Source organism: Tachypleus tridentatus, chromosome 8 (assembly GCF_004210375.1).
Source record: "Tachypleus tridentatus isolate NWPU-2018 chromosome 8, ASM421037v1, whole genome shotgun sequence".
In the NCBI taxonomy this organism is placed as follows: Eukaryota; Metazoa; Arthropoda; class Merostomata; order Xiphosura; family Limulidae; genus Tachypleus; species Tachypleus tridentatus.
The window spans coordinates 123,946,202-124,056,681 of record NC_134832.1 but is presented as its reverse complement, the minus strand read 5'-3'; the positions used below and the strand labels follow the sequence as shown (position 1 = coordinate 124,056,681).

At 34.1% G+C, this 110,480-nt stretch overlaps 2 protein-coding genes across 14 annotated transcripts; one reads left to right on the top strand and one right to left on the bottom strand.

Annotated features, from left to right (window-relative positions):
• Nucleotides 1-8,749: 8,749 nt before the first annotated feature.
• On the top strand, nucleotides 8,750-60,668 carry LOC143223399 (intracellular coagulation inhibitor 1-like). 12 transcript variants are annotated; one of them, XR_013012900.1, is made up of 4 exons: nucleotides 8,781-8,926; nucleotides 13,050-13,125; nucleotides 45,363-45,437; nucleotides 60,091-60,668. XR_013012900.1 is itself a non-coding variant. In XM_076451340.1 (3 exons), exon 3 carries the CDS (start codon nucleotides 18,371-18,373, stop codon nucleotides 19,646-19,648), a length of 1,278 nt encoding a protein of 425 aa, XP_076307455.1. In that variant the 5' UTR covers nucleotides 8,790-8,926; nucleotides 13,050-13,125; nucleotides 18,357-18,370; the 3' UTR covers nucleotides 19,649-19,926. The 12 variants fall into 12 exon arrangements, 3 of the variants coding, with proteins under 3 accessions (XP_076307454.1, XP_076307455.1, XP_076307456.1); XR_013012899.1 differs by lacking the exon at nucleotides 60,091-60,668 and adding an exon at nucleotides 55,905-56,337; XR_013012897.1 differs by lacking the exon at nucleotides 60,091-60,668 and adding an exon at nucleotides 49,800-50,133.
• LOC143223398 (uncharacterized) lies at nucleotides 36,755-101,563 on the bottom strand. 2 transcript variants are annotated; one of them, XM_076451337.1, is made up of 2 exons: nucleotides 100,281-101,563; nucleotides 36,755-45,999 (listed from the first exon to the last, which is right to left on the bottom strand). In XM_076451337.1, exons 1-2 carry the CDS (start codon nucleotides 101,413-101,415, stop codon nucleotides 45,605-45,607), a joined length of 1,530 nt encoding a protein of 509 aa, XP_076307452.1. In that variant the 5' UTR covers nucleotides 101,416-101,563; the 3' UTR covers nucleotides 36,755-45,604. The 2 variants fall into 2 exon arrangements, with proteins under 2 accessions (XP_076307452.1, XP_076307453.1); XM_076451338.1 differs by lacking the exon at nucleotides 36,755-45,999 and adding an exon at nucleotides 97,723-98,126.
• Between the last annotated feature and the right edge of the window lie 8,917 nt (nucleotides 101,564-110,480).

The following is a 110,480-nucleotide window of genomic DNA, read 5'->3' as shown; positions in this document are numbered from 1 at the left end:
GTGATATTTATTTCTATTTTCTAGCTCCATGTGTAACATAATTGTATCGAAAATTCAAAATAGTTACATAATGACACTTAATCATTTCTACGATATGAAATTTTTATTTTGTTGTTTTCATAAACTCAGATGTTGTAGTATAAAATATAAGCTAATGCTTAAATTAGATCAAAATCATGATTATTTATCCTTATTATTATGAAAGAAAACTCAAACCTTTGGAATCATTTTCTCCCAGTGGAACAGCAGATCATCACCAAACTTAAATTACATCAAAATCATGATTATTTATACTTATAATCACTAAAGAAAAATGAAACCTTTAGAATTATTTTCTCCCAGTGGAACAGCAGAACATCACCAAACTTAAATTACATCAAAATCATGATTATTTATACTTATAATCACTAAAGAAAAATGAAACCTTTAAAATCATTTTCTCCCAGTGGAACAGCAGAACATCACCAAACTTAAATTACATCAAAATCATGATTATTTATACTTATAATCACTAAATAAAAATGAAACCTTTGGAATCATTGTCTTCCAGTGGAACAGTAGAACATCACCAAACTCTGGAATTGATTCTCAACAATGGACGCAGCAGATAGCCCAGTGAGGCTTTGCTTTAAAAAGGAGAAATAAAAGAGCACCGTTAATCAAAATTTTACTTTTAAAAAATCGATATTAGGGTTAATTATACTTTTATGTATGCATTATATCTGGCACTTTGCAACTAAAAGTCTGAAGAAAAAATTTGCAATAATGAGAATATTTTTACTAGTAAGATTCATGAAATGTTGATTTGCAATAATGAGAATATTTTTACTAGCAAGATTTATGAAATGTTGATTTGCAATAATGAGAATATTTTTACTAGTAAGATTCATGAAATGTTGATTTGCAATGATGAGAATATTTTTACTAGCAAGATTCATGAAATGTTGATTTGCAATGATGAGAATATTTTTACTAGCAAGATTCATGAAATGTTGATTTGCAATAATGAGAATATTTTTACTAGCAAGATGCATGAAATGTTGATTTGCAATAATGAGAATATTTTTACTAGTAAGATTCATGAAATGTTGATTTGCAATAATGAGAATATTTTTACTAGTAAGATTCATGAAGTGTTGACATTTGTTTTTTGGTATGTAAATAAATAATGATAATATTACACAATTAAGTTTTTAACTTTTGTTTTCGTAAAAGATAATAAAAATCTTATTTTCTGCAGTAAAGTATGTTTATTTTAATATGCAGCATTTATGTTAACGCTATTGCAAAGAAATTAAGAATTACTTCAAACCCATCCTTTACTCTTTATTACATATTCTGATTTCTTAATATGTGGGAATTTGAGTTTAAATGCTTTTGTATACGTGAAATGTGATGTCATTTTCAAAAGGAATTATTGAATAAAAATTTATTAAAACCATTCTTTGAACGTGTGTGTGTTTGTACCGCGATACATTGAATAACTGTTAATTAGTTTAGTTGTGACTTTTTACCCTAAGGTTTATGGTATTTTTCAAACAGAAACTGTTTTGTTTTCGTAATTTTGTTCATAGAATTAAAAATGTATTTTATATTTGGTTTCGAAACTATTTAATAGTTTCAAATCAGTCGATATGATTGTTTTGTTTTTTTTTAACTTCGTACAAAAGCTACTTAAGGGCTATCTACGCTAGCCGTCCCTAATTTAGCAGTGTAAGACTAGAGGGAAGGCAGATAGTCATCACCACGAACACAACCCACCTGCCAAAATCTTGGACCATATCTCAGCATTCCCCTTTGATTGCACCAACGAATAGTTGGGTTGATTGATCGTTAATACACTATGGATTTGTCTTGATACAACTGAAGCAAAACTAATCAGCCTTCAACGTTACAAATGTGTTACCCTCACGGTTGAAAGGGCGAAAATGCATGATTTTGTCGAAGTTTACGTTCTAATCTGTATGACATGCGATCCCCTGCCACACTTTGAACCAGATCGCTTTTCACTGGGCTCGTGCACATGTTGGGAAGGTAAGACGTCCAAGCTAGAAGGAATCTCGGAATAAATTTGCAACCAGCCTCTCTTCTACCATCAGTTACAAAGTCACATGGGATAAGATTCGGAAGATCAGTGGGCAGTATAATTCTGTCCTTCTTTCGATTGTTGTTCTGTGATAACTAGGAAGTTGCTGATGCCTAGAGTATCATCAATACTTTCGACAAACGTTTTTCCCGGGTATAAAGTACTTCTGCTTCATTGTCAACCTTCTTGGCACACAAGACTTGGGCAGAGAGATCGCCTCTTTCCTTCAGGCTGATCGTCTCTATGACTATAATTGCCCCTTTACACTGGTGGAACTCAAGCTGTCTCTTCATTGGTCTGGCAGTACATTGGTCGGACCTGATGATATACACTATGACATGCTGCACCATATCTCTTCTGCTTTTCTTGTTATTCTTCTGGTTGTTTTTAACCTGATCTGGCAGGATAATGTTTTTTCCTTGTGGGTAGTGCCAGGCTCTTGTTCTACCTTTCTCTAAGTCTGGAATGATCCCAAGATTCCATCAAACTGCCGTCCAATTGCTTTGACGAACTGTTTCTGTAAGACCTTAGAGAGAATGGTTTAATGCTCATCTTGTTTGGTTCATTGAATAAAATAACCTCCTTTCGCCCCCCTCCCAATGTGGGTTCCAACGACAGCACTACACCATGGACCACCTCATACGACTTGAAACATCGATCAGGGAAGCCTTTTTCAAGCAACATCTTGTGTCAGTATTCTTTGACGTAGGGAAGGCTTATGATACTACGTGGAAGTAAGGTATTTTACGAGACCTCCACTTATTTGGGTTGCGTGGCCATTTGTCCATTTTTATTACATTTTTAATGGGCAGGCAATTTCGAATTCGAGTAGCTTCGACGCTTTCACGTTCTTTCCTACAGGAATTTTTATGTCTTTCAGGGCTGTGTCTTAAGTGTCACAGTTTTCAGTACAGAGGTTAATGCCATCACTGGATAATTCCCTTTTACTGTTGAAAACTGTTGTCGACGACTTCCACATCTCATATCAGTTGTCAAACGTGAGGTTTATTAAGCGGCAAGATACATGACTGCCCTCAATTATTTACTGAAGTAGACCACAGCAAACAGTTTTAACAAGAGCACTGAACATCCTCCGTGTTCTTTCTTCCACCTCTTGGAAAGCAGATATGTGTTCTATGCTAAAGATATATCATTCCCTTATTCGATTGAAACTGGACCATAGGTCTCTAGTCTACGGCTCTGCCAGGACTTTGGCCTTGAAGATGCTGGACCCTATTCATGATCAGAGGCTTCAGCTCTGCACAGGGACTTTCTGCACTTTCCCAGTCCAGAGCTTGTACACAGAGATTCATGAACCTCCTCTATACCTCTGCCGATTGCAACTGTCTTTACTGTATGCTTCAAAACTTCGATCCATATCACAGCATCCCGCCTGGGATTGTGTTGTATTTCCTCAGTGGGGCATGCTTGTTTCAGAAAAGACGATCTGCCATTGTTCTTTTGGCCTTCGTATCCAGGCCCAGTTGAATGAATCGGGTCTGTCCTTGGATGACATTGCTGTATCCACTGGTCAGTCCATTCTACCATGGCTTATGCCTTGTTTGCATTAGGCCATATTGTCCTTTCTAAGTAAATGCTTAACTGGGTAAAGAAATTCTTCAAAAGAAATGTATATATACATATATAAAAAGATATAAATGAGAATAGAACAGGCTTTCATATTGTTACATATATTAAGTAAAATCTTCAGACTAACAGTTTAAAAGAATAGGGAGATAGTTCTCATGGCCTGTTTAGATCAGTAGCCTATTATGTCTAGGAGAGAGATCTTCCCAGACCTCATTACCCTCTTAGATATCATTGTGTACCCAATATCAGTCTACTTCCTGTGTCCGTGAATCTTTTGCCTGGAAATTTTATTTCCAAATTTTACCAAAGTACTTAAAAGAGCAAAAAAGCATAGCTGAGTACAACTTTGAGAAATCAGAAAAAACCCTACAAAAATGGAATCCTTTGGCCACAGAACCAAATTTTAACCTTACTTTCTAGGTATGCGGTATTCTAAAGTATACTGTTTAACCTTACAGATAAATACAGTGCCCATAGATAATGATAGGTATGATGAAAAGTGTATCTGAAAAATTTATTTGGCTGGTTTGGAGAAAACAGACGGATCGTAATGTTAATACCAATTTTTATTTAATGCCATAAAACAAATAAACATTTTGATGAAAGTACTATATGAGCCAGGCTTTCATAAATGTCCATTTTTGAAGTGGAAAATTTTGGAAAAAAAACAACCCAACCTCCTCCTACAAGTATGATTTGTTCAGTTCTTGAAAATATGATTATTGAAAAACCTTGTGGCAAACTTTCAGCACTCGAGCTACATTCTGTCGTATCTTTATATCTTGATGAAGATGACACGTTTTTCACGTGTGTTCTCATTTACCAGATTATATTGTACTAGAATAAAAAGGCAAAAAGCAAACAAATTGTAAGAGGGTTTTCCATTCTGCTGTATTTTTTGTGATATTTTAGCTGCCGACTTTGTTTACGATCCATTATAAAAATACAAATAGAAACACATCACCAAAATGCATGCCACCTCTGTATATTAGTAAAGACAGGTGTAAAAACTACTGTAATCTCCTTTACATTTCTAGAGTATATACAGGTGCAGCAAGTTAATAAGACTAGTTATTGTGTATTAGACTAGTAACACAGGTCATAAACGTTTATAACATGGCATTATACTAAGAAGTGCAAAGTATATATATAAAAAAATTGAATTGAAATGGTGATCTCATTTACCCATTCTGTCAAATCCTTTACATGAATCTCACCATGTTCCCTGTTATCCGTTTTTATAAACAGACCCATAATTATCGCTCAAAGGTTTGTCTTTAATTTATCAGTCATTTAAACCTAAACCTACCATCAACTCACACCATTTGACTGTTAATTATACAGTTAAAGAGATATACATCTATTATGTAATCTCACTGTGAAGAACTCTTCTTGTAGGAATATGAGTTGATTTGTGACCTTTAACATTTCAAATCCGCTCTACGCTAATCGTCTGCATATAGTGGAAACTAAATATGGCGGGAAAAGCATTACGCATTTGATATATTTTCTTCTGAAGCAAACCAGAACTACAGGAAAACACGTAAAAAGAGTTCACGCAATTTTATGTTCAGTCATTTCTAATGAACAGTTCCTCTTATCCTTTCAGCTATTTATAACAGTATTAGTCTTAGATGTTGTGTATAATGACATAACAAAATAACATAATTTAAGTATCTACACTAGATAAGTGCATATAGAACATCATGTGCTTGAAAAACTCTAATTTTATGACAAGTTTCAAATGTATATACCCAAAGTATTTCTTGAAACCCCGTGTTTGGGTTTGGTTTGAATTTCGCGCAATGCTACACGAGAGCTATCAGCGCTAGCCGTCCCTAATTTAGCAGTGTAAGACTAGAGGGTAGGTAGCTAGTCATCACCATCAACCGCCAACTCTTGGGTTACTCTTTCACCAAGGAATGGTAATTTTATCTTGAACATAAACAACTGTGAAGGAGAATACATAATAACGGTAACATATTGTTTTGGATATCTTTATAGGCGAAAAAGTAATAGGATAATTAATTAATAACAAATTTTCCATAAATATATATTTAGTAATCAATTACAATAAAGGCTTGAGTCAAACTTATAATTTTTGTGTTTATGTTGTTGCTTTGGAATTATTTTTTCTGCTGACGACATGCTACTTTTAACACCACACTATTGTTTATTTCATTGGTTTACAGGAAAACTTGACACACACTCAACATATTTTATATGCTTCGAAAACTCTGTCCATCGTCCATAATTCAGAAATTATTATACATATGTGAAAGTGAGTACTCGGAGAAATTTGCCCCAGAACACTGACGACATTAAACTGGACAGTTAAGAAACCCTAAAATAGTAACAGTTTTAGATTTCAGAAAGAGGTTTAGGTTTTCTGTCTATTCTAGTCTGTATCACATTATACGTATGAAAATAATAAAGCCGTCCTTTTCAGAATGCAGAAACTATTGGTTGTTAGAAAAGAAAGTAGATAAAGTTCACCCTACTGGCATTTCTGAAGACAGCGATGAAACCAGTGAAAATAGAAAAAAAAATCTATAAATATCTGTACTTAACAACGTCTGTGAGACTGGCTAACTAAATAAGGTCATTACTCGCTCAAGGTGAATTTCCCAAATGTGAACATTTGTAAGCAGTCTAAAAGTGCACATGCCTGAGAAGTTTCACTAAACAGCTTATCTTTTTAAAATAAAAGAGAAAAATATATAATGTTTTTCCAAGTACCAAATCCTCTCAACAACGTCTGCTGAATTTTTATCATTTGGCTAAACAGGTTTGTTTTTTCTTACTTGTAATTATTTCTCTCTTATGTTTAACAGATCTGGATTCTCAAATAATTTTCTTGCTTTGTTTAGCATCATATTCTCGAAGTTCGAATTTTACATTGTTTAAAGTTTGTTTTGGAATTTCGCACAAAGCTACTAGAGGGCTATCTGTGCTAGCCGTCCCTAATTTTGCAGTGTAAGACTAGAGGGAAGGCAGCTAGTCGTCACCACCCACCGCCAACGAATAGCGGGATTGACCGTAACATTATACACCCCCACGGCTGAGAGGGCGAGCATATTTAGCCCGACGCGGGCGCGAACCCGCGACCCATCGGATTACGAGTCGCACGCCTTACGCGCTTGGCCATGCCAGGCCCTTGTTTAAAGTGACTAAGTTATTTGAACTAGCTTAAATTAGTTCAGACTGCTAACATCGCCTTTGATTTAAATAGCTGTATGGTCACTTTTTTCTAATATACGCATTCGAAATTAGGGATGACTAGTGCAGAAAGTCTTTGTTAAACTTTGTGAAAATATGCTAAACATAGAAGTATAAAAATGTAATGGTATATTTCAAAACGTTTCATATAATGATTCACATAACAAACTTCTATTAACGTTTCTCCCATCTCGTTAGTGACTGTCATTCTGAAAGCACGTGGTGTTTTGGTTTGAATTTTGCACATAGCTGCACGATAGCTACCTGTTCCTAATTTAAAAGTAAAATACTAAAAGGAAAGCAGTTTGTCATCATCACCCACCACCAACTCTTGGGCTACTCTTTTATCAACGAATAATAGGATTGATCAAAACATTATAACCCCCAAAGACGCTGAAAAGGCGAACATGTTTGTGGGGACGGGGATTCAAACCCACGCCCCTCAGATGGGAAACGTGGGCGTCCTCCTAATCACCTACTCAAGCAGGATAGATGATGTGACAGTAAAATCAAAGAAATCTTTGCTAATTTTTCTGTGACTTTTTTTTTTAGTGACTACCAACTCGTTGTCACTTGAATTATAATAAACAATCCATTTTGAGCTCCTTTTGAGAAACAAATGTTGTTATACAAGAGAACCCAATACATTGTTGTAAAGAGTAGAAGACGTTGTTCATGGCAATTAATATGTGTTTTAAGTAAACGTTTCGGATCAAAAATATTTCAGGATTTTTGTCCATGACCTTGAATGAAAGCTAAAACAGTGCATACACACTGATGATACGTTCTTCCAGCTGTGTTCACCAACATCATTACAACTTCTTTAGAAAAGACTCAGCTTCAGGAACTACACTGTGTTTGCCGCGGCCAAGTGATATACAGCTATGTGTTACCAATACAGTTACATAAAATTAATAGAAAATTTGCTCTTTAAAATTTGAAAACAGAATTTAAAGACAGATTAGCCATCTGTGCTTATTGGTATATAATAATTTAACCAGTGGGATTGGATTACCACTTCAGGATTTGGCCCACGTTACAAATATACATCTAACAATAGATGCGGTATGCCATATACACGTAAATAACAAATTTCGACATTGTATCCATAAAAACTGTTGGTATGTTAAACTGTCAGTTCAGTTGCAGGGTAGCCATATGTGTGTTGTGCCAGAGATCTGAGGTTCGATCGTGAGCCTAATGTAAGTTAATGTCTTTCTGCATTTCCGATAAAAGCCGGAAGTGGCTTAATGGTTAGCGTGTCCGGATTGTGAATTAGGATCCAGAGTATGCGTCCCGCTGCCACAGAAACGCGTTTCGCAATTTGGTACCGCCATGAATGCGTTTTACAAGTAACGTCGAAATTCCACTATTCGTCCAGACATAAGTAAGTCAAAAATCGGAGGTATGTGTCTTTCCTCTAATCTATGAGTTCAAAGTTAAGGATGGCTATAAACAGATAGTCACTATGCAGCTGTATGGAAAATTCTAAACAACATATTCTACTAACGATACTGGTAAAGCGCTTTAAAAAAAACTCAGGCACGTGGACGTAAAAAGTGCAGACGGTTTTGATGTACAGTGAAATAGTATATGTACTGTGTGTGAGACATATGTGTGTATTACATATGTATTATGTGTGAGACTATAATCTATGTAAACGAAGAAGCATGCTCAAGGACAAATACCTCTTTGCATGTTTAAGAAAATTACATAATTTTGTTTTGTTTATTGCCTCAGAATAATAAAAAGAAAATACACATCGAAGCAAATTACGACGCTCAATAATTGGTACTATTACCTTGTTTAACTAAACAAACTATAGGTGTTCTACAGGTTTCACCCTTTGTTGAGCAAGAGTGTTTGAGGTAGATATGAAAAACAAAATACTCATGGTTGTTTTCACAGAAAGTGGACAAACCACTTTTATTTACGTCTTCATAAATCTTTCAGCTTTGCTTTGGGTCTCATACGTGTACATTTTCAGTAGATGCGTGACTGAGCTTGACAGAGGTGGGATTAAAAACACAGGTAAGTATTGTATGAGAATCAGCTCACAGGTTACGAATAAGGTTTAGGAAGACGTGATATATAAATATTTTGAAATTAGACGTACTTTGTAAGATAATTTTCTATATACTGATGTAAACCCGAAAAGTACTTGATTTAATTAATAATTTATAGTCGTTGTTAGCTAGTGACAACACTATCCAAACAGTTATGTAGATTCAGGTTTAAACTATCATAGCAATAATTCAAATTCTACAAAATAAGAAGTAAAATCCGATGTTTCAGCGGTGACCAAAAATTCTTAAACATGTCCTGATACTCTTTGATAGATTGTTTAGTCAGAGTATTGATGATGAAACTCTGTAGAATGGACGAAAACTGCCTGTTGTGAAGTCACAAGGAAGATGTTTCGAAAGTATTCTGCCTTTCGTCTTCATGTCCTGATGTTGATTTAATAGAATTCACGAAAATAATAAATTGGTAAACAATACTTCTTAAGCACAACGAAGTGGGTAATTTTGGAGAACATAGTTATTGTACATAGTAGACGCAGCTGATATAGATATTAGTGGGTAATTTTGGAGAACATACTTATTGTACATAGTAGACGCAGCTGATATAGATATTAGTGGGTAATTTTGGAGAACATACTTATTGTACATAGTAGACGCAGCTGATATAGATATTAGTGGGTAATTTTGGAGAACATACTTGTTGTACATAGTAGCTACAGCTGACATAGTTATTAAAAAATATTTAAAACACAAGACAGGTAACAACGTTTCGACTTGCTTAGAACATTATAAGGTTACTCCTGACCTTTAAAGAGTGACCGTAATCAATCTTGTGAACAATAACGGCCATTATTGACCTGATGATATCCTTAGCAGGTCGAAATGTTTTAACTTTGTTTTATGTTTTAAATAAAATATTATGAAACCTATATCTCTATTATATATTTACTTCAAGTGGGTTACTCGACATGATGAATACGTGTTCCATCAAATATAAGCCACTTCGTGCTACTTATAGATCGTTGTTTGTCAATTTGCTAATTAACAAATGTGCTTCAATATTTAGATTTATGGTAATTTCAGGAATTACCAAAAAGAAACTTTAGTTCATTCAAACAAGATAATTAGTTTCTAAGTTCAACTTGTCTCACATCTTCAGCTACGTTATTCTTATTTGAGCTAAATTTCTGTAATTTTGTTATTTTAGTTAACTAATGAGATGAGTAAATGTTAAAACCATTGATTTTAATGTTTAGTTTTTGAGGGGAATTTCCATAGTTAGAATATTGTGAAAGTTGGTTTTATTTTTAAGTTAAGCATTCAGAAAGCCAACCTGTGCTTCTTTATATAGATTCTATTCATTAGATTTGTGTTAGTGGCTACACAATGGGATATGTATATTTAGTTCACCACAGATATCGAAACCTGATATTTAAAGTCATAAGATCGGATAGCAAAAATAACTACCGCTTGAAAATTTTTGTTATCAATCTAAAGTTCTTTATTTTCTCGTAGAAAATCATAGTCAATATTATGGTTTAGTTTTTTTTTTAATTTCGCGCAAAGCTTCACGAGGTCTAACTGCGCTGGCCGTCCCTAATTTAGCAGTGTAAGACTAGAAGGAAGGTAACTAGTCATCACCACCCACCGCTAACTCTTGGGCTACTCTTTTACCAACAAATAGTGGGATTGACCGTCACATTATAATGTTCCCATGGTTTAAAGGGCGAGCATGTTTTGTGTGACGGTGATTCGAGCTCATGACCCTCAGATTACGAGCCGAGTGCCTTAACCCCCTGGCCATACGGGGCCCAATTTTGTCTGACCCACTCAGATATTAAAACCCTGACTTCGAAAAGTTATCTTAAATTTTAGAAAGTAATACATTGTATAATTTCTTTAAAATTGGCAAAGTCCATAAATCTGAAAATCTAGCACTCGGGAAACTTTTCTTAAAATCTGAAATTTGTGAAATATTCCTTTATTCTAAAGTTCTAAAAAATTCAAACTTTTAAACACACAGTACTAAACCCTAATACTTTTCTTAATTATAAACGTTTAAAACTTTGAAAAATGTTCTCATTCTAAATATGTAAATTTGAGGAATTTTGTAAGTCTGTCAAATCTCGGAAGGATTCATAATTATAAGTATCTTGTGATACACATTATACATGTAAACACAGGTATACACGTTAAACTGAACTCCTCCATCTGACATGATCGCATTTCCAGTTGTGGGAATGTGTTATGATGTGGTTATCAGTCCTTCATTTCATTAGTTAAAAGAGCAGCCTAAAAGTTGGCGGTTTGATTAGCTATCTCACCTTTAGTCTGTAACTTCTAAATTAGTGATGGCTAGAGCACATATAGCCCTACGTGTGAAATTCTGCAAACAAATTTGAGCTTCCTATTCACACGTACGTAATGGTATTGAAAAGCAGTGAGCATGCAAGCTACTCCAAGTGATCAGTTTTTCGTTTTTCATGGAATGTGCCAACCGATTTAACATGATGGCAACAGGAATTATTATCCAAGCTGCCAAACACGTTGCAGCACAAAAAATCTTAAGATGTGAACCTTATAATGTGCAATATTTATTGGTACCAGGTGGGTTAAGGTGTTTGACTTGTAATCCGAGTGTCGCGGGTTCCAATCCCCATCACACCAAACATGCTCGCCCTTTCAGCTGTGGGGGCGTTCTAATGTTATGGTCAATCCCACTATCCGTTGGTAAAAGAGTAGTCTAAGGGTTGGCGGTGAGTGGTGATGACTAGCTGCCTTCCCCCTAGTCTTACACTGCAAAATTAGGGACAGCTAGCGCAAATAGTCCTCGTGTAGCTTTGCGCAAAATTCAAAAACAAACAAACTCGGACTGTACGAACACAATATTTGTTTTTCGATATATGTTATTATTGTACAATCTTAAAATACTTGTGCTTTGAACCGAGGAAGAAGTTTAAAAAATCGAAAAGGGAAATGCATGTTCGAACTTTTCTACTCACTACACATTTATCATGAATACTGGTGAACCATTTTAAATATTTCAGCCTCCTCTCTACTTGAAACGTAATGTATTTTTCTTTGTCATTAAAATGTAGCGTAGGTGATTTGGACAACATTAGCTTGTGGCACTGCAAAAATACGATACGTCGATATTGTTGCTAGTTCTCTTAGCTGAGGCTATTGTGAATTCATATTCACTTCTGTGTCAACATCTGTTCACAAATTCAAGTAACGAAAATAATAAAAAAAAACAGTTGTAACGATAATGGCAACTGTGTTGGGTTAAATTTGAATATTTTTTGTTAAAGTAAAATTCGCTTCTCGTCCAGAAATACAATCCAAAGAAAAAAAATCCAAACTATTATTGTGTCATCGAGTGTTGAGAAAATGAATAATGGAAAAGTTTGAGCAATACCCTTTAGCTTACTGAAAGAAACAAAAAAACGACTGAACTCAAGTGTTCTCCAGGTAATATTGTGGACATATTAAATAACTAAGAGTATTTGTTTTCTCATAATTACTGTAAATATGATTACCAAGTTACAAAACAACAACAACAGTAGTTTAGTCATTCTAAGGGCTATTAAAATCCCAAATAACAGTAGCCCGATACTTCTTAGGGCTGTTCAAATCCTAACGAGCAAATAACAGTAGTTTGGTAATTCTAAAGGTTATTCAAATCCCATCTAACAATTAACAGTAGTTTGATAACTGTAAGGATTTTTCAAATCCTAACTAACAAATAACAGTAGTTTGGTAATGCAAAGGGCTATTAAATTAATAAATAACAGTAGTTTGGTAACGCTAAGGGCTGTTTAAATAACAAATAAGAGTAGTTTGGTAACTCCAAAGATTTTTTACATCCCAAACAACGGTAGTTTCGTATCTCTAAGGATTGTTCCCCATCTCTATCAGTGAATTTCAAAGAAATGTCAGTTTGATCCCATGCAGTTTTATCTCATGCTGTTTAATTAACTGAGGTGCATACAAGAGTACAAAAGTAGGTTTATAGACAAACAAATAACTACTTTTATGGAAAATTGTTCGTAATAAGAACAACTAAAGTTCGTTTTTCTAGTTTTAAGAAGTTTAAAAATTGGTTTTCATTATGCAATATTGTTTGATAGATCCTCTAAGTCTGGTCCTTTGTTGAAAGTTTCAGTAGCGTGCCACGAAGAAAACTGCCCTGTGTAAAAGTCATAGGTAAGTATTGTCACGTGTTTCTTTCAGTTGGCTTCAGAGATAGTTCAGATGTGATGGTCTGTAAGTGATATAACGATTAACAGTTACTCAAGGCAAGTTTCCACGAAGAGGCCTTATTTTTATGTTTTACTTCCCAAAAAGTCCACTTCAATCAGTGCAACCTAAATTAAAATTTTTCTTAACCACTATAAATGCAAGTAATTACCAGGTACGTAAGTTTCCGTGTTGGCAACATTTCACGCGTAATTATATTTATAAACAGTTCTTCTGTTAGTGACACTTGTGATTTTTATTATTTTACTTCATTTTGCCATAAATGGTATACGGTGTTGATGACGTCATACAGTTGTTTGACATTAAACATTATTGCACTTAGCAACGAAGACTAAAGATAATTATCAAACAGCAAAAACGTGGATCCTAGAGTTCTACAAATAGGCGGTTACTTCAGTTTCACGATTTGTAACCAACAGACATCAGGGTAGAATATCTCATTTAATATCAGTTCTTTATAAATATAAATATTTCAACATTTCTATATCTTACTTTCTGCAGGCCCGGCATGGCCAAGTGGTTAAGGCACTCGACTTGTAATCTGAGGATCGCGCGTTTGAATCCCCGTCACACCAAACATGCTAGCCCTTTCAGACCTGGGGGTGTTATAATGTGACGGCCACTCCTACTATTCACTGGTGGAAGAGTAGCCTGAGAGTTAGCGGTGGGTGGTGATAACTAGCTGTCTTCCCTCTAGTCTTACACTGCTAAATTAGGGACAGATAGCCCTCGTGTATTTTTGCGCGAAATTCAAACCAAACCAAACCAGTTCCTGCACAGTATAAATGTGTGTTTACAGACTTAGTTGTAATTAAGTCTCAGTTTGTTTGTTTTTATAGAGATTTTATTGCGGTTACATTTATTATAATATTAACTTCAGTTCCGTTATATTTATTTTAAAACATTGTCTTACGACATTCTGGTAGTATCGTAAAATATACGAAGTTTAATTTTTATAATTTGATACACTATAAAATTTTACTGGCTTCTAAAATGTTTGCAATATTTATCGTGAATAACGCAGTAACAAAGCACGAACTATTTTACCAAGTACAAAAGGAATTCGTGATTTAAAATATGTAACAATTCCCAATACGAACTGCTTTGTCGAGGTAGTACAAATCCCGATGTAAGGAGTGAAATGGGTAGAGTTTATTGTTAAAGGTACTTAGATATTCATTTTTATCAAAGGTTTTCAATGCTACAAACAAACAGTGAATAAGAAATACTTTACAACCTGTTCTTCTATGGACTTTTTATACACTGTTAAAGTGGAGCCATTGAAACACTTTAAGAGATTGTACAAGCATGGGCTTTGCATTGATATTATAATACATTTAATCATTCTGAATATGCTTGCATTTGAAAAAAAAAATTCAGAAACTTTAAAATATAAATGTTCTTCAGGTTCCTCTGCTTACATATATATACCAATATACCTTTTTTCAGAAGCGTTCAACACATGTGAGAAGAATGCTAGAATTGTTAAAAAAATCACCTACAAAGTGGTAAAGTGAGAACAATTAGTCATTACATTTAAAAAATAAAAACTAGTCTTTATCTCCTCATAATATTGAGTTCATTAAATTTTGAGTTTAGATATTTCTTGTTTGTTTGTAAATATATAAGAAATTTCCACATGATATTGTAATTCTGCCTTTTTTTAACATAACTACTGTGGTATACACTTCAATACAACACCATTTTACGTGTCCCTAAAATTTTTATGCCCCAGTGAAGTCTATTTTTAATACCGGCTCTATAGCCATGGTTCTTAGTCTAAAACTAAAAGGTTAAATGGAAAATATTCTGTAAAGTCGTGGGCCTTACTTTTATATTATCGTCTTTAAGTCAATAGTTCCAACTTGAATTCAAGGCCAACTTTGTCATTAAATTTAATATCCATGTGTACTGTACTTAAGATTTTTTCATAATAATTATTTTTCCAACGGGAAACATCATGAAACCTTTTATTGTAATGTAACAGCTATGTCATCGTTTTAATAGACCCTGTAAATTTTCACTCACAATATGAATGAAATAAGGTTTGAATAATTTCTTGTTATTGTAGTGGAACGCAGTGTCATTCTTATTGTATCCATAATTTTGAAGCAGGAGCTACAATGTCTGAAATCATGATAACTGTTCAAAATGTGCTCTTCTAGCGTCAAAATGCGTCGCACCTACAGCAACGGTGCACATCTCGTCTACCATGTTACACCCTTCCTGACCAGTTGCATCCTTAAGTGGTTTACCATTGTAGCATGATACTTTAGGTACCATCACAATCAGAATTGGCAGTTACATTCAACGAAAGAGATGACAATTCACAAGAAAAGTAACATGAAATAATTCTGTCTTGTTAGTGTTCTGACAAGACGTGTTTCACTTTGATTACCAGTGTGTGGACGGGCACCTTCTCGTGTGAAAACCTTACTGTTTATCAGAGTGCTTTACTTCAACATGGGAACCACATTGGTTGTGAGTATTGCATGATGCCATATAGAACAGACCGTATAGGTCTGCATCTCGTGTGTTGAATATTATTCAAAAAACATAATTCTAATAAAAAGGTCATTTGTGATATCACACTGTCTTCTTAACATCACGGAGACGTAAAGAACTTTAATTTGACAAGTGTATTAGTTTTAACTCAGGTAAAGGATTATACGTGTTGACGCTTCCAGAAAGAGCGAAAAGCGAGTTATCAGTTAATAAGCTATTGATAGTCCATTTGTCATCGAATTACGGTCTTGTCAATTAGTGCAATGAAAAATCAACACCTTTGGTTATATGTGTTTTCTTAAGTATTTGAATATGAAGCAGCTGGTAAGGGTACAGCTGCAAAATTGACGAGGAGTTTTATGAATTGTCACAACTCCTGACACAAGGCGACATAACATGTACCCATGTGCACTTCTTCTGCTAAAGCATGACAGACCTTAGTCTTAGTGTACAAAGTTAGTTGTAACTGTCTCCTCAAATTGTGTTTATTAACATACACAAGGCAACACTGGAACAAGGCTGACTTTTTTGAAAAGTTTTACTTCATTTGTTTTTTAATGCTGTGTTTAAATAGACATAGAAAGATTGTATCTATAACCAAGTTGTAAATTCGATGATATTCCATCTGTAATACTTATTGTTTGTCTGTTATTGGTTGGTAATGCCTGTATCACCCTGTAGTTACACGTTTTGAAGGAACACCAAATTTCTATAAGAAAGCCAACTTCAATAGATAATAATAACATCATTTACATTATAATTATGTCTAATTTTAATTATTACTTATTGTTAATAATAATTATAAAAGTGGACACCCTGTTCGAAACTATATCGCTTCAGTGAAATTGGATGACACCATTATTTTGATTTCTGAGTTGTCATGCAAAAAAAAAAGCAGAAGACAGAAGAATAAGAAACATTTTTCAGATATTTACAGACATCTATAGAACTTGTAACTCAGTAATTATATAGATATTGTTATAAAAAACCCATTGTATAGTACTATAAAGTGTTCCTGGCCTATTAAGGAGAGCCCGGCATGGCCAGGTGGGTTAATGCGTTCGACTCGTAATCCGAGGGTCGCGGGTTCGAATCCCGATCGCACCAAACATGTTCGCCTTTTCAGCCGTGGGGGGGTTATAAAGTGGCGGTCAATCCCACTATTCGTTGGTAAAAGAGTAGTCCAAGAGTTGGCGATGGGTAGTGATGACTAGCTGCCTTCCCTCTAGTCTTACACTGCTAAATTATTGACGGCTAGCGTAAATAGCCTTCGAGTAGCTTTGCGCGAAATTTCAAAAGTCAAAACAAACTATTAAGGAGATATTTAAAATTCATTTCGATGAACAATCCAAGCCAATCCTCCATAAGCAGTACTGCCTCATGCCGGGTACCACACAAAGAAAACAAAGTTGTGGAAATTGTAACTTTAAAACACATATTAAACATGGAGAATATTAAGAAAATGTTGAAACATTTTGAATCAGAGGAAATATTATTCAGTTTAAAAAGTTTCATTTTTGACGTTAAACATTAAACGAAAAAAATAAGCTGCAAATATATAAGCTGGTGATTTGGATTATTCTACCTTTCCAAAATGACTGCATAATGTCCGAATATGTTTCACAGTGAGGAGGCTACGTCCTTAGAGATGAATCAAGATGGCTGCACCCAGTGGAGAATACAATATTAGGTCAGCTCGGAGATAACGGCACAATGTCATGTGACATTATTTCTTATGTCGCTGCGGTTCAAAAGGCTATGTCGACGTGAAACGGACTTAGTTTGTTAGTCAGCAATCATGTACGTTTTGGCTTTTGAAAAAAATTAAGGCATCTTTTACAGTAAAACATGGAAAAATGTGAATAATATATGAGAACAATCAATATTTAGATCTGTAGAAATCGATCTTAAACATCCTACTCGAAGTGCAATCGCATTTTATTGTACATTTACGTTTTTATTTCTATTTAATTTTATGGTGGTGCACTTGTATGCATTAAACTGAAGGGAGCGTAACATTTTATCCAAATAATACATTCTTACAAAAGTTATGTTTTAGCACATTTTAAAGACTAAAACCGCCAGGTACACTGCTTAAAAATTCATTATTATACAATATACTTCAAGTTACACATATTTCCTTAAGTATTTTAAGACATATCTCGCATTTCAAAGAGACCAGCTGCATGTTATTGTAACGCATTTTAACAGATCTTCTTTATTTTGTCTGTTTCGTGAGCACTACAAGATGATCCGATAAAAGTGGAATGACCATATATCATTTATTCACACGCACACAAGTTTATTTGGGTGATATATAATGTAAGCAGTCTACAATTGTTTGATTTCTCCGGAATATGTCCATATGAAAAAGTATATTGCAACTGTAAGAATTGAAACATACGGCCTAAATTCAAATTAGATTGTCATAGTGAATTAGCAAAAGTTTGTCTATCAGAATTATAAAAACTGAAAACATACGCATATATTTTTATCTAGAAATTTAAGTAAAGACTTCCATCTAGAAAATAACATGAGCATTTGCTTCAGATTTAGTTATGATGCTACTGAAGATAGCGACATGTATTTGTCTCGACTAAATACAGAAGTTCATCATTTATTTATACAATATATTTTTAGTGTAAATATACTAATTTTTATGTCTATTTCAGGTATTCTGTTAAAGATGTTACTGCAAGGGTTACTCGTGCTCCTGGTTACATGTCCTTTCAGTCAGTTGTTTGAGATTCATGTCCCACACCACAAGATTAAAAATCCAATTTTCTTAAATGTGCCTCGAGACACAGAGGTTAAACTTGATAGCCTATCAGTGGCCAACAAGGTCGCCAATGCTAGTAACCACTTCGGTTTGGCCCTCTATAATGCATTATCTCGGTATGGCAATCTGTTTATCTCCCCATTCAGTTTATTAACCGTACTAAGCATGACCTATCTGGGTGCTCAAGGTAACACTGCACAACAAATGAGTTTTGCGCTTGGTTATCGCCACGTGGGATTAGACAGAGCGGGAGTTCTGAATGGGCTGGAACAAGCCACGAGCCTGTTGAACAGTCAAGGAAACGGTTATGATCTTGAGGTAGCTAATGCAGTTCTAGTTCAACGAGATTTCCACATACTGGACAGCTATCGACAAGCACTCACGAGCAACTTGGATGCCAGCCTTCAAGAGGTGGACTTTCAAACCGAAGGACAGAAAGTCGTTGATGAAGTTAATAGTTGGGCATCCCGTCACACCAAAAACAAAATTCAAAACCTGTTGACCAAACCGCTTCCAAGCAACAGTCGCCTAGCATTGCTGAACGCTGTCTATTTCAAAGGGACATGGCAAACAATGTTTGACAAGAAACTGACCAAAACAGGAACTTTCTACAACAATGGTCGAACCCCGACTGAAGTAAATATGATGGAAATAAAATCAAAATTTAAATTTTTCAACGACCCCCGTCTTGATGTATATGCAATAGAGATGCCCTATATAGGTAATCACGTGTCCATGTTGATTCTTCTACCCCATAAAAGGAATGGATTACCTGCCCTCGAAACGGCGCTTTCAGTCCCTTATTTAGAAAATGTATACGCCACCCTTCAGAAGAAGGACGTTTTTGTCAAGATGCCACAATTCGAGCTGGAGGAGAAATACGAAGATGACATGAAGAGAGCACTGCAGGCTATGGGAATGTCGGACGTATTTCACAGTGGAAGAGCTAATCTTGCCGGAATAACTGGGCATCCAGATCTTTACTTGAACAAAGTTGTTCATAAGACATATGTGAAGGTCAATGAGGAAGGAAGTGAGGCCGCTGCAGTGAGCGTGGCGGTGGGTGTAGTGAGAATCGGAGGCAGCATTGCCCCACAGTTTGTTGTAGATCACCCCTTCATAGTTGTAATCCGAAATTCTCGCACTGGGTTAATTCTCTTCTTAGGTCGCGTTGCTGAGCTATGATAAAAAACGTGAACTACTATTCAAACAAAGTTGTTTGGGTTAGGGTTATATTCGTATAATTTTATTAAGCTACGTGTCTTTATTTTTAATTTTTAGTTTTAAGTAATGAACCTTTCTTTAATAGAGTATGTAGTGTATTATCTATATACTTCAAAGTTGTTCTGAATTTTTAGAGCATTATATATATATATATATAGATAGATACAAGACTTTCCTTTGTAATACCAGTAGCTTTATCAAACATTTGTAATAAATAAAGTTACCATTTGGTTGCAAAATTGTGCCAAGAGTATCTTATTTTTTAAAAAAATCAAGTAAAATAACTTATTAATATAATTTACAAGCATTTAAATGAAATAAATATATCTCGGCCTAGAAACTCTAATATTTGATATTCTACATATATGACTGACAGTTTATAGTTTGACCCAATACTGAACTAATGTACTGTTTCTTATATTCCATTACCACAAATTGAAATTTAAAAAATATACTTTAGGCTAAACAGTTTCTTGGGTTAACCTTAAGTGATATAAGGCCTCTAATAGCGCAGCTGTATGCTTGAGGACTTCCAATGCTAAAATTTTTTTTTCGACAACCATGGTGGAGAGAGCACAGGTAGTCCAATGTGTAGGTTTGTGTTTAACTACAAACAAGTGATATACATATATGCACTTTAAAGATGGCGGTTCTATTTTGAATACAGCTTGTATTAGGCCTATTCACACAGATGAACACGGACGCAGGATTAGGCTTTTCTATTTGAAACATTTTTATATATTTTGAAAATTAATTTTTATAAATTTCTTTGAAAAATAAGTACAATGTTACACTTTCTGGAACAGGAATATTTAGCATTCTCACCTCCCTCTTGGCAAGAGAGTTTTGTTTTTGAATTTCGCGCAAAGCTACTCGAGGGCTATTTGCGCTAGCCGTCCCTCATTTAGCAGTGTAAGACTAGAGAGAAGGCAGCTAGTCATCACCACCCACCTCCAACTCTTGGGCTACTCTTTTACCAACGAATAGTAGGATTGACCGTCACATTATAACGCCCTCACGGCTGGGAGGGCGAGCATGTTTGGTGCGACCGGGATTCGAACCCGCGACCCTCGGATTACCACAATTCTGCCACAATTATAGTCTTATTTATATATATATTTCAAATGTTACTTTCATAGTAGCTGTAACATTAAGGTAGCGACATGCTCATTCTTAATTAATTAAACTTCATTGGTTTGGTTTGAATTTCGCGCAAAGCTATACGAGGGCTGTCTGTACTAACCGTCCCTAATTTAGTACTGTAAGACTAGAGCGAAGGCAGCTAGTCATCATCACCCACCGTCAATTCTTGGGCTACCTTTGTACCAACGAATAGTGCGATTGATTGGAACATTATAACGCCCCCACGGCTGAAAGGACGAACATGTTTGGTGTGACGTCATTAGTGAAGAGAAAGAGGATTGATTTATTCCATGGTGAAACGTTAAAACAGTTAATAATTAAAAGGATATGGGAAGAGTTATTATGTGAAGGGTAATCGCGCTATTTTTTGGTAAAAAAGTATTTCAAAAATTGGCCATGAGTGATGCTTATTAATCACCTTCTCTGGTCTATTACTTTAAAATTAGCGATGGTTAACGCAAATGGATCTTGAGTGGCGTTACGTGAAATTCAAAAACAAACAAACTGAACATAGAAACGTTTAAGTAGAAAAAAATGAGCAGCAGGAAACTTAAAAAATCGTAACGCGTGTGTTTTACAACTGAAAGTTACTTTATCATAACGCGTGTATTTTACAACTGAAAGTTACTTTATCATAACTCCTGTGTTTTACAACTAATAGTTACTTTGTCATAACGCCTGTATTTTACAACTGAAAGTTACTTTATCAGCCATACGCAGTTGGTTGGCATAATTTATAATACAATTTATAATTTATGAATTTCAGTGATCGCGACATAAATGAATCATTGAAATTAAAGTTAATAATATACATTCTTAAATATATAAATAATGGGTCCAACGTATTTTACTATCACAAACTACGTTAGACTCATCGAAACCTCTGTTACTGATTAAACACCTCCATTATTCCAAGTTACTTCTATAGCTTCCCCAAGAAGGTGGGTGGTATGTTCCCGGAAATAAACTCTGTTACAATCCTCGCCCTTGGAACCACGTTTGGTTCTAGTAGCTTGTGAATGAGAGGGCGAATAAAGTTTGAAATATAGCGCCCCTGGGATGCAGAAGAGAGGCAGTGAAACAAAATATTATGCAATATTATGATTTTATATTGTAAATATAAATTGTAATTGTAAATGTTCTCCAAGACTCCCACCTTGTATGAGTCATCTTCTGGGTCCGTCGTAGTCCCCCTTGGTTGAAGGGATATCCAGTATAGATAAGACTACCCCAAATCTGCCTGACAAGTTTGATCCTAACTTGTGGTGATGACTAACTGCCTTTCCTCTAGTCTTATACTATTGAATTAAGGACGGCATGCTAGGGAAGGTAGATAGTTATCATCACCCATCACCAACTCTTGGGCTACTCTCTTACCAACGAATAGTGGGATTGACCGTAACTTTATAAGGCCCTCACTGCTGAAAGGGCGAGCATGTGTGGTGCGACCGGGATTCGAACCCGCGACCCTCGGATTATGAGTCGAACGCCTTAACACGCTTGGCCATGCCGGGCCCCAAAATAATTCTCATTATTACTCATCTATGCCATTACAAAAGTTTACGAAGTTCCTCCAAGATTTATAGTGATAACAGATAACTACTTAAAAGTAGAAACTTCTCAGAATCTTACTTAATAATATAATAAAGATTTATTGTCATTTATATTCAAAAAATGATTTCGAGAAAACGCATAATACTCATTGAAATAACAAATATAATAATACATACAACATCGACTCAATTAATATACTCTGTGCAATAGAATGTTCAGTACTCCTATTCCTTTTAATAATATTTAGACTGACAAACTCTTAGTGCGCTCGACTCGTAATTCGAGAGTCGTTGGTTCGAATCTCCCCATCACACCAAACATACTGGCCCTTTCTGCCGTGAGGGCATTATAATGTGCCTATTCGTTGATAATGGTTTAGCCCAAAAATTGGCGGTGGGTGGTGGTGACTAACTGCCTTCCCTCTTGTCTTACACAGCTGAATTAGGGGCGGCTAGCGCAGAGAGCCCTTGTGTAGCTTTGCGCGTAATTCTAAAATATAAAAAACGAACTAACGATCTATAATTACTTAATTATACTTTTTAAAATTATAAAACAAATACCCAGATAATGGTTTATAGTAGATACGATGATAAAAAACACAATTAGGTACCAGTAAAATCTTATTTTAATCGCACTTTAAAAAATATTTAAGTTTGAAAAATAAAATGTTATTACAGACGATAATTCTTTTTACAAGTGCTATTTACATCGTTCGTATAATAATGTATGTCTCCTGAGATTAATTTAATGACAAAACTAGGATTATGTGAATTAGAACAATGATTATGCATTTTCAGTTGACAATAACCTCTTAGTCTATTCAATATTAAAATTTAGCCACATTGACTAGAAACTACAGAAAAAAATATCTTTTCAAAGCGTAGTAATTCGCGATTTCGGTGTGAATGGAGGAGATTACGGATACGCTGTTCCGGAATAATTCGATCTTAAATTAATGTACAGTTATGTTTTTTGCTTACAATTGTACAGTAGGTTTGCTACGTTTCCACAAGGGAAAATTTACAATTGATTGCAGAGAAATATGTAATATTTGGTTATACGTTAAACGACAAATAAATAAATAAATGTTAAAATGGATCTAAAGATACTTTTTTTTTTCAAAATTTCATAAAAGTTTGTTTCTGTTTTTGAATTTTCGCGCAAAACTACACGAGGGCTATTTACGCTAGCCGTCCCTAATTTAGCAGTGTAAGACTCGTGGGAAGGCAGGTAGTCATCACTACCCACCGCCAACTCTTGGACTACTCTTTTACCAACCACTAGTAGGATTGACCGTCACATTATGACGCCCCCACACGGATAAAAGAATGCACATGATTACGAGTCAAACGCCTTAACCCATCTGGCCCTACATAAACGTAATCCACTTTTTAAAAAATTACATCTTTAAGAGGTTGTTTGTTATAGTAGAAAAAATCACATTGATCTATCTCCTGTGTCCACATCAGGGAACCCACTTCCTTATTTTAGCATTGAAAGTCCGTAAATTTACCGCTGTTCTTCAGGGAGACATCTTTTAAGAGAATAACCTTTTTGTTAATACAGTGCCAGTTATGAGTGCTTTATCCAATTTACCACGTTTAAATTATTCTTCATGTTAAAGGTGTGTGTGTTAAAGGTTAAAATATCTTTCGAACATCATTTTATTTTGACACTAAAAGGTTGTTATAAAAATTGAAATCAACTTTTCGCAGTTTAACCACTTTTAATAGCACATTAGAATGGTTAATTATAAGCGATATGTTTACTATTGATATTAAATTAGATGTATTAGTAGTTTAGAAATAGATAAAACATTCAGAATGCATGAAACTTAGTTGAACAGTTGCAACTGGCTGTAGTAGAAACACAAATGTACAGAAGAAGATTTCGAAAGGCGGAAGACTTTTGAAATATCATCTTCTACACTTGTATTTTTACAATAGGCAGTTGGCGTCCATTCAATTAAGTTTCATCGTGAATAATTTGCGCGAACAATTTTTCAAATGGTCTTAAAGATGGTCTTTAACACAGAATACTTTGGCATTAAATATGATGTGTTTGACCTTTAAAACCAGGGTAGCGGGACCACTTTGGCATTTAACCATAAGAAAGCTGCACAGCTGTGTTTTAAGGTAGAATTAAAACAGGTTTTTAAAAGTAAAAATTTCACCTATGATAGCTTAGTAGGCTTAGACAAGCTTAGAAAGCGCCCTCTGTTGGGCCATATAGGTCTTAGTTGCTCACACATAACGTAATTTCAAGTTGCAGTCGAACTGAGTGACACCACAGGGAATTAGAATAGGTCTGATACGCTCAAAGAACATTCTCTCAGAAAGACATCGTGATTCCAGTTATAACTAATGATCAAATATATGTTAAATGATTCTTTCTTCCTCAGTCTTTCTACATACATCTAAGTAAACAGTCCTATTATGGTTTTAATAAAATAACCTGGGAACGCCCTTTGGTATAATTATACATATTTTGATGTATTTAACGTCATACGGCCTGTGATACACTCACACATCCTTTGTTGTATTTAACATCAAACGGCCTGTGATGCAATCCCACATCGTTTGATGTATTTAACGACGGAGATCGGACGAAACCTCTATTTTCATAATGGAAGTAATTATTCTTATGGCTTGGTTTGTTTTGAATTTCACGCAAAGCTACTCGAGGGCTATCTGCGCTATCCTTCCCTAATTTTGTAGTGTATGACTAGAGGGAAGGCAGCTAATCATCACCACCCACCGCCAACTCTTGAGCTACTCTTTTTTCAACAAATAGTGGGATTGACCGTCACATTGTAACACCCCATGGTTAAAAGGGCGAGCATGTTTGGTGTGACGGTGATTCGAACCCGCGATCCTCGGATTACGAGTCGAGTTCCTGTATACTTGTGATATTTACTTTTTCTAAATAATCTATATTCTTTTGATGAAGCATTTGTTGTTGTTTTTTTGGCTTGAAAAAGTCGCATGTCCACAGTAGACCACAGTAGCATTAGCGTGCTTTGCATACTGATTGCGCTTCGCACGATATGTGTTGGCTTTTAATCCGTTATTCTATTATCGATCGATTACTAAGTATGCTGGTAAGCGAAATACAAGAGAAAACTTAATAATAAGCAATTGTTAAATTTTATTTGTGAGTTAAACCCATTAACGAACCTAACCTGTAAAATGCAGTCGAAGAAACAAGTCACTTTCGCTTCCATTAAGTGGACTGGGTTTGATTTATTTTTGCCAAAGAATCGGAAAGACCCACCAACAATCTAAATATTTACAACACCTGTGTTAGAAATGAAATCGTTTTAGGTAAATCAAGTAGAATCTAGAATAAATTTCAAGATGGCGAGAAATGCTCGAAGTGTGATCAAAAATTTGTTGGAGATGATAAAACAGTCAAATGAAGAACAAGCAGAAAGAGCGAGAAATTTAATAAAAAAATCGAAACAAGATGAAGTAAGAAACAGAAAATTATAAAAAATGATCAGGATATAAAGAGACAGAATTTTAAAAGAGAAGTTAAATGAAGAGATGGAAGACTTAAAGAATGAAATAAATTTCATTGAAGAATAATTGGAGAAACTAAAGATGTACAGAGGGCTTACAACAAGGAGAAGAATGGAGTAGAACAAAATATATCAACAACGTCTAACGAAGTGCAAAGGTGCGTTTATAACATGTAGAAAAATTATGATAACAAGCCTGAAGAATTACACAAAAAAATCAATGAGCTAGGAAAGAACATAGATGAAAGAATATAACGTGTGGAAATGTTATGTAATTAGAGCACTTCCTCTCTTTCTGCACTGGACCATTTCTGACTGTAAGACATTCCTGGACCACTCCAGCTATATCATTACCTCATCAGGTTACAGTATTTTACAGGCCAGATCAACAACATTGCACAATCGAGAAACCGATAGACTATGGTGAAAACGTATCATAGGAGGCACATCAGTCTCAGTTCTTCAAAGTGTAACAAGCTATTCGTTTTTAACAACGTTAAATGCTCTTCCAACTGAGAGTTGGAACATCTATCAATCTTGGTGACTGTTTTATCAAACACAATTAATCAATAATATTGTGTTTGTGTTTTCTTATTGCAAAGCCACATCGGGCTATTTGCTAAGCCCACCGAGGAGAATCGAACCCCTGGCTTTAACGTTGTAAATCCGTAGACATACCGCTATACTAGCGGAGGGCAATTAATAATATAGTGAATGTAATGTTTATATATGAACTAAAGTATGATCCGTCAGAAATGACAGGACAATAAATAATGCGAAATGAAACTTGACCAATAAAAAGGCAAAAAAGTGTAGTCAAAGCAGTCAAACGTCGGTAAATTCCTTTGTGTTCCAATCAAAATTAAGATCATTCATAAAATGAATTCGTGACATACTCATAGAATGATTGTTGGTAAAAATCGATTAAATTACCAACTTCTAATGTATATAAAAGCCAGTACGTTTTGTTAACACTACATTCCAACAATAGCTTTTATGTTATGTTGCTTAGTAAGAAAAGTATAACTTAATGTCTTTATTAGTCTGCACAGTTAAAGTATAAAACGAAATCTACAGGCAACAGAACTGGAAAAAAATGTTGATTTGACAACTTAGAGTATCCGTTCATTAAAGAGGTTTGTCTTTTATTAAAAACATTAGTAATATAACAAAAAATAACTCAATGTAGAAACAATTTAACTTTAAAACTGAATATACATTTTTAATTTCATGGTAAATTTTACGCTTTGCTCTAGGCTCGGTGATCCTAAAGTTCGTCTTTTACTTTAGGCTTATTGCATCAACACTCTATACACTTATAAGGTTTCACGAATCCCCCCTCACACCTCCTATCATGTCACTAAAATTGTAATAGATAGAGAGTAATCTAACTATTCTACCTGGGTAAATGAATTTTGGCTTTTATAACTCTCCCTATTTTGAGAAGTCAAGAAAAATCAAGCATAACGTGCCACGACATACACTGACTTTTATATAGGTTAGATATTTATTTTTGTTAAATTTGAAAAATGGATTTATTACTAATTTATGTAACTTCAAGTTTAGTGTATTGTTTTATTTGTTATTTACATTCTTCAAGAGACTCCACAATACAGTCAAAGGATATCATACACTATATTTCAATATAGTGACGCGCTCCAGTGACACAGCGGAATGTCTCCAGATGTACAACACCAGAAACCGTGGTTGACAGAGCACAGATAACTCTTTGTGTAGCTTTGTACTCAACCAACAAACAACTAACTTAGACAGTTTTAACACCTGTAGAAGACGTTTGACACAAGTAATGATAATCTGTGACTTTATAAGTTTTTGAGCCCTAGAATTCACGTGGCGTTACGAAGACATATCTCGAATTTTTTAACATTTTTGGGAGGGTTTAGATATTAACATGTACACGTACCGCGCTTGTTGAATGGTTAGTTAGTGAGTTAGTCAGTGAAACAATTAGCCGTCTAGTGAAACTGTTTTTGTGTAATTGATCTGTTACTGAGTGTGTTAATCAATCAGTTTTGAATTATGTTATAGAGGAAATTTAATAACCACGTGATTGTTAAGTTTTATTTGTGAATTAGTCCTATGAATTAACGTGCCCTGTAGAACGTATTCAAAGACTTTGTTTCTACCGAATAATGAGAAAGAAACCGTCAACAACGCTGTCACTTTTTGTTAATAAATGGATAAACAATAACCTATCGTATTTTTAGCCATTTGTCACATAGGCTGTGTTTGAACCATAAAGGTCTCTGACCTGGTTGTTCAAAATGTGCTTAAGATGTCATTCACATGAATAAACAACTCAACTTTATGGCGGAACTGCACACTGATGTAACGTTAGTAATTTTCCACTTCATTATGCTTAATTTGTGAGCTCCATGTTAGTAACTTCAAAAAATTGATAAATTTCTAATACAGTTCTGAAAAGCAAGGAAACTTTCATTTTAAAATATGCCCTTCGTGTTAATTTAATTGGTGAACTGAAATATATATGATAATTCACATATAATATATGTTGTGCTAAGTTAGTCTATTGTGTCGTTCACTGCACAAAGACACACCATAAAGTTTTGCCATAGGTTTATTTGATTAAAACTTATTTATTTTAAATAGAATAAGTGACAAAAGCTTTGTTACTTTGTTTGACAAAACAAGGTATAAGAGGACATTCGTTTTAGTTGAAAACTGATATTGAAAGAGTTACTGTCTAAAATTATTTGTTTTAGGGACTGTTACCGTATGTTATAGCTTAAATCCCAGATTAGCCACGATCTAGAATACCATTTTAGTTATATGGAAAAACAAAATCACCTACAAAGTTATTAATAAACTACTCTAGTGTTTTATTCACGTACTCTTGACTGAAACCTGTTGGTCAATAAACTTTATTTTGTGTGTAGTTTCTATCCATTATACAAGTTCATTACATTCATTTGGAATGTGATTCTTAATGCTGGAGTAGTTAGGGCACTTGACATGAAATTTGAGGATCGCCGGTTGGAACCGAGTACCTGAACGTGCTCGCTCTTTCAGTCGTTATGATGTGACGGCCAATCCCACTTTTTGTTGGTAAAGCGTAGCCACGAATAAGCGGTGGGTGATAGCCGTCCCACCTCTATCTAGTCTATCATTTCGAACTTAGGGGCGACTAACGCAGATAACTCTCGATTATCTTTACATAAAATACAAAACAAAAAATAATTTAACGAAAAAACAACTATTATTTCAAATTTGCAATTTCTTATATGCAAGTTTGAAACTACATGATAATGGGTCCAATATAACTTGAAAAATATAGGGCTATTATATTCATATAAAACATCAAATATTGAATAATGACATTTCATCTTCCAGCCTGAAAAAAAAAACTGATGCAATCTGCATTCATGGTTAAAGACACGTTTTAATTTAATTTAATATTACAGGTTATGTAACTGATTTCTAATTAAAACTGCCCGTTTTTCTGTATATGGTAATTTCTCTTTTTATTATCATGGCTGTATAGCAATGGATCTTTGAACACATAAGAACACAAGTAAGTATTATTGCTTTAACATAGTTCTGAAAGTAAACCTGTAACGATTAGTAAGTAACAGTGAATTTCAGGTCTTAAAAGTTAAAGTAATAATAACAAAGCTGGAAAAAATACTTTAGTCATTTTAAATGAAACTGACTGTGCTACTAACACGTACTAAACAGTTTCAATTAAAAACACAAAAAGTAATACAAAAATAGTCTTAAAATTAAAAGAAAAACATAGTTTACTTCCAGAAGATAAATAACATAAAATAAGGACCATCAGATTCTCATTCTAGTTTTATTTATGGAGATTCTACGCTTTTTTGAGGGTAATTATCCAGTTAGATCGATAGTGTCTAATATAACCATAAACCTGCTAGTTTTTAGTTAAATTTTAGAGCCGTTAAACGTAAAAGACTATACCATCAAATAGATTTTATTTTTCTCAAGACGTACACGAACTGAATGCACCACATTTTAGATCAAAACGAATTAATATTTCCCATGTACGTGGTTTGGCATGGCCAGGTGGGTTAAAGCGTCCGACTCGTAATCTGAGGGTCGCGGGTTCGCATCCCGGTCGCACCAAACATGTTCGCGTTTTCAGCCGTAGGGGGTATTATAATGTGACGTTCATTCTTACTTTTCGTTTGTAAAAGAGTATCCCAAGAGTTGGCGGTGAGTGGTGATGATTAGCTGCCTTCCTCTACTAAAATAGGGAAGGCTAGCGCAGTTAGCCTTCGTCTAGCTTTGCGCGAAATGCAAAAAAAAAAAAAACCCTATATACGTGTTTCAAAAGCTCGCCAACTTTGATTACGAAGTTTCTCATCATCACTTTGACAAGGATTTGAATTATGAATCAGGTGTAGCTCTGGGATCGAGATTAGTTCCCACCAACAACAGTTTTCATGAATGTCCGTCTTCGTGTCAATAAACATGATAATAGTTATGTGGATGATACTTTCATCGGTCCCCCACTAGTATAAAGGGAAGTCTGCAACTGGGGCTCAGCAGATAGCCTGATGTGGCTTTGGTATAAGAAAAACACACACTTTCACTGTTTTTAAAAATGTTGGACTATTTCACAGTTGGTCTTAGCAAATTTATTAATTTATTTCCGAAAAGTTTCTTTATAACAAAAATGGTAGTTATATTTAAATGTGAATCTCTTCGTAACTAAACTACAACTTATATCTAATTCTTCGAAAAATTTTGGTAAAAGTACCAATTCATCTAGCACATTTCACATTGTTTTTTTTTTTTTTACGTAAAAGACTAGCACATATGGAAAGGTTAGATAGAAATTCCTTTCCAGTAAGTGTTACGAATTATGTTATCCATGATTATTTAACTATTCAATAATTGTAATTATAAATTAACTCCGTAAACTCTGCCATCAAGCTTATTCAAACGTTGGATTAAGATATATCTTTAAACGTGAATGTATGTTGTTGTTGTTGTTTTCTTTGTTGTTGTTTTTTAATTTCGCGTAAAGCTACTCGAGGGCTATCTAATTTTGCAGTGTAAAACTAGAGGGAAGGCAGCTAGTCATCACCACCCACCGCCAACTCTTGAGCTACTCTTTTACCAACGAAGAGTGGGATTGACCGTCACATTATAACGCCCCCACGGCTGAAAGGGCGAGCATGTTTGGTGCGACCGGGATTCGAAACCGCGACCCTCGGATTACGAGCCGCACGCCTTAACACGCTTGGCCATGCCGGGTCCCATGTATGTTGTAAAAACTTTAGGTAAGAGATCGAATATTTATATTCACGAGTTCAAATGTTATAGATAAGTGTAAATGATCTAAATATTTTAAGTTATACTGGATCCAGCAGTATATAGTTTCAAATTCACATACGAGAACATGCATGTAAATTAAATGTCCTTCCTTAACATTAAGAAGGACACGTCAAACAAAAGTGATAAACCTACAGGTAGTTTGCCTGTGTGTTTGTTGTAAGATCTAAGATACAAAATAGGTCATCTGTGCTCTGCCCACAGCGGGAGTTGAAACGTAAAAAGCACTCAGACTTACCAATGAGCCTGAGAATGGGAGGGGCGAGATGTTATTTATATTAATAAATTGTTTCAAGAGCAAACGTTTCGACATGAACTCTACTACTCACTTGCATTGTAATTTCATCAATTTCATTTAGGTCAAAGAATTATTGTGATAATTGTTATCACTACACTATTTATCTATTCTAACACTAATGTTAGTTATTATTTACTCAGCTTGAATTAACTTACACATCATTCAAAATAAATGTGAAATCAGTAGTGTAATAATATTAATACCACGTGTATGTTGATAAAAATCTGCTGCCTGTTTTGTGTGTGTGTTTCTTTGTTTGGTTGGTTTTATTGAATGAAGTTTTCAGAACCAGCATGGAATCCTAAATCTCGTTGTTATTAACATGCTAAGGGCTACAAAAACAAGATCTCAATAAAACACATCAGAAACAAGCTTATAACCATTCGGAAAGAAAAGCAAAACACATTAACAAAACAAGTTGTCAACAATAGGCAAAAGACACTAATAAAACCAACTTCCAACAATTAGTTTGTTAGAAGAACGAGCAGAAGACGTCGATAAATCATAATATCAACAAACTGAAACCTAGGAGAATAAGTAGGAGACGTTAACAGAACACACTGTTACCTAGGGAACCAGCAATAATAACACTGGCAACAAGATACTAACTAAAGGAAAAAGAAAATAAACGACAGTAAAACACAGACCTCCAAAATACTTTTGAATAAAGAAACAGGCAAGAGACTTCCAAAACACCTCATTCACAATGTTATAAATTAGAAGAATTGTAGGCGTTCATAAAACACACTGTGAACAAGTTATTGCAAGAAAAGATGTTACACGTACTTAGAAAATACTGTCAAGTTGTTTTTTTATGAGAAGAACGTGTTAGAGATGTTCTTAGATATCACGGTCAACTTATTTTTAGTAGAAAGATTGGATATAACACGTCGATGTTCAGAAAGAATTTAAGTAGGTATAAGATGAAACAAAGTATGTGTAAGCATTACTATAAGTATGAATGGTAATATTAACTTGAACTCATATGTAAAGGATAAAAAGTGAATATCTGTTTGTCTATTAAGAGTTCGAAAAAAATCAAGGATTTAATTATAATTGCCCATTAATCACGACTATTTTTATTTTGTTGCACTCTGGCGCCATTTGAAGTAAGTTCATTTATTTAGTTGAATTTCTCGCAAAGCCTTTCGATATCTATCCGTAACGACTGTCCTAATTTAGCAGTTTTATAGTAAAGGGAATGCAACTAGGCAATACCATACACCGCTAAAACCTGAGATACTCTCTCAGCAACGAATAATGAGTCACACTGTCACATTATAATACACCCACGACAAACTTGGTGATGAGGATTTGAATCCGCGATTCACATATAGTGAGTCGAGCGCCCCTAACCACTACACCATGCTAGGCTCACTCTAACGCTCTTCTAAGATACCTTATAACGATGATAACAGTGTTGTTTGGTTACAATCCAATGATATAATAAGATACCTCATGGTCCTCTGAATGATATTATTTGGTTCCACTCTGACAGCATTATAAGAAACTTTACACCTCTGAGAATAATGTTATTGGTAGACCGTTTATAGCATTCTCGGATATTTCATATAACTAAGAACAATGTTACTGGTTGCACTCTGATACCATACTGAGAGGCCTTATAGAACTGAGAGTAATGTTACTTATTGGATTTTGATACCATTCTGAGAGACCTGATACAACTGAAAGTAATATTACTGGTTGAATTTTAATAGTATTTTAAGAAACCTTATATATCTGAGAATAACATTCTTGGTTAAAATGAAGTAAAATTGTGTAACTCAGACGAACGTAGGTTTACAACACAGGGAAAGCAAAACATTGCAATAGGTATAATCAAGACCGATTGCTTACAACAACACGTGTTTAGCCACATTTTCATGTTACAACTTCACGCATGTGTTTATCCTTAACCTAGCACTTACCTTTCGAAAACATGTCGCAATAAAAATTTACGCTTTGTTTTGTGCTATCAGATGATGCTTTCCTTACAAACTACAATTCACATTCCAAGTTAAAAATTTCTTTGTTGTCGCAAGATGAATTTGAGACGAAAATATTAAAATCATAAATAGTTATTAAAGGACTTTTTACCTCTTTGCAACACTTAAACTGCAGGGTGTTCGGAAAGTCACTGTACACTTATATATTTATTAACAGGCATGTTTCAATATAGAATACAGGAGGTAAATATGAATGACAATTATAAACAATGTTGAAAGTGACCCTCGTTGGCATCAATACAGGCTTGGATCCTTCTTATTTAGTTTCTAAACACCGCTATCAGTTGCTGGCTTAAAATAGACTGAATAAAATATGATTACAAAACTGCACAGTGACTTTCCAAACACCCTGTATTTAACATGCCACATGTGTGTAGTCGTTAATTGTCTGGGACAAGTACTTTTGAAATTGTACTGAACATAAAATTTTAAAGCTATAACCTTTCAACCTTACTAGTTAGCTACAGAAAAACAAGAGAGAAAAATGATGAAAGTTTTAAATACATAAATAACATACATAACAATAAGTTCCCACTTAATATCTGCTTCTAAAAATTCCCTTGAAAGTAAACAAGAAGTTACTTCAACATTAAAAATAGTGTTCAGTTACTCACTACAACATTGAATATTGTTTGAGTTACTCACTTCGACGTTAAACATAATGTTAAGTTACTCACCTCAACGATGAAAATAGTCTCGAGTTTCTCACTCCAGCGTTGAAAGGTGTTCCGTTACTCACTTCAACATGAGAAATAGTGTTCAGTTACTCACATCAACGTTGAAAATGTTGTTGAGTTACTCAGTTCAACATTAAAAATAGTGTTCAGTTACTCATTTCAACGTTGAATATATTGTTGAGTTACTTCAACATTAGAAATAAGTGTTGGATTTGAGATACGCATCTTAATCTCTAATGGACAGATATTTTTTTTTACGTATGTACAAATCAATATGTATGTGTTCTATATGTGTGTGTGTTTAGCTGTGTTTTGGTAATTAAATGTTTTTTTTTTAACACAGGTGATTTTAGAAGTATGCTGACATAAACTCTCTTCAGCTACCTGAGAAGAATTAATATTGTTTTAACCTTACATAAAATATCATAGGCATTCAAGATGAGCTATAATATATACATATATATAAGGAATTTCTTGCATATATTTTGTACCGCTTTTATACAACCAAACTGTTTTTGAAATTTCATAAATTTCAAAAATGCCACATGATATGTTGTATTGACAAAATAAATAATCTGAGATGTTACGTTTAGACAAAGAAGAGGATGTAAAGTCTGCTTTGATACAATATGGGTGTGAGTCATGTTACACAAAACTGGACACTTGGACCACCTATGCGTGTCACGGGATCGAATACCGAGTTCTATCGTTATATTTGTTTTAATTTCGCGCAAAGCTACTCTAGGGCTATCTGCGCTAGCCGTCCATAATTTAGCAGTGTAAGACTAGAGGGAAGGCAGCTAGTCATCACCACCCACCGCCAAATCTTAGGCTACTATTTTACCAACGAATAGTGGGATTGACAATCACATTATAACGCCCCCTCAGCTGAAAGGGCGAGCATATTTGGTACGAGGGGAATTCGAACCCGCAACTCTCGAACTACGAGTCGAACGCCTCAAACCACCTGGTCATGCTGGGCATCTATCCTTATAAGCTTCCAACCTTACTAATGAGCGACTGGCAAACAAAAACCAAAACAGGGAAAGACATTAAGTATATAAATACAGGAATAACACGAGGGTAAGACTTACAACCAAATAACCTGCTTTATAAATACAAGAATAACACGAAGGTAAGATTTACAACCAAAATAAACTGCTTGGATTGAATGCCATAAGCGTTGTTACCAAACAGGAAATTCGCGTAAACGTTTTGAGGTATTAAGTATTTTTTTTGTAGAAGCTGTTAATTTACACACGACGTTAAGATAAGAACATCATCCACATTAGAATTGGACAGAGAAATTCTTGAAAGGAAATTTTAAAAGTTGTATACATGAAAATTTCAAGTTTAGCCTTTAAAGTTGAAAAGAAGAAGACGGAAACGGATAGGAGACCATCAAACCACTTATTTTGTATGTAGGACGAACGACAATTGGGTTGAGAATTTAAAAAATGAAATAATTAAACTTCAGAGAGTAATTGAACCACGGGCATTTGTGGCGGATCTAACTCTTCAACTGTTATTAAAATTCGCTTATGTTAAGTGTTATGAAATGTTCAGAAAACAGACAGAAGAAGCCACAAAAAAAACAATTGTTAAGATGCTAATGTTTTATTACATTAGTGACCTCATTATGTAATTTTCACTAACAAAAAATTTTCAGAATTTTCCTATAGATGAACACGACTGTATAAATGATCAAAACCACAATAAACGCTGAGAAGTGGGTGACGCACTGGCTTCAGATCTATCACAATAAGTAATTGAAAACGATGCCCGAAAAAAAAAAAAAAAAAAAGTAAGCGTTGCTTACGCATTTAGGAATGTCACAATGTCTTCAATGTCACATAAAATAATTCTTTGTATATAGGTAATGCAGTAATGAAGAAAACTTGAAATTATATTAATTATTATGCTTTTCTAGCGTCTCTTATTTCTTGAGAGTATAGGTCAGGATTAAAACAAAGTTCAGGTGAAACACTTGTAATTAATTATGACAACTCAAACACAATCATAATGAAATCATTTTACAAGAAACTGTACAGTTGTACAACCATGGATTAAATATTAACTCATTCATCTATTAAAAAATAATCATTGAACACTTAGGGATATAAATATAAATATATATATATATATTTATATATTAAAGCATAAAATACAACTGAAGGAGTCATAAATTTTGTAAAGTCATAAAAAATAACATCATATAAGTAACAGATCCTGGAATTGCGTCCTTCTACTAGTGGTAAAGTAAATTAGAAATTTATAATTTTTCAACCGTCAGGGCTCACTAATTACAACAGTTAGATAGAATTCAGTGAAAATACTCGTATAATTTCTAATAAAAGGTAGCACAAATATAGATACAACTGTATTTTTCACACTCGGGATACACATATAAACAGTGCTGTGCATAGTAAAACGGATCTTGCAATGAAGTATTCAAATAAGATTTAATTATTGTTTCAATTTGCTGAGCCAATTATGAAGAAAGTACGATAAAAAAACGTAACGATTGAAATTGTACCATACTATTAAAGAAAGAACAAATTAGAATATTATCATTTTTAATCGTCATTGGTTACGAATTACAACAGCAAGGTAGTATTAAACGACAATACCCGTATAATTTCTAATAAAAAGTACATAACTAAGTAGGTATAGACGCAAATAACTGCATTTTTAACACTCGGGATACACATGTTAAAAGTGCTGTGCATAATACAACGGCTTCTGCAATGAACTAGTTAAACAGGATGTAATTATATTTTCACTCGTTTTTGTTTGTTGTTAAACATAAAGCTTTACAATGGGTTATCTGTTCTTTGCTCCTTGCGGGTATCAAAACCCGGATTTTAGCATCATAAGCCCTTAGGCTTTAAGCTTAACCACCTAAGAGGGGGTGAATAATTTTTTTTTGTTTACAGTGTACTCTACCAGTTATGAAGTCATCGCTGTGATATATAAACATACACGATTTGAAAATGTTAGTGTTTTTATATGAATGTTAATTATTATAAATGTGAGTTAAATTGTTTTGAATGACCTAGGATGTTCATAAACTGCGTGTCATGTAATTTATGCTAACTTGTACTGGAACATTGTATCAGGTAGTATTCGATTACAGCGCACTGGACTTACGTACCATATAATATTGAATTAGAATGTACTGGAGTTATGTGACGTATATTGAATTACAGTGTATTGGACATATGTCACAGATAGTATTAGATTGTGGTGTACTGATCTTATGTGACAGATAGTCTTGAATTACACTACATTTATGTAGCAGAAATTCTTGGATTATCATATTCTAGAGCCTCGAGTCAGAGAGCTTTGGATACATTTTAACTAGAACATCGAGTCTTAGAATATATTGTTCTAAACGTTTGAAACAGTCATAGATAACCTTATGTTAGAAGATCGTATCAGTCTTGGATTAGTGTATATTAAAACTTCGAATTTTTGAACTATCTCATAATGGAGCTTTGTGTTAAAGTCTTAGCTGAATTACCATGTGATGAAACATCCTGTGAAATAGTTGTAACTTACCACGTGATAAACTTCGTATCAGATAGTCTTAGTCACAATGCGATGGAACTTTGTGGGAAATAGTCTTAGATAAATTACCGTCTGATAAACTTAATGTCAGACAGCCTTTGTTAAAATATGATAGAACTTTGTGTTCAGACAGTTTTAGTCGCAATGTGATAGAACTTTGTGTCAGAGAGTTTAAGTTACAGTGTGATAGAACTTTGTGTTCAGACAGTTTTAGTCGCAATGTGATAGAACTTTGTGTCAGAGAGTTTAAGTTACAGTGTGATAGAACATTGTATCAGACAGTTTTAGTTACAATGTGATAGAACTTTCGTCAGGCATTCTTAGTTACAATGTGATAAACTTCCTATCAAACAGTCTTAATTACCATGAAGAAGAAATTTGTCAAAATTCCCAGCTTACTGTCAGGGAGCGTTTCGTCGAACTTTCCCATAACGTGTTTAAAATTCTAGAAAACCTTCGTAACCAAAAACAAACGTAGGAAAGTACCTATGTAGCATGCATTTGAAAACTGAGTCAGAATTTCATTTTTATACAATTTGCATTAGTTTATATTTGTGTTTTAATTACACATTCAGTGTATTTTAGAATCTTTCTCCAGCTTACAAGTAATTACTATTTAATACACCACAGGGAAGGCAAACAGTAGGTACGAGAACACACACAACGTAAGAATATATTGCTTTAAGAATGCATATAGTCAGAATACGTAACAATCAGACTACTTTCAAATCGAGTCTTAGACACAACCCTCACAGTAGCCTGCAGTTTATGAAAATATACAGCAGCCTCCAAATTGGTATTAACTTGTCACGTGCTTATCTTTTATAACGGTTTGTGTACTCAGACAATTAAATTCTTTCGCTTTATGAACATCCTTAACCATGAAGCCTAAATGTCTAAAGACATTTATCACCTTGGACCAGTCATTACGCTTCAGTATGAATTCTATAAATTCACCAATCAATCCACATAAATTTATCCTCACTTACTCATTAAATTTTACGTGAAAAGTGCTTCCATGAGTGTTTAAACCAGTCCATTGAAGACATAAGTCAATACTTCAGTGATTTTTACTCATGCATCAAGTTTAGTGTGGACAATGATCACATAAGTGTTTAAACGGGATCATTGATGCAATCAATCAAACTATAGCAGTTTTCAATTAAACAAGAAATTCAATGTAAACAGTAGCACCGTAAGCGTCAGTGGTCAATGAGAGAGATTTTAATTTTTTCATACGATTCAACGGTGATAGTGACCTTGTACACGTCCACAGTGCTACACCTAATTTCTTTTGTCAGTCTACAAAAAATGATCGCTTACTCACCGCATTTAACACTGACAGTAATTCTATAAGCATCTACATATCATTATTGTCAACGATTATTCTACAAGCATTTTCAGTTAAACAACAGCATTAAGGAAAACAGTGATTCCATAAAGGTCAATGGTCAGTGCGTGGACATCATCATTTACTCTTCAAATTAAACGAAGGCAGTAGTTTCATACACATCACTACAGTTAACGTGAATAACTGACCTGCATGTACCTACAACAATAGCTAGGTAAGGTTTTTAATCTTGTAGCTGATGCCAGAAGGTTTGAAGGTGTTTGTTTTTGTTTTACACAACATATGTGCATGTCAATAAAAAGCAGCAGCTTTTAGTTTCAATAGTCTGACAGTTTCTCTTCATGAGGTAATAAAAAATTGGACTCCTCTGGTACATTTCGCACAAGATTTGTACATATGTGACACCAGGTGTGCACTAAAACTACTGATAGCAGAAACACCGCGAGTCGTCATAGGACCCGAGGAAATACTGGTATGTGCACCCTCCTCACCAAAATGAAGCCGCTCTTATGGGGCTTCCTTATACTGTTATAGGTAGTGAAAACTAAGGGATCGTCTCGCCCCTAACTAATTTATTGTTGGGTAACTACAACTTTAGGCAAAATGGCGACGAATTTGTTAATCATCATATTTAATTTTAGGTTTTTCCTTTTACTACTTAAACATGCAACAGAACGTATTTCAGCTTATTATAAGCATAATGGTTCGAATAATGACTAAAGCAAAGAGAAAAAGATATCTGTGTCCCCTAACTTTATTTTAGCCATTTTTACTATAGTTTAAAAACAAAATGTATGAAATACTCTTGTTCAATATTACGTATTATTTACTTTCAGGTGGATATGTCCTTTTCCCTGATAAAAAATACATTTTTTTTAAACAGGGATTTCACCTCGAGTAACTATCTTGGTTGTGAAAAATTTGATATAATATTTAATATTGCAATTTATATACGCTCAGAAAACGTGTTTATTGGTCCAAGCTACTGTCATAACTGGTCATAATAACAAGAGTCAAATTGTAAAAGAGAAAAATAAATTCCAATACTCACAATTCCTCGTCAGATAGGCTAAACAGAACGTGACTGAGTAGAAAACATTTGATTAGTAGAACAACAGTGAGAGGAACCATTCTATTCATTACCGCAATTAGCTCTTTCCTAATTACGTTCTTAAAAGTAAGAGGTATTGATTGGCACTGAAAATAGAATATGTAACCCATATTTTTAATAATGAAAAGTTGCCACTCGAACTTCGAAAACCTATTTTTGATTTGACAAGAAGTCTGGCGATATTTTTCAAATTTTACTACAAAATAAGAGACACATTATGCTCAAAATGGCTGAAATGTGCCATATCTGAAAAATTAACCCGTTTTAGTATAAAAAATAACAAAATGCTGGTTATTTAACCATGAATCTTACTATTGTAAAAGTTTCGTTTTTAAATAACTAATGTAAATTATTTAAAATAATTCAAATTACTGAATAATATTTTAAAGCTATTTTTATTTAATTTTAATAGTGTATGGTATTTAACAAATGTACGACTCAAAAATTTTCAAAGGTTATCTCTAAAGGTAGCACGTTAAATATAAATGTAGAAATTATGTACTCTAAAATATCAAAATGTTCCAGTAAACTTAAAAGTGTAGGATTAGCGCTTTCCCAATTTTGATAAACTTTAAGAAAATCGACATATACATTATATATTAGTATTTAATAATACATGTTTATTTGAACAATATTTCACTTTTACGACTTATTTAGGGCTAAAATACATAACCTTTAAGAAGCTGCAAAGGCGAAACGTTGGTTTAAATAAACATTTATTATTTTATATTTATCTGGAGTGTAAAGATTGTTTTTCTTAACCTTTATCGAAATGTGTAAATCTCTCCAGTTTGCACTACACATTTTGAAAGTTCACAACAAATTTCCAGCGCTTTCCTTTGTTAATCTCTTTCCAAAGAAATTTGTTCTAAACAGAATGCACTTTATCTAGTCTGAAACGTTATAAACATGGGGTATTAAAAACGTAAAATAAATAAATAAAGCTGTTGGGTTTAATCGTTTATAAATTTCTATCGAGAAAAGCAAAATAAAACAGTGATTAAACATGACACTGCTTTACTTTAGTTTCAAGGGGATAAAATATATATAGAGAGAAGCAGTTGGTTAATATCATTGGTTTTTATGGGCCATATGTATCATAAACATAGATTAAGTTTTGACTAAAACTTAATGTAACGGTGGCATTACATGGAACATTCTGGGTAAGAAGTTAGGCAGCCTGCTACAAGAAATAGGTTTTCTTAAGCCTTCATATATTCACCTTCTGATCCTCAGACTCAAGATTAAAATCCTACATAACTAATCAGTCTCGAAATTCTACAGAAACAGTTTCCATAAATGTCAACGATCAATATGTAGCTATCTTCATTCAGTCGTCGAATTCGACAAAGACAGTAATTCCACAGACGCGTTTAACTTTCATTTAACTTTCAGAATGACTCAACGAAATACTGCACTCAGCTGTACAGATTATTGAAAAAAGGAGATACCATCTATCAGTGAAATGTCTACACGAATTTTACTAGTCTTTTTTACCTTTTAAAGTTAAACGTCGATATTATTTTAAGGTTAAAATAACCCTTTCTAAATATATTAAAACGTTCGATTTCAATGACTTTTATAAGAATGTGTTACTTAAATATGTTTCTTAAGCTACGTGAACAATAAGAGCTTTTAGATTTCTACTGGTTCTACAAGTGTATGTTTAATAAAACATGATGGAACACAACTGTATGTTTAATAAAGCATGGTAAAACACAACTGTATGTCTAATAAAACATGATGGAACACAACTGTATGTTTAATAAAGCATGGTAAAACACAACTGTATGTTTAATAAAGCATGGTAAAACACAACTGTATGTTTAATAAAGCATGGTAAAACACAACTGTATGTCTAATAAAGCATGGTAAAACACAACTGTATGTCTAATATATTTGTTTTAAATAAAGCATGGTGGAACACAACTCTATGTCTAATATATTTGTTTTAAATAAAGCATGGTAGAACACAACTGTATGTCTAACGAAGCATAGTGGAAAACAATTGTATGTCTAATAAAGCATGATGGAACATAATTGTATGTCTAATAAAGCATGGTGGATCACAACTGTATGTCTAACAAAGCATAGTAGAACACAACCGTATGTTTAATATCTTCGTTTTAAATAAAGCATGGTAGAACTCAACTGTATGTCTAACAAAGCATAGTGGAACACAACCGTATGTTTAATATCTTCGTTTTAAATAAAGCATTATAGAACAGATGTTAGTGGTACGAAACGTATGTCTCGGATACATTAATTTATGATAGATAATGTCTTTGGATTACCTGTACAATCACCCTGTAGCATTTCAAGTTTCTGTGTTTTTAATACCTAAGTGTATGTATTGAATACCTGTCACGAATACCAAATTATTTTACGAGTGGCTTCAAACATCATCTTAATATTCTGAGAATCTGTGTGGAATAACCTTCTATGGAATAATGGTTCACGATAATAAAAGTGCCTATGAATTGATACATCCGTTGTAAACATATAGTAGTTTCTGTTATATGTTGAATAGCTAACGGCTATACGGGTTTTCTCGTCATCACGGATAACGTCTATATTAAATAACACTACAAGTGACTGTTGAACAAGTCATGATACTGTGAATTCTCTAAAGTTAGCACTTTACGTCTCATAAGATATATGTGTTATTGTTGTATACAAAACTATAACACAAATGGCAAACAAACTAATTACTGGCCTTAAAAAGTCGATGCGACACCCTCAAGCCACTCGTTTCACTTTAAAACAGTTAACGCAGTTTGTTTCCGTCAGTAAGTTAAGTAACTGTTTATGCCTGACCCAATATAAAATCTCTTTTTGTTTTCAGATTATTTAGGAAAATAGTTCGATTTCAAACGTATTTCCGATGGAATATATTCTTTTCATGTGCTTTGTAATATTCATTCATTTCATACCTACCGGTTGGAATTGTATTCCTATCCCGAGGTGTTTATTTGCGAGGAGAAATCAGAATTGTAAATTGTTTGCAAAAGAAAATATTATGCATGATGTAACCACTTGAGCTTAGGTGTGACTTTAGGCTCTAAGCCTGCAGTTTGCCAGAGGCGCCCTTCTGGGCTAGGCTTTTACGTAAATAATTCTATGTACATTTAAACAAAATAATGACCAGCTGCTACCGTAATCAACTTTATATTGATTGTTTAGTTGTGACCATTTTGTATACTCGAAAAAATATATATAAATATAATTCTGAACTATGATTGTAAACAGTACGAACACGCAAAACGAAATTATTTATCGCTCATTCTGTCAAAATTTCGATTTCAGTATGATTACATTTATACAGTGTGTGAAAAAATGGTCAAAAATTCAAATATACAATACATTATCATTACTTTAAACACAAAAATGGTATCCGTACACCAGTTGTAGTAACGCACGTTTCTTTGTTGTTGTTTTTTTTTCAGTGTTCTAATTATCTATTCTCGTACCATGAACAAACCCACAATAATAAAATAATGCACTAAACGCGTGATAAATTTTTAACTATAATTGAAAAAAAAAAAAAAAAGAGAGAGAGCAAATCATGTGTTTAAAGTATATGTGATGTTTGGGAAAAAGCTATTTCCTGAACATATATTCAACGAGAAAAAAAGGCTTATCTGTATCACATGTTTCAAAGTATATACATCTACGAAATGGATTACTCTAAAAAAATTAGAAACTGAATTAAAACAATGACTTTAACAATAAAACGGTTGATAAAATATTTATAATCTGTATAAGAATATTTGCAATACGCTAATTCAAGCTAACCTAATTACTGACTATTAGACCATGTGTTGTAAAGAGATTAACTCTCTTACGGTAAATATAAAACATGTCTTTTTTTTTTGGGGGGGGGGTAATATAGATATAACAGAAACTTATCTAATTTAAGTTTCTACTTATTATGATCCTTCAGCGGGTGCACTTAAAAGTCTGATGTGAGGGAATAAAACGAAAATCGTGTAATGAAACCATGTTGTTAAACGTTAAGTAGTTTTTCTTTTTAACCACAAACCCGTGCAAATTATGGTATACTTCTATATACTCTAATAACTTATTATATTACTTGTTTTAATTATAAACAATCATAAATGTAAGATAAAAAGACAGACAATAAGAAATTCGTATTAGTTAATTGTATGGAAATTTTGCACAAATATTCATCTTAGCAAACATGCAAACAATAATTCATAGTGCAAATAATCGCTTTATAAACTTTATCTGTGCTTTTATTTTTGGTATTCATTAATTAACCGACTTCTAAAAGTCGGCTATAGTAACTAAATGGCCTACACCTTGCAATACACCGATGTCTAGGCCAAATGCCGTAATAGGTCAAATGCATCTCTACTCTGTTTGCAACATATCTGTTTCTAATATAATTTCTGGCCAAACATGTCACTAATCAACCTAGAACTCACTATGTTAACAGCTACTGATACAACAGGAATGTCAATTTGATCACACAGATAATTGCTTGGAATAATTAGTATGGCTATGGTCATGCGCGCATGGACTTTCTCAAATCATGTAGAACCAAACATATGCATATACATACACTCACTTACCCAGTGCAATATCAATGAATTCTTAACGTAACAATGTCACATAACATGAATATTTAGCTTTCTTTATAAATAAATAAACAGGTAAATGAATACAAAAGACACATTATGATAATTAAAAGTTCTACGTCTATCTACACAGTACTTTAAAAATAAGGAATGTGGGCTTTGCAATGATAACTGTACTGAATACATTTAAAAGAAAACTGTTAAATTACGTTCATAATAATCAGAATGACATGAAATATTTATCTTCAATAACGTAACAAAAATACATAAAAATGTATTTATAAAATAATTATGTTAATATATTATTAAATATATTTTGTGTAAGTACTTATGTTTCACTAACGTGTGACTTTAGTTGTTTCCATAATGTTGCCCATTATCTTGGAGATCTTCTCGACTTAATAAGATAATACATGAAACGATCCAGTCTAGAAAGCTAAGTTACAAAGGTGCATATCTATCCTCGTGGTACATGTTTTTTTTTTGTTTTTTTTTAATATTAAGACGCCACCTAGAGGATTCTACTGTTGAGCTTCGATAAGATGTTGTTTGAGACAACAATCCTGTAACCTAAACAAGGTAAGTACAAGTTTTGTTCTTAGAAATTTGAACAAACAACCTGTGGTGATTGATAAACAATCATATCAGCAGTTCCCATTTAAACCGCTCGTCTATCACTACAGAGCAGGATTTGATGTTGCATGATGAAAACCTTGACGTTAGATGGCACTGCTTACTGAGCAGAATTAAGATGTTAATTTACTGATTGAGATTGTTGAAAGATTTGGAGATGCAGAACTTGCTGAAAGCGACGATGGAGAGGGGGCGCTGCTGTTAATGACTGTCACACAAGACACATTGATAGTGCCAACTCCAGTGCCTTCTTGCGGCTGCGGTTTTTCCTCCTCTGTCCACTTGTCTTGAGAGCGCCGTCTGGCATTCATGAAGAAATTACCCACCGTTGTCAGGTCCAAACCCAGTTGTTGCGCAATGGTAATCTGCATTTCTTTAGAAGGGCGCTTGGTCTCCTTGAAAATAGCTTGTAATGTCCGCCGCTGGAGATCGGTAAAAACGAGGCGTGGTTTCTTAGGCTGGATATTATTGTTCTTCTGCTGCGGGGCTTCTTCCTTTCGCTTGCAGGCTGGAATATAAAATAACTCCAGTGCAAAGATATGATTATGAATAACATCACAAAGTAAATAATTTTAACGTTCACTTTAGTATTCTAAGTATCTTAGACATAAATACATGATAAATTAGTTACAAAAACGATACAAAAAGCACCAATACTGTCTGGAATTATTCAGCTATTTACGATCAATAGCTGAAACCTTTGATAATGTAAATTTTCACCAGAATAAACATGCAATAATTACCAAAAGACTATTAGTTTCTGAGAATTATTTGATAAGTTTCAAAATGCCACAAATTTCATAAATCCTAAATGATTCCGAACAACACGGGCCTGGCATGGCTAGCAGGGTTAAGGAGTGCGACTCGTAATCTGAGGATCGCGGGTTCGCATCCCCGTCGAACCAACCATGCTCGTGGGGGCGTTATAATGTGACGGTCAATCCCACTATTCGTTGGTAAAAGAGTAGCCCAAGAGTTGGCGGTGGGTGGTGATGACTAGCTGCCTTACCTCTAGTCTTACACTGTTAAATTAGGGACGGCTAGCGAAGATAGCCCTCGAGTAGCTTTACGCAATATTCAAAAACGAAAAAAAAAGAAACCGAACACCACACATTCCATCTTAAATATTATGGAAGCAAGCAACAAGGTTTCAAAATCTGGTTCCCCGCTGGAACAGAAGTAAGTCTTCGAATTTACAATGCAAAATCAGGGGAACACTATAGATAGCCTGATGTGGTTTTGCAATAAAAAATGCACACACATTCATAAATATGTGCAGACGTATGTTCCAGAATAACGAAAACCAATAATATAACTACAGGAGAATACCGATGGATTTTATTGGAACAAGGAGCTTTCAGGATAGAACAAAAGGAACATTAGCCCATTCCCTAGAAATTAAAAAAATAATTAACTAAATAATTTATTTTAAAAAGCATTATAAAATAATACTATTTAAATATAAATTTAAATGTATATAACTAACCCATAATCAGCCAAACCCTCGCAATCAAACTTCAAGATAACGGCATGTGCTAAGGGATGCCCTGCTCCCACATGGAATATTTTGAGCTTGTCAAGGTTGTGTTTGCCAACTATCAATTAAAAGCTTTTATTATACTTCTTTATAGTATAAGTATATACTCTATTTTTGTTGTTCGATTTACGATTCTTCTACAGTAGGTGTCTGTGACTTGTTGGCGATATATTAAAAAAATTAACTAACACCACTTACTTTACTTGTTTTCAAAGTAATGTATAATTCGGAACTGGTTAAACGTATGAGCAAGAACTTTATTACACTATAGAGATCACAGGCATACCATAAACACTATATATATAGTTCTCTTCTTTATCTAAAAAATTTCACTTATGCCTATTCAATTGATATAGAATTCTATCGCACTAATATTTCGTGTATAATTCACTTACAGATTGGCGTGAGTTAACGCAGTCGTGCACTGCTCTTCCAGTAATCGCCTAGTCCTCGTATTTTAAATATTGTCTGTTCCTTTTGTCAAACTGTACTCAAACTGGTTCTAATATTTTATAACTTGCTTTGACAGAATAAACTATACTTTTTGTCTCTTTTAAAATGTTAGGCTTGTCAGTTCTATCGAAGTTAACTTCACGCCAAACATTTTCTCGGCCGTAACTTCACTTTCTTTTGCTATTGTCTTTGTCTGTTTACTGCTTCCCGCTTACCTCATACGATTTATATGTTTATCACTAAATTGTCTGATTGCTGTATTCTCTACTTCAATGAATTTACACACACAACTTACAATAATCGTCTGCTTTTAAATCTCGTACAATAATAAAAAACTAAAAATCATAAACTATTCATTCACAAAATAAATCAAATAATAATATTTACGTTAAACAGTCTTTCATCTCGTAACAGAACTTCTGAAACTGAAAGCGTGCTGCTTAACTGACAAGGTTCCTCTGAATAATACTCCAGTATCAGAATTTAACAATAGTTAAAATGTTGTCAGTAGGTAAACTGATCACGTCTTCTGCGATGTTATTGTATCGGCCTACTGAAGAAGAACAAAGCCGATTTTATTTTGTTTTTTACTGGATTTTATTGGTAATGATTGGTAATGTTACACATGGTTATGCAGATTGCGTTGTAGTTTTCATACGTGTATTCATCAACGCTGAGAAGATGGTCTTTTATATGAGAGAAAAAAAAAGATTTTAATCGTTGAGAAGGGATTAAAAACAATCTTAAGTTCTGATCTTGACAATTCATTTCTTATTCAAAGTAAATCTGTTCTATCTATTTCACGTTTCTGGCAATGGTTGTAATCGGTTTGGTAAGTTGCACAATACAATAATAAAACAATAATACAAACAATACAATAATAAAACTATTTACTTCCAGTATACTGAAGATGGAACATGCGATGTTTTGAAATGTTTGTTGAATTTTTTTTTTTACAAAAAGGAAATTATATAAAAAGTTTGAAAGAAGTGTATGATATGTTATTTTTTAATGGCGCAAAAGTTTTCTAGAACAAAAAATTACTTCTTTAAAAACAAGTGTAGTTTTCCAGTTACCAACTAATATCTATACCAACTTATAAAACATTCCTTCGAAATTAATAAAATAACACTATTATGACTACTTCATTCAACTTGAGTAACTTATTTTAACAGCTGAGTCCACCACAGTTGATTTTACGGGTATGACAAACAACGAAGTTTGTGAATACAAAACCTGAGTTGTCATACCTCACATTAAGCAACAAATTAGAAAAGAAATATCGTTCTCTTCTGTTGCTGGAAAGTAGATAAAATATATTTTGTTTGTTTGTTTGTTTTTAATTTCGCGCAAAGCTACACGAAGGCTATCTGCGCTAGCCGTCCCTAATTTAGCAGTGCAAGACTAGATGGAAGGCAGCTATCCATCACCACCCACCACCAACTCTTGGGCTACTCTTTTACCAACGAATAGGGGTATTGACCGTCACATTATAACGCCCCCCACGACTGAAATGGCGAGCATGTTTGGTGTGGCGGGGATTCGAACCAGCGACCCTCAGATTACAAGTTGAATGCCTTAACCATCTGATCATGCCAGGCCGATGAAATATATGTCAGTAAATGCAACCTTTTTTTTTCTTTTACCACAAAAATCTAATGCACTAAAAAGCATATATACTGAGATAAGCGCTAAAATAAAAGTAAGCGAGATATTTATCGATAAATTCAGCATATTTTTTGTTTTGTCACAAACATCTAATGAATAATAAAAAATAAGGCGTAATTACTGAGGTAAGCGCTAAAGCAAACGAGCAGTGTGCTATCCCTTGTGAAATTTAAAACAAAGAGCATAATAAGAACTCCAACCACACGGGATATATAATCCACAAGACTTAAGTTACATTGGTACAAGGCAGAGAACCAACTATAACGACGCAATTTTAAAATAGTCGTATTATTCCTTACAAGTTTATTAAGCATTGAAACAGGTAAACACGTTGAACTGATTAATATTGCATAGACCGATAGCTTACAGGCCTTTATTATCTTGAAAGTTTTACATGTTCCACGGTAATTCCTGTACGCAGAATCCGAAAATGAAATCCAACTTTTCTCCATCGCGTACGGATGTTTTCACAAAATCTTATATGCACTTTTACATAAGTGAATCATTTTCGTTGATATCGGGTCACATTTTGTTGAGCTTAAAACTTTGACAACCAGAAAGAAACAAAAAACGTGATTAGGTAGTTAGAAAGGTACGTAACATATATTCATGTATGTATTTTTATATTTCATAATTTTTCAAGTTTACAGCTCTCAAAATCGAAATCTAAGGGCTATGTGCCACTTTACGCTCACTTGACCTAGACGGTCGGGTCAAAACTCCTTAGTACTGCCCCGCAGGAGAGAAGTCAGCTAGAAGCACTTTCACCAAAAGAACTTCGTCCAGATTCCTTGAACTGAATAACGGAATATACGTGTTCGGCAGCATTACGTCAGAGACACTGGACCAATCGATAAGCGACACACTAACTACATGCCCACGTCTGCTACGCTTAAAACATCCCACTGAATATTTCACGTTCCATATGTGCAATGGAAATTGCGAATAAAAATTCTCTAGTTGTAAACAACATGTTCCAACTATTTTTTTTATTTATTTACTGGAAACTCAAACTTGATACAACAGCGAAACAACCGTTAAATACTATTTAATTTGAATTTCAAAATGATAGAGTGACTTAGTTCATTCAACAGTCTAAGATAACTTTCAACCTCATTTTACCACTAGCATTTAATTCTAATATATGAGTAATATCTTTTAGGAATATATTCTAGCTAATACTGAGAAATTTGGTTTTTAATGATGAATTCATAACTATGTACAAATTATTGAGCAGTCTTTAGATTCATGGTTTCAAGTTACATCAGCATGTGTGTGATAAGATTGACAACCAAATCCCACTATTCGGTCAAACAACAGTTGGCAAATGGTGCTGTTGACTTTCACTTTAGTCTTTGTTCCTTATCAAAACCAACATATTTGGTATTCTTAGAATAAAGCAGTTTGTTTTATATAGCTTAGCTGCTTAAGAATAATGAATAATAAATTACTAGTATTGATGTTATATATATTTCAAATGCTTATGTTTATTACTTCTGGTAATGCCGAGTAAAAGAATCCCCATGCAAATTAAATCCTATTAAAGTTAATATAATATTATGGCCACAGATTCTAAGACCTTTCTAAAAACTAACTATAGTGATAATTTCCATTCAACTCCTTCAACAGTAGGACAATACACTAATTCATTTTATGACCTTCCTAAAAACTAACTATAGCGATAGTTTCCACTCACTTCCTCCAACAGTACGAACATCCGCTAATTCTATGGCCTTTCTATGAAATAACTATAGCGACAATTTACACCTGGATCCTATAACAGTAGAAAGAACTATCTACAAATTCTATGAATTTTATAGAAACTAACTATAGCGATAGTTTCCACTCAACGTCTCCAAAAGTACGACCGTCCACTAATATTAAGGCTTCCTAAAACTAACTGTAGCGACAGTTTATATTCAACTCCCTCAACAGTTGAATCATTTACGAATTCTGTGGTCTTCCTAAAAACTACCCAGGATGACAGTTTACATTCAAATCTTCCAACGATACAGCAGAACTGCTCACAATTTCTGTAGTTTTCCTAGAAACTAATCAGGATAATAGTTTCTACTTAAATCTTTAAATAATAGGACCATCCACAAATTCTATGATATTTCTAAGAATTAATTATAGTGGTAGTTTCTACTCAGCTCCTACAACAGTAGAACCATCCATAAATTCTACGGATTTTAAAAACTAACAAAAGCAACAGTTTCCACTATGCTCCTTTAACAGTAGAAATGTCTAAAAATTCTATGACTTTCATACAAACTAATTATAGCGATAGTTTCCACTCAACTCTTACAACAGTAGGACCATCCACTAATTCTATGGCATTCGTTAAAACTAACTATAGCGATAGTTTACACTCAACTCCTCTAACAGTAGAATTATCTACAAATTCTGTATCCTTTCTAAAAATTATCAGAATGATAGTTGTCACTCAAATATTTCAACAGTAAAACTATTCACAATATCTGTGGATTTCCTATAAACTACGCAAGATGATAATTTCTATTCAATTCTTCCAACAACAGAGTAGAACCATTCGCAGATTACGTGGTTTTCCTAAAAAGTAACTATAGCGGTTCTTTCCACTCAGCTCATCCAACAGTAGATCCTTCTACAAATTATATGGCCCTACTTTAAATTAACTAAACTATAGTTTCTATTCATATTGTTTGTTTTCTTTTTGTATTTCGCGCAAAGCTACTCGAGGGCTATCTGCGCTAGCCGTCCCTAATTTTGCTGTGTAAGACTAGAGGGAATGCAGCTAGTCATCACCACCCACCGCCAACTCTTGGCTACTCTTTTACCAACGAATAGTGGGATTGACCGTTAAATTATAACACCCCCACGGCTGAAAAGGCGAGCATGTTTGATGCGACCGGGATGCGAACCCGTGACCCACAGATTACAAGTCGCACGCCTTAACCCACCTGGCCATGCCGGGCCCTTCTATTCATAACTCAGTCACATGAACTGTTTGATTAGTTGATACACCAGTTATTACAAATTTGTTGAAACACAGATAAAGATTTCCTAATCACAAGTAAAGACTAGAAACAAATACTTCCCTAATTATAGATTCTTGTCTTTTTTATTTTATAAATTTGATCTGATAATCTCATCCATCGTTAGAAAATGTATACAAAATATTACAAATGTATACAAAATGTTACAAATATATATTTTGAAGCCAATTACTAACATTAAACTGTTCGTAATTACCCTTTCTTTTATTCAGTTATTGTTAATTTTGATACATGAGAAAGGTTACTTTTAGATTGGAGAAAATTACAAGGTGCTTACGTTAATGTTGTAACACGAGAAATGAAACAGTTGGCACATACGCTGCTTTATTACGTTTGCTTTCGAGACCATAATATGCTGTGTAAGTGGAATATAAAATTAGCCTCACATCCTAGGACAGATTTGGCACATGAAATCGTAAGAAGACACTTTAAATAATTGTTAATAATTTCTCAACATGTCCATTCCAACGTCAAATTTTCTAACAGTGTTGCCAGAGAAAAACAAATCATTTTATTTGCATATGCTACTTTAACTATCAAGAAATTAGTGATGCAACGTAACTCCAAGACAAGATGAACTAATAAAGTTCTTGGTTAACTAAAAAGGTTTGATGAAACAACAATCGATAATAACACTACAGCAGCTCTGAACCTACAAACTCTCTACACTAAATATACGCGTAAAACATAAAATAGTTCAAATCTCGAGATTATATAAAAACTAATTGTAAGATAAAGTGAACGTTTATATTATTTACATTAGTGATACTATCTACGAAAAACAAAGAAACTAAGTAAAATTATTCATACATCGGTTCTACCAATCAGAATTGTCTAACGTTTAAACCTAAAAAAACAAACAACTGTTTTACATGCAAATCAGAAAGAAAGAAGAGAGAGAAAAATAAGAGCATGTCTGGAGAAAGTAGATCGAACAGTTAATAGTATTGCGTTATCTATGAAACAAGAAACACAATTTGTAATGACAGCTATCATGGATAAACTGGTCTCTGATTCTCGCGCTTATTTCAACACTTTCAATACATTTTCCCGCGTTGTTTAAATTGCAACTGAAAATTTATAACATTACAACTTCAAATGAATCTTTCGTTTAGAAAACTGTTCAGACAAATCAGGCATCACGTGAGCCATTACAATTTATTTTAAATTGGTTACGAGCAAAAAGGATTTAGAATAAAATACGAAGCGCTTGTTCTCGTCAAAGGCACAAATCAAAGCACGACAAAAATAAAGATCAAAATTTGTACATACAACAGCACTGCAACACATTATACAAAATTTGCATTTAGGTTTTATTGTTTTAAAGCCGTAGCAATTACAAAAAAAACTGATAAGCCTGTTTTCTGAATACAGTAAAGGCCGTGATTATGGATTGACCATTCAGACATATATATCTATATTTATATACCCTGTATAAAAAACATAGGATATTTCTTAAAATTTTTTTAAGCTATACTTTCACATGCAGTTTAACTGTGTAATATTAGTAGATATATTATTAAGAATATTATCATTTAGGCATGGATAGTAACCTCATTAAATGGAGATAACCGTTGGAAATGTTTTGCAGAATTCAATTGAATTTCAAACCTAAATAAGTTGAAGAAAAGTCTCAACACAACATAAACCAATAAACAAACAGTCGTTTTATTTGTTAGTTTCGCAAAACAGATGTACAGATCTGTGCAGGTGATGAATGCACGAGACGACAGACTGCACTGCTCTCTAAATGTTTTGTTTGGTTATTTGTTTCGGATATCCTCGTGAAACTACATAAAGGCTATCTGCGTTTCCCAGCTCTAATTTGAAGGCATCTAGTAATTATCGCCCATTGCCAAGTCTTTGACTACTTTATATGACTACTCTAATCTACTGTTACTCTTATAATGCGCTCACAGCTCCTAAATGCAGAGCGTCACTTAGTGGTAGCAGGACATAAACCAGGATGCTAACTACTTGATCATGCAAAGCCTCTCTTTAAATAGAAAGAGATTTAAAGCAGTTGAATTTCTAAATAAATTCTGAACAAGACTAGGACAACTAATATTTGGAGCCAAATTTCAATACAGTCAGTTATCCCTCATTGAACTTCCTATTTGAGTCTCTTAATAACCCCATAAGTAAAAATAGGAAGGCGTCGTTCTAAACTAATACACGACAGTTATTACTAGCGCGCACACACCAGTCAAGACCAAGAAATTCTCCAATGACAGTTTCTATGGGAAAGTTCAGTATAAACAAAGGGGAATGATTTAAGAGAACGTGTATGATTAGAACAAAAATAAGGTCGGAACCTATCACGACACTTTACTAAAAGTTGAACATAGTACGTACATTGAACTGGTATAATTGGAAACTTTTGGCGAATTAAATGTGTCCTTTTCTCTAAGCTATAGGCCTGGGATGGCCGAGCGCGTAAGGCGTGCGACTCGTAATCCGAGGGTCGCGGGTTCGCGCCCGCGTCGCGCTAAACATGCTCGCCCTCCCAGCCGTGGGGGTGTATAATGTTACGGTCAATCCCACTATTCGTTGGTAAAAGAGTAGCCCAAGAGTTGGCGGTGGGTGGTGATGACTAGCTGCCTTCCCTCTAGTCTTACACTGGTAAATTAAGGACGGCTAGCACAGATAGCCCTCGAGTAGCTTTGTGCGAAATTCCAAAAACAAAAAACAAACATTCTGTAAGCTAAATGAAAAATTAAGCATGATATTTTAAAAACACCACACTTGTATTGGTTAATTTCTCGACTTAAGTGAAATAAGGTTACTATACAGATTTTAAAAATACCGAGATTATTTTACACTTAATTTTGTATTTTCACTTTATTAAAGCACACATATATATGTATATTTACATACGTAATAAAACTATGTGTGCATGATTGTATGTAGTACATAAACATGTACTTTAACATTATATTGTATACATTTTACGTTTCTTCCTTTTCTTTGATAATATACGTGACAACAAGACATGTGGTTTGAATTTCGCGCAAAGGTACACTAGGGCTATCAACGCTAGTCGTCCTCAATTTAACAGTGTAAGACTAGAAGGAAGGCAGCTAGTTATCATCACCCACCGCCAACTCGTTTTACCAAAGAACAGTGGGACTGACCGGTCCCATTATAACGGTGAAAGGGTTAGCATGCTTAGTACGACGGAGATTCGAACCCGCGGCCCTCAGATTACGAGTCGAGCGCCTTAACCACCTGGCTATGCCGGGCCCGAGACATGTGTCTCGATATATATTAGAATAACCTTTTGACGATTAACCAAGCGTTCTAAGAGTCTCACCCACAACTGCAACCATTTTTTTTTTAGTTTCAAAGCTAAAGAACTAGAATTTAACACCTAAATGTCCGCTGAGGACACGGTGAGGAAGATGGGGGTATGTACACAAATGAATAACCTGTAAAAATAAAACATCAAGTAGTAAATCAAATTTTCTCTGCAGCTGTAAAATTGACGTTATTTTCTTCAACCCATATTATGAGTTATCAAAAGTGCGTTTACAATACACCATCAGTCATTGTTAAGGTTGTTTAGATGTGACTTAGGCTTAACAACTTAGTTTTCAGAAAACAACAACAGAGTTTTTAATAGATTTAATTATTCATGTTTCCTTTGTTTTCTACACTGATTGGTCAGTGTTGTATTTTTGTGTCATGAATTGTGTAAGTGTGTGTGTTTCCTTACAGCAAAACCACATCTGGCTGTCTGCTGAGCCCACCGAGGAGAATCAAACCTCTGATTTTAGCGTTGTAAATCCGTAGACATACCGTTGTACTAGCGGGTGACGTCATGAATTGTAATCCTTTATTTTGTTTTCCATTTAAAAAAAAATATTGTGTAAATCTGTTTTTTGAGTTGATACATGAAGTCAACTTAATGTTAGACATATCACTTCCTTAGTTGCTGTCAATTTAGCTGTCGCCCCCACGTCTGAAAGGGCGAGCATGTTTGGTGCGACGGAGATGCGAAGCTGAGACCCTCGGATTAGGAGTCAAGTGCCTTAACCACCTGGCCATGCCGGACCGTAAAAACATGTAGCCATAGAACACATTAGCTTTATAATGATAATTATATACATAATAATAACTGTGCAAAGAATTAACAAACTCACTGAAGTAAAGTTAATTGATATACAGGATATTTTAATAAAAATATGGATCAATACCAATCAAGGATATTTATTACTTTAGATATAAAAATAACACAATCAAGAAGTATTTTTAGTACAAAATACAATAAATAAATAAATTTATGCAAATAATATTTTTAGATGTTTTCTCATCAGTAAATACACAAGCCTGAGAAGGTTTTATTGTTTTGAAGTTTTTACATGTTCTACAATAATTCCTATATGTTGAATCCGAAAATGATACCCAGTTTTCTCCATCACGTACAGAATTTCCACAAGACATCATATGTACTTCTACATAAATGAATGATTTTAATTGAAATCTGGTTATATTTTACTACACTTAAAATGTTCACAATAATTTCTATAGACCAATCGCGACGTTAGAGTCTTATAGATCATTCTCTAGAACCCACGAGAAACACAGATAATAATAATAAAAAAATGTTCATTGTGATAAGTGAAATAATAATTTAATCAAAGCTAGGGTTTTTCCTTCCCAATTTTCAGAAACAAAATTTTTACGTGATAAAAAATGAATATTATTTTCAAAACCTTCGTACCCGAATTACGGAAAAATCTGTTATTAAAATACCTTTTATGGAATTTAAATTAGTAGACCTCTGTTATCTCTGTAGCGAACAAATTCTGAGAAAAGGTTGTCAATAATTACTCAACACAGAATTTCCTTCAGCACTCATTAGCCTTAATATATCTGCTGAAGATGAAGTTGAATGTCAGATTAAATAATGCGAAAAGATATTTTAATATTGTAGACATGCCACTAGGCATGTGTAACAGTTTGGGTCAGGTTGAGAAGATAGGGTTTATCCATTAATTAATATAAATCTGACGTGTCTTTAATTACCTTTTTTCCAGTTTTTTTCTGGGAAAAATAGGGAAATGGTGGTGGATTCTCTCAACTTCTTTTACCATTTATCACAAAGTCGAGATGTCATATGCAAAGTGTCAAAAGCTTAAAGTGTCATTTTTCATCCGCAACTTTGACTCTAATATTAGTGTATAATTTGTCAAGGGTGATTTTATCATCACGTATCATTAGTTGTCTGTAACGTTTAGCTTAAATCAATGTGCCATTTAGTCACCTGTAACTTGTACTCTAAGGTTAACGACTAATCATTTACCTGTACATTCCTGAGTGAAATTAAAAAGTAACTTTCATCATAAGTACGAACTCAGTAATTTTAAGCCTAAAATGAACTTGCATTAATCAGTTGTAAATTTTAGCCTAAATACTGCGTCTTATAGCATCCGAACTTTAGATCAAGGGGTTATTAATTACCTTCAACTTTCAAGCTTAAATAAACTTTTTATTGGTTGTTTGTAGCATTTGATCTTAGATTAGTGTATGGTCTGTTATTTGGATCTTTCATTGTAAGATTAATGGGTAATTAACCATTTGTAATTTTTCTTCTAAGATGAATATGTCATCATCAGTCATCTGTAATTCCTAGACTTAAGTAAATGTATCAATAATTACTTGTAACTTTTAGTCTACGATTAACATGCCGTTAGTAATGTGTATCTTCCAGCCGTAAAACATTGAGTAGCTTTATGTCTAAAATAAATTTACCATTAGCCACTTGTAACTCTTTGTCTAAACTTATTGTGCCATCACGAATCTGCGATTCACAGAGTACAAAATTTATGTTAATCGTTCATCTAGAACTTGTAGTTTAGGCTTAATGTGAAGCAAGTCATTTTAATTTTTGCTATAAAGACACGGATTCTGTATGTTTGATAAGTCAGCCATAACTCTGTCGACTAAAAGTAGTTTCTTAGTAGTAGACACGAACTCTCCAACGAGTTCAGTGTGTCAGTAGTCATCTAAAGCTTTTCTACGAGTTCAGTGCGTCAGTAGTCATCTAAAACTTTTCTACGAGTTCAGTGCGTCAGTAGTCATATAAAACTTTTCTACGAGTTCAGTGCGTCAGTAGTCATCTAAAACGTTTCTACGAGTTCAGTGCGTCAGTAGTCATCTAAAACGTTTCTACGAGTTCAGTGCGTCAGTAGTCATATAAAACTTTTCTACGAGTTCAGTGCGTCAGTAGTCATCTAAAACGTTTCTACGAGTTCAGTGCGTCAGTAGTCATATAAAACTTTTCTACGAGTTCAGTGCGTCAGTAGTCATCTAAAACTTTTCTACGAGTTCAGTGCGTCAGTAGTCATCTAAAACGTTTCTACGAGTTCAGTGCGTCAGTAGTCATCTAAAACTTTTCTACGAGTTCAGTGCGTCAGTAGTCATCTAAAACGTTTCTACGAGTTCAGTGCGTCAGTTGTCATCTAAAACTTTTCTACGAGTTCAGTGCGTCAGTAGTCATCTAAAACGTTTCTACGAGTTCAGTGCGTCAGTAGTCATCTAAAACGTTTCTACGAGTTCAGTGCGTCAGTAGTCATCTAAAACTTTTCTACGAGTTCAGTGCGTCAGTAGTCATATAAAACTTTTCTACGAGTTCAGTGCGTCAGTAGTCATCTAAAACGTTTCTACGAGTTCAGTGCGTCAGTAGTCATCTAAAACTTTTCTACGAGTTCAGTGCGTCAGTAGTCATCTAAAACTTTTCTACGAGTTCAGTGCGTCAGTAGTCATCTAAAACGTTTCTACGAGTTCAGTGCGTCAGTAGTCATCTAAAACTTTTCTACGAGTTCAGTGCGTCAGTAGTCATCTAAAACGTTTCTACGAGTTCAGTGCGTCAGTAGTCATCTAAAACTTTTCTACGAGTTCAGTGCGTCAGTAGTCATATAAAACTTTTCTACGAGTTCAGTGCGTCAGTAGTCATCTAAAACGTTTCTACGAGTTCAGTGCGTCAGTAGTCATATAAAACTTTTCTACGAGTTCAGTGCGTCAGTAGTCATCTAAAACGTTTCTACGAGTTCAGTGCGTCAGTAGTCATCTAAAACTTTTCTACGAGTTCAGTGCGTCAGTAGTCATCTAAAACGTTTCTACGAGTTCAGTGCGTCAGTAGTCATCTAAAACTTTTCTACGAGTTCAGTGCGTCAGTAGTCATCTGGAACGTTTCTACGAGTTCAGTGCGTCAGTAGTCATCTAAAACTTTTCTACGAATTCAGTGCGTCAGTAGTCATATAAAACTTTTCTACGAGTTCAGTGCGTCAGTAGTCATCTAAAACGTTTCTACGAGTTCTGTAACCCCCAAGTGACTCAGCGATATGTCTGCGGACTTACAACGCTAAAAACCGGGTTTCGATATCCGTGGTGGGCAGAGCATAGATAGCCTATTGTGTAGCTTTGTGCTTAATTCAAAACAACAACAACAACGAGTTCACTATCGTCTAAGATGAATAAAACGCGCCAATAATCATTCGTTAAGTTTAAGATTTATATTTAATTTCCCACCTGTATTAGCCTAATAGTGGTGTATCATGAAAAGTGTGACCGTTTATTTTCTATGATCGTTTTCAACTTTTAACGTCTGGAAATGTAGCCTGTTTAGTTCCAAAATGACTTACTTCATTGGAAAATGTCAGTGCCAAACCTACTCTTTCATGTCATATGTCCAACGGTGACTCAGTGGTAAACTCGAAGGCTTATAACGTTTAAACTTGAAGTTTTATCCCCGTGGCAAATACAGGGCAGATATCCCCTTGTATAGCTTCATGCTAAAATAAACAAACTTTCAACTGACATAATAAATACTTTTTAAGATTTTTATATAAGAAATTCTCACATAAACAAAGTGCTGATTGGTGTCTTTTATAACCTACAGGTACACCACGTGCTGATTAGAAGATAAACATATTAAAACACTTCCAAAGGACTGATAATAAGTAAGCCACGTGGCAAGCTGATGCTTTTCACTATTTCTTTTATAAAGTAATATTGAAGTTCTTTGTAAATCGCAACACATGTCAAGAACAGAAGGGAAACAACTCTGCTTCTGTCGTTACTGGCTGAGAGAGAACAGTGAAGCCCCAAGGACTTTCCTGGGAAACATTACTTCTGCAACTCTCAGGTATCAGAAGATGACTGAAAAGCATAAAACATTTTCCCCCACAGACAAAAGAGAGTAAAACCGCCTACTGTTGCCTTCTTGTCTGGCATTTAATAAGAGTAAAATTTAAAAATAAACGTTTCATGGAAATTCCAGTGATTTTTTTTTATAATCCGTGAACCTGACGATGACCGAAGAAGGTCGAAACGTTGTTCGCTCTTCTATTAGTGCCTTCTCTACCCATACCAGCCGTTCATACATATATTATCTTTTTTATAATTGATTCACAACTTTAAAGGGAACTGTTCTGTTTTTACCTACTCATATTTAACAATGAACGTGCAAGCAGCTCAGTATTGTCATCGGTTGTTGTGTAGCTGTGGTTGTTTATTTGCTATTAACATAATTTTTAATGATATATTTGCATATAATAGACTTTTACGGTATTTCACTGATTTGTACATCAGAAGAAACCCTTGGACTAATCACGAGCCTTGGGGGCTTATAATGTTAAAAATCAAGGTTCCGTATCTGCAGTGGACAGAGCAAACATAGTTCTAGTATAGCATCGTATGTAGAAACACACAAAACATTTGTGATACTTCTGTGTGGTAATGAATGGTAAAATAGGCTTAATTTAGATCACAGAATGCATTATCACTCACAACTGTTCTGTTGTCTACAATATTACATAACAAACTGAATTACACCACAAATGATTATATATTATACATATATATATATATTGTTAACTGAAATATAAACTTAGTAAGCACAAACCAAACTATGTCAAAATAATTATAGACTAGAAAATAACTTATATATGTTTTAATCAAAGTGTAGCAACATACATATAGTGCATATGTAACATATAACTTTGCTGTTAATCCGCCCATTTCCATGGTAACATATGTAGCGATTTATCATCATTAACCTCTCTATAATTTACAATGTGTACGTTATGTAATTATCAAAACATTTATAAATTATCCATAGTTTAGGTACCTCTATAGCGTGGGAACTGAAAGTCTATAATACCACATCAGTTGAGAGAGGACAGAAGGAAGGTTGCCCGTATTTGTTCTCACGTGAGATAATAGCCTAATCGTTTGGGGTCAGGCAATTTTTTTTCTAGCTCACTCCATAAGTAATGTGAGCTGCTGCCAGGCAAGATATTGCGAACCAAACAAGATTATTTGGACCTGACTAAATATTAATTTTCGCGCTTCTACTGCAGTTGAAAATGTGTTGACGATTTTTGTACCTGTGATAAAAAGTTGTACTCTTCACGTATAGAAGAGAAAGTGACTCAAAAGAGACTTCTTACTGAAAACCTCAAGACAGTGACCAATTTCTATTGTATCTTCGTCATTACTTTAGATTTGCGAGATAATATACACGTTGATGGTAATATCATTGTTCGTTGTTTATTGACTAGAGAATTTTGGTCTTACTCCAACAAACAAGCAAGAAACAGAAAGCAAAAAAATAGCTTAAAGTTGATATATAATTATCAGAGAAGAACTCCACTCATCTACTTTTACAAGTTTTTTCAGGATTCCATCTAACAAGGCTTATTATCAACAGTTGATCTCAAGACATGAGAGAAGTTGAGGACTTAGTTTGGTTTGATTTGTTTTGAATTTCGAGCAAAGCTACTCGAGGGCTATCACCGCTAGCTGTCCCTAATTTAGCAGTGTGAGGCTAGAGGGAAGGCAGACAGTCTCGTCAACTTTTGGACTACTCTTTTTACCAACGAATAATAGGATTGAATGTCACATTATAATGTCCCTACGGCTGAAAGGGCGAGCATGTATGGTGTGACGGAGATTCGAACCCGTGACCCTCGGATTACGAGTCGAACGCCATGACCACCTTACCATGCCGAACGAGGAGGACTTAGTTAGCATCTAGCACTTAAAAATATATAGAACATTTAACCTGCAGGATAGATCGGAAAATGTTCAGATTTCATTAGGCACATGTGAAATTCCGTGTTATGATAACATAATTTCGAACGAAGATTCGACAAACACACGTTTGTTTGTGTGAGTTTTTTTGTGTTTTTTAAGACTACGTGTAGAACTTTCAGTGATTTCTTTTATCGGCGATGGTTTAATTTTAAGGATATTCTGTTCTCTGCTTATTATGGGTATGTGAACAATAAATATTCTTATGACGTAATTAAAAAAATCATACGCATTGTACATAAACCGATTATTTGATTGTTTCAGAATTTCACGCAATGTTACACAAGGTAATCTTTCGCAGAGCCGTTTCTAATTTTGAATTCATAGGCTTGATCGCTAGGGGAAAACAGTTAACCATGTCGCCAACGTTTTAGCTACTCTTTAACCATAACTCTTATAGCGCACCTCGAATACTGGCATTTAACCATAACTCTAGTAGCACACTTCTAGTAGTGGAATTTAAATACAACTACTATAGCATATATCACATAGCGGAATTTAAATGTTAAAGAGCAACCGAGGCCCCAAAGAATAGAGCGTGTTTATGCACCAAAGATCGCGAATTACAAACCCTCGGGTTCACTACCTACGAATGATAACCACTTGGTCATTGAACAATTTCACTTGTGAGCCAGTTCTACTACGTTAATCATTTCATTGTAGAGTACTCGCTTTTTATGCATTCTCTAAGGGCTTTTCTTTTGTGTTTATAGTTGTAAGAATGTACGTAAAAATAAATAATTAGAATAAAAAAACAATGAATCCTTAGATATATCAAATTATATATAATATATTATATTATTATTACTTGTTAAAGAGTCTTACGTTCTACCAACTCTGTTTCTCGATAGAATTTTAACACGTTCTGTTCCCAAAGCAAATTATTAAAACTAATAATACAGAAATAAATGATAATATTACTCTTTCGAATTAAACAGGCCTGTAATAGTTTTATTGTCTTGAAATCTTTACATATTCTAAAGTAATTCCTGTACGCTGAATCCGAAACTTATATTCATTTTTCACCATCGCATACAGATTTTTCACAAAACATATGCACTTTTACATAAGTGAATCATTTTCACTGAAACTGGGTCATATTTTGTTATGTTCAAAATGTTGACAACCACTACCTATAGTTTTCTCTGGTCTACTCGCGACTTGAGAGTTCTATCAGTCGTTCTTGAACCCACGAGAAACACACCACTAATATATTTAAATGGTTAACAGGCCACATGACGTGTTATTTCTGGATAGTATTTGTTTCTTCGATGCTGTGTCAACAAAAGGTTGTGTAAAAGAACCAAACATATTCTTTTATATTTGTGGTAACTTATTTTGTAAAGAAACAAAGCTAAAATATTACAAAATTTGTCAAAAAGGTATTACGCGTATTTTAGAATAAAACTCAGTGACCAAGACAAATCATGGACTCCGCATAATGTTTGCGCCGTTCGTTCGAAGAATTGAGACAATGGACAAAAATGAAGAAAACGTTTTGGCCTTTTGGAATTACAGTGGTCTGGGTGAGCCTAGAAACCGTGGAAATGACTGATATTTTGTGTCACATAATGTATAAGGCTACAACACTTGAAATAAAAACGAAACGAAGAACAACGGGAAATATTTTATGAAGACATCATGATGGCTGATTACTGATGCTCATTGAAACGGGATTATCCAGACACAGTACATAAAATAAAGACCTCAACACGTGGTTTTCAGACTAAAAGACGTTGATTTTACAAGAAAATCAGGATATATGAGGATACATATTTGTTTGATATCAATGTTCATCACGTTCCTTCAATTTGTATCTCAGGACGGCTCGTGTGAGAATTAAAACTGTTATTAAAATCAAGTGGACAACGTTTCGACTTTCTTACGTCATCTTCAGATCGAAACGTTATTCTCTACTTTATGTTAATATTCATACCAGCCGTCTTAAGATACCTTTTTACTTCAAGCGGGTTTCTCGTCATCACGAATTTCCTACAGCTTGGTTGTTTTTTTGTTAACAAACATAATAATAAAAAAGATTCATTATGGTAAACGTAATAATAATTTGACCTAAGTAAGAAGTTCTTTTTTTCTTCCCGATCTGTAAAAAATCCTTACGTGAAAGATAAAAAACGAACATTACTTTCGAAATCTGAGTAGCTGAAATGTAGAACATTTGTCAATAAAATAAAAATAACTTATATGAAATTTAAATTCGCAGCCCTGTGTAATAAAATGAAACTAGAATACCAGTAAAAGCTTGTTCTGTAATCCAGGTATTTCTAGCAGTTTAATAAAGTTTGGGATGAAATAATTATATTTATTTATAAAGAAGAACTTTTGTTAATTACTTTTGTGAAAACAAGGAAGTTGATGTTTTTTTTTAACCAGCCAATTGTTAATTAACTTTCAACGCAGCAAGATAAATATATTGTTGCAACTAGAAAAAGGTTGAGTCCTGCCTACCAATGGTATCGAAACCCGATTTATAGCAGTATATATCCTCGAACATATCGACATGTCTTAATAATCAAAGGGCCCGGCATGGCCAAGTGGTTCATGCACTCGACTCGTAATCTGAAGTTCGAGAGCTTGAATCCCCGTCGCACCAAACATGCTCGCCTTTTCAGCTTTGGGGTAGTTACAATGTTACGGTCAATCCCACTATTTGTTGGTAAAATAGTCCATGAGTTGGCTGTGGGTGATGATGACTAGCTACCTTCCCTCTAGTCTTGCACTGTTAAATTAGGAACGGCTAGCGCAGATAGTACTCGTGTGACCCAGCATGGCCAGGTGTATTAGACGTTCGACTCGTAATCTCAGGGTTGCTAGTTCGAGTCCCCGTCACACCAAACATGCTCGCCCTCTCAGCCGTGAGGGCATTATAATGTGCGGTCAATCTAACTATTCGTTGGTAAAAGCGTAACCCAAGAGTTGGCGGTGGGTAGTGATGACTAGCTGCCTTCCTTCTAGTCTTACACTGCTAAATTAAGGAACCGCTAGCGCATATAGCTCTCGAGTAGCTTTGCGCGAAATTCAAAACAAACAAAGAAACATTACTGTACAGAAGTAAGTGCATCAGTTTTGTTAAGCGAAATGTTATCACTATATCAGTTGAATTTGTGTTTTTATGTTATTTGATGAAAGTAAATCAGTTTAGTTAGGTTACTGATGTTAGGTGATAAAACTAAACTGGTTTGCCTAGGTTATCTGACCTTAAAGATAATCGCTTTCACAATTATTGTAAGCTTTCTTATGCTACTAAGTCAGTTTCATCAGTTTTATTATGTTATCTGAAGCTGGTGATACTTAGTTTCATTAGCGTTGTTAGGTTAGATAAATCTTATGAGTCAGTTTAATCAGTTTTGTTAGATTAACTTAAGTCTGTGAGTCACTTTCATCAGTTTTGATAGATAAACTTAAGTCTAGGAGTCAGTTTCATCAGCTTTGGTTAAGATTTTAAGTTTATGAGTAAGCTTCATCAGCGTCGTTATGTTAGCTGAATCTCATGAGCCAGTTTCATCAGTCTTGTTAACTTACAGTAGAAAATAAGTTTCGGAAGTTTTATTTGGTTATTTTTCAGTAGCGAAGCTGTTTTTACAAGATTATCTGTTGCGTCTTTTGTTTATTGATATATTTTTTTGGACACTGAGTTAATTTGATATCGAATCCAAAATAAAATACTGCAATCAAACTAACTTTACACAAGAGCCTCTACACGACCCCTCTTGAACGTGTTAATTGCTAACTCGCTTATATAACGAGTGATGTTTGCTGGTCACCATGGTAACAGCCACACACTGACACCTCAGCATAGCGCGTTTTGTGGGTTCCTTTCGTACGTTGAAAAGCCTGTAACACATACAGACATAAATACATGTGCTTACGTTCATCATCCACGTGTAGGAGTACTGTGCTGGGAAAACTAGGTCGTGTGTAGGCCATGCTGTCACGTCATGCCTGCCGTGCGGGAACAAAGACTAATGTAGCTTGGGTGTAGTAAAACGTTAAGTTCGTTTATGTACATAATATACAGATATTGACTCAAAGAACATGCGGTCTACTATGAAATAGATGTAACATGCAACTCCAATGCACAGAAATATGATATTCATACGTTATAAATTTCAACGGCGGATAGTTTAATCGTATACCCATGATCATACTGTACGCCTTTTGGAATTTCCAACGAGAATAGCATTTTTTTCACGATCATCAGGTAACATAAATCTGATATATTTACATCACCAACGTCAGATAATGAAATAAAAGTGATAAACTTTATTTCTCATTGTCATTCAACCTAATGAATCTGATAAAATTAGTTTACTTCCATTAAATATCCAAGTAAAACCGATAATCCATCAGATAATAAACATATAATAATTAATCCAATTCTTTCCTGTCACTAATTGATCAAACATAATGATGAAACTAGCTTACTTTCTTCTCGTAACCAATCAGTACATTTCCGAACTTTCTAAACAAAAAATAAGGGTTACATGTATATATGTACATGTATATTTAATCTGTCTAGAATTATCGGTGATGTCGAGAAACCCACTTGTTGAGAAATTTATATGGAAAAACAGCTCGTTTGGGTTGAGAAAATATTTTACATATTATCTTTGTGAACCTGACGATGACCGAAGAAGGTCGAAACGTTGTTCGCTCTTCTATGTAAAATATTTTCTCAACCCAAACGAGCCGTTTTTGCATATAAATGTCTAGAATTGTGTTGTTTTTTTTAGGTTTAAGCTTGTATTTTGTAGCTAAGACAAAGCTGGTAAAACTATTTGGTTTCGTTTCTAATTTTAAACTGCTCACCATAAAAATATGTATCCAACCAACAGCACCTAACCACCACAATCCACGCTAATGGATTTACTTTTCCTTTTATAACACACGTACAGATTAAAATGTGGGGTATATTTTGTTGTGTCACAGGAATTCGAGCCAAGCTCGTCAGGGGACAAACATAAATTTAAATTTATCCATTCTATTTATTTCTGTTTAACTTACTTTATGTTTGAATCTTTACCTTTAAAATGGCGGCTTAGTTTAACGTTGTCTCACATTCTTTGGGCCCCAACTAGTACAGCGGTAAGTCGACGGACTTACAACGCTAAAATCAGGGGTTCGATTCCCCTCGGTAAGCTCAGCAAATAGCCCGATGTGGCTTTTCTGTAAGAAGAGCACACACACATTCTTTAGATAAAAGCAATATTCGTCACTAGAAATTTATATATATTTTTTCACGTCCTTGATATCAGGTTTTGTTTTCTTATGATACATATATGCGCCAGAAGGTGTGAAAAATAATGCTGCGTCAGTAGCAGCATTACTCTAACATCATAGGTTTGCAAAGTGTCCACAATTGATCCTTTGACTTTGATAAGAGTCACAATCACGTATAAAAAACAGATTTATTCATATTTCCTGGAGATATAACCGTAGTTTGATTTGTCCAGTTGGATAGGACTTAATAATTTTACGTTTAACATGCATCATATTGTCAAGCGTAGTTCAAAGAAAGAAGTTTCATTTTTTGTATACAACTATCTAATAGCCAAGCTAAAACTTTCTTTCAACATGGAAAATAATAATAAAAACACTAAAGTGCTGTAATAATAAAAGTCTTGATGTTCAGTTTTGTTTAATAAATTGCTGCAAATGCCTAAAAAATTATATTTCAAGAACTTTTTCACGACATCATAATAAAAACCAGTTTTAATAGATGGCGAATATTTGGTAAATTGCAAGTTTTGTTCCAATGTTATTATTTGTTCTTTATCAGGCTGTGATTACTACATTTGTCCATCAATCATGGTAAGCCCCCAACTAGCACAGCGGTATGTCTGCGGACTCACACTGCTAAAAACTGGGTTTCGATACGTGTGGCGAGCGTAGCACAGTTAGTTCATTGTGTAGCTTTGTGCTTATTTCTAAACAAACAAAATCGCAAAAACTTTAATTCTAATTTCTCAAAATTATTATTGTTATAATCATTACACTACGTAACACACATTTTGTTCCTGGATAGTATGTGCTATTTCTTAATTGTTTATGTTGTAAAAGTATAGAAAATGGCCATTATTCCCTTCAAACTTTGCTTTTATGATCTGAATAATGAAATTTAGAAATTAACCTATTTATTATATAAAAACGGGAAAATTTGCACATTTTCATTTACATAAGGTCTGAATAAAACAACATACGAATCAAGATTTACATGTATTTATACTAAAGTTATACAAAATTCAACAAAAATGTTTAGAAGTGAGTAGTTTTTTGTGATTTGCGACTGTAATGTAAATCATTTTCACGTATTAGCCCCCAAATATAGTCTCCCATCATGTGTTCGTTATACGCTCCCAGGTCACAAAAGCAAAGTTTGAAGAGAAAAATAGGTGTTTTCCATTTACTTTAAGCATAAGCAATTGGGAAATAACACTTTCTGTCCAGGAACAAAAACAAGTAAAAATTTTGTTACATAATGTAATCATTCGTCTCTCCATAATTATTTTTGTAATGAAAACTGACTTCGAATATTATTATAAATTCCCACTTTTTCCTCTCTCACCAGAAACATAATCACTTTATTGAAGCAAAAACACCCTTGGGATGCAAATTATGAAACACTACGTTCTTTTCTGGCATTCAACTAATTTATCTTCATTAAAACTCTGTTTCATGAAGTCACGTAGTGTGGTAAAAGCAGACTGCGATTCATTATGATAGAATTTAAATGAATGTCTACATTTTTGTAATTCAATATTTTAGAAAAGGTTAAAGTAAATAAGATACTTAGCGCCTCCTTTTGTTTCTTTTCTAAAACTAAAAACGAGCCTTTTTGCAACATCTTAATTGCCTTCACTTTACGCGAATTTAATATTTTTTACAAAATATATCAATAATAGTTCCAACTGTTGAGATACTTTGGGAGCTGACTTAACATCAGTTTCATATAACTTAGTCGATATGTTTTTGTCATTAAAGTTTTAAATAATACAGTTATTCAGCTTTATGAATATCTAATTAAAAACTACGTTTTCATTTATATTTGATTCGCACTTTGATTCTTATTAAATGTATGAAATGATGGGAGTGTTGTATAAGAAAACAGGTTAAAACTGGAACCAAATATTGTTCTCAGATATGTAACCACTAAAACAAAAATACAACAAAATGTATAAACAACTCATGTGTCTGTAAGGAAGCTTCAAGTTTAGGGCGATAAAAGCTTACATTTTAAACCCAACTTGAAATCGTTTCAAAATCCTCACACCTGGTTAACTGATCTTCATTGTAGTAAATTTATTGTTTTTAGGTAACTAATACTTCAGTGTTTTCTAGTAAATTCAAAATGGATAAAATTTTTTTTTGGACTAGTGTGTGTCTCTTCCTGAAAGCAAAGCCACATCAGGCTATCTGCTGAGTCCACCGAGGGGAATCGAACTCTTGATTTTAGTGTTATATATCCGTAGACTTACTGTCGTACCAGCGGGGATCGTTTTAGAATATCTCTTTTATATCTTAGATCAACCTTTTAATTTACAGTGTGATCAAACTCATTTGTTTTCTTTTAAACGATAATTTCAAGAGATCTCACACTTTAAGTTTAATAACTAGTTTTCTACACAATCTTGCTAAGATAATAGTTTATTATAAATAAGTTTACACGGTTATATGTTTGAGTCCTCTCTTAAAAGAGCAGCCATCTTTAAACAAGTGAGATAAGAAATAATAGGTATCAATTACATTTATTGTAATTCCCTACCACTTTATGTATCTGTACCTTACCGATTGTCTCTTAACGTATCTTGATCATTAATATAGGTAGAAGACACTTTAGGGCGCTCAACTCGCAATCTGAGGGGCGCGGATTCGAATCTTCGACACATCAAACATGCTCGTACTTTCAGGGGGGTCATTATAATATGACGATCAATCCCGCATCTCGTCAGTAAAAGAGTAGCCCAAGAGTTAGCGGTTGGTGGTGCTGGCTAACTGCCTTCCTGCTATTCTTACACTGCTAAATTAGGGACGGCTACCGCCGATAGCCCTCGTGTAGCTTTGCGCGAAATTCGAAAACAAGCAAACAAACAAATATACTTTTAATTGAGTAATTTTTAAACATAATCAATGGTCGGGCAAATACAGAATATAGAACAATAACCAATAAAGCATCTGCATATTTTCGTTAGGCTTGTACATGTATGCGTAGAAACCTTATGATGAGTGTCTGGTATTCTTGTAAAAATACAGACACTTAGAACATCGAATGGCTCTTTAGCTAACGCGTCATTAAACTTATGAGTTTTAACTTGGCTGTATTACATTGTTAGATTTATGTATTGCTAGAAAAACAATTTGATATGCGTGCCACTTAAGTTGTTTTTTTGGTATATGTATTTCAAAAGATCTCACTTTTCGTAGGAAAGCAGTTATTCAAAAAGGTACTTGTTTGACGTCCATTCAGTTTGTTTACCAAATATACATAATGGGAGAACTTAGGACTAAGCAGGCTTAAAGAGCACTCCGTGATAAATTACTGGGTGTAACGTAAGATAACTTAGACCGTGTAAACATGCTGTCATGATATGACATAAATAATCGCAAAAAAACAACCCACAAAAAAAACGTGTTAACCAATCAGATATTTCTCATTAATTATGTGGAGCAGGGTTCTGCTTTTTTCCGCGATCGAGGCAGTGCAATCTCGTGTCTTTTATTATTCAATCGATCATACATACTAGCTGAAATTTAAAGTACAAAAAAATTGGGAACTTCAGGACTTGAAAGATGTGTTATGTAGTGACGACTTTAGCTTAAGGTGGGTATAGTAACTAAAAAAATAAGTTAAATATTAAACAACCACACTTGTTTCGTCATAAAACATATTCGTATTAAACTAGTTATTAGTTAGAGAATAGATATAAATGATGACAATTTTAAAGTGTTTTGTTGAGCATTGAAATGGTTTTATGAAATACAAGTGATTCAGAAGGAACTGCTCAAAACGTGACAAAAATGTAATTACAAGTGAAATTATGAAACAGATATTTTGTTATGATATACGTTTTTATTTTAGACAGAAGACTAAATAAAAAAAAGTCGCCGTACTCACCGTATTTCAAAACGTCCATTGTGGCCTAATGGTTAGAATACTCTGACTGTAAATTCAATAATTCGCAGTTCATATTACTTATCTCTTTGCCTCCAAAAGACTTCTTCCACACTTTGTAGCCGTGGTTGCGTTATAAGGTTCATGGCTAAATTCCTGTATTATATTTGAGAATCCCACTAATTGGAAGTTTATGTTGTTTAATAACTGTCTTCTTTTTAATTTATCAGTTTAAAGACAGTAAAAGCTATTCCTTCATCCAAAAACAAGAACAATGGATCTGTCTATTTTTATGAATTGTTGTTACTAATTATGTCTTGTTTTATGGGTGTATAACAATGTAAAAGTATATTTAGTTAACAGCAAATTCTCCAGTAAAATACAAATGAAGTTTCAAAAGGCTTTATCGAATGTGTCATAGATAATGACAAAAATAGTCAAAACGGGTCTTTTAACACTTTGTTAAAACCTAGTGTCACATGGGCTACATATCTTGGTTATTTCATCTAATTATCCAGTTCATCGAGCAGTTTTAATTTTTTTTGTGCACAAAATAATTTATATTATTGTTTTCCTGCCAATTAGTAAATCATCAAAGTATTTTTCACCCAAACGGGACCTCATAAGACATACGGACCAAACAGCTTATTCATAGACCACTAGATAAGGTTTAGCGGTCCCCATTCTTGGAATATAGACTAGTTGGATGGCAGCCGGTCATTAGCACCCGCCACTGAAAAGGTTTTGTCGAATATGATTCAAATAACGAGTTTGTCACTTTTATAATTAACCCATACTGAAGAGATGAACGGGTTTAACAGGATCACCTTTGACCTCATGACCTACTTTTATTTCAAAATAACTTATATAACTAATTTATATAAACAAAGGCATTGGAAACCTGTTAAGTGTATTGAAAATTTGTACCAGAAGTTAAATAACACCATTTGTTTACTATATAATCTATAAGTTGTGTTATATTCAGCATTTTCCGATTATCATTGTTGATGTTTCTTCAAACTTACTTATAGGACAAAGGAATGTTTTAGACGTTACATCCTTCCCCAGTGACTCATCAGTAAGTCTGAAGTCTCGTAACATTTAACATCGGGGTTCTACAACCACGGTGAGCATAACACAGATAGCCTTTGTGTAGCTTTCCACTTAAAAATAAACAGAGCAAACAAAAATTATGATGATACCAGTTATGCCAGCCTCTGCTGCTTAGTTAATGTTCACGTAATTGTACGAAACAAATCTATATACCTATGTCCATCTTTTATAACATCACAATATAAATTTTGCGAAGGAGAATGTAGCAGTAAAAAAAAACTGCTTTATTGTATTCTACACATTACAAGATGACCGTAAGAACATACATTGTATGTTGTCTAAGGGTATTCTTATTGCCATATTATATGATGTAATGCATATACTAATTACGTAGCATAACAATGTAACTTATTCATAGTATAAAGTTGTATTTAGCGAGAAGCTGATATAACACTCTTGTGGCCGGTATCTAACTTTTTGTACATCAAGGAATCAGGCTCGAACCCGGTTCTTTTCGCACGCAAGTTGACTGACTGCTTTATCAGTTGATATAACTGGATATTCTGTTAGAAGTTACTAGTAAGATACATTTTATCAACTAAAACTACCAGACACTAATAAAGATATACTACGTATGTATCGTATTAGTTAACGCAGCACACACAAAAACACAAGTTCTTGGCATAAGAATGCGTGATAAACAGACTAACTCATAAAACTGCTAGAATATTTCAACCATAAGATGTAGAATGATTGTGAAAAGGAAAGTGAGTGATATTATTTGGTTTCGGTTTGTATTGTTTAGTACCTAATAAAATGCCCACTAAAGTATATTAAATCTCCATCAAAACCACCGTACATTGTGCTAGGTAATCGTAGGGGTTAAAAAAAACAGCCATTAACTAAGTTCATCACGCAGCAAACTACTAATAAAATATGGAATAATTAGTGAATATTTGTAATGAATCTTTTGGTTGTCACGCTAAGCCTAACCAGGCCTTAAAACACATTAGTAGCTAATTTTCGTTATCAGTTTAATGCAGTCACCGTTTTTATATTATAAACACATCAAGACAACTGTTGTAAAATAACGTTTTCATATTATAAACACATCATGACAACTGCTGTAAAATAAACTTTTTAGTATCTTTTTTCGTGCTTATTTGTTATTAAGCGCAAAGCTACACAATGGGTTATCTCTGCTGTGCCTACAACTGGTATCGAAACCCGTTTTTTATTGTTATGAACTTTACCGTTGAGCCAATGAGAGACAGGACACGTTTGTTCTACAGCAAAGCCTATAATGCGTCTGTCTAGTCAGCTAGATACGTATCCATCCATCTTTGTCAATTCTTCCACGTAGCTGTCCGTCGCCTTATCTGTCTATTTGTGTGTGTGTTTTGTTTTTCCTGTTTATAAACGCTGAAACTTCTAGTACTGAGTTTCCTATTTTTTTCACTGAAGATAACATTTGATGTTGGAAACTCGAAGACTGTTGGGACTGAAGTAAAATTCTGTAAGGCCTGGTACAAGTGTTGAATGTATAGTTTATAACAGTATATCAGGTGAAACACAAACAAGGCTTTTAAAACGTAGTATATAGTTTGATATAGTATTGTATTTGTGAGCATAACAACTATTATTGAGGCCTGTTCATTAGGTTTATTGTGGCCATAGTTGTATTAAAGTTTCATGATTAAAAGTCCATGGTACTTGAAATATGCAGAAAGTATTTTCACATCCACATGAAACATACGATAAAATATGTCGTAAATGTTTTAACATACTTGTAGATATATATATATATATAGTTTGCTGATTTGGGCGGAGGTCACGTACACGTACTAAGATCAAATAAACAGAGAGTATAAACATCTGCCATTCGTAACTAACAATCTTCGTGCTAGAAATTCGAAAACGACCTCTTGTTATTTTTTGCCATTTTACTTGATTTTCTTTACGAGAATAAACATTAATTACACTTCATATGTTGATGCAGGAAAACCGTTTCGAATTTAATCAAGTTTCTAAAATGAAATTATACAAATTAAAACAAAAATAATAATTCATGCTTGTGATGTAACTGCTCGTTAGAAGTATTTTAAAAGTAGAAACATGTTCAAAATAGTGTAGTGCGCAACTATAATTTGATGAATTCAAGGTTATGCTTGACGGGACTGCTTTAGTAATTCGAATTAATGAAGGTGAACACTATTAGAAAACTTCGTCATTATTAAAGCCTAACATTTTTCGATATTTTTCAAATTTTCACTTACTATAATTTTAAACACGAGCAATCAAGTTAATGGTCATACTAAAATCGACCTAAATGTTCATATTCAGAATACTATAAAACAACATTTCAAGAAAAGTGCGTCTGTTGTCTATATTATCGTAATCTGAAATCATAATTCATGTCAATACATGTTTACACTTAGTAGTTTAGAACATAAATGAACATGCAATAAAATACTATAGGAAAATTTTACAAAGGAATGTATGAAATGAAAGATTAGTTGAAAGTAAAATTATAACGGTGAAAACTAACACCTTCTCTTTCTCCCAGTACTGCTCATGACGGCCCTTGGAGCCATCCCGAAATTAAATTCTTTTAGTGCGAGTGAACCCACTCTCTGAGACGCAAGATTTATCAATGTATCTTTTTATTGGTTCAAACAACATGGACTGCTGAAGATGACAAGACATAAATCACATTTTTACTGGTGACTGCTATGGTCTTTGTTATAGAAGTGTGTGTCAAAGTGTAACGAGCATCTCGAAATCTTATTGTAGACGTGACAAAATATATTACAAAGATTGCAAGTATACAGTCATGTTACTGGATTGTAGCATCATGGTACTGCGAACTGAAAACTTAGGTTCAATGACGCTTTATAGCTAATACTCAGGTTGGTTGGAAATGAGCGCTAAAACCGTTGAATCAACGAGCAAGCGAAACACTGTAGTGTGATGAAAATAATGTTACCATCGCTATCCCTGTGTATCATCATTCAAATAAGTGACCTGTCTCACTAATAGAGATGGTGATGATGGGGGCTTGACCGGGTAAAATATACCAAAATGTGCTGTAGTGTCTGTACAACTCCCCTCTTCTGATGTTCCTCTAGTGCACCTCAGTCATCTTACCGGGCAGTGGCTGTAACAGTCTTCAATCATTATGATCTTAATAAAGTTTCAATAACACTTGCTAGTCACAAACTTCATACTGTACAAACACTACACTTGTAAGTTACAAACTTCATACTGTACAAACACTACACTTGTTAGTTACAAACTTCATACTGTACAAACACTACACTTGTTAGTTACAAACTTCATACTGTGCAAACACTACACTTGTTAGTTATAAACTTCATACTGCGCAAACACTACACTTGTTAGTTACAAACTTCATACTGTACAAACACTACACTTGTTAGTTACAAACTTCATACTGTGCAAACACTACAGTTGTTAGTTATAAACTTCATACTGTACAAACACTACACTTGTTAGTTATAAACTTCATACTGTACAAACACTACACTTGTTAGTTATAAACTTCATAATGTGCAAACACTACACTTGTTAGTTACAAACTTCATACTGTGCAAACACTACAGTTGTTAGTTACAAACTTCATACTGTACAAACACTACACTTGTTAGTTACAAACTTCATACTGTACAAACACTACACTTGTTAGTTACAAACTTCATACTGTGCAAACACTACACTTGTTAGTTATAAACTTCATACTGTACAAACACTACACTTGTTAGTTATAAACTTCATACTGTACAAACACTACACTTGTTAGTTATAAACTTCATAATGTGCAAACACTACACTTGTTAGTTACAAACTTCATACTGTGCAAACACTACAGTTGTTAGTTACAACTTCATACTGTACAAACACTACACTTGTTAGTTATAAACTTCATACTGTACAAACACTACACTTGTTAGTTATAAACTTCATAATGTGCAAACACTACACTTGTTAGTTACAAACTTCATACTGTGCAAACACTACAGTTGTTAGTTACAACTTCATACTGTACAAACACTACACTTGTTAGTTATAAACTTCATAATGTGCAAACACTACACTTGTTAGTTACAAACTTCATACTGTGCAAACACTACAGTTGTTAGTTACAACTTCATACTGTACAAACACTACACTTGTTAGTTACAAACTTCATACTGTACAAACACTACACTTGTTAGTTATAAACTTCATAATGTGCAAACACTATACTTGTTAGTTATAAACTTCATAATGTGCAAACACTACACTTGTTAGTTACAAACTTCATACTGTGCAAACACTACAGTTGTTAGTTACAACTTCATACTGTACAAACACTACACTTGTTAGTTATAAACTTCATACTGTACAAACACTACACTTGTTAGTTATAAACTTCATACTGTACAAACACTACACTTGTTAGTTATAAACTTCATAATGTGCAAACACTACACTTGTTAGTTATAAACTTCATAATGTGCAAACACTACACTTGTTAGTTACAAACTTCATACTGTGCAAACACTACAGTTGTTAGTTACAACTTCATACTGTACAAACACTACACTTGTTAGTTACAAACTTCATACTGTACAAACACTACACTTGTTAGTTACAAACTTCATACTTAACGAACTCAACAATAAATGTTAGTTAAAATGGGTTAGAAATAAACATTTGTGAGTTTTTACAGAACACCGAGCACAAAGTAAACATTAAACTGTATCTTAAAATGTAATATATTGTTTAAGAAACAAATCGTTAAAACAAAATCACTGAATACGTGACTTTGCAAAGCCTAGCGAAGAAAGTTTGTTTGTTTGCTGAATTTCGCGCAAAGCTACTCGAGGATTATCTGTACAAGCTGATGCTAATTTTTATAGTGATAAACTAAAGGACATTTCTTCAACTAGTCAACACCATACGCCGCCACCTCTTGGGCTACTTTTTCCAACGAATTATGAGAATTATCATAACGTCCCTCACCTCTGTGAAGGCGAATATTCAGTGAGTGACGGGTTTCTATCTCGCGATCTGCATATATAGAGTCGAGTGCCCTAGCCGTCAGGTCAACAAAGAGGGAAACATCTTACAATTTCGCTGGACTAAAATGAGTTTTATTTAACTTGATGTTACATTTTAAGTCCTTAATCTTCGCCCCCAGTTTGTTCGGAATACCACTACACCGAAATAGTACGAGATTCGAATTTGGCGAATTCTGACAAACTCGTTTGATTTGTAAATATTTTCGGGTTAGCACGTGTGTTGACTAAAGCCCAGTAATGTAAATTTTTCACTTTACAGGTATTGCTTTTAAAATAATGCAATTTCTCTCTGGGAAGAATAGGGAAATGGGACACTTTGACACAACTATACATTTAATTACCTTCAGTTAAACTTGATAAGTTGCTTAATATCGAAACTGAATATCGACACCACGTCTCTTAGACATTCTGAAATTCTGTGCGGAAAAAAACATCTCCACTTTTAGATACTTTTATAACAAACTTAAGGCTAAGTTGATTGGTTGATTAAAACTTAAAGTAATAACTTTATTTAAGCTATTCTATTAACGTTTCTGTCTTTGGACACATGCCGTTAGAAACATGTTTTCTATAGTTTTATATTTAAATACAAAACTAGCGTTTATTTTAAATGATGTGGTTGAATTGTATTAGTAGTCATTGTTATAGTTGATGTTCTGTTAAAGCTTTTACTATTATTATTATTATTAACACTAATATAATGATAAACTAACTAATGTTTAATTCACTAGCCGTTTTTCCCTTTATCCAGTTGCTCAATAGTACGTCTGCAGGCTTACAACGTTAAAAATCAGGTTTCGATACCCGTGGTGAAAAGAGCACAGAAAGCCCATTGTGTAGCTTTGCGATTAACAACAACCAACTGACTAAATGTCCAAAATTTCAATTGCTTATCTATTGTCTCAAGTAAACCTTGAGAAGGACTCGTTTATGATAAGATAAGGCCGAGATAAAAATCTTGGTCTTTATTGCTGGGAAAGCAGTAGTGCTGTCCATTGATCTGATCTATTGCTGGACCGAAGTAAGTTGCTCTTGTATTTCGTGTCCACTTCTGTATTGAACAAATATCATCAGAACAACAACATATTTCAAAGACCTATGTTTATGTTACTAGATTAACCTGTTTGTCGTAGTAGATATGATTACTAAATCTAGAAGGTTTAGTTTGTTTTGAATTCCACACAAAACTACATGAAGGCTATCTGCGCTAGCCGTCCCTAATTTAGCAGTGAAAAACTAAAGAGGAGGCAAATAGTCATCACCATCCACCGCCAACTCTTGGGTTATTCATTTACCAACGAAGTGGGATTTACAGTAACATTATAATGACCTTTTGGCTGAAAGGGCGAGCATGTTTGGTTGGAAGGGGATTCAAACCCATGACTCTCAGATTGAAAGTCATGTGCTCTCGCCACCTTTCTGGCCATGCCGGACAAATCTAGAATAATTAATTCATTATATAGTTAACACTTTACAACTGTAAAAGAGGACACTAGAATTTGTTTTGGCTATTGGTTACAAAAACCAACTTCAATTTACAGTTATTACGTAATCTTCTCTATTGCTTCATCACTACGAAATGACGTCTTGTCTGTGTATGGTTTTCTTTACTTTTTTATTCCAAACTATATCTACTTTCGTGATACTTTTGTTACAAGAATAAACTCTGTCATTTTGTAACAAATATGGTTTTTGAAAAAGGAAAATACGGCAAAATTTTCAGTAAATGTAATGAACTTCGTTAAGAACTAGGAAATTAAAATACAGAGGTGAGAAGAAACACAGAGTTGATATTCATTCTATTACATAAATACGAAAACATTAAAGCTAAACACCGATGCTTGTGATGTAAAGTAGAACGATTTCGTTTTATTTGATGCGACATGTTTTTGTTCATCGATGTGTGTTTTTGTGTTTTTTCTCATAGCAAAGCCACATCAGGCTATCTGCTGAGTCCACCGAGGGGAATCGAACCCCTGATTTTAGCGTTGTAAACCCGTAAGCGTACCAGCGAGGGACTCACTGATGTGACATTTTTTGTGTGCTTACTGGTGCAACGACATATATTTGCTTATCTCACAGTTGTGATATTGACTTTTGTAATTATCAACGATATTTAACTCTCCTAAAGCCTAAGTATAAAAACGGAGGGACGATCATAGTTTCTAAACAATGAGAATTGTAAGACGACAGGAAGAGCTGGGTGTGGCACATGTTAACGGCCTCTGTCGCGAAAAAAAACAACGAAATGTGGAAAATCTGAATATGATAAAAAACTGGATCTAATGTCCCATACATGTGTTGAATTTAATATTCATTATTACCTTCCATTTCTTTTAAAGAAATTTCATTAATTTTAATGGAAAAATATTGCACTTCTTATAAATATGTTGCCTGACATTTTGACACTCGACAATTTTGAACATTAATATCGTACACTCTTTGAATTAAAAATATATGAACAATTTATTTTCAGTAATTTTTCTTTAAACGACAAAAATAATTTCGAAACACGTTTTTCACGACTCAAATGATCCATACAGACTGTATTTCACAATACATTTCATTTGTATGTTACGTATGTACCTATCACGCTGCAGGATGTAATTTGTTGTGTTTCGTGACGTCAAAGTAGCTGTGATATCATGTCGTTACTAGGATACCCGAAAGAAAATAAACCTCTGACGAAAATTCTAACTTAAATTTTTTTGCGGTGCTATTAGCTTGAAAGAACTATTGTATCACTAAAAGAAGGGTTCGCACAAACCATCAGTTTTCTTTATCGGTTTTCCGAGAAGTATTGTATCACGTTCTTCGACGAGGCGCCAGAAATGTTATAAGTTTGTAACTAACAACGAGTCCTGCTACTGTAAAGTTGTACTTCCGCCTTAATAACACATTGCAACAAGGACGTTTCCGTCACTTTGCTTATAAGAAATTAGAAAATAAATAGACATAGAAATAATGGATGCTCAAATATATAAATAAGAGTTTGTAACAATACCCCTTATTCTACAATATGTGCATGTTTACATACATTTCTATCGTAAATACAAAAACAAAATAAAAATATTAGTCACGGAAATGCAACATTTCATAAGCTTGAATTTACTGGAAATAGATGGGACTTCATTAACAGTTCATATGGGATGATATAACGAAAACTAATTATACACAAGGTTTAACCCTGTTAGCGTAATGATAAACTTTTCATTAAGAAGTAAATGATATAAATTAGAATAAAAAATCCCATACCAGGAAATCAAACTAATCCAGCGGGAAAACTAACGTAAATCTCTACATTCATTATAAGCAGTTTTACAAACTTTGACCTGATTAGAAAAAACAAAAAAAGTTAACTACATTTGTCTTGACTTCCTTTTGAGTTCTAGCATTTAGATATGTGTTTGAATGTCAGTGTTTGTTATAATACATTATTGTTCCATTGAGTTCTGGCATTTGGATATGTGTTTGAATGTTAGTGTTTGTTATAATACATCATTATTCCATTGGATTCTGACATTTGGATATGTGTTCGAATGTCAGTGTTTGTTGTATACATCATTGTTCCATTGAGCTCCGGAATTTGGATATGTGTTTGAATGTCAGTGTTTCTTGTAATACATCATTGTTCCTTTGAGCTCTGACATTTGGATATGTGTTTGGATATCAGTGTTTGTTGTAATATATCGTTGTTCCATTGAGTTTCGGCATATGGATACGTATTTCAATGTTAGTGTTTGTTGTAATACATCATTGTTTCATTGGGTTCTGATATGTATTTCAAAGTAAATATTTGTTGTATATCGTGATATCTTCATCATGTTTCATTATTTAGATATATGGTTCAGTGTCATGTTTCTTGTAATACTTGGTTGTTCCACTGGGTTTTGAGATTTGAATGTGTTTCGCTGTCAGTGTTTGTTGTGATTCATGACTGTAATTTATGTTACTGTTTTATTGATGAATTTTACATAACAGGTTCAATTATTGTTTCCTTTCGTGACACCCCATAACTGTTTGTATCATGGCTGACATTCATGCTTAATTTTGCTTTCCGTTCTAATTTAGAGCTAGTTCAGTTTCTCTTCCCTTAAACCGAGAGACAAATTTCATTGACGTAGCCTGACTTCCTCTGTGTGCCAGGACAGCGAATTCGAAGATACATGGATCGAGTCGTTGCAGTAAAAACGCACTCCTTACTTTTTCGCCTTGAATGTATTATAAATGTGATAATCATATCCTACTATTCGATAATACAAAGGTAGCTTAAGAGTTGACGGTGGGTGCAGTTGAATTACTACCAAAATCGATCAAAATCAATATTAGTGGATCTTTGTAAGTAATCACTAATCAGTTTTATTCGTTACAGACCCGCTGACTTTGTCATTAGTGTAACTTATATCGATTTATTGCAATCTGTTCTTAATTATTATAAAAATCCCTTAGGTATTTGGCCGGACAACCTGAATGGTATTTTATTCGACCTGCAGTCTCCAGTAATTCGAATCCTGAAATAGCTTCTCATATTACCATAATCACATGTTGAGATATTTGTTGCTTGTTAAAGAAGCGCTACGTAGTTGAAAGTTATATTTATTTATTTATACTTTATATATGGTATTAATACATTGAATAAATAAGATTCGTCTTTTTGTCGGTAGGTGGCTGGTTCGGTGTACTGAGGTATAGATATTATTACGAAGTAAATTTAACGAGTAGATTGCAAAGATAACCTGTTAAAATCCATAAATTCTTGTTAAGCTTTCCTGCCGTCCATTTATTTGATACAAAATAAGCAAGGCCTAAAATACACAGTTTCTTCTATTCACAAAGCAGCAAACAGCTTTCTCATTATTTATAACTTATTATAATATAGTGTCTACAGTTTACAACTTTACTTAGAATGATATTTTAAAGGTTATAATGTTTATTTATGTACCATTGTACTGGGCCCGGCATGGGCACGTGTTCAGGACCTTCAACTCGTGATCTGAGTGAGGATCACGGGCTCGAATCCCCGTCATACCAAACATACTCGTCCTTTCAGCCGTGTATACGTTATATTGCGACGTCTAATCCCATTATTGGTAAGTTAAAGAGTAACCCGAGAGTTGTCGATGGTTGGTGATGACTAGCTGCATTTCCTCTAGGCCTCACTGCTAAATTAGTGACAACTAGCGCAGATAACCCTCGTGTAGCTTTGCGCGAAATAAAAACAAAACAAACTATTGCATTGCGTGTTATTTAAGAATACTTGTACATTTGCACAAGGCGTAGCGACTTCCATGAATATGTAAAACGTATTTCAGATTACGTCTTGCTGATATTTTGTTAAGCTAAACAAACGTGTTTGGGTAACTAGAGTATGTTCATACATACACACATGAAAAATGAAACAACTCATCATATCATCATACCCTAGTGTTCAATAATAATAAAACCTTGAAACAATGTGTTCCTTCTAATAACGTAATTATGTACCTTTACCAACAACAAAAAAATTATATTTCCACAAGCTGTTGACAAAGTCACAGAAATGTACTGTACTCTAACATAAAAAGACTTCACACTTCCGACTGTTTTTCTATTTCATTTTTACTTGAAGGATAGTTTTGCGAACGTTGCCATCTCGTTTGTCATAAAACAGAAATGGTATTTATATTCCAATTTACACATAACATCGGCCCGGCATGGCCAAGCGTGTTAATCCGGGGGCGTTATAATGTGTTTGTTTGTTTTTGAATTTCGCACAAATCTACTCGAGGGCTATTTGTGCTAGCCGTCCCTAATTTAGTAGTATAAGACCAGAGGGAAGGCAGTTAGTCATCACCGCCAACTCTTGGACTACTCTTTTACCAACGAATAGTGGGATTGACTGTAACATTATAACGCACCCACGGCTGAAAGGGCGAGCATGTTTGGCGCGACGGGGATGCAAACCCGCGACCCTCAGATTACGAGTAGCGCGCCTTAACACGCTTGGCCATGCCAGCCCGCGTTATAATGTGACAGTCAATCCCACTATTCGTTGGTAAAAGAGAAGCCCAAGAGTTGGCGGTGATGACTAGCTGCCTTCCCACTGGTCTTACACTACTAAATTAGGGACGGCTAGCACAAATAGCCCTCGAGTAGATTTGTGCGACATTCAAAAACAAACCAACAGACAACTTTGCACTTCGTTCCCAAAAGCATTTTGTGGAGATTTTGTGACATTGTTTGAGCATCCTCATTAGTTTATTAATGATACAGGTTATTTTCAAATGTTATTACAAGATGCACATCATGTAAGAGTCGTACATGAAATAGTGTAATATTTGATATACAAGCGTTTCAGACCTCTTGTTTCGTCGCAGATAGACAAAATGATATCCAACCCAAATGTGGAAGTTTATATTCGTATTATGGATGTGTTGTATTGAACCTTACTTTCAATATTTCTTAAAATATTAAAGGGGCATGCTTTTGTAATGAACCGTCGCAGAAATGTGAACAAGACACATCCTTATAAGATAAAGGTTGACATAAATTTACAATAAGAGATTACGAAAGATATTATAAAATAATTCAATGCAATGTGGAACTATATATATTTATGTCGCATTCTAATTTCTAGCTAAAAATGGTATTAAAGATTATCAGATCAAGAAATGGCAAAACATTCGGATTTTTAAATCTTTCCATTGTGAAATATCTGAATTTATTATTGTCGGGCATCAATAATTTTATATTTTCTTACCACTGCATTTCTATATATATATATATACACACACGTAGATATTTGTGATGTTTCCCTACTTATTACAGGGATCTGCACTTCAGCCGGATCCTTGGCAAACTGTTGCACTACCAAGAAAAAAGTTTTCCCCACATTGCTTCCAACAAGCTAGTTTAAACCATAAAAAATAAATTTCGTTGCTCTAAAGTAGTATCGATTTTATATTTTGTTGGCGAGACCAATATCTCTAGTCTTCATCTGAAGATCTGTGAGAATTTAAGGCCCTAAAAAAAATCGTTTATACACACACACACATATATGTATATATAACCAAAATGTCAATTAGATTCACCTGTGGATACGAATAAGAAAACACAAATGAGGTAAGCCTACCTTAGGTACAATCCAAAATCTGAATAATTAGTGTGTGTGTGTTTTCTTACAGCAAAGCCACATCGAACTATCTGTTGATCCCACCGGGGCGAATCGAACCTTTGATTTTAGCGTTGTAAATCCCTAGAACTTACCGATGTACTAGTGGGGGCCGAATAATTAGTTCACGATGTAAAATTTGCCCCAAATATATCAAATATTGCAGTATCCAAAGTCAGACATACCAGAAATAGAGTCGATTTTGTTTGTTTATTTGTATGAAGTGAAGCACAAGCTATACATATGGCTATCAGTGATCAGTGTTAAATGCTTATCAAAACCCGGTTTCTGACGTCGTAGTTCCGCAGACATACCGCTGTGCCACTTGCAAATAACAAACGAACTAGCTTTTACTGAAAAAAACAAATATTGAATTATTTTCTTTCAGATTTATACACAAAAACTAAAACGCCACCTAGAATTTTCACATTTACGGTATGCAAGCTATCTCCCTCCCCTTTTCCAATGGCTCAGTGATACGTCTTACAGCATATAATGCTGAAAATCGGGTTTTGATATCCGCAATGGGCACAGCACAGATATTCCATAGTATATCTTTATGTTTAACAACTACCAAACAAACCAATATTTCGGTCAAAGTAAATAAAGAATTGATGATCGTTGAATATGGTGTTGAAAATATTATACAGTGTTTACGTGCCTCGTAAACTATGCAAATAAGAAACTTGTGAGATTCTAATTACTGATATTTTTGTGATTTTTATTAAACTGTTGATACTCATTTGTCAAGTACACCTTGGATGAAATGAATTCGTAACTCAGTACATATTGAATAGCAATGACGGTGGTGACTAGCCATATATACATTTCTTGCCTACGTTTTGCGAAACCGAAAGAGACGAATAAGCAACTAATGAGAGCATTCAGATCAAACTTAAGCTCGTGTCTCAAAAAAAAAAACATTTCATTTATGCTTCACATGTCCAGTCCTTTTTAAGAGTATACTTTACATTCAGAGATACGAATATAAGTCCAGTCCCTTCAGTGGCTGTTTCTCCTAGACCGTTAATTATTCTAGATCGAATCAACTTTTCCAAATTTTATGTTAAGAAAAACTATAAACTTGTTAAACAGTTGTAGCTTCTAGTTTTCTGATATAAATCGAAACAAATTTGATATGAGGTCATTACTCCAGTTAACATTAAAACTATGGGAACTACTGGAATATATATCTTCGGACTATCAAATTAAGCGCTTTAGCCAGATCCTAGCCAAACTGATGACGGAGTACCGTCATACTTCACTGCTTATTACTAGGATCTACACTTTAGCCAGATCCCAGAGAAGTTTTTACGCTGTACCGTGATATTTCCTTACTTATTCCTGGTATCTACACTTTAGCAAGATTCTAGACAAACTGATTACCGCGTACTGTGATATTTCTCTACTGATTAAACAAGATCTGTATTTTAGCCAGATCCTAGACAAACTTATTACGGTGTACCGTGATATTTCCCTACTTTTTCCTGGTATCTACACTTTAGCAAGATTCTAGACAAACTGATTACCACGTACTGTGATATTTCTCTACTGATTAAACAAGATCTGTATTTTATCCAGATCCTAGACAAACTTATTACGGTGTACCGTGTTATTTCCCTACTTTTTCCTGGTACCTACACTTTAGCAAGATTCTAGACAAACTGATTACCACGTACTGTGATATTTCTCTACTGATTAAACAAGATCTGTATTTTAGCCAGATCCCAGACAAATTTATTACGGCGTACTGTGATATTTCTCTACTGATTAATCACGATCTGTATCTTAGTCAGATCCTCGACAAACTTATTGCGGCGTACCGTAATATTTCCCCACTTATTACTAGGATCTATACTTTACTCAGATCCTAGACAAGCTTATTACAGCGTACCGTAATATTTCTCTACTGATTAAACAAAATCTGTACCTTAGCCAGATCCTAGCCAAACTGATTACGGAGTACCGTGATATTTCCCTACTTATTACTAGGATCTACACTTTAGCCAGATCCTAGACAAACTACTGCAATGTAGCTATCATCAAAGCTACTAACAATGTTTACCCCATAGTGTTATCGACGAGTTAGTTTAAACTAAAAAAAAACAATTTTATTGCACAAAACTCATATCTATTTTATATTTGTAGGCGAGTCCAACATTTCTTGTCTCCAGCTTTGGATATGTAAGTATCTAAAACCTTAACAAAACCAGTTTTTTGGAAACAGACACAGTGATTAGGATGTACAAAACATAATGATACGTAAAAATTTTACGAATGTAAATAAAACGTTGAAAGTTATTGCTCACTTTTAATTGTAAATATTTCTTTATATATATAGGTCCGGCATGGCCTGTGGTTAAGACACTCAACTCGTAATCTGAGAGTCGCGGGTTCGAATACCTCGTCACATCAAACATGCTCGCCCTTTCAGCCGCGAGAATGTTAAGCAACGGTCAATCCCACTATTAGTTGGTAAGAGAGTAGCCCAAAGCTGGGGGTAAGTAGTGGTGACTAGCTGTCTTCCCTCTGGTCTTACACTGTTAAATTAGGGACGAACGGCTAGCGCAGATAGCCCTCGTATAGCTTTGCGCGAAATTCGAAAGAAACCAAACTTTACATATAACGCTTCATCTGGAAATTTCAAATAAACCCAACGCATTTCACAAAAAAAAAATGTATATCGAACGGCTCTGTTCTTTGTAATTCAAACGTTAGACTCTGGTAATTGAAGACATAACAGAATTTTTTTCATTTACAATTACATTATGCTCAATTACCACATGGTAATGTGCAATCAAAAACCCATAAGTGGCTTAGATGGAAAGTAATGACCCTTTTGAAAATATTTTTATTTAGTATTGCGTTTGAAAGATGATGTTCCCGGTAATGAAGGCTCAGAAACATATCTAAGTTGAATAATCATAACCCTTCCAATAAAAAAGAGGAAAACTAAACATTGTGCAATTTGTTCTTCATAACCCTCAGAAATCTAGGTTGGATAATCATAACCTTTCCAATAAAGGAAAGAAAACCAAAAATTACACAATTTGGTCTTCATAATATGTATTTTCATGGACATTGAATCCGCCTAACATTCCAAATTTCCAAGATGGCCATCACCGTTATCGGTGCACATGGAATATTTGATCAAGTAAATATATTCACATCTATAAGACGTATGAAATAAAAGAGAAATAGTATCTTTGTTGAAGGGTCTAATCATGAAATAGGATAGAAGCAGTATCTTTGTTAAATGGTCTAATCATGAAATAGGACAGAAGCAGTATCTTTGTTGAGTGGTCTAATCATGAAATAGGACAGAAGCAGTATCTTTGTTAAATGGTCTAATCATGAAATAGGACAGAAACAGTATCTTTGTTGAGTGGTCTAATCATGAAATAGGACAGAAGCAGTATCTTTGTTGAGTGGTCTAATCATGAAATAGGACAGAAGCAGTATCTTTGTTGAGTGGTCTAATCAGGAAATAGGACAGAAGCAGTATCTTTGTTGAATGGTCTAATCATGAAATATGACAGAAGCAGTATCTTTGTTGAATGGTCTAATCATTAGATGTGACAGAAGCAGTATCTTTGTTGAATGGTCTAATCATGAAATATGACAGAAGCAGTATCTTTGTTGAATGGTCTACTCATGAACTAAGACGGAAGTAGTATCTTTCTTGAGTGGTCTAATCAAGAAATAGGAAAGAAGCAGTATCTTCGTTGAATGGTCTAGTCATGAAATAAGACGAAAGTAGTATCTTTGTTGAAGGGTCTAATTAGCTATGACCCACAAGTTAAGAACCGCTACTATTTAGAAAAATTGTTATGGTATGATAACAGCAAAACAATCGACGGAGGAGAAACATAAATACTCTTTAAGTGAGAAAATTATTCAATACACAGAATATCAGGTTGACAGTCAAAACAGCTTGCTTTTTTCTAGTGTTTTATCTTCCCGCGTCCCTGGTAATCAATTCCAATAAAAAAAACTACAGAATGATGATGCTTTCAATCACTATGAAATAAACAGTTGACACAAACAATATGGCGTTTTCAGCATGGCCTTAAATACTACAACTGTAATTGAATCATCTGTTTATTGTTAAGGACAAAGCTAAACAATGAGCTACATTTAGATCCTAAAAATGAAAGGTGTCAAAATACGTCTTCGACTGGAAAATCAGGAATTTTCTCATAATAATGGATAATGAAAAAAAAAACATATGAACTTATTGATTTTTGCATATTTGTCTGAATGGAAGAAATCCTTCAAATTTTTGGTTTGTTTGTTTGTTTTTTGAATTTCGCACAAAGCTACTCGAGGGCTATCTATGCTAGCCGTCCCTAATTTAGAAGTGCAAGACTAGAGGGAAGGCAGCTAGTAATCACCACCCACCGTCAACTCTTGGGCTACTCTTTTACCAACGAATAGTGGGATTGACCGAAAATTATAACGCCCCCACGGCTGGGAGGCCGAGCATGTTTAGTGCGACGGGGATGCGAACCCGCGACCCTCAAATTACGAGTCGCACGCCTTAACAGGCTTGGCCATGCCGGGCCCACATTTTTGGACAAATTGCAATAACATTTAATCGAGCCAAACAAAAATTATATAACTAAGCATAATTTTTGAACAATTTTTCTAGTTTCACCAAATTAATTAAACTCATGATGATGAGAAACCCACTTGAAATAAAAATGTATATCAGAACGGCTGGTACGGGTATTAACACTTTTATTGATAAGGAGAGAACATCTTGACCTGAAGATGACCTAGGAAGGTCGAACGTTGTTCTTTCCTTATCAATAAAAGTGTTAATACCCATACCAGCCGTTCTGAGATACATTTTTAACTAAACTCAATTAATCAAACATGTTATCTAGACAGGTAAATATTTGGAGTAAGGGCATGATAAACGCTTAAAAGCTGCAACACAAATGTATACTACCACAACGAGTCCAATTTTTTAAAATTCCATTTTTAAAATATTTCCTATACATTTATTGTCCAACACGTCATGACATTAAAATATGGACAATTGTTGACGAAACAAATATCTCTGAAGAGCTGTTTTTGTTTCAGGATTTTTGTAAAAAAAACAAATTAAAATAAGAAACCAGAAATAAAGTACGGAATCCGGAAAATCTTTGTTCCAAATCCTCTTTTTATTAAAGATGCAGTTCAAAATTTTGTTTGTTGTTGTTCTACTTACTAGAGAAGTAACTGAGGTGAAAAAAGGGAAGTTTTCTATTTATTTTCTGTTTGTTTAAATGAGAATACTGTTCTTGTTTTTAAAAGATCGCTATGATTGTATTGTTTTTATTCTTTTACTTGTTAAAAAGCTGATGTGAAAATTGTGTTCCATTTCTTCATCTTGTCAAATATATGACTGGTTTCTCTTCTTATAGTTAAAAACAAAAAAGAGGTGTTGTTACTGCTCTGAATGTTAAAAAAAAAACACACGGAAAACGTATTATCAAAATATTGTTCATGATCTTTCTGTTACAGCAACTACGATAGGTTTGGTTTTGAATTTCGCGCAAAGCTACACGAGGGCTATATGCGCTACCCTTTCCTAATTTAGCAGTGTAAGACTAGAGGGAAAGCAGCTAGTCATCACCACACACCGCCAACTCTTGGGCTACTCTTTTACTAACCAATAATGGTATTAGCCGTCGCAATATAATGCATATACGGCTGAAAGGATGAGCATGTTTGGTATGACGGGGATTCGAATCCGCGACCTTCAGATTACGAGTCGAGTGCCCTAACCACCTGGCCATGCCGAGCCTGCAATAACGAAAAGCTGTTTGAAAATAAATTGGAAATTTATGATTTTGTTCTTGTTGAAAAAAACAATATGTAGGAACAGCAACAAAATTATTGTTTTTATTATTCCTCCTATTAAAGAAACAACTAAAACCCCTCATTCTTACTTAAAGAAACAACTAAAACCCCTCATTCTTACTTAAAGAAACAACTAAAATCCCTCATTCTTACTTAAAGAAACAACTAAAACCCCTCATTCTTACTTAAAGAAACAACTAAAACCCCTCATTCTTACTTAAAGAAACAACTAAAACCCCTCATTCTTACTTAAAAAAACAACTAAAATCCCTCATTCTTACTTAAAGAAACAACTAAAATCCCTCATTCTTACTTAAAGAAACAACTAAAACCCCTCATTCTTACTTAAAGAAACAACTAAAATCCCTCATTCTTACTTAAAGAAACAACTAAAACCCATCATTCTTACTTAAAAAAACAACTAAAATCCCTCATTCTTACTGAAAGAAACAACTAAAACCCCTCATTCTTACTTAAAGAAACAACTAAAACCCTCATTCTTACTTAAAGAAACAACTAAAACCCTCATTCTTACTTAAAAAAACAACTAAAATCCCTCATTCTTACTTAAAGAAACAACTAAACCCCTCATTCTTACTTAAAGAAACAACTAAACCCCTCATTCTTACTTAAAGAAACAACTAAAACCCCTCATTCTTACTTAAAGAAACAACTAAAACCCCTCATTCTTACTTAAAGAAACGACTAAAACCCCCTCATTCTTACTTAAAGAAACAACTAAAACCCCTCATTCTTACTTAAAGAAACAACTAAACCCCTCATTCTTACTTAAAGAAACAACTAAACCCCTCGTTCTTACTTAAAGAAACAACTAAAATCCTCATTCTTGTTAAAGAAACAACTAAAACCCTCATTCTTACTTAAAGAAACAACTAAAACCCTCATTCTTACTTAAAGAAACAACTAAAACCCTCGTTCTTACTTAAAGAAACAACTAAACCCCTCATTCTTACTTAAAGAAACAACTAAAATCCCTCATTCTTACTTAAAGAAACAACTAAACCCCTCGTTCTTACTTAAAGAAACAACTAAACCCTCATTCTTGCTTAAAGAAACAACTAAACCCCTCATTCTTACTTAAAGAAACAACTAAAATCCCTCATTCTTACTTAAAGAAACAACTAAAATCCCTCATTCTTACTTAAAGAAACAACTAAACCCTCATTCTTACTTAAAGAAACAACTAAAATCCTCGTTCTTACTTAAAGAAACAACTAAACCCATCATTCTTACTTAAAAAACAACTAAAATCCCTCATTCTTGCTGAAAGAAACAACTAAAACCCCTCATTCTTGCTTAAAGAAACAACTAAACCCCTCGTTCTTGCTTAAAGAAACAACTAAAACCCTCGTTCTTACTTAAAAAAACAACTAAAATCCCTCATTCTTGCTTAAAGAAACAACTAAACCCTCGTTCTTACTTAAAGAAACAACTAAACCCTCATTCTTACTTAAAGAAACAACTAAACCCCTCATTCTTACTTAAAGAAACAACTAAAACCCTCTCATTCTTACTTAAAGAAACAACTAAACCCCTCTATTCTTACTTAAAGAAACAACTAAACCCCTCATTCTTACTTAAAGAAACAACTAAACCCTCATTCTTACTTAAAGAAACAACTAAACCCTCATTCTTACTTAAAGAAACAACTAAACCCCTCATTCTTACTTAAAGAAACAACTAAACCCTCATTCTTACTTAAAGAAACAACTAAAATCCCTCATTCTTACTTAAAGAAACAACTAAAACCCCTCATTCTTACTTAAAGAAACAACTAAAACCCTCATTCTTACTTAAAGAAACAACTAAACCCCTCGTTCTTACTTAAAGAAACAACTAAAATCCCTCATTCTTACTTAAAGAAACAACTAAAATCCCTCATTCTTACTTAAAGAAACAACTAAACCCCTCATTCTTACTTAAAGAAACAACTAAAATCCCTCATTCTTGCTTAAAGAAACAACTAAACCCATCATTCTTACTTAAAAAAACAACTAAAATCCTCATTCTTACTGAAAGAAACAACTAAACCCCTCATTCTTACTTAAAGAAACAACTAAACCCCTCGTTCTTACTTAAAGAAACAACTAAACCCCTCATTCTTACTTAAAGAAACAACTAAAATCCTCATTCTTACTTAAAGAAACAACTAAAACCCTCATTCTTACTTAAAGAAACAACTAAACCCCTCATTCTTACTTAAAGAAACAACTAAAACCCTCATTCTTACTTAAAGAAACAACTAAACCCCTCATTCTTACTTAAAGAAACGACTAAACCCCTATTTCTTGCTTAAAGAAACAACTAAAACCCCTCATTCTTACTTAAAGAAACAACTAAACCCCTCATTCTTACTTAAAGAAACAACTAAACCCCTCGTTCTTGCTTAAAGAAACAACTAAAATCCCTCATTCTTACTTAAAGAAACAACTAAACCCCTCATTCTTGCTTAAAGAAACAACTAAACCCCTCGTTCTTACTTAAAGAAACAACTAAACCCCTCATTCTTACTTAAAGAAACAACTAAAACCCTCATTCTTACTTAAAGAAACAACTAAAATCCCTCATTCTTACTTAAAGAAACAACTAAAACCCTCATTCTTACTTTAAAGAAACAACTAAACCCCCTCATTCTTGCTTAAAGAAACAACTAAAACCCCTCATTCTTACTTAAAAAAACAACTAAAATCCCTCATTCTTACTTAAAGAAACAACTAAAATCCTCATTCTTACTTAAAGAAACAACTAAACCCTCATTCTTACTTAAAGAAACAACTAAAATCCCTCATTCTTACTTAAAGAAACAACTAAACCCATCATTCTTACTTAAAAAACAACTAAAATCCCTCATTCTTACTTAAAGAAACAACTAAAACCCTCGTTCTTACTTAAAGAAACAACTAAAACCCTCATTCTTACTTAAAGAAACAACTAAACCCTCATTCTTACTTAAAGAAACAACTAAAATCCTCATTCTTACTTAAAGAAACAACTAAACCCCTCATTCTTACTTAAAGAAACAACTAAAACCCCTCATTCTTACTTAAAGAAACAACTAAAACCCCTCATTCTTACTTAAAGAAACAACTAAAACCCCTCATTCTTACTTAAAGAAACGACTAAAACCCCCTAATTCTTACTTAAAGAAACAACTAAAACCTCTCATTCTTACTTAAAGAAACAACTAAAACCCTCATTCTTACTTAAAGAAACAACTAAAACCCCTCATTCTTACTTAAAGAAACAACTAAACCCCTCATTCTTACTTAAAGAAACAACTAAACCCTCATTCTTACTTAAAGAAACAACTAAACCCCTCATTCTTACTTAAAGAAACGACTAAAACCCCCTAATTCTTACTTAAAGAAACAACTAAAACCCCTCATTCTTACTTAAAGAAACAACTAAAATCCCTCATTCTTACTTAAAGAAACAACTAAAACCCCTCATTCTTACTTAAAGAAACAACTAAAACCTCTCATTCTTGCTTAAAGAAACAACTAAAATCCCTCATTCTTACTTAAAGAAACAACTAAAACCCCTCATTCTTACTTAAAGAAACAACTAAAACCCCTCATTCTTACTTAAAGAAACGACTAAAACCCCCTAATTCTTACTTAAAGAAACAACTAAAACCCCTCATTCTTACTTAAAGAAACAACTAAAACCCCTCATTCTTACTTAAAGAAACAACTAAAACCCCTCATTCTTACTTAAAGAAACAACTAAAACCCCTCATTCTTACTTAAAAAAACAACTAAAATCCCTCATTCTTACTTAAAGAAACAACTAAAACCCCTCATTCTTACTTAAAGAAACAACTAAAACCCCTCATTCTTACTTAAAGAAACAACTAAAACCCCTCATTCTTACTTAAAGAAACAACTAAAATCCCTCATTCTTACTTAAAGAAACAACTATAATCCCTCATTCTTGCTTCTTTGCTCTTACAAACACGCTCTAAAGTCTCGTTCTGATTTTTAAAGTGACAATAGAAGGATAGTTCTTATTCTTTTGATTACTAAAGCAGTAAAAACACATTTAACAAACGTAGTATTGGTTTAGAATTGTTCTTAAACTAAAACAGAACCGGCAGGTACATCAGCAATGCAGCCCTAAATTCCTGTTTTGTTGTTTGAGTGACAATGAAGCAACGCATCTACAGAATAATTAATACCTAGCTAGAGTTTTAAAGGTTTTTCATAATGATAGCTGGTTGTATATATATATATATATATATATATATATATTTAAGTAGTGGTTTTATATGTCCAGATCCATTACCTCTATTTGTCTTTAGCCCAGAATGGCCAGGTTGTTAGGGCGCTCGACTCGTAATCTGAGGGTCACGAGCTCGAATCCCAGTCACATCAAACATGCTCCTTCTTTTAGCCTTGAGAACGTTATAATGTGACTCTCAACTCCATTATTTGTTGATAATAGAGTAGATCAAGCGTTGAGGTTAGTTGATGATGAATAAGTGCCCAATTAGGTGCGGCTAGCGCAGGTAGCTCTCATGTAGCTTTACGTGAAATTCAAAAACAAACTGACTTCATTTTAGCACAGCAAACTTTCTGGCTGCAAAGAGAACTATGAGAATTTTTTTAATCATTTATGAGCTTTCAATTAAAGTTAAGCCATTTATCAGATCAGAAAAACAACAAAATATTTTTAAATATCTGTAAGAATTTCCCGACAATAGACTAATCAAAAGTCTGATATTTTTTTATTGAATTAACTCTAAAAATTACTTTCTTTTACGTTCCTTATTTGATGTTTCTAATCAAAGTTGTTTTTGTTTTCTTTAGTTTGCCATATGAACCAGATGAACGTTTGGAGGCAAAAACTTTTTTTTAATGTTCTTGACAGTAATACTAGAATTTAGGAGACTTCGTTTTGGAGAATCAGAAAAAAGTTCTGAATCTAGTAAATTTCACTTGCAAATGAAACCAGCGCGTGTAAGAAACTTCAATAGTAAACTCTATTTTTTTTTTTAACTTGTCATTTATAATGATGAAACCAATACGGAAATAACGATTCGATCTGTAGCAAGATATATCAGAATGAAATCAAGTAAATCTGATATAATCCAGTACTAAATAATAACACTAATAATAAACTTAGTCTGCACGTTATGGACAGAGATGGGCAACAAATAGAATGGTTTAAAATATTTCGATATGGATAAGTGGAGAGATAAGTACTGAATTTCCTTATTAAATCTACAGTTGACAAAGTAAATAGAAAGAGAAGAAACAGCTGTAAATAATTACTACGTTTCCTTTGTTGGATTTAATCATGTTTTTCATCACCCAAATGTCTTTAGGGGTATAACAAATTACTCTCTCATTTTTTTAAACTCTTAATCATTAAATACAGACATTCGCAAAAAATTATTTCGAGAGATCACAATATAAGTTTATTGCCGTGCTACGCAGACGCTTATTATGCGAATAAGAACCGAAGTAAAAACAAAAAAAGACAAACACAAATCTAAAGAAGGTTTAACAAGTTATCATTTAGGTTTTCTTATACAGCTTTTTATTATACAAAGCAAAACTAACAAACTAAGTTATCACAAAACTTCATTAATTACATGAAAAGAGGTGGTTTACATTGTGTTGTTTGTATCGTAATGGTATTACTGTATTCTTGAGAAAGCGTGTTTCACAATAAGGCGTTTACAGCATTCAGCAGAAACAAGCTGTGCAATGCTCGTGTAACCGAGTGCTTGCTAATCTTATGTTGCCATAGCAACTGCTACTGCTGGCTACACTGTAAAACTCACGCACGATTGGTTGCTCCAACCATCTCCGCTGGCGCGCATGTACACAGCGTTCTCGGTGCTTGCTTTAGACCTTGTACATATGCTGAACTGTTCACAAACTCTATACTTCGTTTATAAATTAAATTCTTCTCGCATACATGCATCGAAAAGCTCGAAAACGTTAAATTTTAATAACTTTCTTAACTCTAGGACAAAAAAACACATAATTAAACGTACAGTTCTACATGTGCATTGCTTGATCAAACGCAGAAAATTTTCTGAAGAGTAACATTAATAAAAAATAAATAAATCTGTCGAAGCTCTCAAAAAATAGAGGGAAGGCACTTAACGTTTTATACACAGCTACGGTCAATGCACACCGTTTAGACAGTACTCAGAACTATAAGTAGAGAAAGTATATTCTATCAATATTTAAGTTGAAACAAAAACTTGTAGAATTCATATAAGCTGCTTATTATTAGAGAAGGAAAGAATTGGCATATATATATATTATAATTAGAAACATATTGAAGTCATTACGAAGCACAAAAAATTATAAGTAGAAAGCAAACTACACAAAAACTAAAACCTGATTATACATATGTATAACATAACACAAAAATTAAAATATGGTTATACATATTTATACTATAACACAAAAACTAAAACCTGATTATACATGTGTATAATGTAACAAAAATTAAAATATGGTTATACATAGCTATAATGTAACACAAATGTTATTGCTAATATTAAAAAAATAAAGGAAAACAAAATATTTATCTATTTTATTTTTAATAAAATATGCTTAATTAGTGGTTGTTTATAAACATATAATACAGTAGTTTGAAAAACTAAAAGAACTCAACTGTTATGATGATAACATGATTCGTGTTTAAATGTAACGTTTCTAAACTGCCAACAAGGAGCAAAAATGTTATACGTTTTCAAGAATGTAACATATTAACAGAAAAAAAATATTGTTGCAAAAACAAAGAAAAAACATAGCTCTTTAACAATGCATGTAACACTCATGACAGTGGATTCTCTACTTATCTGAAAATCTTTATCGTAAAGAAAAGTTTTATTGTTGGATACAATAAACCAAAGCTTTTCACCAACAAATACGTAGTTGGAAGTAACATAATTAAACTCTACACAGCAAAAGGACATAACCAAAAAGGAATCTTTCTCCAAGTCACAGGAAAATGAGATTTTTATAGTTATCAGTGAGAATGCGGAGATAACTTATTTTTAAACTATAATACAAACAAAGGAAACACTAGACAACACAAGTTTGAATTAAAACGTATTGAACTTTTAGAGTAAAGTAAAAAAATCGTAGACATATAAATACAAATGTTACCAGAGGACTAAATAGGTACCGCGTAATACAAACAATAAAGTTATACCTCTGAATGTAAAAACATTTAAGATAATCACTTTTACTACAAGAATATGAAAAGCATCTATTTATCAACAAGTTTTTGCTTCATGCATGCGAAACTAATGAAATATTTAACCATATAATCATGGAACCGGGCAATCCATATAGAACACTGTGAATAATAATTGCAGTAGCTATTGTATTAGTTCACATCATAGTAAACGGAGCTTTTAAGCAGAAGGCATATAAATAAATGTTTTATTTCTCTCAGAAATATTAATCAATAACATATTAGTGACACGTAAAAAAGGTACTCGTAAATAGGGGCACTGTTTTATACGTGAAGAATTTGAATACATGTATTTCTCGGTAGCGTATTGCAGCATACGACGGTTGAGCCTAAAAATAGAAACTCAGAAAATTAACAAATGTTTACTGAATGATATATTTTGGGCATGTCAAAGATGAACATTACATTAGAGTTGCTGTCTAACAAATGAAAATTACAAATAGGGCATATACAAACATATATAGTATTAAATAAGGTGCTTGGAGAATGTCGACAATAATCATGCAAATATTAACACAAATATAATATTCAGTAATTTATTTGAGACAAATGAAGGCTAAGCAGATAATATTCAATGATATATTTGGAACATTTCAACGACGAACGTGCAATTTTTGACAATTCAACTTATGAAAATTATGAGCACATATGGAAGTATATTAGACGTGCTTAGACACGTAACTGACAGATTTTGATACGTCACAATTAGCAGGACAGTCACTGGATACATTTGAAACAAACAAAGGACGAACTTGTAAACAATGACAGTTCAATATATGAACTACACAATGGGACACAGTTTAATAAACAAGCATTACACACACATTACTCAATGGTGTATTTAGGGTATGTCATAGCCAAATGTATATGCAATGACACAGTGTAATAAATAAATAATATAAATCCATTACTGACAGATGTGTTTGAGACACGTCTTAAATAAGCGTGTAAACAAAGATTCAGTATCAAATGTGAAAATTATTAATACAGGTGTCAGTGATGTTTTTGGGGTGTGACAAGAATGAACATATGGATAAAAATAGTTACAATTATAGCAATATGAATCCATAGTGGTGGTTCTACTGGAGGTGTAGAAATTAGAATGAGAAAATTTGTTCAAATAATTTTAAGTTATATCTGAGAAGTGGGAAGTAGAAACAAATATATTAAGTAATATTGAGGAATCATGACAGAAGTGTTAAATAAAATTACGTCTAGAAATATGTGTAAACCAAAATGAGTGAAGTATGGTCTGTAAATGACATGAAAACTACAAACGTAAACAATAAAGATGTAATAAGGACATAAATATGTTACTAATATGCTTTCATGACAAACTATAGAAACTTTGTAAGTTAATACATAAATATAAACACATCCAATTAACACAGAGCTTCATTAAACAGATGTCTAAATTAAAGTGTAAAATAACAGAAATATTTACTGAAAGAACTGTATAGTCAATTTTTTCATTTATAACATATTCTTAAAATTAAGCATTTTGTCTTCGTTAGGCTTAGAAATATAATTGATATCCAAAGTATATTGTGAAGCTATTTTTCGTTTCTCATTATGTTCACCTTTGATGGTCTATATACATATATATGTATACAGAGATTTTTCTGTGATAATGTTTTGTGGAAATCATGTTTGTTAAACTTCAAATGTAAAGATTTGAAAAAAACAACAACAAATAAGTAATATTTTTCCTGTTTGTCCATTGAAATTAATTGTGTTAAAACGGATTTCAGAACTATTTTCTTGGTGGTTAACATATTGTATTTTAGACCTTCCCTCAATATAGTACGTTCATGTATTATTACACTTAACAGTCACTTCATTCTAAAAACATGAATAAAGTACATTTTTCCTCTCGTCATAACAGATTTTATGAACAAAAAACATAGATTAACAGCTTCTGAATTGTACTGGTGTGATAGCTAAGACATTACTATACTGGTAATAACCTAGAATTTATATAAATCTTTAAATAATTGTCCGTAAATAATGGTGTCTAGCAACTAGTATTTACATATGGAACGTAGAAAAATAATAGGAAGGAACTTATCAACCCCCTACATTTAAAACATAAAGTGAGTGCTTTTTTTGTCATACAGAGCTGCGTAGTAATAAAACATTATTTACAGGCGCAAGTATCCGTTAAAATATCTGCCTGTAAAAATACGCTTCACGGACAAGGGCACAAAAACTATTGGTTTTCATATCATCAATCAACCATCTACACATAATATGATGTATTGTTTAAGTTTTTAGGTACAGAAGTTGCATTAACCTTCAGAAATAAAGACTAAATAACACACACACACATATTACTCAGAAAATTAGTTTTATGATTCATCATTTGATTTTTGAAAGCACGTAAAACAATTTTAATTATTTTACCATCCTAGTAATAAGTATCCTAGAACTTTAAATCTTAATATTTGAAAATCAGTAAGGAGTAAATAAATAAGCAAACAAACCTGCCAGTCTAAGAGCCGACATTCTGTGAAACTCCGGTTCTTTCAACCATTTATACATTCTCCGGAAAGTTTCCCTGCCGGACTTCAATTTGCTCCAAGGTTTAGGGTTGCGCAAAAGATCAGAAAGGGTTCCTTGAGACCGACACAGTACACGTTGAGCGAAGATGGCCTGGGGGATACTGTAGCGTTTGAGTTCAGCACTTATCCTCTGAGCTACTTCTTTGGTGTTAATCTCCTCCACGTCTTCCTCAGTGGAGGTCTTGGAGAGAGATGTCGCGGGAGCTTCCGACATTTTAATGGGGATTGACGTTGCAAGACTTTCTTCACCATTGGTCAAGTTTACAGTGGCGACGGCCACAAGAGGTTGTGACAAAGTCAGCCCACCACTTGGAGAAGTGGCCAAGGTTGCTATTGTCACTGGTTTCGTGTCCTCCTGCTCAGGTGGAGTCACCGGAGCCGTCAGCTGGACTGATGGAGGAGTCTCGGGAGCATTCAAGCCGTTTAGAGTAGGCATTAATCTTGTAGAGGAATGCAAACTGACGGGAGGACTTTGAGGAGATTCCAGATTCCGAGTCTGATCCCGCAGGCTGTAAGTATCGTATCCATTGTTGGACATTCCCTTCTCAGGGGATTCCCTACCATTTTCTTGGTACGTTGGGGATGGAATACTCACGTGGGTAGCCAGAGGGCCGAACCCGTTAGTGTTCATCATAGCTACAGGTGAAGGATGCGCTGCCCCTAGTGTGGGGCTGATGTTCATAATGGTTATACCAGTTAACTTGTCGTACTGATAACTACTCATAGTCATTCCTTGCATCAGAGTAAAGTTGCTGCCCGCATGATTGTAGTGGTTAAACTTGTCGGACATAGTAGAAATCGGTGGTAATGGCTGAAGTGGAGTCAGTGTAGCGTAGCTGCTGCCGGTTGAGAAACCTGGAGACATTCGTCCACCCAGGGTAGGATAGGGGGACTCACTAAGAGACCGAAAATCGGTCGAGTCCAACATGTTAGAACTTACTGCTTCGTCGTCGCCGTCTGAAGTGTGGGCAGCCAACAATTCAGTCGGTTCGGTTACAGTCTCCGACTCTACGGGTTCTGTCGACTCGTTACCGTCCAACTCGGCTAGGTTCTCCATTGTAGGACCAGCCCAATGTAAGGATCAGTTCATTGACCAGTTTCACCTGATAGGGTGGTTTTCTAGCTGCTTCTGATTGGTTTTTATTTTCACACGGAATTAAGGACCTGCGAATGGACAGAGACGCATTACCTTAATTCACGGTCGCCATCTTTCCACTGTATACACAGCGCACGCTGTTCCACGCAGTTTCTATGACGCAGGCGTCCAAGGATAAGTTTTTGTTCGTCTGCTTTTGTGTTCGAACGAAACACTGTTTACTCTGGTTGTTAGACGATTTTAATAAAATGAGGTCGTGGTGTATATTTACTTTGTTAATAAATACTTCAATAAACCCTCTTGTTTGTTAGTTTGAAACGTTTACAAAAAAAACCAAGTTTTCCACATTGATCAAAACTGATGTCGAGCAGACGAATTTCCAATATTTACAGTATACGAGATAAAGAGGATTGGGGGAGTAAATAGTCCACCGTTCAGAACAAAGTAACAGATAGCAGTAACAGATCACTAGCGGTGGAAACTGAAGTGAAAAACAGACGTCGTCCAGAGAGCTGTGCAAAACATAATTTGTTCTAATCTGAGAAATATCGGTATGAACTTCTCACCGAGACATGACACTACCACTTTTGCTGCAGTTAGTTAACTTAAACACTGAGAAAGAGAGAGAGATTGTTAAAAACTTTGTGAGTTTTTTAATCAGAAACCTCGACTACACTTTCCTTCTATCATCTTTAATGAGTTACTGAGGGCAGGATCCGGTAACAACATTCGATCGGTGAAATTTTCTTTATATACATATGGTTGTCCACTCCAGTGCTTCTCAAACTGTGATCTTCAGACCACTGGTGGTCCACGAGGATCCACCAGGTGAGCTGCGGACGGGTCCAATATGCAACTCACTGACACGCAACGTCATATTTTAGGCCGTTAGAAAGAACAGAAGAGATGAGGTAATAGAATTGGTAGGTGATCCGCGGGTCATTTTCTCCGTTGAGTTGATGCATAGACGAAGAATTTTGAGAATCACTGTTCTATTGCCACAACGTTCTATTCGTGCCTTTTGTGTTAAGTCTGTGGAACGACTGCATTACAAAGAATACGATGCATTTCTCCAATGTTCTGCTAAAAGTATTTTTTGTAGTTCACACAATAGTTATTAATGCTTCTTACTGCCACAGAAACCGTTTAGTTACGTGTGTTAAAAATTAGTGTACTACGTATTTTTCATCAGTACTTATATGAACATGTCTTACACGCATACTTCTATATCCATAGTAACTTTATTAGACCTAGTTACCAATGGATAATGTATGAAACAAAAACTATTAACATTTCACTCAGTAAATGCCAACTGTCTTGATAATACTGTATACTATTTAATATTTGGACCATTATATATCAGTTTCTGCTGAAGTAATTTCGCCATACTGTGCTTTCATAGCTCCTTAGAACACACAAATGAAGTTGTTTTCGATCATTATTTTTTTTAATACTTGGCTCATTGCCGAGTAAACCAGCAACAATGCTACATGCAACAAAGCCAAGCGCACGAGACCAGAAAGCACACGAAGAGAACATATAGCATGCATAGGAGTTTGTACCACTGAAGTAATTAAACGTTCTTGTGAGAGCTGCCCACTGCGGCCTCAGAAATGTCAGTGTATGTGATTGTAGTCATGGCAACGGCTAGAGTTGCACCCTTTTACGGGCGGTATTGTGACTGGTAACCAGGAAGCAGCGCCAACAGCGGTGACACACTGGAGCAGTTGTGTTGAATACAAAGATAAAACACAGTTTCACTACATTTGGACCAGCTATTTTTTAAGGTCACTAAATATACAACGAAATTAAATATTCCGATTTTATGTCAGTGTTTCTAGTGCAACCTCTGTAAAATAATATAATTATTTCTGACATATATATATATTCAGACAGTAGATCTGAGTTTCATAATTTTTACTTTTAGAATATACTCAGCAAAAAATAAACTAGAAGGAATCCTCAATAGCCGCAGCACTTGAAATTCGTTTGGACAGGTTTAAAATAAATTAATTTATGAGACCTACACCACGAAAGCTACACGAGGGCTATCTGCGCAAACTGTCCTTAATTTAGCAGTGTATGTTTGTTGGTTTTTTAATTTCGCGCAAGGGCTATCTGCGCTAGCCGTCCCTAATTTAGCAATGTAAGACTAGAGGGAAGGCAGCTAGTCATTAGTACCCACCGCCAACTCTAGGATTACTCTTTTACCAAAGAATAGTGGGATTGACCGTCACATTATAACGCCCCCACTGCTGAAAGGGCGAGCATGTTTGGTGCTACGTGGATTCGAACCATCGACTCTCAGATTACGAGCCGAGCGCCTTAACCATCTGGCCATGCCGAGCCGATCTGTCTTAAATTTGGTAAATTCTCTCCAAAAGTTATTTTTTCGTGAAATCAACGCAAGTGTTTCACTGAATCCCAGTTAAATGTAATGAATAAAACAAGATAAAGTTTAGGTCGTCTGTTTGCAGGTTTCTGATGAAGAGTAAAACCTAAAATTAAACTGCGTAGGTTAGCCACGCATTCCATTAAAAGTGTAAACAATAAATACAATATATTCTAAATCTAGCCATATTTGCAATTTACCATTACGTGTGTAGCGTCATATACATGATTCGAAGTAAAGGTCAACATGGGTGGAAAATCTTGAACCAGGTTCTTGCTGTGAAAACCACCTGAGAACCCGAGTCTCGTTTATATAATAATAATGAAATTAAAAGTTGTGTTAAATTGATCACAAATATTAATTTATGTGCATAGTACATATTTACAGTTTGTGTGTAGTACAGTATATATACATATGTATATAGAGAGAAAGAATTAAGTAAAATAAAACAAAATCTGTATTCCCATCGCAATGGGGTCCTACCTACTCAGCCACCTCCAAAACCTAGGGTTCATTTTATATCCCATATTATAGTCTGTAACGTGCGGATCCTTTCAATTGGTGCAGCGTTTCTTGTTTTTGTTTGGGCTTGTGTTTGGTGATAACAAAGTACAGTGTATATATATAAACATTTTTTTTATAACATATTTTTGATAAAAACTACCGTACTGAAGCCACAAGGTGGCGCAAGTGTATTAGTAATGAACATGGATGCTAAGAACTAACAAAAAAAAAAAACGATCAGGTAGTGATTCTGTTTTCTTTTTGCTTTCCTTCCTGAGAAGAAGAGTACTTGTTGTAGGACACTTTCCACTTAAATATTTACTTACTCTCAAGAAATGTTATCACCTCTGTTACTGTTGTAGGATGTTTGCCATACACCGCGTATCGATACTCGTGGTGGGCAGAGCACAGATAGCCCTTGGTTTAGCTTTATGCTCAATTACAAACAAACTTCATAAATTATATCCGGTGAAAAAAAAAGAATAGTCGTTTCTGTTATTCTTGTAGGGTACTTTCCAAAATTGTGTGTTCGACCCGACATGGTAAGGTGGTTAAGGCACCTGACTTGTGATATGAGGGCCACGGGTTTAAATCCCGTCACACCAAACATGCTCGCCCTTTCAGCCGTAGGGGCGTTATAAAGTTAAGGTAAATCCCACTATTCATTGGTAAAAGAGTGGCTCAAGAGTCGGCTGTGGGTGGTGATGACTAGCTTCTTTCCCTCTAGTCTTACACTGCTAAGTTAAGGACGGCTAGCGCAGATAGCCCTCGAGTAGCTTGCGCGAAATTGACACCAAACCTCCTGAATTTTAAATGAATTTATTATTGACAGTATTAGTTTTTGTCGATTCGTGTATTTTTCAACCATTCTAGTTTTGTCGAATGGCAGCATTAGGAGATTTAAATTTTAATCTCTTGATAGTGGTTAAGATATGAAATATCAAGAATGTTGTCCAGACGATAATGGCATAACAAATTATTGTCCAAAAAGGATTTAGACACTTACACTGTTCTGGTGTTTATTGAATGTGTTTAGTTATCGTTAACAACTCAAATGGATTTAATGTGTTATAGTAGCATGATATTTAGTTTAAACTGTCTGAAAACAGCAACAATGTACAAATTAATACACACGTCATTTGGTTATTAACGAACGTCACAGGTGTCTTCTAGTGTCAAATGATAGAATCATCAAAGATCCTTTCGGTTATCAAATTACCTCTTTTCATTTCTTTCTCCTGAGAATTAATGTTATTTCATCCATACCAATTGTTAATGCATCTTTATTCGTATATGTTTCTTCAAGAGGAATGTTCAGTTACCGTTACAATAAAATGCTCTTTGATCATATATGTTTCTGTAGCCTAAAGAAGAAAGGATGAAAATTATTATTTATGTTCAGAAGACGAGTTAAAAGAAGCATCACCCTAGAAAAGTAAGAAGTTGATGTATTTGCTGTCTATTTTAGGAATGAACTGTCTGAAAAAATAACATTACTGGGTAACAATAATATCGCACACGTTTACATAAAATAAGAAACAGTGCATTGCTATGAATAAAAATGCGTTATGAGGATTACAAAATATTTTATAGAAAGTAAAAATAAAATACGAGTTCAATTCCCTGTAAGCTTAATTATAAAACACACAAGATATTTGGAATTAAAATTATCCATCCATCTGTAGCTATATAATAAAACCCACTCTCTGTTCGAAAAGTCTACATTGACTCTGTTGTTTGTTTCTAACGGGAACTTCGAGTTCAAATACCCAGTGGATTGGGAATTTTTTACAACTTTTTTAATTATTAACTCATCAAGTTTAGAGAAAGATACAAGATTTTATTTGTCAATTTTCGCTGACAAACACTAGTTGTCTCAATAGTTACGGCGTACCATCTCTTCGTTGTGAGAGTCTCGAGGCTGGCTTTGGTGTTAAAAATTATATATTTTTTATATATTTATTATCATACGTCAAACGAGCCTTCGAATATTCTTAAAAACACTAATACAATTATCGATTAAATAAGGGACAATATCTTATTGCATAACAAACTCAAGTGACTGTGTATGCCAATGCAGCATGTGGCGTCAAAATATATTATTATTCATGTTTCCATATTCTATAAGAAATTTCCAAAAAATTTATAAGCACTTTTAAAGAAAACAAAAACTCGTGTGAATTTGTCCTTCACCATAAAACTCACTGTCTTTGTCACAATTAGTAAATCGCAGGGTCAAATGTCTGACGAAGTAGGGATATTTCTTCAAGAACCTTTTTGTTTTGCATGCTTCAATCTATAATTATAATTGAACACAACATAAAGATAAGTCAAAATTATGACCAAGAAAACCTTACAGTACATGACCAAATATAGATAAAAATTGTTCTTTTCGTGAACCACTAGAAATGTGATTGTTATTCTCCTTACTTACATTGTTTGAATTTCGCGCAAAGCTACACGAGGACTACCTGCGCTAGCCGTCCCTAATTTAGCAGTGTAAAACTAGAGGGAAGGCAATTAAACATCACAACCCAGCGCCAACGTTTGGGCTATTCTTTTACTAACGAAAAGTAGGATTGACTGTTAAATTATAACGCCCCACGGCTAAAAGAGCGAGCATGTTTGGTGTGACGTTGGGATTCGAACCCGCCATTCAGGGCCGCTTGTTCTGTTTCTACAATATAATTAATTTCACAAAACATTAATTCAGATTTAATTTTAGAAGAAAATCAATAAGCATTTATATACATATGACGGGCATTAAGCTATATACATAGCATACTTTTCAATGGTTGCTCTGTTGATAACTCGATTTTTTCAGAATATACAGTATCTCATTTAAAAAATATAGGCAATAACAGTTGTATTTATTTATAGTTTTTGATTGATTCACTTCAAAAATTAGATGGTGATTTGTTTTCAAAATATAAAACTAAAATTTACTCTAGTTTGTATTGTGGAAGTTTCATTAATCACACGTGTTTATAACGTTTATCATTTAAAGATTTACATTTACATTAAGCCTCTCGATTCCATGAAGGAACATTGGGCCGCAATCGCTTGCGGATTCATTAACAGGCTGATTTTTTAAGTGAGTAAATTGTTAGCCTACTGCACAACCCTCAACCATGAGGAGAAACCTGAGCCGTCCCTAATTTTGCAGTGGAAGACTAGAGGGAAGGCAGCTAGTCATCACCACCCACCGCCAACTCTTGGGCTACTCTTTTACCAACGAATAGTGGGATTGACCGTCACATTATAACGCCCTCACGGCTGAAAGGGCGAGCATGTTTAGCGCAACTGGGATGCGAACCCGCGATCCTCGGATTACGAGTCGCACGCCTAATGCGCTCGGCCATGCCGGGCACATTTAAAGGTTAGTATCGTCATTAATCCATGGCAACTCGAAAAGACAATTACACATCGATTACAGATAAAATTTACAATTAAAAGTAAAATTTTTGTATTACACATGTGCAAGCAGAGTATTCTTACACATGTGGATATACGTGCTGAAAGTTATAATGTCATCCATTATATCTCGAGACGAACGAAAACTGTTTCATGTCTTCTTATAAATAGCGTTCTTTAAAAACGTTTTTATATTTGTTGTTTTTTCCCCACCTGTCCACGTACACGATCAGAAATATTTAATTCAATTTTTCAAAACTACTTATAAAAGAGTTTTTTTCTTTTAATTTCGCGCAAAGCTACTAGAGGGCTATCTGCGCTAGCCGTCCATGATTTAGCTGCGTAAGACTTCTTTCCCGCGCTATTCTTTACTGAGCATGCCATGTGGTTTTAGTTATTCACCTTTAACGTTTAATGAAAGTAATTATTGTTTATATTATACCAATTAGTATGGCATAAAATCGTCGCTAATAATCCATATTTTAATAGTATATCAGTTTGAGAAATACGTATTTTTTTGTTTTTTTCCTATTTTAGTCATTTATATTTTTATAATAAAATATAACTTCTAGCAGCAGCTGTTCGGGAGAATTTTCCAACGCAGTAATTGTCAAATTACCGCTAAGACAAACAACAATAATTCCCCGTTTTCACAAGTTAAAGGTTTTTTGGTTTTTTTCAGTTTTCAACCATGCTGAGAATGATCCAAGAACGTTGATAGATAATTAGATAGAGCCTTAAAATATTGGTCATAATCTACTTGAAGCAATATACGTTATAAGAATTTTATAGCGATTTTTATTTGTTTTCACTTTCTCATATTTTATATTATTGCGAACCGAATTAAAATACCGTAGTTTGTTGCTGTTTTTAAATAAAAGCACCCTTGTGGTTAATTTAAAAACTATTCTAAGCTTACAACTGGAAATCCTCTTAATATATTTTCCTCTTACAGCGTGTTATTTTCTATACATTTCGTTATTGTAATCGTATTCCTTCTTATTACATTGATTCAAATGAATAGAACCAATTCTTTAGAAACGAGACAACAACTAAAATAGACCTGGCAAGACCTGGTGGGTTAAGGCGCTCAACTCGTAATCTGAGGGTTGCACCAAACATGCTCGCCCTTTCAGCCGTGGGGGAGTTATAATGATAGAGTCAATCCCACTATTCGTTGGTAAAAGAATAGTCCGAGAGTTGACGATGGGTGGTGATGACTAGCTGCCTTCCATCTAGTCTTACACTGCTAAATTACAAATTTACATATCTGTGACGTTTTGTAATATAATTGTCTCTTTGTATTCATTTGCTTCATGTTTGGAAATCAGGTGGCGCTCTTGAAAAAAGAATTAATTTATTTAACCATTGATTTCTTGGTGTATTTCACGAATTCTCGATGCAAACTATTCTATTAAAGAGATACTAGTTGACTAATATAGCTAAACTTGTAATGACTGATCTGAAGTATCAGTTCTACACATTTTTAATAGTTGCATATTCTATTAAAATTAAATTATCGTAAATTTTGTGTTTTGGTCCTTATGTTTAGATGATGTATGCCTAATTAAGGATATTGTTTTTGTACGTTATTAGAAGTGCATCACGAATATATTGTATGTTAATGCAGGAACGTTATGTTCTGATTTTATTACTTTTTTATTATATTAGTTTTTTGACATCCAGAAGAATCGGTATGATTTGAACTTCGTGCAAGGCTGCGTGAGGACTATCTCCGTTAGCCATCCATAGTTTAGCAGTGAAACTAGTCCGCCAACGCTTGGGCTACTCTTTAGCTGACGAATAGTGGGATCAACCTCACCTCATAATACCCCTCACGGATGAAAGAACGAGCATGTTTGTTGGGACATGGATTCGAATCCACGACCTTCAGATTTCGAATCAAGCGGCCATCATCCAGAAGAAAACGGAACTCTTTAATGATATGTGTAAAATGTATTTTTATCTAAAGCCATCTGTAACTCCCCAAAACACATGACAGGAAATTTTAAAACAAACATACCTTTCAAAATTAATAACAAATTGTTATCACACACTTTAATATCTAATTAATACTTATATGTCACCTTAGGGCCAAACTTTTACAGTTTGTTAGGTCTTCGTCAAATTACCTTCAGTAGCTTCGCACATGAAGAACTGGTTCTAAGACACCTTGGTGTGTACTTAATGATATATCGTTCAGTTACAAGACTGGTTGTTCGTAACAGCTATTTCTCACTGTTACATAATTGCTAAATGTCTTTTCAAAAATTCATTTTATTTTTTATACGTCTATTTCACATATTAATTTAAGTTTATTGAGCCTTTAATACTATTCCCTGAATTTTTTACTTACTATCAAAATTAGTATTTATAATTTCTTTCCATTGTTCACAACCCTGACAACAATGTATAATCAATATAGCAAGCGAATCGATCTATTCTATTTATATTCTCTACAAAAAGAAAGAGCAAAATCTTCACTTTTTTTTGTAAGTTTTCAAAACGATTGAACTTAGGGTAAGTGCTGTTTTGTTTCCTATTTTATTTTACAATAAAGAGAGCTCTCGTTTTTGAAGCATCTGTGAATTTTAATGTAATGACAAAGTTTATGGACGCTAAACCATAGTTAGTTATTTGATAATATGATGCTAACTTTTTCTTTTCTTTTTTTACAAATAAAAGCATCTTCTCACTGTTAATTTTCAACGCTGTA

What these genes read in the sequence shown, in the direction of transcription:
- LOC143223399 (XM_076451339.1), top strand. Translation starts at nt 8,770, where the DNA reads ATGAAAAACAAAATACTCATGGTTGTTTTCACAGAAAGTGGACAAACC. An exon ending in AGGTGGGATTAAAAACACAG is followed by an intron (nt 8,927 to 18,356) that starts GTAAGTATTGTA and finishes TGTCTATTTCAG; the next exon opens with GTATTCTGTTAAAGATGTTA.
- LOC143223398 (XM_076451337.1), bottom strand. Translation starts at nt 101,415, where the DNA reads ATGGAGAACCTAGCCGAGTTGGACGGTAACGAGTCGACAGAACCCGTA. An exon ending in GTCGGCTCTTAGACTGGCAG is followed by an intron (nt 46,000 to 100,280) that starts GTTTGTTTGCTT and finishes TTTATATTCCAG; the next exon opens with CCTGCAAGCGAAAGGAAGAA.